Raw genomic sequence first — 144,179 nt, 5'->3', positions numbered from 1 at the left:
GTAGGGATGCTAACATGCTAACATGTGAAATGACTGTATAGCAGGGATGCTAACATGTGACATGAGTATATAGCAGGGATGCTAACATGCTAACATGTGAAATGAGTTTATAGCAGGGATGCTAACATGTAAAATGAGTATATAGCAGGGATGCTAACATGTGAAATGAGTGTATAGCAGGGATGCTAACATGCTAACATGTGAAATAAGTGTATAGCAGGTATGCTAACATGCCAACCTGTGAAATAAGTGTATAGCAGGGATGCTAACATGTTAAATGAGTATATAACAGGGATGCTAACATGCTAACATTTGAAATGAGTGTATAGCAGGGATGCTAACATGCTAACATGTGAAATGAGTGTATAGCAGGGATGCTAACATACCAACATGTGAAATTAGTTTATACCAGGGATGCTAACATGGGAAATGAGTGTATAGCAGGGATGCTAACATGCTAACATGTGAAATGAGTGTATAGCAGGGATGCTAACATACCAACATGTGAAATTAGTTTATACCAGGGATGCTAACATGGGAAATGAGTGTATAGCAGGGATGCTAACATGTAAAATGAGTATATAGCAGGGATGCTAACATGCTAACATGTGAAATGAGTTTATAGCAGGGATGCTATCATGCTAACATGTGAAATGAGTTTATAGCAGGGATGATAACATGTGAAATGAGTGTATTGCACGGATGGTAACATGCTAACATGTGAAATGAGTGTATAGCAGGGATGCTAACATGTGAAATGAGTGTATAGCAGGGATGCTAACATGTGAAATGAGTATATGGTAGGGATGCTAACATGCTAACATGTGAAATGAGTTTATAGCAGGGATGCTAACATGTAAAATGAGTATATAGCAGGGATGCTAACATGCTAACATGTGAAATGAGTTTATAGCAGGGATGCTAACATACCAACATGTGAAATTAGTTTATACCAGGGATGCTAACATGGGAAACGAGTGTATAGCAGGGATGCTAACATGTGAAATGAGTGTATAGCAGGGATGCTAACATACCAACATGGGAAATTAGTTTATACCAGGGATGCTAACATGCTAACATGTGAAATGAGTGTATAGCAGGGATGCTAACATGCTAACATGTGAAATGAGTGTATAGCAGGGATGCAAACATGTGAAATGAGTGTATAGTAGGGATGCTAACATGCTAACATGTGAAATGACTGTATAGCAGGGATGCTAACATGTGACATGAGTATATAGCAGGGATGCTAACATGCTAACATGTGAAATGAGTTTATAGCAGGGATGCTAACATGTAAAATGATTATATAGCAGGGATGCTAACATGTGAAATGAGTGTATAGCAGGGATGCTAACATGTTAAATGAGTATATAACAGGGATGCTAACATGCTAACATTTGAAATGAGTTTATAGTAGGGATGCTAACATGCCAACATGTGAAATAAGTGTATAGCAGGGATGCTAACATGTTAAATGAGTATATAACAGGGATGCTAACATGCTAACATTTGAAATGAGTTTATAGTAGGGATGCTAACATGCTAACATGTGAAATGAGTGTATAGCAGGGATGCTAACATGTAAAATGAATATATAGCAGGGATGCTAACATGCTAACATGTGAAATGAGTTTATAGCAGGGATGCTAACATGTGAAATGAGTGTAGAGCTGGGATGCTAACATGCTAACATGTGAAATGAGTGTAGAGCTGGGATGCTAACATGCTAACATGTGAAATTAGTTTATACCAGGGATGCTAACATGTAAAATGAGTATATAGCAGGGATGCTAAGATGTGAAATGAGTGTAGAGCTGGGATGCTAACATGCTAACACGTGAAATGAGTTTATAGCAGGGATGCTAACATGTAAAATGAGTATATAGCAGGGATGCTAACATGCTAACATGTGAAATGAGTTTATAGCAGGGATGCTAACATGCTAACATGTGAAATTAGTTTATAGCAGGGATGCTAACATGTAAAATGAGTGTATAGCAGGGATGCTAACATGCTAACATGTGAAATGAGTTTATAGCAGGGATGCTAACATGCTAACATGTGAAATTAGTTTATAGCAGGGATGCTAACATGTAAAATGAGTGTATAGCAGGGATGCTGACATGTGAAATGAGTGTATAGCAGGGATGCTAACATACCAACATGTGAAATTAGTTTATACCAGGGATGCTAACATGCTAACATGTGAAATGAGTGTAAAGCAGGGATGCTAACATGCTAACATGTGAAATGAGTGTATAGCAGGGATGCTAACAAGTGACATGAGTATATAGTAGGGACGCTAACATGCTAACATGTGAAATGAGTTTATAGCAGGGATGCTAACATGCTAACATGTGAAATGAGTGTATAGCAGGGATGCTAACATGTGAAATGAATGTATAGCAGGGATGCTAACATGCTAACATGTGAAATGAGTTTATAGCAGGGATGCTAACATGTAAAATGTGTATATAGCAGGGATGCTAACATGCTTACAGGTGAAATGAGTTTATAGCAGGGATGCTAACATGTAAAATGAGTATATAGCAGGGATGCTAACATGCTAACATGTGAAATGAGTTTATAGCAGGGATGCTAACATGGGAAATGCGTGTATAGCAGGGATGCTAACATACTAACATGTGAAATTAGTTTATACCAGGGATGCTAACATGGGAAATGAGTGTATAGCAGGGATGCTAACATGTAAAATGAGTATATAGTAGGGATGCTAACATGCTAACATGTGAAATGAGTTTATAGCAGGGATGCTATCATGCTAACATGTGAAATGAGTTTATAGCAGGGATGCTAACATGTGAAATGAGTGTATTGCACGGATGGTAACATGCTAACATGTGAAATGAGTGTATAGCAGGGATGCTAACATGTGAAATGAGTGTATAGCAGGGATGCTAACATGTGAAATGAGTATATGGTAGGGATGCTAACATGCTAACATGTGAAATGAGTTTATAGCAGGGATGCTAACATGTAAAATGAGTATATAGCAGGGATGCTAACATGCTAACATGTGAAATGAGTTTATAGCAGGGATGCTAACATGCTAACATGTGAAATTAGTTTATAGCAGGGATGCTAACATGTAAAATGAGTGTATAGCAGGGATGCTGACATGTGAAATGAGTGTATAGCAGGGATGCTAACATACCAACATGTGAAATTAGTTTATACCAGGGATGCTAACATGCTAACATGTGAAATGAGTGTATAGCAGGGATGCTAACATGCTAACATGTGAAATGAGTGTATAGCAGGGATGCAAACATGTGAAATGAGTGTATAGTAGGGATGCTAACATGCTAACATGTGAAATGAGTTTATAGCAGGGATGCTAACATGCTAACATGTGAAATTAGTTTATAGCAGGGATGCTAACATGTAAAATGAGTGTATAGCAGGGATGCTAACATGTGACATGAGTATATAGCAGGGATGCTAACATGCTAACATGTGAAATGAGTTTATAGCAGGGATGCTAACATGTAAAATGAGTATATAGCAGGGATGCTAACATGTAAAATGAGTATATAGCAGGGATGCTAACATGTGAAATGAGTGTATAGCAGGGATGCTAACATGCTAACATGTGAAATAAGTGTATAGCAGGTATGCTAACATGCCAACATGTGAAATAAGTGTATAGCAGGGATGCAAACATGTGAAATGAGTGTATAGTAGGGATGCTAACATGCTAACATGTGAAATGACTGTATAGCAGGGATGCTAACATGTGACATGAGTATATAGCAGGGATGCTAACATGCTAACATGTGAAATGAGTTTATAGCAGGGATGCTAACATGTAAAATGAGTATATAGCAGGGATGCTAACATGTGAAATGAGTGTATAGCAGGGATGCTAACATGCTAACATGTGAAATAAGTGTATAGCAGGTATGCTAACATGCCAACATGTGAAATAAGTGTATAGCAGGGATGCTAACATGTTAAATGAGTATATAACAGGGATGCTAACATGCTAACATTTGAAATGAGTTTATAGTAGGGATGCTAACATGCTAACATGTGAAATGAGTGTATAGCAGGGATGCTAACATGTAAAATGAATATATAGCAGGGATGCTAACATGCTAACATGTGAAATGAGTTTATAGCAGGGATGCTAACATGTGAAATGAGTGTAGAGCTGGGATGCTAACATGCTAACATGTGAAATTAGTTTATACCAGGGATGCTAACATGTAAAATGAGTGTATAGCAGGGATGCTAACATTTAAAATGAGTATATAGTAGGGATGCTAACATGCAAAAATGTGAAATGAGTGTATAGCAGGGATGCTAACATGTAAAATGAGTGTATAGCAGGGATGCTAACATGTAAAATGAGTATATAGCAGGGATGCTAACATGTAAAATTAGTTTATAGCAGGGATGCTAACATGGGAAATGAGTTTATAGCAGGGATGCTAACATGGGAAATGAGTGTATAGCAGGGATGCTATCATGGGAAATGAGTGTATAGCAGGGATGCTAACATGCGAAATGAGTTTATAGCAGGGATGCTAACATGTAAAATGAGTATATAGCAGGGATGCTAACATGGAAAATGAGTGTATAGCAGGGATGCTAACATGCTAACATGTGAAATGAGTTTATAGCAGGGATGCTAACATGCTAACAAGTGAAATGAGTTTATAGTAGGTATGCTAACATGTAAAATGAGTGTATAGCAGGGATGCTAACATGCCAACATGTGAAATGAGTTTATAGCAGGAATGCTAACATGTATAATGAGTATATAGCAGGGATGCTAACATGCTAACATGTAAAATGCGTATATAGCAGGGATGCTAACATGCTAATATGTGAAATGAGTGTATAGCAGGGATGCTAACATGTGAAATAAGTGTATAGCAGGGATGCTAACATGTAAAATGAATATATAGCAGGGATGCTAACATGTGAAATTAGTTTATAGCAGGGATGCTAACATGCTAACATGTGAAATGAGTTTATAGCAGGGATGCTAACATGTGAAATGAGTGTAGAGCTGGGATGCTAACATGCTAACATGTGAAATTAGTTTATACCAGGGATGCTAACATGTAAAATGAGTGTATAGCAGGGATGCTAACATGTAAAATGAGTATAAAGTAGGGTTGCTAACATGCAAAAATGTGAAATGAGTGTATAGCAGGGATGCTAACATGTAAAATGAGTGTATAGCAGGGATGCTAACATGTAAAAAGAGTATATAGCAGGGATGCTAACATGTAAAATGAGTTTATAGCAGGGATGCTAACATGGGAAATGAGTTTATAGCAGGGATGCTAACATGGGAAATGAGTGTATAGCAGGGATGCTATCATGGGAAATGAGTGTATAGCAGGGATGCTAACATGCGAAATGAGTTTATAGCAGGGATGCTAACATGTAAAATGAGTATATAGCAGGGATGCTAACATGGAAAATGAGTGTATAGCAGGGATGCTAACGTGCTAACATGTGAAATGAGTTTATAGCAGGGATGCTAACATGCTAACAAGTGAAATGAGTTTATAGTAGGTATGCTAACATGTAAAATGAGTGTATAGCAGGGATGCTAACATGCCAACATGTGAAATGAGTTTATAGCAGGGATGCTAACATGTATAATGAGTATATAGCAGGGATGCTAACATGCTAACATGTAAAATGCGTATATAGCAGGGATGCTAACATGCTAATATGTGAAATGAGTGTATAGCAGGGATGCTAACATGTGAAATAAGTGTATAGCAGGGATGCTAACATGTAAAATGAATATATAGCAGGGATGCTAACATGTGAAATTAGTTTATAGCAGGGATGCTAACATGCTAACATGTGAAATGAGTTTATAGCAGGGATGCTAACATGTGAAATGAGTGTATAGCTGGGATGCTAACATGCTAACATGTGAAATTAGTTTATACCAGGGATGCTAACATGTAAAATGAGTGTATAGCAGGGATGCTAACATGTAAAATGAGTATATAGTAGGGATGCTAACATGCAAAAATGTGAAATGAGTGTATAGCAGGGATGCTAACATGTAAAATGAGTGTATAGCAGGGATGCTAACATGTAAAATGAGTATATAGCAGGGATGCTAACATGTAAAATGAGTTTATAGCAGGGATGCTAACATGGGAAATGAGTTTATATTAGGGATGCTAACATGGGAAATGAGTTAATAGCAGGGATGCTATCATGGGAAATGAGTGTATAGCAGGGATGCTAACATGCGAAATGAGTTTATAGCAGGGATGCTAACATGTAAAATGAGTTTATAGCAGGGATGCTAACATGCGAAATGAGTTTATAGCAGGGATGCTATCATGGGAAATGAGTGTGTAGCAGGGATGCTAACATGTGAAATGAGTTTATAGCAGGGATGCTAACATGTAAAATGAGTATATAGCAGGGATGCTAACATGGGAAATGAGTATACAGCAGGGATGCTAACATGCTAACATGTGAAATGAGTTTATAGCAGCGATGCTAACATGCTAACATGTGAAATGAGTGTATAGCAGGTATGCTAACATGTAAAATGAGTGTATAGCAGGGATGCTAACATGCCAACATGTGAAATGAGTTTATAGCAGGAATGCTAACATTTATAATGAGTATATAGCAGGGATGTTAACATGCTAACATGTAAAATGTGTATATGGCAGGGATGCTAACATGCTAATATGTGAAATGAGTGTATAGCAGGGATGCTAACATGTGAAAGAAGTGTATAGCAGGGATGCTAACATGTAAAATGAATATATAGCAGGGATGCTAACATGTGAAATTAGTTTATAGCAGGGATGCTAACATGTACAAAGTGCTGTTAAGTATCCTGGACACTGATTGGCTCAGCCTCATCCAGCATTATTATATTGGATTAAAGGAATGTAAAGGTGACTATGTGGGTGTTATTTCAAGTCTAAAGGGCTCTGATATTGTTTCAAAAAAACTATTTCGAACTGATAAACAAACATTTTATGCTCTATTGTAGTTAATCATTCCGACTGAACATGAACATAGTAAACCCCGGAACAAATGTTGTCTCTGTTCTTTTTCTACAGGGGATTTGCACGGGCAGCTGGAAGACCTGCTGTTGATCTTCTACAAGGTATCAAGACCATCTCACGGAACAATTTTGACGTAAATAACGTGTTCAGTATTCAGTTCAATCCATCCATCTTCTTCCGCTTATCCGTGGTCGGGTAGCGGGGGCAGCAGCCTAAGCAGGGAAGCCCCAGACTTTCCTCTCCCCAACCACTTCGTCCAGCTCCTCCCGGGGGATCCCGAGGTACCCCCAGGCCAGTCCAATCATAGCACCCACCTGTTCCCAATGTGGGATGTTCCAAATAAGTGTTTGATGAGCATTCCTCAACTTTATCAGTATTTCTTGCCACCTTTCTAAACTTCGTTTTCACGTGTTGCTGGCATCAAATTCTAAAGTTAATCATTAATATGTTGTCATCGTACAAATAATTGTATTCCGTTTATATTTACATCCAACACAATTTCCCAACTCATATGGAAAGAGGATTTGTATTTGGATGACACAATTAGCATTCGATGGGCTTTTCCTTCTCAGAACGGAATGCCGTCCTTGGAGAAACCGTACGTGTTCAACGGAGACTTTGTGGACCGAGGCAAGGACTCCATCGAGATACTCATCATCCTCTTCGCTTTCCTGCTGGTCTATCCAACAGAGGTCCATCTGAACCGAGGCAACCACGAGGACCACATCATCAACCTGAGGTGCAAACTAGTCAAATGAGTATACAACAGGGATGCTAACATGTGAAATGAGTTTATAGCAGGGATGCTAACATGTAAAATTAGTATATAGCAAGGATGCTAACATGTAAAATGAGTATATAGCACAGATGCTAACATGCGAAAATGTGGAATGAGTTTATAGCAGGGATGCTAACATGCTAACATGTGAAATGAATTTATAGCAGGGATGCTAACATGCTAACATGTGAAATGAGTTTATAGCAGGGATGCTAACATGTAAAATGAGTGTATAGCAGGGATGCTAACATGTAAAATGAGTATATAGCAGGGATGCTAACATGCTAACATGTGAAATGAGTAAATGGCAGGGATGCTAACATGTAAAATGAGTATATAGCACAGATGCTAACATGCTAAAATGTGGAATGAGTTTATAGCAGGGATGCTAACATGCTAACATGTGAAATGAATTTATAGCAGGGATGCTAACATGCTAACATGTGAAATGAGTTTATAGCAGGGATGCTAACATGTAAAATGAGTGTATAGCAGGGATGCTAACATGTAAAATGAGTATATAGCAGGGATGCTAACATGCTAACATGTGAAATGAGTGTATAGCAGGGATACTAACATGTAAAATGAGTATATAGCAGGGATGCTAACATGCTAAAATGTGAAATGAGTTTATAACAGAGATGCTAACATGTAAAATGAGTATATAGCAGGGATGCTAACATGTGAAATGAGTATATAGCAGGGGTGCTAACACGCTAACATGTGAAATGAGTATATGTCAGGGATGCTAACATGTAAAATGAGTATATAGCAGGGATGCTAACACGCTAATATGTGAAATGAGTATATGTCAGGGATGCTAACATGTAAAATGAGTATATAGCAGGGATGCTAACATGTGAAATTAGTATATAGCAGGGATGCTAACATGCTAACATGTGAAATGAGTAAATGGCAGGGATGCTAACATGTAAAATTAGTATATAGCAGGGGTGCTAACACGCTAACATGTGAAATGAGTATATGTCAGGGATGCTAACATGTAAAATGAGTATATAGCAGGGATGCTAACACGCTAACATGTGAAATGAGTATATGTCAGGGATGCTAACATGTAAAATGAGTATATAGCAGGGATGCTAACATGTGAAATTAGTATATAGCAGGGATGCTAACATGCTAACATGTGAAATGAGTAAATGGCAGGGATGCTAACATGTAAAATTAGTATATAGCAGGGATGCTAACATGCTAAAATGTGAAATGAGTATATGGCAGGGATGCTAACATGTAAAATTAGTATATAGCAGGGATGCTAACATGCTAACATGTGAAATGAGTATATGGCAGGGATGTTAACATGTAAAATTAGTATATAGCAGGGATGCTAACATGCTAACATGTGAAATGAGTATATGGCAGGGATGCTAACATGTAAAATGAGTATATAACAGGGATGCTAACATGCTAACATGTGAATTGAGTGCAAACAATATAAAAAGTAATGTCCTTTTTTCCTGACTGCAGGTACGGCTTCACTAAGGAAGTGTTGACTAAATACAAGGTAGGTGCGTGCAAAACGATACAAAAGGAAACTCTATCCCTTCTATTTGCGCACACATTCCCCATAAGGCCGTACGGCCCATCGTCACTCCTCGCCACTAAGAGGATTTGCAGGTCTCTAATTTGGATTCCCGCAGGACGTTTGGCTCTGTTGACATCTGATGCGTCAGGCGGGATAGGAAGGGGGCTTGGTAGTAAAGCCAGGAACGTTCCTGTTTTAAAAGAGCTGGTACTCTGGTAGTAATAGTAATAAGTAATCATCACTATTAAGATCGAGATTTATTTCTTATTCATGAATATATGTACGTATACACATAAATGTATACATAAATGTAAACATGTATACATAAATGTATACATATATACATTACATACATACAGATATATATACATTAAAAATATATATATATATGCGTATACATATATATATATATATATATATATAAACACACTACATATATATACACATATATTCAGTACATATATATGTGTGTACATGTGTAATATTTATATATACAGGTATGTGTATATATATATATATATATATATGTATAAACACATACATATATATGTATACACACAAATATACTGAATATATATGTACATATACACATAAATGTATACATAAATACATATATAATATACAGTATATATATATATATATACCCACATATATTCAGTACATATATATATATATACGCGTGTATATGTATATATATTTATATACATACATATATATGTACTGTATACACGTTATATACTTATATATGTATCTATATATATATATATATGTATATATATATACATATGTCTTGATTGGATTATCCAGAGAATAGTGCTCGATACCGTGGTAGAGCGCGGTATAGCTCAGTTGGTAGAGCGGCCGTGCCAGCAACTTGAGGGTTGCAGGTTCGATTCCCGCTTCCGCCATCCTAGTCACTGCCGTTGTGTCCTTGGGCAAGACACTCGACCCACCTGCTCCCAGTGCCACCCACACTGCTTTGAATGTAACTTAGATATTGGGTGTCACTATGTAAAGCGCTTTGAGTCACTAGAGAAAAGCGCTATATAAATATAATTCCATATGTAGGTGTGGGACAAATCAGAAGACTACTTCATCTCTACAGAACTGTTTCATGAGGGGTTCCCTCAATCAAAATCCCCTGATGATTGAAGTAGTTTTGTGATTTTTCCCACACCTACATACATATATACATATATATATATATACACATATATACATATACATGTATTCACATATATACTGAATATATATATACATATACACATACATGTATACATATATACATATATAACATACAGTATATATATACCCACATATATTCAGTACATACATATATATATATACGCGTGTATACATATATATTTATATACATACATATATATGTACTATATACACATTATATACTGATATATATATATATATATATATATATATATATATATACATAGGTCTTGATTGGATTATCCAGAGAATAGTGCTCGATACCGTGGTAGAGCGCAATATGTAGGTGTGGGAAAAAATCACAAGACTACTTCATCTCTACAGAACTGTTTCATGAGGGATTCCCTCAATCAAAGTGAAGTGAAGTGAATTATATTTATATAGCGCTTTTCTCTAGTGACTCAAAGCGCTTTACATAGTGAAGCCCAATATCTAAGTTACATTTAAACTGGGAGCAGGTGGGTAAAGTGTCTTGCCCAAGGACGCAACGGGAGTGACTAGGATGGCGGAAGCGGGAATCGAACCTGCAGCCCTCAAGTTGCTGGCACGGCCACTCTACCAACCGAGCTATACCACCCCAAAATCTCCTGATGATTGAGGGAACCCCTCATGAAACAGTTCTGTAGAGATGAAGTAGTCTTGTGATTGTTCCCACACTTACATACATATATACATATATATACATATCAATCATCAATCAATCAATGTTTATTTATATAGCCCCAAATCACAAATGTCTCAAAGGACTGCACAAATCATTACGACTACAACATCCTCGGAAGAACCCACAAAAGGGCAAGGAAAACTCACACCCAGTGGGCAGGGAGAATTCACATTCAGTGGGACGCCAGTGACAATGCTGAATATGAGAAACCTTGGAGAGGACCTCAGATGTGGGCAACCCCCCCCCTTTAGGGGACCGAAAGCAATGGATGTCGAGCGGGTCCAACATGATACTGTGAAAGTTCAATCCATAGTGGCTCCAAGACAGCAGTGAGAGTCCCGTCCACAGGAAACCATCTCAAGCGGATCAGCAGCGTAGAGATGTCCCCAACCGATACAGGCGAGCGGTCCATCCTGGGTCCCGACGAGCGGTCCATCCTGGGTCTCGACTCTGGACAGTCAGTACTTCATCCATGGTCATCGGACCGGACCCCCTCCACAAGGGAGGGGGGGACATAGGAGAAAGAAAAGAAGCAGCAGATCAACTGGTCTAAAAAGGAGGTCTATTTAAAGGCTAGAGTATACAGATGAGTTTTAAGGTGAGACTTAAATGCTTCTACTGAGGTAGCATCTCGAACTGTTACCGGGAGGGCATTCCAGAGTACTGGAGCCCGAACGGAAAACGCTCTATAGTCCGCAGACTTTTTTGGGGCTCTAGGAATCACTAATAAGCCGGAGTCTTTTGAAGGCAGATTTCTTGCCGGGACATATGGTACAATACAATCGGCAAGATAGGATGGAGCTAGACCGTGTAGTATTTTATACGTAAGTAGTAAAACCTTAAAGTCACATCTTAAGTGCACAGGAAGCCAGTGCAGGTGAGCCAGTACAGGTATATATGTATGTATATATGTATATAAAGGTATATACAGTACAGGTGTAATGTGATCAAACTTTCTTGTTCTTGTCAAAAGTCTAGCAGCCGCATTTTGTACCAACTGTAATCTTTTAATGCTAGACCCGAAAATAATACGTTACAGTAATCGAGACGAGGCGTAACAAACGCATGGATAATGATCTCAGCGTCTTTAGTGGACAAAATATATACACATATATACATATACATGCATTCACGTATATACTGAATATATATATTTATGTGCATGGATGGATGGATAGAAAAGGTATTTTGCTCGACAGATGCACGGCAAACGGATCCTAAAGTTGCTCCAGAAGATCTTCAGCTGGTTGCCACTAGCGACGGTGATCGACCAGAAAGTCTTGATCCTCCACGGTGGGATCTCTGACACCACGGACCTCGGCCTCCTGGTCAAAGTGGACCGACACAATGTGAGCAACTCAATTTAAATGTTCCAGATCATTATTTGCCAAGTCCACCTGGGATGGTTTTACAGTACGTGTCAGCGCTGAGGCCACCCAAGAAGAAGTTCCAGAGCTCTAGCAGGACTTCCATCGACTCAAACGCGGAAGACTGGGGCCACCACGGGCTCTTCCAGCGCCGGGCTTCCTTCACGTGTCCGAAAAACTTGGGCAGCCGGGGAAACTTCCTAAACCGCTCCCTGCAGGACTTCTCCGATCGGATCAAAGTCGGCAAGGAGGATGAACTGCAGGTGTGCCAACAGGGGGCGGAGCTTTTCCAGGCGGGGGTCGACCCGGTGGAGAAAGGAGGGGACTCGTCATTCGACCCGGTCGTCAGCGACAGTGCCAAGGAGGAGTGGAAGCAGGTGAGTGGGATTGCATGCTCATCCTTAGTCCCAAACGGTCACAGGGACGTCATTTGGTCCCGCACTCGGTAATCAACCCTCAAGATCAGCGCTTGTTGCCTCCGTCAGTAATCCCTCAGCTCAATCTTCTTTTCCAACTCTCCGTCATCGTCTCTAAGTCCGAGCTGTAAGAGGTTCTCGCACAAACATGCACCACGGCACGGGGTCACACAGGGGAAGGCGCCAGCAGTTGAAACTTGTCCGATGTACATTTTACACCATCAGTGTCAAGAACAGTTCAAGATACCACAGTTTCCCAGACTTTTTCCAACGTAAAAACCCAGATGTGGTTCCTCAGAATCAGAATCAGAAATACTTTATTGGGAATTTTCAGCACGATCCTATTCAAGATCAGACAAACACTGCAGGGAGCCAGAACAGGATGGCTGACGGGTCTGCCAAATTCTGGCGGCCCTTACAAAAAAGGTGGGATACAGGTAAACAATGGTGAGGTGTGGGGGGAGGGGGGACTCATGGCCATAGCACACATCCCTCTTAAGTGTGTAAGAGGAAAACATCAAACATCAAACATCAGCATTTAAGTCTCACCTTAAAACTCATTTGTATACTCTAGCCTTTAAATAGACTCCCTTTTTAGACCAGTTGATCTGCCGTTTCTTTTCTTTTTCTTCTATGTCCCACTCTCCTTTGTGGAGGGAGTCCGGTCCGATCCGGTGGCCATGTACTGCTCGCCTGTGTATCGGCTGGGGACATCTCTGCGCTGCTGATCCGCCTCCGCTTGGGATGGTTTCCTGCTGGCTCCGCTGTGAACGGGACTCTCGCTGCTGTGTTGGATCCGCTTTGGACTGGACTCTCGCGACTGTGTTGGATCCATTATGGATTGAACTTTCACAGTATCATGTTAGACCCGCTCGACATCCATTGCTTTCCTCCTCTCCAAGGTTCTCATAGTCATCATTGTCACCGACGTCCCACTGGGTGTGAGTTTTCCTTGCCCTTATGTGGGCCTACCGAGGATGTCGTAGTGGTTTGTGCAGCCCTTTGAGACACTAGTGATTTAGGGCTATATAAGTAAACATTGATTGATTGATTGAAAGTACACAAAGGACATTAAAGACATTAAAAGAGCAGAGCTGATGCAACCAGCCACTTCTACATACCGCTATGAATAAATCAATCATCATCCATCCATCCGTTTTCTACCGCTTATTCCAGTTTGGGGTCGCGGGGGGCGCTGGCGCCTATCTCAGCTACAATCGGGCGGAATGCGGGGTACACCCTGGACAAGTCGCCACCTCATCGCAGGGCCAACACAGATAGACAGACAACATTTACACTCACAATCATCAATCAATGTTTATTTACATAGCCCTTAATCACAAATGTCTCAAAAGACTGTACAAACCACTACGACTACGACATCCTCGGAAGAACCCACATAAGGGCAAGGAGAACTCACACCCAGTGGGACGCCAGTGACAATGATGACTATAAGAAACCTTGGAGAGGACCTCATATGCGGGCAACCCCCCCCCTCTAGGGGACCGAAAGCAATGGATGTCGAGCGGGTCTAACATGATACTGTGAAAGTTCAATCCATAGTGGCTCCAACACAGCCGCGAGAGTTCAGTTCAAAGCGGATCCAAGACAGCAGCGAGAGTCCCGTCCACAGGAAACCATCCCAAGCGGAGTCTGATCAGCATCGTAGAGATGTCCCCAACCGATACACAGGCGGGCGGTCCATCCTGGGTCCCGACTCTGAACAGCCAGTACTTCATCCATGGCCATCGGACCGGACCCACAGAGGAGAAAAAGAAAAGAATCGGCAGATCAACTGGTCTAAAAAGGGAGTCTATTTAAAGGCTAGAGTATACATATGAGTTTTAAGGTGAGACTTAAATGCTTCTACTGAGGTAGCATCTCGAACTGTTACCGGGAGGGCATTCCAGAGTACTGGAGCCCGAACGGAAAACGCTCTATAGCCCGCAGACTTTTTTTGGGCTTTGGGAATCACTAATAAGCCAGAGTCCTTTGAACGCAGATTTCTTGCCGGGACATATGGTACAATACAATCGGCAAGATAGGATGGAGCTAGACCGTGTAGTATTTTATACGTAAGTAGTAAAACCTTAAAGTCACATCTTAAGTGCACAGGAAGCCAGTGCAGGTGAGCCAGTACAGGTATATATGTATGTATATATGTATATAAAGGTATATACAGTACAGGCGTAATGTGATCAAACTTTCTTGTTCTTGTCAAAAGTCTAGCAGCCGCATTTTGTACCAACTGTAATCTTTTAATGCTAGACATGGGGAGACCCGAAAATAATACGTTACAGTAGTCGAGGCGAGACGTAACAAACGCATGGATAATGATCTCAGCGTCTTTAGTGGACAAAATGGAGCGAATTTTAACGATATTATGGAGATGAAAGAAGGCCGTTTTAGTAACGCTTTTAATGTATGACTCAAAGGAGAGAGTTGGGTCGAAGATAATACCCAGATTCTTTACAGAGTCGCCTTGTATAATTATTTGGTTGTCAAATGTTACAGTTGTATTATTAAATAGAGGTCGGTGTCTAGCAGGACCGATAATCAGCATTTCCGTTTTTTTGGCGTTGAGTTGCAAAAAGTTAGCGGACATCCATAAAAAAGGTAATAAAACGTCAAAGAAACATATACACTGTGGTAGCCTTTGCGGTGTTCCACGCCATTGACTGCTGGGGTGGAGGGAGGATGACCGCCCACCAACTCTCGGCCAGTGTCCAGTCCACATGGAGGTTGCGTCTCAGGAGACCGAGGTTTGTCCAAGACACCGTGAAGCCTGTCCGTCCCGGCGCTTAGTCCTAGCTCCGCAGCCCTGTCTCTTCATCTGCATCTCCTCCAGTCTCTCCAAACGGACTCTGGTGTGGTAGAGACCCAGCAGCTGGTCTCCATGGAGGTAGATCCAGAAGCCCACAAAAAAAGCACCGCAGAAGTCACAAAAGTGCCACCCCTTGTCACACAGTCCCAAAAGGTCCCCAACCAAAAGACAAAAAAACGTATAATTCCTGTCCAACATCCAAACAAAATTGTAAACTTAGGATCAGGATTTTGGGGGCCTGACCCAAAGGTTGGCAAAGATTGCCTGACACAACGACCAAAGCAAGAGCCCTGGGGAGCTAAAACTGTATCTGAATGGGTTAGCATTGTGTGACCTACATTACCGAGGAAATGCATGAATGCGCCCTTATGTGTTGGCCATTGTGGACTTTGAGGTGTCCTTAAGCAATATTCTGAACCCACGGTTAAAGGTTCAGCTTAACTAGTTCCAAAGAAACGCTTTGAAGAACCGTGCTCTTTCAGGAAGTGGGACTGGCACTAGACATATGCCGCATTGTGATCTCCTGAGGCATGAAAGTTTTGGGATTTTTAAGCTGTAGGCCTTATTTTGCCTAAAGTTCAGGAACTTTCAGTTCCTGAGAACCTTTCGTTAGAAGTGTGTGGTTTGCGTTTCCACTGAATTTCACAGTTTAGGGTAGGATGATTTCGTATGTATAGTTCCACACTGATACCAAGTCAATGAACAATTGATATCATGTCGTTTTTTTTGTAAGAAAATGAAAGGAACTCCATACATAATTTCTTAACTTAGATCCTGGACCTGCTATGGAGCGACCCGATGTCGCAGGACGGCTGCATACCCAACGAGCTGAGGGGCGGCGGCTGCTACTGGGGCCCCGACGTCACCGAGGACTTCCTGGGCAGACACAACCTGCAGCTCATCATCCGCTCGCACGAGTGCAAGCAGGATGGTTACGAGTTCTGCCACAACCGCAAGGTCCTCACGCTCTTCTCCGCCTCCAATTACTACGACGTGGGAAGCAACCGAGGGGCCTACGTGAAGCTGGGACCCAACCTGGTGCCTTATGTGGTTCAGTATCAGGCCAGCAGCATGACTAGGGAGCTCACCGTGCGTCAGAGGTACCCCACGTGTCCAATGGTTTCACGGTCTTGAGTTCGCTTGTTTTGTCCAAGATCTCAAGCCTTTTGTTCTGTGGTTGTCGCCAGCGTGGGTAAAACCGAGCGCTCCGCCCTCAAAGTCCTCCGGGAGCAGCTTTTTTCCCACAAGTCGGACCTCATTTGTGCCTTTAAAAGGTTGGACGGCGAGAACACAGGTGAGTCCCGTCAACGGATCAGGTTTTACTCGTCAGGTGTGGTCAAGTCCGTGTATTCCACAGGCTGCCAAGACTTTTGTACTCATTGTCATAAACCTGATGAAAGGAGAATGGAACCGATCCAAAAACCATCCCAGTTTCTCAGAGAACGCTTTTTTTTAATCATTTCACGTGATACAAACCACCAGATTCTATTCACTCTGCTTTCTTTCAGTTGGTTAGCATCGCACAGGTTTGCTTACAGACACTGGGAGATTTCCGGATATGTTTGGACCAAACCCTGCATAATGCCAAAAAACTAATTTAATAAAAACAAATAATTCTTTTGAGAGAGAACAAACGTTAGCCTTTTAGACTAAGTCTCAGGAGCAACTACGGATGGGCCGTAGCAACCTACATGTAGCAGAGCTTAGCTTAACTTCATTTCCCGGTAACTTCACTATTTTTTGAACAAGTAGCTATTCCTGTGGCTTAGCTACTTTTAGACCCATATAGTGAGGCAGCTTACATCAAAGCTACAAGCCACAAAGACAGAAAATGGACTGCTGAGTCCAGGCCAACAAAAACGACATAGAAAATCCATGGTGATTGGTTGGTGTTCGTATGATGAGTTACAATTGGCTAAGGTTAGGGCGAAACATTAGGGACTGGCCAATCAGAGTCAAGATAAGGCGGGTCATCGACACCCACCCATTCCGCTTATCCGAATTCCCTGCTTAGGCAGCAGCCAAAGTAGGGAAGCCCAGACTTTCCTCTCCCCAACCACTTCGTCCAGTTCTTTCCCGGGAGATGCCGAGGCGTTCCTAGGTCAGCCGGGAGACATTGTCTTCCAAACATGTCCTAGGTCTTCCCTGTGGCCTCCTACCGGTCGGACGTGCCCTAAACACCTCCCTAGGGAGGCGTTTAGGGACTGGCCAATCAGAGTCAAGATAAGGCGGGTCATCAACATCCACCCATTCCGCTTATCCGAATTCCCTGCTTAGGCAGCAGCCAAAATAGGGAAGCCCAGACTTCCCTCGCCTCAGCCACTTCGTCTAGCTCTTCCAGGGAGATGCCGAGGCGTTCCTAGGTCAGCCGGGAGACATTGTCTTCCAAACGTGTCCTGGGTCTTCCCTGTAGCCTCCTACCGGTCGGCCAATCAGAGTCAAGATAAGGCGGGTCATCGACATCCACCCATTCCGCTTATCCGAATTCCCTGCTTAGGCAGCAGCCAAAGCAGGGAAGCCCAGACTTCCCTCTCCCCAACCACTTCGTCCAGCTCTTTCCCGGGAGATGCCGAGGCGTTCCTAGGTCAGCCGGGAGACATTGTCTTCCAAACGTGTCCTGGGTCTTCCCTGTAGCCTCCTACCGGTCGGACGTGCCCTAAACACCTCCCTAGGGAGGCGTTTAGGGACTGGCCAATCAGAGTCAAGATAAGGCAGGTCATCGACACCCACCCATTCCGCTTATCCGAATTCCCTGCTTAGGCAGCAGCCAAAGCAGGGAAGCCCAGACTTCCCTCTCCCCAACCACTTCGTCCAGCTCTTTCCCGGGAGATGCCGAGGCGTTCCTAGGCCAGCCGGGAGACATTGTCTTCCAAACGTGCCCTAGGTCTTCCCCGTGGCCTCTTATCGGTCGGACGTGCCCTAAACGCCTCCCTAGGGAGGCGTTTAGGGACTGGCCAATCAGAGTCTAGATAAGGCGGGTCATCGACATCCACCCATTCCGCTTATCCGAATTCCCTGCTTAGGCAGCAGCCAAAGTAGGGAAGCCCAGACTTCCCTCGCCTCAGCCACTTCGTCTAGCTCTTCCAGGGAGATGCCGAGGCGTTCCTAGGTCAGCCGGGAGACATTGTCTTCCAAACGTGTCCTGGGTCTTCCCTGTAGCCTCCTACCGGTCGGCCAATCAGAGTCAAGATAAGGCGGGTCATCGACACCCACCCATTCCGCTTATCCGAATTCCCTGCTTAGGCAGCAGCCAAAGCAGGGAAGCCCAGACTTCCCTCTCCCCAACCACTTCGTCCAGCTCTTTCCCGGGAGAGGCCGAGGCGTTCCTAGGTCAGCCGGGAGACATTGTCTTAAAAACATGTCCTGGGTCTTCCCTGTGGCCTCCTACCGGTCGGACGTGCCCTAAACACCTCCCTGGCCAATCAGAGTCAAGATAAGGCGGGTCATCGACACCCACCCATTCCGCTTATCCGAATTCCCTGCTTAGGCAGCAGCCAAAGCAGGGAAGCCCAGACTTCCCTCTCCCCAACCACTTCGTCCAGCTCTTTCCCGGGAGATGCCGAGGCGTTCCTAGGCCAGCCGGGAGACATTGTCTTCCAAACGTGTCCTGGGTCTTCCCCGTGGCCTCCTACCGGTCGGACGTGCCCTAAACACCTCCCTAGGGAGGCGTTTAGGGACTGGCCAATCACAGTCAAGATAAGGCGGGTCATCGACATCCACCCATTCCGCTTATCTGAATTCCCTGCTTAGGCAGCAGCCAAAGTAGAGAAGCCCAGACTTTCCTCTCCCCAACCACTTCGTCCAGTTCTTTCCCGGGAGATGCCGAGGCGTTCCTAGGTCAGCCGGGAGACATTGTCTTCCAAACATGTCCTGGGTCTTCCCTGTGGCCTCCTACCGGTCGGACGTGCCCTAAACACCTCCCTAGGGAGGCGTTTAGGGACTGGCCAATCAGAGTCAAGATAAGGCAGGTCATCGACACCCACCCATTCCGCTTATCCAAATTCCCTGTTTAGGCAGCAGCCAAAGTAGGGAAGCCCAGACTTCCCTCGCCTCAGCCACTTCGTCCAGCTCTTTCCCGGGAGATGCCGAGGCGTTCCTAGGCCAGCCTGGAGACATTGTCTACCAAACGTGTCCTGGGTCTTCCCCGTGGCCTCCTACCGGTCGGACATGCCCTAAACACCTCGGGTGGCATCCTGACCAGATGCCCAAACCACCTCATCTGGGCCGAACCACCTCACCTGCTTCATCAGTCGGCATGGCTTCATCGTTTGCTTCTTACCACAGTTAAGTGGGTATTCGTTATCTCTATGTCTATGTCAAGTGTTAGCTTTAGCTTCGACTTGTTTTCTGTTTCTGTACTTCTTTGATTTTTTCGAGAATAAATCATGTTCCTACCTGCACTTCCTGTCCGGAGTGGTCCATTTGCATCCCGGGGGAACCAACCCCGCAGTAAGCTGCGACCCCCGCCGCACGTGGCAGAATGAAGCCAGGCCGACTGACCGGCAAAGGCAGGCTTAAATAGTCCCTCTGATTAGTGCTCGGAAAACGGGTGAGCGTCCTGAACACCAATCAGACCCAGGTAGAAACAATAAGCACCCATGGTAACTAAAAACAAACGAGGGTGCACAAAAACAGGAACTAAGGGGGTCCAAAACTAACAGAATATGACAAAAACATGATCCGGGCCACGGATCATGACACAAGCAGCTGGACAGAGAGTCCCTGGTCATCCGTGCGTGGACTGTCGGACAAAATCAGCATGCTGGATGACTTAAGGGGCGGACTAAAACAAATTCAATTGATGCGTGAAACGGACTTTTAAAAAGATCTTCCGTGATTGACGTGTTGATGAATGAATTTGATGTATTAATTAGTAAACGTACCCTCCCCCGATACTAGGTCTGGTTTCCCTGAACGACTGGGCGTCTGCGGTGGAGAGCGTGATGCGCCTGGGTCTCCCCTGGAGGATGCTGCGCTCCCAGCTGGCCACGGGTAAGGCGGCCGACGGCCTCATCAACTACCACGAGTGGTTCAACGAGCTCGCCATCAAGGGAGCCAACGCCGACGTAAGGGAACGCCATTGGCCCCAGGTAACCGTGCCCAGACCTCTGGCGTGACTCGTCTCTCTCCGCCCAGCACATCGACCAGGGTCTGCTGGAGACGCTGTACCGCCACCGCTCCACGGTGGAGACCATCTTCAGGATCGTCGATACGGACAACTCAGGTAAAGGACGTCGCGGTTTTCCACCAAGGGTGCCAAAATGAAGACAATACCCGGTTCTACGGTTATCACAGCCGAAGGTGTCGGCAAAAAGGACAACATTGCGCCCGTTAATCCGCAAATTCACGTGTCACCGAGGCCTCATCGGGCATCAGAAAGTGACGTCCTCAGGATTTAAGAGCACCGGGATTAACCCACTGATCCACTCGCCTCAAGGGACCCACCAGTGGGGGGGTTTTCCCCGGAACGTCTTCAATGTCAAATGTCTTGTTTACCAAAACGCTACTCAGTCCTTTTAATTCCTTGTTTTAAAAATGGTTTTATTATTATTGGATCTTTGACATTTATTAAAACAGACAAGAAGCCAGTAAATAAACAGAGACATAATTCAATTTGGCTCAATTTGAGGAGAAACGTGTCGACCTGTAACCTCTTACAGTGTCACCCACACGCTGGCGAAAGATTATACTCCAGTTTACATAACAATAGCTGTTCTTAAATGAATGGGGGATATGTAAACAGCCATTGTTTTCGGTCACATTAACACGAAAGAAAAAAATGCCTCGCGCTTGGACTGGTCCTGGATCGAGCTTGGGCAAGTCTTGGATCACAATAGATAATCCCTCCCGTCTCCACCCATCGTACACAATGGAACTCAGAGAACGGAAAGTGTTTTGATAAGTTACATACTATTTTTCTGACGATTATTTGATTATTAGTTGTGAGATTAAACAAAACAATCATTGAATTGATAACATAATTATATAGTGTATCGAAAAAAGAACCACATTCATATTCAATAAAATGCCCCCCAAAAAATTGTGTTTAACAATACAGATTATTTCAAATAACAATACTAATAAATACCAATTATTAGTAGAACAAAATATTATTATTTTTCTCAAATATTTCAGTTAAATTACAAAATAAATAAATAAATATGTTGTGTTATTATAAATAGTAATTGCATGATATATAATAGATATTCGTAACTAATATAAATAATAATAATAATAATAATAGTTTTCTATAAATATTTTTGTAAGATTGAAAAATAATACAATATTTTTTAAGTTATTACAAAATATATATATATATATATATATATATATATATATATATATATATATATATTTATATATATATATCCATCCATTTCCTACCGCTTGTCCCTTTTGGGGTCACGGGGGTTCGCTGCATTTGGGCGGAAGGCGGGGTACATCCTGGACAAGTGTCCAACTCATTACAGAGATATATATATATATGAATGTACATACATATATACATATACATATGTATGTACATACATATATATATATATGTATATATGTATATATATGTATATATATCAATGTACATACATATATGTATATACATATATACATACATATATACTGTATACATATATGTCTACATATATGTGTATGTATATACATATGTATGCACATACATATATATATATATATATACATATATGCATATATGTATATACATATATATACATATATGTGTGTGTATATATAATTATATGTATGTATATATGCATATATACACACATATACGTATGTATATACATATGTATGTACATACATATATATATACATATATGTATATACATATAAATATACATATATATGTATATACATATGTATATACATATATATATACATATATGTATATACATATATGTATATATATGTATACATATATATACATATATGTATATATATGTATATATATGTATACATATATGTATACATACATATATATATATATATATATACAGTATATATATATATATATATATATATATATACATATACTGTATATATATATATGTATATATGTATATAGTTTGTATTATCAACTGATCTACTGCCCAACAATTGGTGTGTGATTGCGAAATTATTCAATTATGTAAAAACAGGAAAATAAATATATATTTTAATTTCAACCGCTTGTGACGTCCACACACAGGTTTCATCACCATGGAGGACTTCCGTCAGACGTGGAAGCTGCTGAGCGTCTACCTGAAGATGGAGATCACGGAGGACGCCATCTCCGACCTGGCCGTCACCATCGACAGCAACCAGGACGGAAGCATCGACATCGAGGAGTTCATGGAGGCCTTCCGCCTCACCGACAAGAAGAGCCGGCTGGAGCGAGGCCGCAGTATGTTCATGGCCACCGCCACCGACCTCAGCGCGCTGGAGGGGGACCCCAACGTCTGACCTGGGCCACACTTTCCCGCTACTTTTACGCTGGAGCGGTGGAGCTCCCCCTGCTGGACGTGGCAGAGCACGGCAAACGAAATAACTTCAGAAATTTGCGCCTTTATCCGGATCCTCGCCATCATTTGAGGGCTTTTTCCTGGACTTACTGAGCTTCACATCAACACTTTGAAATGATTTTGTGTGACAAAAAACAACAACATTCAATTAAACAAAAATCATCCCGATTTTTTTTTACATTAAAAAAAAAAATTAAAAAAATACTATTAAATATTTTTTTAACTCAAAAATGACAAAGTTGTTTTCTTTTTGTATATATATATATATATATATATATATATATATATATATATATATATATATATATATATATATAATACAATTCTGAACAGTTTTAAACAGTTTTCAATAGTTCTTAACTTTTTTTTTAGCAATTATTAACAGTTTTCAACAGATCTTAAGAGTTTTGAACAGTTCTTAAGAGTTTTTAACAGTTGGATCAATTTTGAACAGTTTTGAAAAGTGTGATTTAGGGCTATATAAGTAAACATTGATTGATTGATTGATTGATTGATATATATATATATATATATATATATATATATATATATATATATATATATATATAATATGTACACAAGTACGACCCATTTATCATTTATATATTTACAAATTATTTCTGAAGCGCCATCTTGGACAGTTCTTAACAGTTTTGAACATATTGGAACATTTGTAAAGAATTTAGAACAATTCTGAACAGTTTTAAACAGTTTTCAATAGTTCTTAACGTTTTTTTTCAGCAATTATTAACAGTTTTCAACAGATCTTAAGAGTTTTGAACAGTTCTTAAGAGTTTTTAACAGTTGGATCAATTTTGAACAGTTTTGAAAAGTGTGATTTAGGGCTATATAAGTAAACATTGATTGATTGATTGATTGATTGATATATATATATATATATATATATATATATATATATATATATATATATATATATATATATATATATATATATATATATATATATATATATAATATGTACACAAGTACAACCCATTTATCATTTATAAATTTACAAATTATTTCTGAAGCGCCATCTTGGACAGTTCTTAACAGTTTTGAACATATTGCAACATTTCTAAAGATTTTCGAACAATTCTGAACAGTTTTAAACAGTTTTCGATAGTTCTTAACTTTTTTTTTTTAGCAATTATTAACAGTTTTCAACAGATCTTAAGAGTTTTGAACAGTTCTTAAGAGTTTTTAACGGTTTGATCAATTTTGAACAGTTTTGAAAAGTGTTTAACAATTTTTAAAATGGTTTTAAGGGTGTTGAAGAGTTCTGATCAATTTTCAAAAGTTTTCAACAGTTTTCAACAGATCTTAAGAGTTTTGAACAGTTCTTAAGAGTTTTCAACAGTTTGATCAATTTTGAACAGTTTTGAAAAGTGTTTAACAATTTTTAAAATGGTTTTAAGAGTGTTGAAGAGTTCTGATCAATTTTCAAAAGTTTTGAACAGTTTTCAACAGATCTTAAAAGTTTTGAACAGTTCTTAAGAGTTTTTAACAGTTTGATGAATTTTGAACAGTTTTGAAAAGTGTTTAACAATTTTTTAAATGGTTTTAAGAGTGTTGAAGAGTTCTGATCAATTTTCAAAAGTTTTGAACAGTTTTCAACAGATCTTAAAATTTTTGAACAGTTCTTAAGAGTTTTTAACAGTTTGATGAATTTTGAACAGTTTCGAAAAGTGTTTAACAATTTTTTAAATGGTTTTAAGAGTGTTGAAGAGTTCTGATGAATTTTCCAAAGTTTTCAACAGTTTTCAACAGATATTAAGAGTTTTAAACAGTTCTTAAGAGTTTTTAACAGTTTGATAAATTTTGAACAGTTCTGAAAAGTGTTTAACAATTTTTAATATGGTTTTAAGAGTGTTGAAGAGTTCTGATCAATTTTCAAAAGTTTTCAACAGTTTTCAGCAGGTCTAAAGTGTTTTAACAGGTTTCTTTTAACATATTTTGAAGAGTTTTCAACAATTCTGAACAGTTTTCAACAGTTTCCAAACGTTTTTAAACTTTTGTTAGCAATTATTAACACTCTCCAACAGGTCTCAAGGGTTTTAAACAATTCCGGACAGTTTTTAACCGTTTTCAATTGTTCTTAAGTTTTTGTTAGCAAATATGAACACTTTTCAACAGATATTAAGAGTTTTGAACAGTTCTTAAGAGTTCTGAACAGTTTGATTAATTTTGAACAGTTTTGAACAGTTTTTAACATTTTTTAAAATGGTTTTAAGAGTGTTGAACAGTTTTGATCTTTTTTTTTTTTTAATTCAAAACTTTTTGACAGTTTTCAACAGGTCTTAAGTGTTTTAAACAGGTTTGAACAATTCTTAACAGTTTTGAACAGGTTTTTTTGTAACAGATTTTGAAGAGTTTAACAATTCTGAACAGTTTTTAACAGTTTCCAATAGCTCTTAACCTTTTGTTGGCAATTGTTAACACTTTTCAACAGTTCTTAAGACTTTTGAACAGTTTTGCAAAGTTTTCAACAGTTTATAACAATTTTAAAATGGTCTTAAGAGTTTTGATACATTTTTTACCATTTTGAAAAGTTTTCAACAGGCCTTAAGTGTTTTAAACAGGTGTGAACAATTCTGAACAGTTTTGAACAGTTTTCCATTGTTGTCAACAGCTTTGAACAGTTAAGAACAATTTTCAAAATTTTTAAACGGTTCTGAACAATTTGCAATGGTTTTCAACAGTTCCGAATAGTTAGTCACAGATTTGAACAGATTTTTTAAACAGTTTTCAACAATTACGAAAAGTTTTCAACAATGGTTACCAGTTTCCTGTAATTATTAATCTTTTGTTAGCAGTTATTAACAGTTTTCCACAGGTCTGGAGAGTTTTCCACAGCTCTTAAACGTTTTAAACAGTTTCAACAATTTTTAACAGTTTTGAACAGTTTATAGTTCTCAACAGTGTGTGAATGTGAGTGTGAAAGTTGTCTTTCTATCTGTGTTGGCCCTGTGATGAGGTGGCGACTTGTCCGGGGTGTACACTGCCTTCCGCCTGAATGCAGCTGAGATAAGCTCCAGCACCTCCCCGCGACCCCAAAAAGCGTCAAGCGGTAGAAATGGATGGATGGATGTTTTGAACAGTTGTGAACAATTTAAACAGTTTTAAACCTTTTTAAATGGTTTTCAACAGTTTTCGAAAATTCTGCGCAGTTTTCAACATTTTTGAACAGTTCCCAGTAGTTGTTAACAGTTTTGATCAATTGTGAACAGTTTTGAACAGTTTTGAGCAGTTTTCAATAGTTCCTAACAGTTTTGAACAGCTGCAGTTATGAACAATTTTAAACAGTTTTCAACCGTTTCCAATAGTTGTTAACAGTTTGGATCAATTATGAACCGTTTTGAACAGTTTTGAGCAGTTTTAAACATTTTTTAACAGTTTTGAACAGTTTTAAACAGTTAAGAACAATTTCAAACAGTTTTCAACCGTTCCCAATAGTTTTTAACAGTTTGGATCAATTGTGAACAGTTTTGAACAGCTTTGAGCATGTTTTAACAGTTCTTAACAGTTTTGAGCAGTTTTCAATAGTTCCTAACAGTTTTGAACAGCTGCTGTTATGAACAATTCTAAACAGTTTTCAACCGTTTCCAATAGTTGTTAACAGTTTGGATCAATTATGAACCGTTTTGAACATTTTTGAGCAGTTTTCAACATGTCTTAACAGTTTTGAACAGTTTTAAACAGTTAGGCACAATTCTAAACAGTTTTCAACCGTTCCCAATAGTTGTTAACAGTTTGGATCAATTGTGAACAGTTTTGAACAGCTTTGAGCATTTTTCAACAGTTCTTAACAGTTTTGAGCAGTTTTCAATAGTTCCTAACAGTTTTGAACAGCTGCAGCTATGAACAACTTTAAACAGTTTTCAACCGTTTCCAATAGTTGTTAACAGTTTGGATCAATTATGAACCATTTTGAACAGTTTTGAGCAGTTTTCAACAGTTTTCAACAGTTTTGAACAGTTTTAAACAGTTAAGAACAATTTTAAACAGTTTTCAACCGTTCCCAAAATGTGTTAAGAGTTTTGATCAATTGTGAACAGTTTTGAACAGCTTTGAGCATTTGTCAACAGTTCTTAACATTTTTGAGCAGTTTTCAATAGTTCCTAACAGTTTTGAACAGCTGCAGTTACGAACAATTTTAAACAGTTTTCAACCGTTTCCTATAGTTGTTAACAGTTTGGATCAATTATGAACCGTTTTGAACAGTTTTGAGCCGTTTTCAACAGTTCTTAACAGTTTTGAACAGTTTTAAACAGTTAGGAATAATTTTAAACAGTTTTCAACCGTTCCCAATAGTTGTTAACATTTTCATCAATTGTGAACAGTTTTGAACAGCTTTGAGCATTTTTCAACAGTTCTTAACAGTTTTAAACAGTTACGAACAATTTCAAACAGTTTTCAACCGTTCCTAATAGTTGTTAACATTTTGATCAACCGTAAACAGTTCTGAGCAGTTTTCAACAGTTTTAAACTGTTACAAACAATTTTAAACAGTTTTGAACCATTCCCAATGGTTGTTAACATTTTTGCTCAATTTTAAACAGTTTTGAACAGTTTTAAACACTTAACAACAATTTTAAACAGTCTTAAACCGTTCCCAATATTTTCAACCGTTCCCAATAGTTGTTACCATTTTCATAAATTGTAAACAGTTTTGAACAGTTTTGAGCAGTTTTAAACGGTTTTAAACTGTTACAAACAATTTTAAACATTTTTCAACCGTTCCCAACGGTTGTTAACATTTTTGATCAATTGTGAACAGTTTTCAACCGCTTTGAGTATTTTTCAACAGTTCTTAACAGTTTTGTACAGTTTTAAACAGTTAAGAACAATTTTAAACAGTCTTCAACCGTTCCCAATTGTTGTTACCAGTTTTGATCAATTGTGAACAGTTTTGAACAGCTTTGAGCATTTGTCAACAGTTCTTAACATTTTTGAGCAGTTTTCAATAGTTCCTAACAGTTTTGAACAGCTGCAGTTACGAACAATTTTAAACAGTTTTCAACCGTTTCCTATAGTTGTTAACAGTTTGGATCAATTATGAACCGTTTTGAACAGTTTTGAGACGTTTTCAACAGTTCTTAACAGTTTTGAACAGTTTTAAACAGTTAGGAATAATTTTAAACAGTTTTCAACCGTTCCCAATAGTTGTTAACATTTTCATCAATTGTGAACAGTTTTGAACAGCTTTGAGCATTTTTCAACAGTTCTTAACAGTTTTAAACAGTTACGAACAATTTCAAACAGTTTTCAACCGTTCCTAATAGTTGTTAACATTTTGATCAACCGTAAACAGTTCTGAGCAGTTTTCAACAGTTTTAAACTGTTACAAACAATTTGAAACAGTTTTTAAACATTCCCAATGGTTGTTAACATTTTTGCTCAATTTTAAACAGTTTTGAACAGTTTTAAACACTTAACAACAATTTTAAACAGTCTTAAACCGTTCCCAATATTTTCAACCGTTCCCAATAGTTGTTACCATTTTCATAAATTGTAAACAGTTTTGAACAGTTTTGAGCAGTTTTAAACGGTTTTAAACTGTTACAAACAATTTTAAACATTTTTCAACCGTTCCCAACGGTTGTTAACATTTTTGATCAATTGTGAACAGTTTTCAACCGCTTTGAGTATTTTTCAACAGTTCTTAACAGTTTTGTACAGTTTTAAACAGTTAAGAACAATTTTAAACAGTCTTCAACCGTTCCCAATTGTTGTTACCAGTTTTGATCAATTGTGAACAGTTTTCATCCGCTTTGAGTATTTTTCAACAGTTCTTAACAGTTTTGAACAGTTTTAAACAGTTAAGAACAATTTTAAACAGTTTTCAACCGTCTCCAATAGTTGCTAACATTTTGATCAATTGTAAACAGTTTCGAACAGTTTTGAGCAGTTTTCAACAGTTTTAAACTTACGAACAATTTTAAACTGTTTTCAACCGTTCCCAATAGTTGTTACCAGTTTTGATCAATTGTGAACAGTTTTGAACAGCTTTGAGCATTTTTCAACAGTTCTTAACCGTTTTAAACAGTTACGAACAATTTTGAACAGTTTTCAACCGTTCCCAATAGTTGTTAACATTTTGGTCAATTGGCAACAGTTTTGAACAGTTTTGAGCAGTTTTCAACAGTTTTAAACATTTACGAACAATTTTAAACAGTTTTCAACCGTTCTTAACAGTTTTGAACAGTTTTAAACAATCGAGAACAATTTTAAACCGTTTTCAACCGTTCCCAATAGTTCTTAACAGTTTTGATCAATTGTGAACAGTTTTGAACAGCTTTGAGCATTTTTCAACAGTTCTTAACAGTTTTGAACAGCTGCAGTTATGAACCATTTTAAATAGTTTTCAACCGTTCCCAATAGATGTTAACATTTTCATAAATTGCAAACATTTTTGATCAGCTTTGAGCATTTTTCAAGTTCTTAACAGTTTTGAACAGTTTTAAACAGTTACGAACAATTTTAAACAGTTTCCAACCGTTCCCAATAGTTGTTAACATTTTCATCAATTGTGAACAGTTTTGAACAGTTTGAGCATTTTTCAACAGTTCGTAACAGTTTAGAACAGTTTTAAACAATTACGAACAGTTTCAAACAGTTTTCAACCGTTCCCAATAATTGTTAACATTTTCATAAATTGTAAACAGTTTTGAGCAGTTTTCAACAGTTTTAAAGTGTTACAAACAATTTTAAACAGTTTTCAACCGTTCCCAATGATTGTTAACATTTTTGATCAATTTTAAACAGTTTTGAACAGTTTTAAACAGTTAAGAACAATTTTAAACAGTCTTCAACCGTTCCCAATAGTTGTTACCTGTTTTAATCAATTGTGAACAGTTTTGAACCATTTACAAGCAATTTTCAACAGTTTTGAAAAGTTCTAAAAATCTTTTAACAGGTTTCAACAGTTCCCGATTTTTTTTACATATATTTTTTATTCATTTAATCTTTACAAAGCATTTTTATTTCTTGCAAATAAGCAACAAGATGCACCTTAAAATAAAAGTAAATAATTTTCCAAGTTTGAAAAAGCTCCAATTCATGAAATTGCTTTGATTTTACTTGGATTTATGAATGTTGATACAAGCTATGATTACTTTACGTAAACAATTGTTTATTAATTATTAAGGCAAAAAGACATTGAGAACGCAAGAGAGTTCGTCTTTATTGATGAAATATGGTTGGTAGTTCAACGCCCCCCACTGGGATTTTGTTCCAAAAAAGATGAATGTATGTATTTAATGTGTCACATGGGGAGGAAAATCCTCAAAAACATTCAAATTCTGAATAAAAAATTACGTTTTCATCAGTTTTCCTTAAATTCACATGACTTTTGTTAGAAATCTGTACAAACATGCACTGCAGAAGACGAGAAAAAGGTCAAAATGAATGAAAATGGTGTTATGATTAACATGCAGTGTCTCAAACTCACCACCAGAGGGCAGCAAAGCTCAGCCGTCAGCGCTAATAGGCAGCTCGTCTCCTTTTGGATCCAAAAAGCTTCTATTGAGCGATTGTGCAATTTACAGACATGTCGGCGTGATCCTGAACGCGTCATTTTACGATGTCTGAAAACAAACGTGTTAGCATAACTTCAAAAAAATTCAACATTGTACATCAGTGCTCCCCAACCACCGGGACGCGGCCTGGTATAATTTTTTATTAATTTTTATTTAAAAAATAAATTAAAACATTTTTTAAAAATTATTTATATTTTTATTTATTTATTAAATCAACTCTTCCATCCATCCATTTTCTACCGCTTATTCCCTATGCACCTGGGGAAAGGTTGATTGGCAACACTAAATTGGCCCTAGTGTTTGAATGTGAGTGTGAATGTTGTCTGTCTATCTGTGTTGGCCCTGCGATGAGGTGGCGACTTGTCCAGGGTGTACCCCGCCTTCTGCCCGATTGTAGCTGAGATAGATAAAAAACACAATATACACTTACAATTAGTGCACCAACCACAAAAACCTCCCTTTTTCATGACAAAGAAAAAGAAAAAGAAAAAGAAAAAAGGATCCCCCCCCCCCAGGTCGGGGGACAAATGATTAAGAACTATTGGAAACTGTTGAAAACTGTTCAGAATTGTCAAACTCTTCAAAATCAGTAAAAAAAAAAACCTGTTCAAAACTGTTAAGAATTGGTCAAACCTGTTTAAAACACTAAAGACCTGTGGAAAACTGTTGAAAACTTTAGATTTTTAAAAAATTTTTTTATCAAAACTGTTCAACACTCTTAAAACCATTTTTTAAAAAATGTTCAAAACTGTTCAAAATTAATCAAACTGTTCAGAACTCTTAAGAACTGTTCAAAACTCTTAAGATCTGTTGAAAAGTGTTAATATTTGCTACCAAAAAGTTAAGAACAATTGAAAACTATTAAAAAAAAACTGTCCAGAATTGTCAAACTCTTCAAAATCTGTTAAAAACCCCCCCCCCCTGTTCAAAACTGTTAAAAATTGTTCAAACCTGTTTAAAACACTAAAGACCTGTGGAAAACTGTTGAAAACTTTAGATTTAAAAAAAATATATTTATCAAAACTGTTCAACACTCTTAAAACCATTTAAAAAAATGTTTTCAAAACTGTTCAAAATTAATCAAACTGTTCAGAAGTCCTAAGAACTGTTCAAAACTCTCAAGATCTGTTGAAAAGTGTTAATATTTGCTACCAAAAAGTTAAGAACAATTGAAAACTGTTTAAAAAAACTGTCCAGAAGTGTTCCAAACCCTTAAGATCTGTTGAAAAGTGTTAACATTTGCTACCAAAAAGTTAAAAACAATTGAAAACTGTTAAAAAAAACTGTCCAGAAGTGTTCCAAACCCTTAAGATCTGTTGAAAAGTGTTAATATTTGCTACCAAAAAGTTAAGAACAATTGAAAACTGTTAAAGAAAACTGTCCAGAAGTGTTCCAAACCCTTAAGATCTGTTGAAAAGTGTTAATATTTGCTACCAAAAAGTTAAGAACAATTGAAAACTGTTAAAAAAAAACTGTCCAGAATTGTTCCAAACCCTTAAGATCTGTTGAAAAGTGTTAATATTTGCTACCAAAAAGTTAAGAACAATTGAAAACTGTTAAAAAAAACTGTCCAGAATTGTTCCAAACACTTAAGATCTGTTGAAAAGTGTTAATATTTGCTACCAAAAAGTTAAGAACAATTGAAAACTGTTAAAAAAAACTGTCCAGAATTGTTCCAAACCCTTAAGATCTGTTGAAAAGTGTTAATATTTGCTACCAAAAAGTTAAGAACAATTGAAAACTGTTAAAAAAAACCGTCCAGAATTGTTCAAAACCCTTAAGACCTGTTGAAAAGTGTTAATAATAATAATAATCAACTAACCGGAGACAAATAAAAAAAAATTTCCCCAATGATTGTGTTGTTTGATATCAAAGCATGGGCGGTGTCGTCGGTTGGTAGAGCAGCAACTTGAGGGTTGCAGGTTCGATTCCCGCTTCCGCCATCCTAGTCACTGCCGTTGTGTCCTTGGGCAAGACACTTTACCCACCTGCTCCCAGTGCCACCCACACTGCTTTAAATGTAACTTAGATTATTGGGTTTCACTATGTAAAGCGCTTTGAGTCACTAGAGAAAAGCGCTATATAAATATAATTCACTTCAGTTGATCTAATAAACCCAACCAAGAAAAGTCGGGCACAGGATCAAAAAGGATCATTCTAACACTTTTCGACGTTTTTCTATTCTTGTCTTTTCCCATTTGCTGTGCGGCTCCTTGGCCAGGGTTGCACAGTCCATCCTCTTTTCTGCCATCCATCCATCTTCCGCTTATCCGAGGTCTGGTCGCGGGGGCAGCAGCCTAAGCAGGGAAGCCCAGACTTCCCTCTCCCCAGCCACTTGGTCCGGCTCTTCCCGGGGGATCCCGAGGCGTTCCCGGGAGACATAGTCTTCCCAACGTGGCCTCCTACTGGTCGGACAACTCCCTCGGGAGGCGTTCGGGTGGCATCCGGACCAGAGGCCCGAACCACCTCATCTGGTTCCTCTGGAAAATATTAATATTTGGAATCTAATATTTTATTTTCTGGTAAAAAAAAAAAAAAAGTTGATGGCGATTGGCAATATTCTGAATCAGTGCAGCGTCAATACAGCTAGTGAGTGTGCCACACACTCACCTTCCTTTACTCATCACTAGTTTGTTCCCCGGTGGATTCAGCTTGAAAAATGCATTTTCTGCACCAGGGGAGTCAAACCTAGAAGCGTTAGCCAGCCATCCATCCATCCATTTTCTACCGCTTATTCCCTTTTGGGGTCGCGGGGGGCGCTGGCGCCTATCTCAGCTACAATCGGGCGGAAGGCGGGGTACACCCTGGACAAGTCACCACCTCATCGCAGGGCCTAGAAGCGTTATATCAAACCCTAAAACAAAACAAACCTTTCTTCCAGACCCTTCTTTATTTTCTTCTTCTTTTTGACCCCCCTCCCCCCCTCACACACACACACACACACACACACACACACACACACACACACACACACACACACACACACACACCAGCATGTGAAACAACAGACGATGAGCATCAGGACAAAGAAGATGTTCCTAGTGGGGGAGGGGCCCCCATTGTGTTGTATTTGCAGGTGGTCTTAACCATTTTTTAACGGTTCTTAACCTTTTGTAGCACTTTTCAACAGTTTTTACCACTTCTTAACAGCTCCTAACCTTTTGTTGACACTTACCGTATTTCCTAATTAATTTTCAACCTCTTCTCACCCCTGCGCTTACCAAAATTGAGTGTGATATTAACAAATACATTTAAAAAAATAATTCTGCGTCCGCGGCCCGGTGGTTGGGGACCATTGCTCTTCTTCATGTCTGCGTGGTGGCTGCTTCTCTTACGGGATTGCAATGCATACTTGGCCAGCAGCCATAGCTTTTACACTGATGTTTGTGATATAAAGAACTTTAAAACGCTTAATAATATGCGCCACACTCTGTGAACCCACACCAAACACATTTTTGGAGAGCATTGGCCCTGTGGCACATTATAAACGCAGCATAGGGATTACCCAAAATGCCGTGCATCCGTGACTCTTGGCTATAATATACATGCGCGCCCAACCCCTTATATATATCAATCAATCAATCAATCAATGTTTACTTATATAGCCCTAAATCACTAGTGTCTCAAAGGGCTGCACAAACCACTACGACATCCTCGGTAGGCCCACATAAGGGCAAGGAAAACTCACACCCAGTGGGACGTCGGTGACAATGATGACTATGAGAACCTTAGAGAGGAGGAAAGCAATGGATGTCGAGCGGGTCTAACATGATACTGTGAAAGTTCAATCCACAATATATATATATATATATATGTATATACTGTATATATATATACATATATGCATACATATACATAGAAATATGTATATATATATGTATATATATATGTATATATATACATATATATACATATATATGTGTATATATATATACATATACATATATATATATATAGAGAGAGATATATATATATGTATATATATGTATATACTGTATATATATGTATATATATATACATATAGATATATATATACATATATGTATATACTGTATATATATATGTATATATATATATACATATACATAGATATATGTATATATATATACATATATATGTTTATATACATATATATATACACATACATATATATACATACATATATATATATATATATATATATATATATATATATATATATATATATATATTGGATATATTTCAAGTCTTTTGTTCTACATTTACTTATTGTTTCCTAAAATGTCAATAGAGCCTCTCATAAACACACACACACACACGCACGCACGCACGCACACACACACACACACACACACACACACACACACACACACACACACACACACACACACACACACACACACACACACACACACACACACACACACACACACACACACACACACACACACACACACACACACACACACACACAAAGTCTTTTTTTAAGTGGGATATATTTTTGCATCCAAAGAAACTTGATTAAGTGAAGTAAAAATAGTCGTCCCTGCAGCCTTTGTGTGTTCTTAAAAAGGTCAAAAAAGTGCAGTTTCTCTCAAGTCGGGGCAGAAAGAGGAACTGCTGTGTCAGCAAACACAAAACAGGTCTTTAGGCCACAAGAAGAAGTCACATGACGGCCTGGCAGGTCACGTCAGGTCAAAGAACGCCACTCATGTCCATCAATCCAACTCCTCTTTTCTCCATTTTGAGTCGTTAAAAATGACAATGCTTAATTAAAGAAGTCAGTGTCAAGAAAACAAAGTGTGGACTCCTGTCAGTGCACTTCAACACACTTATTGTTTCTTGGCTCCTCCTCAGCTCCTCCTTGACGCTTTTAGCAAGGTTTCATCCAACTTTGATCAAAGACGGTAAAAATGAAGTGAATTGAATAACAAGAAGGCGTGTGGAAAAAAAAAGGAGGATCAGGAGACCAATCATTCAGCAAAAATGTGCAGCGTCTGCCGTTACTTTTCTTGAGAAACACAACACGCGCTCAGGCTGTTTAAACAGTTTTCAACAGTTTTCAACAGTTTTCAACACTTCTTAAGAGCTCTGAACAGTTTCTGAACAATTTTCAACGGGCTCCAATAATTCTAAAAAGTTTTGAACAGTTATTTTATCAATTATTTTGATCATTATTTAAATATTAAATTATGTAATTATTATTTAACGATTTCATTATTTTTTAATTTTTCTAATCATCTAATACTAGTTAATTTATTTATCTAATTATTTGATTTAATCAATAATGTTGATAATTATTTACTTATTAAATTATGTAATTATCAAATATTGAATTATTTCATTACTTCGTCATCTATTTAATCATTCAATTTCATATTCCGAGACTTAATTATGTATTTGTTTATCTAATTATTTGATTTATTCAATTATTTTGATAGTCATTCGATTATTAATTATGAAATATTATTTAATGTTACATTATTTTATAATTTATTTATAAATTTCATCCTCTTTTTAATACTTGATTATAATATTTCACTATGTAATTATTTATCTCATTATTTGATTTAAGCAATTATTTTGATATTTTAAATATTAAATTATGTAATTATTATTTAATGATTTCATTATTTTACAATCCAACTATTGATTTTTTTTATTTAGTTAACTATTTTATAATTTAATTCAATATTTCAATACTAATGTATTCATCTAATTATTTGATTTAATCAATTATTTTGATAATTATTTACTTAATAAATTATGTAATTATCTAATATTCAAATATTTTACAATGTAATTATTGATTTCATTACTTCATCTATTTAACCATTCAATTTAATATTTCAAGACTTATGTATTTGTTTATCTAATTATTTTATTTATTCAATTATTTAGATAATAATTTTATTATTAATTATGAAATACTAATTAATGATTTCATTATTTTACAATCCAACTATTGATTTTTTTTATTTAGTTAACTATTTTATAATTTAATTTAATATTTCTATACTAATTTATTCATCTAATTATTTGATTTAATCAATTATTTTGATAATTATTTACTTATTAAATTATTTATTTATCTAATATTTAATTGTTTTACAATTATTGATTTCATTACTTCATCATCTATTCAACCATTCAATTTAATATTTTAAGACTCATGTATTTGTTTATCTAATTATTTTATTTATTCAATTATTTTGATAATTATTTGATTATTAATTATGAAATATTATTTAACACATTATTTTACAATTCATTTATTGATTTCATTATTTCATTATCTATTAAATACTTTAATTTAATATTTCGATACATTTATCTAATTATTTGATTTAATCATTTTTTTATATTTATTTAAATATTAAATTATGTAATTGTTATTTAATATTATTTAATGATTTCATTATTTTACAATCCAATTATTAATGTCATTATCCATTTAATCATTTATTTTAATATTTCAATACCAATTTATTTATTTATCTAATTATTTTATTTATTCAATTATTTTGATAATTATTTGATTATTAATTATGAAATATTATTTAACACATTATTTTACAATTCATTTATTGATTTCATTATTTCATTATCTATTAAATACTTTAATTTAATATTTCGATACATTTATCTAATTATTTGATTTAATCATTTTTTATATTTATTTAAACATTAAATTATGTAATTGTTATTTAATATTATTTAATGATTTCATTATTTTACAATCCAATTATTAATGTCATTATCCATTTAATCATTTATTTTAATATTTCAATACCAATTTATTTATTTATCTAATTATTTTATTTATTCAATTATTTTGATAATTATTTGATTATTAATTATGAAATATTATTTAACACATTATTTTACAATTCATTTATTGATTTCATTATTTCATTATCTATTAAATACTTTAATTTAATATTTCGATACATTTATCTAATTATTTGATTTAATCATTTTTTATATTTATTTAAACATTAAATTATGTAATTGTTATTTAATATTATTTAATGATTTCATTATTTTACAATCCAATTATCAATGTCATTATCCATTTGATCATTTATTTTAATATTTCAATACCAATTTATTTATTTATCTAATTATTTGATTTAATCAATTAATTTGATCATTATTTACTTAATAAATCATGTAATTATTAAATTATTTTACAATGTAATTATTGATTTCATTACTTTAAATATATATTTAATCATTTCATTTATTATTCCAATACTAAATTATCTATCTAATGATTTGATTTAATCAATTATTTTGATAATCATTAAATTATTTAACATTAATTATTTTACAATGTAATTATTATTTCATGAACATGTGTCTCAGCCATAAAACTCAGTGGGCGGGGCTAAAACGAATCTAGTCCAATCATTGCAAAATGGAAGTCCCGGATAACCAATCAGGTGTTAAGACCCGCCCACTGACGCCGGGTTTGACGGATACATGTCATTTGTGAAGCACAAGAGGCCAAATAGGACAAAATTAAGTAACTAAATGTCTAAATTGTTACTTTAAATTTGTCTTAATTTAAACAATGTATTATTCAAAAAAATGTTATTTATACATTAATTACAAATATAAAATTACACATTTAATTATTTGAAGGTTTATTTAATAAGCTTTGTCCTATTTGGAGCTCCATAAACAATCAAGAAAATATATTAGGCGAGCAACAAAATGTCCATAAACTATTAATCTTGTTTACTGATAATTGACGCTAGAAAGTCTACATTTTGAACATCTGTACAGTAAATTAAACATTTTTAACAGTTCTTAAGAGCTTTGAACAGTTTCTGAACAATTTTTAATGGGTTCCAACAGTTTCAAATAGTTCTAAAAAGTTTCAATACTAATTTATTCATCTAATTATTTGATTTAATCAATTATTTTGATGATTATTTACTTATTAAATGATGTGATTATCTAATATTCAATTATTTTACAATGTAATTATTGATTTCATTACTTCATCATCTATTTAACCATTCAATTTAATATTTCAAGACTTATGTATTTGTTTATCTAATTATTATATTTATTCAATTATTTTGATAATTTGATTATGAAATATTATTTAATACATTATTTTACAATGTATTTATTGATTTCATTTCATTATTTCATTATATATTTAATACTTTAATTTAATATTTCAATACATAATTATCTAAACATTTGATTTAATAAATGTTTTATATTTATTTAAACATTAAATGATGTAATTGTTATTTAATATTATTTAATGATTTCATTATTTTACAATCCAATTATTGATTTCATTACTTCATCATCTATTTAACCATTAAATTTAATATTTCAAGACTTATGTATTTATCTAATTATTTTATTTATTCAATTATTTTGATAATTTGATTATGAAATATTTAATACTACATTATTTTACAATTTATTTATTGATTTCATTTCATTATTTCATCATCTATTTAATACTTTAATTTAATATTTCAATACATAATTATCTAATTATTTGATTTAATAAATGTTTTTATATTTATTTAAATATTAAATTATGTAATTATTTATTTAACGATTTCATTATTTTACAATCCAATTATTGATTTCAATATTTCATTATCCATTATCCAAGAAAATATATCTGTACAGGAAATTTAAAATGTTCAACAGTTTAACAGTTCTTAAGAGCTTTGAATAGTTTCAACGGGTTCCAATAGTTCTAAAAAGTTTCAATACTAATTTATTCATCTAATTATTTGATTTAATCAATTGTTTTGATAATTATTTGAACAGTTTTTATCAGGTTCAAACATTGATGACATCTATTAAACAAGACAAGAAGCAAGGAATTAAATGGAGACAGAATTCAATTCGGCTCAATTGAGGAGAAACGTCTGGACTGTACTCCTAGCACGTTCGGACAAGATATTGAACGCCTCCTCTTTTATTCGGACTTTCCCTGATTTCAACGGGTTGACAATTTTTTTGGGGGGGAAAAAAAAAGGACAAGAGCAGGAAGGTTTGCGCTTGACGGCAAGGTTTATTTTCTTGCAAATACACTAGAAATGTTTACAAAAGCACAGTAGAAAGGTGTGTGCCGTGTAAATTATCAAAACTAAAACAGGAGTTTTAGTTTTGAATAATTAAATACAATTTAAAATAATAATTATGTAATTATTATTTAATGATTTCCTTATTTTACAATCCAACTATTGATTTTTTTATTTAGTTAACTATTTTATAATTTAATTGAATATTTCAATACTAATTTATTCATCTAATTATTTGATTTAATCAATTATTTTAATAATTATTTACTTATTAAATTATTTATTTATCTAATATTTATTTTTTTACAATTATTGATTTCATTACTTCATCATCTATTCAACCATTCAATTTAATATTTTAAGACTCATTTGTTTATCTAATTATTTTATTCATTCAATTATTTTGATAATTTGATTATGAAATATTTAATACATTATTTTACAATTTATTTGATTTCATTATTTCATTATCTATTTAATACTTTAATTTAATATTTCAATACATAATTATATATTTGATTTAATAAATGTTTTTATATTTATTTAAATATTATATTATGTAATTATTTAACGATTTCATTATTTTACAATCCAATTATTGATTTCAATATTTCATTATCCAAGAAAATATATTATGCGAGGAACAAAATGTCCATAAACTATTAATCTTGTTTACTGATAATTGATGCTAGAAAGTCTATATTTTGAACATCTGTACAGTAAATTTAAAATTTTTAACAGTTCTTAAGAGCTTTGAACAGTTTCTGAACAATTTTCAACGGGTTCCAACAGTTCTAAAAAGTTTCAATACTAATTTATTCATCTAATTATTTGATTTAATCAATTGTTTTGATAATTATTTGAACAGTTTTTATCAGGTTCAAACACTGATGACATCTATTAAACAAGACAAGAAGCAAGGAATTAAATGGAGACAAAATTCAATTCGGCTCAATTGAGGAGAAACGTCTGGACTGTACTCCTAGCACGGTCTCACCACGCTCGGACAAAATATTGAACGCCTCCTCTTTTATTCGGACTTTCCCTGATTTCAACGGGTTGACAATTTTTTTTGGGGGAAAAAAAAAGGACAAGAGCAGGAAGGTTTGCGCTTGACGGCAAGGTTTATTTTCTTGCAAATACACTAGAAATGTTTACAAAAGCACAGTAGAAAGGTGTGTGCCATGTAAATTATCAAAACTAAAACAGGAGTTTTAGTTTTGAATAATTAAATACAATTTAAAATAATAATTATGTAATTATTATTTAATGATTTCATTATTTTACAATCCAACTATTGATTTTTTTATTTAGTTAACTATTTTATAATTTAATTGAATATTTCAATACTAATTTATTCATCTAATTATTTGATTTAATAAATTATTTGGATAATTATTTACTTATTAAATTATTTATTTATCTAATATTTAATTATTTTACAATTATTGATTTCATTACTTGATCATCTATTCAACCATTCAATTTAATATTTTAAGACTCATTTGTTGATCTAATTATTTTATTTATTCAATTATTTTGATAATTTGATTATGAAATATTATTTAATACATTATTTTACAATTTATTTATTGATTTCATTTCATTATTTCATTATCTATTTAATACTTAAATTTAATATTTCTATACATAATTATCTATTTGATTTAATAAATGTTTTTATATTTATTTAAATATTAAATTATGTAATTATTTATTTAATGATTTCATTATTTTAAAATCCAATTATTGATTTCAATATTTCATTATCCATTATCCAAGAAAATATATTGTGCGAGGAACAAAATGTCCATAAACTATTAATCTTGTTTACTGATAATTGATGCTAGAAAGTCTATATTTTGAACATCTGTACAGTAAATTTAAAATTTTTAACAGTTCTTAAGAGCTTTGAACAGTTTCTGAACAATTTTCAACGGGTTCCAACAGTTCTAAAAAGTTTCAATACTAATTTATTTATCTAATTATTTGATTTAATCAATTGTTTTGATAATTATTTGAACAGTTTTTATCAGGTTCAAACACTGATGACATCTATTAAACAAGACAAGAAGCAAGGAATTAAATGGAGACAAAATTCAATTCGGCTCAATTGAGGAGAAACGTCTGGACTGCACTCCTAGCACGTTCGGACAAAATATTGAACGCCTCCTCTTTTATTCGGACTTTCCCTGATTTCAACGGGTTGACAATTTTTTTTGGGGGGAAAAAAAAAGGACAAGAGCAGGAAGGTTTGCGCTTGACGGCAAGGTTTATTTTCTTGCAAATACACTAGAAATGTTTACAAAAGCACAGTAGAAAGGTGTGTGCCGTGTAAATTATCAAAACTAAAACAGGAGTTTTAGTTTTGAATAATTAAATACAATTTAAAATAATAATTATGTAATTATTATTTAATGATTTCATTATTTTACAATACAACTATTGATTTTTTTAATTTAGTTAACTATTTTATAATTTAATTGAATATTTCAATACTAATTTATTCATCTAATTATTTGATTTAATAAATTATTTGGATAATTATTTACTTATTAAATTATTTATTTATCTAATATTTAATTGTTTTACAATTATTGATTTCATTACTTCATCATCTATTCAACCATTCAATTTAATATTTTAAGACTCATTTGTTTATCTAATTATTTTATTCAATTATTTTGTTAATTTGATTATGAAATATTATTTAATACTACATTTTACAATTTATTGATTTCATTTCATTATTTCATTATCTATTTAATACTTTAATTTAATATTTCAATGCATAATTATCTAATTATTTGATTTAATAAATGTTTTTATATTTATTCAAATATTAAATTATGTAATAATTTATTTAATGATTTCATTATTTTACAATCCAATTATTGATTTCAATATTTCATTATCCATTATCCAAGAAAATATATCTGTACAGGAAATTTAAAATGTTCAACAGTTTAACAGTTCTTAAGAGCTTTAAACAGTTTCAACGGGTTCCAACAGTTCTAAAAAGTTTCAATACTAATTTATTCATCTAATTATTTGATTTAATCAATTATTTTGATAATTATTTGAACAGTTCTTATCAGGTTCAAACACTGATGACATCTACTAAACAAGACAAGAAGCAAGGAATTAAATGGAGACAAAATTAAATTCGGCTCAATTGAGGAGAGACGTCTGGACTGTACTCCTAGCACGCTCGGACAAAATATTGAACGCCTCCTCTTTTATTCGGACTTTCCCTGATTTCAACGGGTTGACTATTTTTTTTGGGGGAAAAAAAAAGGACAAGAGCAGGAAGGTTTGCGCTTGACGGCAAGGTTTATTTTCTTGCAAATACACTAGAAATGTTTACAAAAGCACAGTAGAAAGGTGTGTGCCGTGTAAATTATCAAAACTAAAACAGGAGTTTTAATCATTTTTTTTTTTGCACCAAAACATGACAAGGAAAGATTGTCATTCTCAGCAGCAAAACAAAACAGGCAGGGGGCGCCGTCACACGCCGCCATTGCTCCAACACCAAAAAAAACAACTTGTTGTTGTTACAAAGCGGGCGAAGGCTATGGCATGACCGCTGGTCCTGAAGGAGGAAGGGGGAGGGGCTTCTTTCATCTCGCAGGCATAGCTCGCGTCAAGATAGTCAGCGACCGTCCAGCGTGACCTTGGGCGAGGTCACGTGACCACGCCCACCCGCCACCGTCCGCCTGTAACTTTGCTCGTTTCCTGGTCAAAAAGTGAAATGAGGCTTGGACCCAAGCAGGATATCTACAAACAATATACACCAAGAAAAGAAAAATAATAATAATAATAATCACAATTTCAGGTGGGGGAGGGGGGATAAATATCGAGTGGCCCCTTACTATTTTTTATTTTTATTTTTTTTTACAAGTTTGTATTGCTTTTATTTGACATAATACTGAGATTTGGAGGCAAAAACTAGCCAGTGTTCTTTCGGCCTTGATGTCAAGAAGGCACATAACACACACACACTCTCGTACACACACACACACACACACACAAAAGTGTCCACGCAGCAAAATACTTTAACATTGTTTTTTTTTTGTCTTGAAGTTTGGAAAGCGAGGCGGGAGCGGTTCGTGGCACGGAAGTGGGGAGCGAGCTAAAAAGCTCATCTTTGGTCACGAGCCAATGAGCGAATGCCGTGGTCAGTCTTAAAAAAAAAACGGAGAAGCGTTGGCTCAGGTGTGAACAGGTGATCGGGATTAAGGTCTCGTCTCCAAAAAAAAAAAAAAGTACACACCAAAAAAATAAGAATAAAATAAGTTCACCAAAAGAGGTTGGGTTCAGAAATTTCCAGTCGGAGGATTTAGCTCGATTTTGTAGGATCGACAGATCGGAATGGGAACATGTTACACTCTTTAATTGTTTTGGACGAAAAAAAAAAGTATCGTCCATTACGATGAGATGAGCTTGGTAAAAAAAACGTACAATGTTTTTCTACCGTTAGTGGCAAGAAGTCGGTTTAAAGTTTCCCCATTTTGAGGCAAAGACGGACTAACTGAGGACCTCGGGTCGGTCGACAGAATCGTCACGTTCGTGTTGGGTTGGAAAGGTTTGATCGGAATATGTGAATTGGAGATAAACTGCGGTCGACAGAACCGTAAAATTTTGATCGAAAGTAACTGATCCAACATGAAACTTTCGGTACTTCTGATTCGAAGCATGCTACTTGTACTTTTTAGTTGGAGCAGAACGGGATGGACATGAACCTCGGGTCGGTCGACAGAATTGTCACGTTGGTGTTGGGATGGAAAGGTTTGATCGGACTGTGTGAATTGGTCTTGGTAGAGAATCAAACAAAAAGGGTTGAAATAGATCGGTAAATGTGACGGCAAGATGAATCTGATCAGGAAAACCGATCCGAACTTTATCGCTGCATATCCATTTCCCGCAAAGAGTATCCTGTTGGAGATAAACTGCGGTTGACAGAACCATAACATTTTGATCGAAAGTGACCGATCCAACATGAAACTTTCCGTACTTCTGATCCGAAGCATCCTACTTGTACTCTTTGGTTGGGGCAGAACGAGATCGACATCTGTTCTTTCGTCGGTCGACAGAACTGTCACTCCTGTGTTACGATGGAAAGTCTGATCGGAACTAACAAACTTGGTGGTAACGTTTGGTACAGTACAGTACGTGTTTTTTGCGGTTTCTGTTAGGTCCGATCCGAAGCATCGCACTTTGCAGTACTCTTTTGTAGACACACTTGCTCTGTCATTTTGCAGTAACCTTCTGGTGAGGCAAAGACGGACTAACTGAGGACCTCGGGTCGGTTGACAGAATCGTCACTTTCGTATTGGGATGTAAAGGTTTGATCGGAATATGTGAATTGGTCTTTGTAGAGAATCAAACAAGAAGGGTTGAAATAGATCGGTAAATGTGACGGCAATATGATTTTGTGTCGCTTGCTACAATGGAAAGTCTGATCGGAACTAACTGATCCGACCGACTTGGTGGAAATGTTCGGTACAGTACAGTAGGTGTATTTTGCGTTTTTTTGTTAGGTCTGATCCGAAGTTGGTTGGGGCAGAGCTAGACACACTTGCACTGTCATTGGTCAACGGAATTGTTACGATGAAATTTCACGCTTAGAACAAGACAATTTTTTCAACATCCAGAAATATCGTAGATCAAAAAGAGGAATTTGTGCGAATTAACCCGAGTTGCTTGTGTCCACCAAATGGTTTGGTACAGTTCTTTGACGTACGTATATGTTGCCGTTTCTGTCGGGTGCGAGTTGAAGGATCTAACTCGACAGAACCATCTTGTTTACCTTGAAATGGTCGACTGAATCTTCCCTCCTGTGTTACTACGGAAAATTCTGATCCGAACTAATCGATGTGACCTACTTGGTGGAAACGTTCTCTACAGTACAGTACGTATATTTAGCGTTTTCTGTTAGGTCTTATCCGAAGTTGGTTGCACTGTCATTGGTCGACAGAATTGTCACTCCGGTGTAACGATGAAAATGTGCGATCGGAAAAGGTAACACAACTGGAAAATTCATCAAAAAAGCCTGGGTTCAGTCATAAAGGCTGAGAACTTTCCAGTCGGAGGATTTAGCTCGATTTTGTAGGATCGACAGAATCCTCACTTCTGTAATGATCGGAATGGGAACAACATGATATGCTCGTTAATTGGTTTTGACGAAAAAAGCACCACTTAAAAATATTGCATTACGATGAGATTTTTTAACTTCTAAAAATATCGTAGATTACAAAGGGGAATTTGTGCGAATTAACCCGATTTGCTTGTGTCCACCAAATGGTTCGGTACAGTTCTTTGACGTACGTATATTTTGCCGTTTCTGTCGGGTGCGAGTTGAAGGATCTAACTCGACAGAACCATTTTGTTTACCTTGAAATGGTCGACTGAATCTTCCCTCCTGTGTTACTACGGAAAATTCTGATCCGAACTAATCAATGCGACCTACTTGGTGAAAACGTTCTTTACATTACAGTACGTATATTTAGCGTTTTCTGTTAGGTCTGATCCGAAGTTGGTTGGGGCGGAGCTAGACACTTGCACTGTCATTGGTCGACGGACTTTTTACGATGAAGTGTTACGAGAAAGTTTTACGATTAGAACAAGACAATTTTTTCAACATCCAAAAATATCGTAGATCACAAAGAGGAATTTGTGCGAATTAACCCGAGTTGCTTGTGTCCACCAAGTGGTCCGGTACAGTTCTTTGACGTACGTATATTTTGCCGTTTCTGTCGGGTGCGAGTTGAACGATCTAACTCGACAGAACCATCTTGTTTACCTTGAAATGGTCGACTGAATCTTCCCTCCTGTGTTACTACGGAAAATTCTGATCCGAACTAATCGATGCGACCTACTTCGTGGAAACGTTCTCTACAGTACAGTACGTATATTTAGCGTTTTCTGTTAGGTCTTATCCGAAGTTGGTTGCACTGTCATTGGTCGACAGAATTGTCACTCCGGTGTAACGATGAAAATGTGCCATCGGAAAAGGTAACAAAACTGGAAAATTCATCAAAAGAACTTGGGTTCAGTCATAAAGGCTGAGAACTTTCCAGTCGGAGGATTTAACTCGATTTTGTAGGATCGACAGAATCCTCACTTCTGTAATGATCGGAATGGGAACAACATGTTATGCTCGTTAATTGGTTTTGACGAAAAAAGTACCACTTGAAAATATTGCATTACGATGAGATTTTTTAACATCTAAAAATATCGTAGATTACAAAGAGGAATTTGTGCGAATTAACCCGAGTTGCTTGTGTCCACCAAGGGGTTCGGTACAGTTCATTGACGTACGTATATTTTGCCGTTTCTGTCGGGTGCGAGTTGAAGGATATAACTCGACAGAACCATCCTGTTTACCTTGAAATGGTCGACTGAATCTTCCCTTCTGTTACTACGGAAAGTTCTGATCCGAACTAATCGATGCGACCTACTTGGTGGAAACGTTCTCTACAGTACACTACGTATATTTTGCGGTTTCAGTTGGGTCTTATCCGAAGTTGGTTGGGGCGGAGCTAGACACTTGCACTGTCATTGGTCGACGTACTTGTTACGATGAAGTGTTACGATAAAGTTTTACGATTAGAACAAGACAATTTTTTCAACATCCAGAAATATCGTAGATCACAAAGAGGAATTTGTGCGAATTAACCCGAGTTGCTTGTGTCCACCAAGTGGTCCGGTACAGTTCTTTGACGTACGTATATTTTGCAGTTTCTGTCGGGTGCGAGTTGAAGGATCTAACTCGACAGAACCATCTTGTTTACCTTGAAATGGTCGACTGAATCTTCCCTCCTGTGTTACTACGGAAAATTCTGATCCGAACTAATCGATGCGACCTACTTGGTGGAAACGTTCTCTACAGTACAGTACGTATATTTTGCGGTTTCTGTTAGGTCTGATCCGAAGTTGGTTGGGAGGGAGCTAGACACTTGAACTGTCTTTGGTCGACGGACTTGTTACGATGAAGTGTTACGATGAAGTTTTACGATTAGAACAAGACAATTTTTTCAACATCCAGAAATATCGTAGATCACAAAGAGGAATTTGTGCGAATTAACCCGAGTTGCTTGTGTCCACCAAGTGGTCCGGTACAGTTCTTTGACGTACGTATATTTTGCCGTTTCTGTCGGGTGCGAGTTGAAGGATCTAACTCGACAGAACCATCTTGTTTACCTTGAAATGGTCGACTGAATCTTCCCTCCTGTGTTACTACGGAAAGTTCTGATCCGAACTAATCGATGCGACCTACGTGGTGGAAACGTTCTCTACAGTACAGTACGTATATTTAGCGTTTTCTGTTAGGTCTTATCCGAAGTTGGTTGCACTGTCATTGATCGACAGAATTGTCACTCCGGTGTAACGATGAAAATGTGCGATCGGAAAAGGTAACAAAACTGGAAAATTCATCAAAAGAGCTTGGGCTAAGTCATAAAGGCTGAGAACTTCCCAGTCGGAGGATTTAACTCGATTTTGTAGGATCGACAGAATCCTCACTTCTGTAATGATCGGAATGGGAACAACATGATATGCTCGTTAATTGGTTTTGACGAAAAAAGCACCACTTAAAAATATTGCATTACGATGAGATTTTTTAACATCTAAAAATATCGTAGATTACAAAGGGGAATTTGTGCGAATTAACCCGATTTGCTTGTGTCCATCAAATCGTTCGGTACAGTTCTTTGACGTACGTATATGTTGCCGTTTCTGTCGGGTGCGAGTTGAAGGATCTAACTCGACAGAACCGTTTTGTTTAACTTGAAATGGTCGACCGAAACGTCACTCCGGTGTAACGATGAAAAAATGTGCGATCGGAAAAAGGTAACAAAACCGGAAATTTACCGAACGAGTAGTACGAACGGAACCTCTACTGGTGAGAAAGAGTGAACAAAAAGGCCCTTTGTGAAGTAAGAGTTTAAACTGACCCGTGGCACAAAATCTTAAGACTGACGTGTTTCAGCTCGTCCAGGCCGTTGAGGAAATAGCTCGCCTACACAAAAAAACAGGATGAAATGAGGGACTTAAGACTGGTGTGAACAGCACTCTCACAGGTTATGGCCACACTAGCAGCAATAACAAACATGAAAAAGAAGACTCTGAAATGTTTTCAACGCGTGGACCACAAAGTAGACGTGACACACAAAAAAAAAATACAATAGGGCACATTTTCCAGGCAAAAAGTGCAGGGATGTTTGTCGTTGCGGGTGTTGTTGATTTTTTTTTTTTTTTTTTTGGCGGTACGGTCTTAAGCGGGACGCAGTGTAAGACACCAAGAGTGATTCAAGTGCTGCACAGTAACACCGGGTGGCGCTCCACAGCGTCTTGGAACTCATCCAAAAAGGTAGGGGGGGGGAAAAAAAGGAGACCTGGTAGCTTCCGACGGAGGACTGCCGGGAGTCCGTCTTGTGCTTGAGTAACAGTGTTGGCGTGCGACGTTAGTGTCATGAGATATGGTGGTAAGGCAGGAAGCAGGTCTCCCTTCTTTAGTTCTTGTGGAGCTTACAAAAAACTGAAATGCGTCTAGTGTTGGATTAAACACACACACAGCAGGGGGCGCTTGTGTGCGGAGGAAACAAGGTTTGGCTCAGAGGTTCCTAATAAGTTCTGCGTCCGTGTAGGAATGGAGACACCTATGCTACCTGTTAGGGGGGTACAAAAAAAGGCTTGTCCTGGTCGAGTCCTTCATCTTGGGAGTCAACCAAGAGAGGAAGAGGAGGGGATGACGCAATAAGCCGTCCTAGGAGGGCTCAGGGAGAGGAGCGCTGTCCTTTGTTGACCCCCCCCCAAACCCCCCTGCTGTGCACTGATCCCTCCAGCCCCCTTCCTATGTGCCAGGCTGGGGGGGAGGGGTTTGGGGTCAAGAGGGGGGGGTGGGTTGGTTGTTGGCGAGGATCCTGTATCAACACTTCTGGGCCTCCACTGGAGACATGGCGATGTACGAGCCGTTCCTCACCGGCTGGCTGGCCGGCGCGTCCGGCGACTCGTCCGTCTTGTCGCTGACTTGCGTGTAAGCCGTCTCGTCTTTGGCCGTCTGCGTCCCAACAAACACGGGCGTTAGTGGGAAAACACGTGAATTGAGAACATCACACATGTTAAAAGATGAGTATGGAATATTTAACCTGTTATTTCTCTTTGCTATTTGGGCTAATTGGACCCTAATTAGAACAAAAACTAAGAATCGTCCTTTGATATGATGTACTTAGTCCATAAGTACACAAACGTGTACGTCATGTTTAGTGACATGCTAATTATTATTTTTTTTACAAATTCCAGTGTATGTTGTACTCTTCTGACACCACCAGATGGCACTATAAGTGTCCACATAAGTGGCCATAAGACCCCAATTCAGTAGTGTACACAGTTTTGGAAATAAGAGCTAAAAAGAAGCTGTCCACGCAAGCGGCCACTAAGCCTTTAGAGGTTTTAAAGCTGTTTGTTTACATGCTTATTTTTATTTCTCTTTGCTAATTGGACCCTAATTAGAACAAAAACTAAGAATTGTCCTTTGATATGATGTACTTTGTCCATAAGTACACACACGTGTACGTCATGTTTAGTGACATGCTAATTCTTATTTTTATACTTTTTTCCCCCAAATTCCCTTGTATGTTATACTCTTCTGACACCACCAGATGGCAGTATAAGTGTCCACATAAGTGGCCGTAAGACCCCAATTCAGTATTGTACACAATTTTGGAAATAAGAGCTAAAAAGAAGCTGTCCACACATGCGGCCACTAAGCCTTTAGAGGTTTTAAAGCTGTTTGTTTACATGCTTATTTTTATTTCTCTTTGCTAATTGGGCTTATTGGACCCTAATTAGAACAAAAACTAAGAATCGCCCTTTGATATGATGTACTTTGTCCATAAGTACACAAACGTGTACGTCATGTTTAGTGACATGCTAATTCTTATTTTTTTACAAATTCCAGTGTATGTTATACTCTTCTGACACCACCATATGGCACTATAAGTGTCCACATAAGTGGCCATAAGACCCCAATTCAGTAGTGTACACAGTTTTGGAAATAAGAGCTAAAAAGGAGCTGCCCACACATGCGGCCACTAAGCCTTCAGAGGTTTTAAAGCTGTTTGTTTGCATGCTTATTTTTATTTCTCTTGGCTATTTGGGCTAATTGGACCCTAATTAGAACAAAAACTAAGAATCGTCCTTTGATATGATGTACTTAGTCCATAAGTACACAAATGTGTACGTCATGTTTAGTGACATGCTAATTCTTATTTTTTTACAAATTCCAGTGTATGTTATACTCTTCTGACACCACCAGATGGCACTATAAGTGTCCACATAAGTGGCCATAAGACCCCAATTCAGTAGTGTACACAGTTTTGGAAATAAGAGCTAAAAAGGAGCTGTCCACGCAAGCGGCCACTAAGCCTTTAGAGGTTTTAAAGCTGTTTGTTTACATGCTTATTTTTATTTCTCTTGGCTATTTGGGCTAATTGGACCCTAATTAGAACAAAAACTAAGAATCGTCCTTTGATATGATGTACTTAGTCCATAAGTACACAAACGTGTACGTCATGTTTAGTGACATAATAATTCTTATTTTTTTCCAAATTCTATTGTATGTTATACTCTTCTGACACCACCAGATGGCAGTATAAGTGTCCACATAAGTGGCCATAAGACCCCAATTCAGTAGTGTACACAATTTTGGAAATAAGAGCTAAAAAGGAGCTGCCCACACATGCGGCCACTAAGCCTTCAGAGGTTTTAAAGCTGTTTGTTTGCATGCTTATTTTTATTTCTCTTGGCTATTTGGGCTAATTGGACCCTAATTAGAACAAAAACTAAGAATCGTCCTTTGATATGATGTACTTAGTCCATAAGTACACAAACGTGTACGTCATGTTTAGTGACATGCTAATTCTTATTTTTTTACAAATTCCAGTGTATGTTATACTCTTCTGACACCACCAGATGGCATTATAAGTGTCCACATAAGTGGCCATAAGACCCCAATTCAGTAGTGTACACAGTTTTGGAAATAAGAGCTAAAAAGGAGCTGTCCACGCAAGCGGCCACTAAGCCTTTAGAGGTTTTAAAGCTGTTTGTTTACATGCTTATTTTTATTTCTCTTTGCTAATTGGACCCTAATTAGAACAAAAACTAAGAATTGTCCTTTTATATGATGTACTTTGTCCATAAGTACACACACGTGTACGTCATGTTTAGTGACATGCTAATTCTTATTTTTATACTTTTTTCCCCCAAATTCCCTTGTATGTTATACTCTTCTGACACCACCAGATGGCAGTATAAGTGTCCACATAAGTGGCCATAAGACCCCAATTCAGTAGTGTACACAATTTTGGAAATAAGAGCTAAAAAGGAGCTGCCCACACATGCGGCCACTAAGCCTTCAGAGGTTTTAAAGCTGTTTGTTTGCATGCTTATTTTTATTTCTCTTGGCTATTTGGGCTAATTGGACCCTAATTAGAACAAAAACTAAGAATCGTCCTTTGATATGATGTACTTAGTCCATAAGTACACAAATGTGTACGTCATGTTTAGTGACATGCTAATTCTTATTTTTTTTTACAAATTCCAGTGTATGTTATACTCTTCTGACACCACCAGATGGCACTATAAGTGTCCACATAAGTGGCCATAAGACCCCAATTCAGTAGTGTACACAGTTTTGGAAATAAGAGCTAAAAAGAAGCTGTCCACGCAAGCGGCCACTAAGCCTTTAGAGGTTTTAAAGCTGTTTGTTTACATGCTTATTTTTATTTCTCTTTGCTAATTGGACCCTAATTAGAACAAAAACTAAGAATTGTCCTTTGATATGATGTACTTTGTCCATAAGTACACACACGTGTACGTCATGTTTAGTGACATGCTAATTCTTATTTTTATACTTTTTTCCCCCAAATTCCCTTGTATGTTATACTCTTCTGACACCACCAGATGGCAGTATAAGTGTCCACATAAGTGGCCGTAAGACCCCAATTCAGTATTGTACACAATTTTGGAAATAAGAGCTAAAAAGAAGCTGTCCACACATGCGGCCACTAAGCCTTTAGAGGTTTTAAAGCTGTTTGTTTACATGCTTATTTTTATTTCTCTTTGCTAATTGGGCTTATTGGACCCTAATTAGAACAAAAACTAAGAATCGCCCTTTGATATGATGTACTTTGTCCATAAGTACACAAACGTGTACGTCATGTTTAGTGACATGCTAATTCTTATTTTTTTACAAATTCCAGTGTATGTTATACTCTTCTGACACCACCATATGGCACTATAAGTGTCCACATAAGTGGCCATAAGACCCCAATTCAGTAGTGTACACAGTTTTGGAAATAAGAGCTAAAAAGGAGCTGCCCACACATGCGGCCACTAAGCCTTCAGAGGTTTTAAAGCTGTTTGTTTGCATGCTTATTTTTATTTCTCTTGGCTATTTGGGCTAATTGGACCCTAATTAGAACAAAAACTAAGAATCGTCCTTTGATATGATGTACTTAGTCCATAAGTACACAAATGTGTACGTCATGTTTAGTGACATGCTAATTCTTATTTTTTTACAAATTCCAGTGTATGTTATACTCTTCTGACACCACCAGATGGCACTATAAGTGTCCACATAAGTGGCCATAAGACCCCAATTCAGTAGTGTACACAGTTTTGGAAATAAGAGCTAAAAAGGAGCTGTCCACGCAAGCGGCCACTAAGCCTTTAGAGGTTTTAAAGCTGTTTGTTTACATGCTTATTTTTATTTCTCTTGGCTATTTGGGCTAATTGGACCCTAATTAGAACAAAAACTAAGAATCGTCCTTTGATATGATGTACTTAGTCCATAAGTACACAAACGTGTACGTCATGTTTAGTGACATAATAATTCTTATTTTTTTCCAAATTCTATTGTATGTTATACTCTTCTGACACCACCAGATGGCAGTATAAGTGTCCACATAAGTGGCCATAAGACCCCAATTCAGTAGTGTACACAATTTTGGAAATAAGAGCTAAAAAGGAGCTGCCCACACATGCGGCCACTAAGCCTTCAGAGGTTTTAAAGCTGTTTGTTTGCATGCTTATTTTTATTTCTCTTGGCTATTTGGGCTAATTGGACCCTAATTAGAACAAAAACTAAGAATCGTCCTTTGATATGATGTACTTAGTCCATAAGTACACAAACGTGTACGTCATGTTTAGTGACATGCTAATTCTTATTTTTTTACAAATTCCAGTGTATGTTATACTCTTCTGACACCACCAGATGGCATTATAAGTGTCCACATAAGTGGCCATAAGACCCCAATTCAGTAGTGTACACAGTTTTGGAAATAAGAGCTAAAAAGGAGCTGTCCACGCAAGCGGCCACTAAGCCTTTAGAGGTTTTAAAGCTGTTTGTTTACATGCTTATTTTTATTTCTCTTTGCTAATTGGACCCTAATTAGAACAAAAACTAAGAATTGTCCTTTTATATGATGTACTTTGTCCATAAGTACACACACGTGTACGTCATGTTTAGTGACATGCTAATTCTTATTTTTATACTTTTTTCCCCCAAATTCCCTTGTATGTTATACTCTTCTGACACCACCAGATGGCAGTATAAGTGTCCACATAAGTGGCCATAAGACCCCAATTCAGTAGTGTACACAATTTTGGAAATAAGAGCTAAAAAGGAGCTGCCCACACATGCGGCCACTAAGCCTTCAGAGGTTTTAAAGCTGTTTGTTTGCATGCTTATTTTTATTTCTCTTGGCTATTTGGGCTAATTGGACCCTAATTAGAACAAAAACTAAGAATCGTCCTTTGATATGATGTACTTAGTCCATAAGTACACAAATGTGTACGTCATGTTTAGTGACATGCTAATTCTTATTTTTTTTTACAAATTCCAGTGTATGTTATACTCTTCTGACACCACCAGATGGCACTATAAGTGTCCACATAAGTGGCCATAAGACCCCAATTCAGTAGTGTACACAGTTTTGGAAATAAGAGCTAAAAAGGAGCTGTCCACGCAAGCGGCCACTAAGCCTTTAGAGGATTTAAAGCTGTTTGTTTACATGCTTATTTTTATTTCTCTTTGCTAATTGGACCCTAATTAGAACAAAAACTAAGAATTGTCCTTTGATATGATGTACTTTGTCCATAAGTACACACACGTGTACGTCATGTTTAGTGACATGCTAATTCTTATTTTTATACTTTTTTCCCCCAAATTCCCTTGTATGTTATACTCTTCTGACACCACCAGATGACAGTATAAGTGTCCACATAAGTGGCCGTAAGACCCCAATTCAGTAGTGTACACAATTTTGGAAATAAGAGCTAAAAAGAAGCTGTCCACACATGCGGCCACTAAGCCTTTAGAGGTTTTAAAGCTGTTTGTTTACATGCTTATTTTTATTTCTCTTTGCTAATTGGGCTTATTGGACCCTAATTAGAACAAAAACTAAGAATCGCCCTTTGATATGATGTACTTTGTCCATAAGTACACAAACGTGTACGTCATGTTAATTCTTATTTTTTTCCAAATTCCATTGTATGTTGTACTCTTCTGACACCACCAGATGGCAGTATAAGTGTCCACATAAGTGGCCATAAGACCCCAATTCAGTAGTGTACACCATTTTGGAAATAAGAGCTAAAAAGGAGATGTCCACACATGTGGCCACTAAGCCTTTAGAGGTTCTAAAACTGTTTGTTTACATGCTTATTTTTATTTCTCTTTGCTAATTGGGCTTATTTGACCCTAATTACAACAAAAACTAAGAATTGTCCTTTGATATGATGTACTTTGTCCATAAGTACACAAACGTGTAAGTCATGTTTAGTGACATGCTAATTCTTATTTTTACAATTTTTTTTCCAAATTCCCTTTGTATGTTATACTGTTCTGACACCACCAGATGACAGTATAAGTGTCCACATAGGTGGCCATAAGACCCCAATTCAGTAGTGTACACAATTTTGGAAATAAGAGCTAAAAAGAAGCTGTCCACACATGCGGCCACTAAGCCTTTAGAGGTTTTAAAGCTGTTTGTTTACATGCTTATTTTTATTTCTCTTTGCTAATTGGGCTTATTGGACCCTAATTAGAACAAAAACTAAGAATCGCCCTTTGATATGATGTACTTTGTCCATAAGTACACAAACGTGTACGTCATGTTAATTCTTATTTTTTTCCAAATTCCATTGTATGTTGTACTCTTCTGACACCACCAGATGGCAGTATAAGTGTCCACATAAGTGGCCATAAGACCCCAATTCAGTAGTGTACACCATTTTGGAAATAAGAGCTAAAAAGGAGATGTCCACACATGTGGCCACTAAGCCTTTAGAGGTTCTAAAACTGTTTGTTTACATGCTTATTTTTATTTCTCTTTGCTAATTGGGCTTATTGGACCCTAATTAGAACAAAAACTAAGAATTGTCCTTTGATATGATGTACTTTGTCCATAAGTACACAAACGTGTAAGTCATGTTTAGTGACATGCTAATTCTTATTTTTACAATTTTTTTTCCAAATTCCCTTTGTATGTTATACTGTTCTGACACCACCAGATGACAGTATAAGTGTCCACATAGGTGGCCATAAGACCCCAATTCAGTAGTGTACACAATTTTGGAAATAAGAGCTAAAAAGAAGCTGTCCACACATGCGGCCACTAAGCCTTTAGAGGCTTTAAAGCTGTCTGTTTACATGCTTATTTTTATTTCTCTTTGCTATTTGGGCTTATTGGACCCTAATTAGAACAAAAACTAAGAATTGTCCTTTGATATGATGTACTTTGTCCATAAGTACACAAACGTGTACACTCACTAAAAATGAAGGAAACATATTTTTGTAATGCCTATGCATGTTTTAAGTCTGGCACGCAAATACTAAAAATTAAATCCGCAGTCATGAATCCATATCTTACTGGCTGGTGTTCTGTTAATAAGTAAAGATTAAAAAAGTGACATCATATAGTAAGCTACATTTTACTCATCCACACACAAACAATTAAGTTTTTCAAAGTTTTTAGGGATAAAAGTGGACGTTTTGAGCGTGGATGAAAAGTCAAAATGCAAAAGGAAGATAAGCGTTACAAAATTATCCATGTTCATATAGACATAGCTGTAAATATAAAGCACCACAACATACATTTAAGTCAATAAATAAAAGACAATTAAGTACAGTACAATTAAGTGCCAATTAAGTACATTAAAACATATTTGTTGGCTGACAAACTGAATTAAACACAGGACAACAGCAAATAAGGTGGCAAAAATGAATAAAGACTTACAGCAAAAGAATGAAAAGCCTCAGTAAAATCAATACGTTTTACTTCGTTCTAAAACAGAAAAAGGGAAAAAAAGGGGGTTACAGAAATGCAAAAATTGAACAACAGGGTTAATTAAATGCTTCACATTGCAATTAAGCATAGTCAACATTTTTGAACAGTGCTACGAACTAAGCTGTGACATTTGAGAAATGACTTAGATGACAAATGTGTGTGGAGCTGCGTCGTTAGCTTAGCATGCTTAGCGTCCAAACAAGGAGGAAACGGCTAGCTTCTGTTTGGTGAAAAGACTGAAACATTGAAGAGTGGTTCGTCGGTTTTGCCAAACTAAAAATGTTTCTTTTTACCAAGCCAGCAGTTTCATGTCCGTGTTCAGCAAGATGCTACGCTAATAGCATGAAATTACTGTGTGTTGTCAAACCGGGTTTTACAGACTCGTAGAAGCTACTTTTTTCCTACGCTTTGCACCCTGTGGCTTATAAAACAGTGCGACAAATGTATGGATTTTCTTGTGTTTTATATTCAACGAATAGTTTTCCTAATACACCGACAGACACTGAAAAGTAGTTTTAATTGTTTGGACAAGTTTTACAATATAACTAAAACAATTCATACTTTCTAAACCGTCATATTTGACAGTAGTGTTTGAGGATATCTGTATATGCTATCGTAATGTAATAAAGCTAGCGTCGATAGCATTAGCTAATTTGTCGACACGTGTACCGCGTTTACAAGTGTTTGTGTTGGTACTAACTTACTATAGCGTTCTTTTTGTGTTGTTTCAGTTTCGCAAATTCATCAAGACGTCATTGTGGAGGTATTGAATGGGTTTAGCTGATTGGAGAGCTAGCTTCCACAGCTGTACTTGCCAACCCTCCCAATTTTCCCGGGAGACTCCCGAATTTCAGTGATCCTCATGAAAATCTCCCGGGGCAACCATTCTCCCCGATTTCTACCCGGACAACAATATTGGGGGCGTCCCTTCAGTGTCCTCTCTCGCCTGAAAAGGAGACTATTATATATGTCTCCGTTATCCATAGGTTTATCTGTATCTTTATATGAATAATATAAATATATTCTACATATGTTCCTTGACTGCACTTAAATGTAGAATATATTTATATTATTCATTTATTATATATTATATATATATGTTTTATTTATTATTATTATTGTCTATTGTAAGCAAACTGTGGTGCTGAATTTCCCCCAGGGATCAATAAAGTTTTTTCTATTCTATTCTATCTATAACCCATAAAGATTGGCAGGCACAGAGACACAACATCCGGATTTCCCATTATGCATTGCTTCAAAACTACGGCAAGTAATAATGTCCAAAAAGGAAGAGACATGGCGACGGCGAGTAAGAAGACGACGCTTGCAAGTTCCAAAATGATTGGAAAAATAATTTCTATTCTTTCGGGACAGCTCGAAGGGGAAGGGATATGCTGCCTGCAAATTTTGTAGAGCAGACTTTTATGTGTAAATAAATGAACACTGAAATTCAAGTATTTCTTTTATTTATATATATATATACAATAAAATAAATATATATAGCTAGAATTCACTAAAATACACTTACTTTGAATTCTAGCTATAAATATACTCCCCCAATCTCCCGAATTCGGAGGTCTCAAGGTTGGCAAGTATGCTAGTGGGTCCATGACGATTTTTTTTGATCGGTCCTTTTGACTGCCGTGTTACAGCAGTTTCTGGAAACAATTAAGGTATTTAACGGTAAATAAAACTCATGTTTTCCCTAAAATTTAATGGCAGCGGCTTATACAACGGTGCGGTCTGTAGTTCGGAAAATAAGTCATGTTTTTGCTGGAAAACTAGATAATAAAACTGACTAAATATTAGATATAACTTAACTTTCAAGGTGTAGCAATCACAGTTAAATATACACTTAAGTTTAGGTCGCAATTTGGTTACTTTTAGTACAGTAAGGGAACTAAAATATAAAAGCGCTTAGCTTTGGGGTAAACACCTCAGAAGCCCCAACTGTAGAAAAGGCTGTATTTGTTTACAAATGATACACATGATTTTGGGACGGTATAGCTCGGTTGGTAGAGCGGCCGGGCCAGCAACTTGAGGGTTCCAGGTTCGATCCCGGCTTCAACCATCCTAGTCACTGCCGTTGTGTCCACACTTTACCCACACTGGTTTACATGTAACTTAAATATTGGGTTTCACTATGTAAAAGCGCTTTGAGTCACTAGAGAAAAGCGCTATATAAATACAATTCAATTAAGAATACGTGCACCGTTATGCGCCTACTTAGCTTCCATAGATATTGCAAAGCATTTTTCTTAGTTTTGTCCGCCAAAAAGTGTCTTAAATGATTTTAAACAGGAAAAGTGTTGTTTAAGTAGAAGTTGGCCTATATGGAAAGTAACTGGTCGACGTAGGAGAGGCACGATACTAATTTCTGCGCTAATTTCGGTTTTCTCAGCAGGTGCAAAGTTTACCCGGATCGCCTCCCTGTGTGACGTGCATAGTGGTGTGATGCGGTCACACCTCAACAATTCACAAAACCATGCAATAACAGTTGGAAAACTGCAAAAAAGACAAAAAATGCTCATGCTGTGCAGGATACATGCAGCGTGTTAGTTGTCATGCACAAAGTTGGGGCTTAAAAGCTGTGCTAAGTGAGACCTGAACCATCTAAAAACAGACCTGGGCAATTACTTTGACTCGAGGGCCACATTTAGAGAAAAAAATGTATCTAATACAAAACCTCACAATAATGTCTGATTCAATGCTAAAAACGCTATAAAAACAATAGAATTTTTTAATTTTTCTATGAACGATAAAACACTGAATATTGACAAAATATAAACGTCACCCCCCCTTTCCATCGACATATTTTACAATCAAGTGAAACGTAACAAAAATTCAACAAACACTGAAATACGAACGCGAGGGGTACAAAATAAACCCACCAACAATTTGATAAATCACTAAGCTTTAGACCTTTGTTGTGAAAATCTCCTACCACGTCTGTGGAAACGCTTCCCACCCACACTTCTTGATGGCTTGTCTGAGCTGCTGTGACGGATATTATTACCATTGTAACTAATTAGATGACCATAGTAACTAATTAGATTAACATAGTAACTGTTTAGATCGGTGGTTCTCAAATGGGGGTACTCGTAAGTATGCCAAGGGGTACGTGACATTTTTTAAAAATATTCTAAAAATAGCAACAATTCAAAAATCCTTTATAAATATATTTATTGAATAATAATTCAACAAAATATGAATGTAAGTTCATAAAGTGTGAAAAAAAATACAACAATGCAATATTCAGTGTTGACAGATAGATTTTTTGTGGACATGTTCCATAAATATTGATGTTAAAGATTTCTTTTTTGTGAAGAAACGTTTAGGATTAAGTTCATGAATCCAGATGGATCTTTATTACAATCCCCAAAGAGGGCACTTTAAGTTGATGATTACTTCTATGTGTAGAAATCTTGATTTATAATTGAATCACTTGTTTATTTTTCAACAAGTTTTTAGTTATTTTTATATCTTTTTTTTTTCCAAATAGTTCAAGAAAGACCACTACAAATGAGCAATATTTTGCACTGTTATACTATTTAATAAATCAGAAACTGATGACATAGTGCTGTATTTTACTTCTTTATGTCTTTTTTTCAACCAAAAATGCTTTGCTCTGATTAGGGGGTACTTGAATTAAAAACATGTTCACAGGGGGTACATCACTGAAAAAAGGTTGAGAACCACTGGATTAGATTACCATAGTAACTAATTAGATTACCTTAGTACCGTATTTTTCGGACTATAAATCGCAGTTTTTTTTTCATAATTTGTCCGGGGGTGCGACTTCAATGTGAAATTATTAACACATTACCGTAAAATATCAAGTAATATTATTCAGCTCATTCACGTAAGAGACTAGACGTATAAGATTTCATGGGATTTAGCGATTAGGAGTGACAGATATTTTGGTAAACGTATAGCATGTGCTATATGTTATAGTTATTTGAATGACTCTTACCATAATATGTTAGGTTAAAGGGGAACATTATCACCAAACCTATGTAAGCGTCAATATATACCTTGATGTTGCAGAAAAAAAGACCATGTATTTTTTTTAACCGATTTCCGAACTCTAAATGGGTGAATTTTGGCAAATTAAACGCCTTTCTGTTTATCGGTCTTTTAGCGATGACGTCGGAACGTGACGTCACCGAGGTAATACACCCGCCATTTTTATTTTTACATTACAAACACCGGGTCTCAGCTCTGTTATTTTCCGTTATTTCGACTATTTTTTGGAACCTTGGAGACATCATGCCTCTTCGGTGTGTTGTCGGAGGGTGTAACAACACTAACAGGGAGGGATTCAAGTTGCACCACTGGCAAGAAATCTGCCGCCAGACCCCCATTGAATTTGCCAGAGTGTCTGCCGGCGATGCTAAGACAGACATGGCACAGAGATGTATGGATAACCAACGATTAAGTCAACGAAATCCCAAAGGTTAGTTTTGTTGATGTTGTTGACTTATGTGCTAATCAGACATATTTGGTCGCAGCATGACTGCCAGCTAATCGATGCTAACATGCTATTTACGCTAGCTGTATGTACATTTGAAACTAGATAACCAAATTTAATGCGAAACAAACACTTACCAATTGACGGATTTAAGTTGCTCCAGTGTCACAAGATGCTAAAGTCCTGATCGTTTGGTCCGCACATTTTACTGGCGATGCTAATAAGGCAGCCATGCTATGGGCCACTTCATTAGGTACACCCATGCTACGGCCGAATAGCGTCAATAGCTTCAATTTCTTCATCAATTTCGTTTTCGTTATCTGCCTCCATACTCCGACCATCTGTTTCAATACACGCGTAATCTGTTGAATCGCTTAAGCCCCTGAAATCCGAGTCTGAATCCGAGCTAATGTCGCTATATCTTGCTGTGGTAAGCGCCATGTTGTTTGTATTGGCAGCCCTGTATGACATCACAGGGAAATGGACAGTGGTTTCGCAAATAGCGAAAATCAAGAACTTTAAAGCTTTTTTTAGGGATATTCCGGGAGGTGTAAAATTTTGGAAAAAAAACTTCGAAAAATAAAACAAGCCACTGGGAACTGATTTTTATTGTTTTTAACCCTTTTGAAATTGTGATAATGTTCCCCTTTAACATACCAGGCACCTTCTCAGTTGGTTATTTATGCCTCATATAACGTACACTTATTCAGCCTGTTGTTCACTATTCTTTATTTATTTTAAATTGCCTTTCAAATGTCTGTTCTTGGTGTTGGGTTTTATCAAATAAATTTCCCCCCCAAAAATGCGACTTGTATGTTTTTCTTCTTCCTTATTTTGCATTTTCGGCAGGTGCGACTTATACTCCGAAAAATACGGTAACTGGTATGTCATCAACTCATCTTTATACTATAGCCTTTAAATAGACCTCCTTTTTAGACCAGTTGATCTGCTGCTTCTTTTCTTTTTTCTCCTATGCCCCCCCCCCCTCCCTTGTGGAAGGGGTCCGGTCCGATGACCATGGATGAAGTACACTTAAGATGTGACTTTAAGGTTTTACTACTTATAAAATACTACACGGTCTAGCTCCATCCTATCTTGCCGATTGTATTGTACCATATGTCCCGGCAAGAAATCTGCCTTCAAAGGACTCCGGCTTATTAGTGATTCCTAAAGCCCAAAAAAAGTCTCTGGGGTATAGAGCGTTTCTGTTCAGGCTCCAGTACTCTGGAATGCCCTCCCGGTAACAGTTCGAGATGCTACCTCAGTAGAAGCATTTAAGTCTCACCTTAAAACTCATTTGTATACTCTAACCTTTAAATAGAACTCCTTTTTAGGCCAGTTGATCTGCCGCTTCTTTTCTTTTTCTCCTCTGTCCCCGGCTCCCTTGTGGAGGGGGTCTGGTCCGATGGCCATGGATGAAGTACTGGCTGTTAAGAGTCGGGACCCAGGATGGACCGCTCGTCGGGACCCAGGATGGACCGCTCGCCTGTGTATCGGTTGGGGACATCTCTACGCTGCTGATCCGCCTCCGCTTGGGATGGTTTCCCGTGGACGGGACTCTCGCTGCTGTCTTGGATCCGCTTTGAACTGAACTCTCGCGGCTGTGTTGGAGCCACTATGGATTGAACTTTCACAGTATCATGTTAGACCCGCTCGACATCCATTGCTTTCGGTCTCCTAGAGGGTGGGGTGGGTTGCCCACATCTGAGGTCCTCTCCAAGGTTTCTCAAAGTCAGCATTGTCACTGGCGTCCCACTGGATGTGAATTCTCCCTGCCCACTGGGTGTGGGTTCTTCCGAGGATGTCGTAGTCGTAATGATTTGTGCAGTCCTTTGAGACATTTGTGATTTGGGGCTATATAAATAAACATTGATTGATTGATCCAAAAGCGCAGATTCCAACCTTCGAAATACTTTGTATAGTTGAAGACTTACGGTCATTAGAAAACATGACTGCACATCATCACCTGCACTGGCTTCCTGTGCACTTAAGATGTGACTTTAAGGTTTTACTACTTACGTATAAAATACTACACAGTCTAGCTCCATCCTATCTTGCCCATTGTATTGTACCATATGTCCCGGCAAGAAATCTGCGTTCAAAGGACTCCGGCTTGTTAGTGATTCCCAAAGCCCAAAAAAAGTCTGCGGGCTATAGAGCGTTTTCCGTTCGGTCAGTAGAAGCATTTAAGTCTCACCTTAAAACTCATTTGTATACTCTAGCCTTTAAATAGACTCCCTTTTTAGACCAGTTGATCTGCCGTTTCTTTTCTTTTTCTTCTATGTCCCACTCTCCCTTGTGGAGGGGGTCCGGTCCGATCCGGTGGCCATGTACTGCTTGCCTGTGTATCGGCTGGGGACATCTCTGCGCTGCTGATCCGGCTCCACTTGGGATGGTTTCCTGCTGGCTCCGCTGTGAACGGGACTCTCGCTGCTGTGTTGGATCCGCTTTGGACTGGACTCTCGCGACTGTGTTGGATCCATTATGGATTGAACTTTCACAGTATCATGTTAGACATCCATTGCTTTCCTCCTCTCCAAGGTTCTCATAGTCATTATTGTCACCAATGTCCCACTGGGTGTGAGTTTTCCTTGCCCTTATGTGGGCCTACCGAGGATGTCGTGGTGGTTTGTGCAGCCCTTTGAGACACTAGTGATTTAGGGCTATATAAGTAAACATTGATTGATTGATAATGGCAGCTACACTTTCCATCTTAAAGAACTAAAAAAAAAAATATTTGGGAACGTCCGGCGGGCCAGATTGAAAAGCGTAACGTTCCGCATGTGGCCCTCGGACCTTAGTTTGCCCAGGTCTGTTGTAAAAGCTCGCATTTAGTGTACTATTCCTAGCATCATGTTTTCTCTATATTATTGTTGCTACTTACATGCCGGGGCGGGGATGGCGGCGCAGGAACTTACCTTCTTCTGGCGGTTTCGGCAGAATAAGACGACCAGCACCAGCAGCAGGATGATGCCCAGGCCTACGATGAGCAAGGGGAAGTTGGACACCAGGGTGACGATTAAGAGCAGCGTTCTCATCTGAGCCGCCGAGTCGTCGTCCACCGTCGCCGTCTGTGCGGGGATGAGGGATGCGTTGTTAGAGCTCAGTTGAGGACTCAATGCGAAAACACTCGGCGGTTATTTGTCTCACCTCGTTCACGTACATGATGGGGAAAATGGTCTCATTGATCATCTTGGTTTCACTGCGAGAAGGCAGGAGACGGGTTAAAGAGGACTCGGTCCTGAATGGAAGGTCAAGGGGCGACGGATTTTGACTTACGGGAATCCCGTCACTCTTTTCACGATGACATTGAGCTGAGCTCGCTTGCAAGCGCGAATGGGAACACCGGTGGTCTATAAAAGACACATTGTATTCATGATACGAAAAAACAAACAAAACAGTTTAGACCATTGGTTCTCAACCTTTTTTCAGTGATGTACCCCCTGTGAAAAATTTTTTTTTTTACCCCCTAATCCATCCATCATCCATCCATCATCTTCCGCTTAGCCGAGGTCGGGTCGCGGGGGCAACAGCCTAAGCAGGGAAACCCAGACTTCCCTCTCCCCAGCCACTTCGTCCAGCTCTTCCCGGGGGATCCCGAGGCGTTCCCAGGCCAGCCGGGAGACATAGTCTTCCCAACGTGTCCTGGGTCTTCCCCGTGGCCTCCTACCGGTTGGACGTGCCCTAAACACCTCCCTAGGGAGGCGTTCGGGTGGCATCCTGACCAGATGCCCGAACCACCTCATCTGGCTCCTCTCCATGTGGAGGAGCAGCGGCTTTACTTTGAGTTCCTCCCGGATGGCAGAGCTTCTCACCCTATCTCTAAGGGAGAGACCTGGAAACTCATTTGGGCCGCTTGTACCCGTGATCTTATCCTTTCGGTCGTGACCCAAAGCTCATGACCATAGGTGAGGATGGGAACGTAGATCGAGCGGTAAATTGAGAGCTTTGCCTTCCGGCTCAGCTCCTTCTTCACCACAACGGATCGATACAACGTCCGCATTACTGAAGACGCCGCACCGATCCGCCTGTCGATCTCACGATCCACTCTTCCCTCACTCGTGAACAAGACTCCTAGGTACTTGAACTCCTCCACTTGGGGCCCCCTAATCTTTATTTATTATTGAATTACTTGTGTATTTTTCAACAAGTTTTTAGTTATTTTTTTAGTTAATTTCTTGAACTTTTTTTCCAAATAGTTCAAGAAAGACCACTACAAATGAGCAATATTTTGCACTGTTATACAATTTAATATTTTTAGAAACTGATGACATAGTGCTGTATTTTACATATTTACCGTATTTTTCGGAGTATAAGTCGCTCCGGAGTATAAGACGCACCTGTTGAAAATGCATAATAAAGAAGGAAAAATACATATATAAGTCGCACTAGAGCAGGGGTCGGGAACCTTTTTGGCTGAGAGAGCCTTGAAAGCCAAATATTTCAAAATGTATTTCCGTGAGAGCCATATCAGATTTTTTAACACTGAATACAACTAAATGTGTGCATTTTTAAGTAAGACCAACATTTTTAGAGTATAATAAGTCTCTTGTTATTTTTAATAACATTGTTATTCTGAAGCTAACCAATAATAAATAAAATGTCATGTCTGTTGATCATGTTTTTGTTTGGCCATGTGCTGTTTGTCCTTTGGACTCTTTAAGCTCCTGTTTTTTTCCACTCCCTTGTCTGGTTTCCATCCATCCATCCATTTTCTACCGCTTATTCCTTTTCGGGGTCGCTGGCGCCTATCTCAGCTACAATCGGGCGGAAGGCAGGGTACACCCTGGACAAGTCACCACCTCATCGCAGGGCCAACACAGATAGACAACATTCACACACTAGGGACCATTTAGTGTTGCCAATCAACCTATCCCCAGGTGCATGTCTTTGGAAGTGGGAGGGGCCTATCCCCAGGTGCATGTCTTTGGAAGTGGGAGGGGCCTATACCCAGGTGCATGTCTTTGGAAGTGGGAGGAAGCCGGAGGGAACCCACGCATTCACGGGGAGAACATGCAAACTCCACACAGAAAGATCCCGAGCCTGGATTTGAACCCAGGACTGTAGGAACTTCGTATTGTGAGGCAGACGCACTAACCCCTCTTCCACCGTGAAGCCCTGTCTGGTTTCCTTGGTTACTCATTTTGTCCACCTGTCTCTGGTGGCCAAAATGCCCGCTCACCTGCTTCCTGAGCACTAATCAGAGGCAGTATTTAAGCACGTCTTTGCCAGTCAGTCGCCCTGGCGTCAATGTGATCTTTTCTCGCTCTGTGCTGACTTGTTTCATGCCTTGCCATAGTTTCGTGCTTCATGCCATGCCAAGTAAGTTTTGTTTGATTTATGTTCATAGTCTGTGTATGCGTTATCTGTGTTCCTTAGCCCAAGTTGTGCCTCCGCTGTGAGCGATTTTTGTTTGTATCTGTTTTTAGTTTAAATTAAATCATGTTTTTACCTAAACGCCATGTCCCGAGTAGTCCGTCTGCCTTCCTGGGAGAACGACCCCGCTGCAAGCTGCGACCCCCCCCCCCCCATCATGACATAAAATACTTCTTACCATTAATGCAACTTCTTGAACAGGTGCGGTAGAAAAACGGATGGATGGATTTGAATGCATGAGAATGTTTTATATTTTGCACGTTATTTTTAGCACTGTGATTACCAGTGAAATTATTCATAATTATCGCGTTAAGCAATGTCAGCTAAGATTTATCTGAGAGCCAGATGCAGTCATCAAAAGAGCCACATCTGGCTCTAGAGCCATAGGTTCCCTACCCCTGCCCTAAACCATGGGTGTCAAACTCTGGCCCGTGTAATTTCATTTGGCCCTTGAGGCAATAATAAATGAACATTAGAGCTGGCCTGCCGGTATTATACACTGGCAGTGGCGCTGTATCACCGCATTCAACGCTAATTTACATACTTGCCAACCCTCCCGATTTTTCCAGGAGAATCCCGAATTTCAGTGCCCCCCCCCCAAAAAAAAAATCTCCCGGGGCAACCATTCTCCCGGATTTCCACCCGGACAACAATATTGGGGGCGTGCCATAAAAGGTACTGCTTTTAGCATCCTCTACAACAGGGGTCGGGAACCTTTTTGGCTGAGAGAGCCAAAAAGCCAAATATTTTGAAATATATTTCCGTAAGAGCCATATAATTTTTTTTTTAACACTGAACACAACTAAACGCGTGCATTTTGAAGTAAAACCAACATGTCTAGAGTCTCTTATTCTTTGTAATAACATTATTATTCCGAAGCTAACTGTGGAGGAGCGTGGCCTGCGGGCCTGCAGCGACAGGTGCGTAGATGGCCCACCTGGGCCTTGTTATCTAATCACCTGTCGCTCTGTTATAAGCAGCAGCCAGGAGGAGAGACTGGCTTGGGGCTGGAAATACAATTGCTGGAAAACAACTGAGGGACTTATTGAAAAATACAACAATATTGTAACCCTGAAACAGGCTCTCATGTCGGTGCTTGGGGGTCTGAAGAACCCCCAGGAGGGCAAGCCCCACACTAACCAATAATAAATAAATAACTTCTTGCCATTGACGCAACTTCTTGAACAGGCGCGGTTGAAAAACGGATGGACGGATTAAAAATGCATGAGAATAATTCATATTTTGAACATTATTTTTAACACGGTGATTACAAGTGGAATCATTAATTACTTATCGCGTTAAGCAATGTCAGCTCAGATTTATCTGAGAGCCAGATGCAGTCATCAAAAGAGCCACATCTGGCTCTAGAGCCATTGGTTCCCTACCCCTGCTCTACAACCTGTCGTCACGTCCGCTTTTCCTCCATACAAACAGCGTGCCGGCCCAGTCACGTGATATATGCGGCTTCTACACACACACACAAGTAAATGCAAGGCATACTTGGTCAACAGCCATACAGGTCACACTGAGGGTGGCCGTATAAACAACTTTAACACTGTTACACCACACCAAACAAGAATGACAAACACATTTTGGGAGAACATCCGCACCGTAACACAACGTAAACACAACAGAACAAATACCCAGAGCCCCTTGCAGCACTAACTCTTCCGGGACACTACAATATACACCCCCGTTACCAACAAAACTCGATTTTGCACGTCACTATAAAGTTATATAAGCCTTGCTTGTTCAATATTCAATGCAAAACTTGTTTGGGTCCCTATTAAAAGGTTAAAGTTGTTCAACTTTGGCCCGCGACTTTGTTCAGTTTAGAATTTTGGCCCACTCCGTATTTGAGTTTGACACCCCTGCCCTAATCAGAGCAAAGCATTTTTGGTTGAAAAAAAAGAGATAAAGAAGTAAAATACAGCACTATGTCATCAGTTTCTGATTTATTCAATTGTATAAAAATATTGCTCATTTGTTGTGGTCTTTCTTGAACTATTTGGAAAAAAAGACATAAAAATAACTACAAACTTGTTGAAAAATAAGTTTCTCTGATATCTACATAAAGATTTCTACACATAGAAGTAATCAACTTAAAGTGCACTCTTTGGGGATCTCATGAACTTAATTCAAAAAATTTCCTCACAAAAAAAAGAAATCTTTAACATCAATATTTATGGAACATCCATCCATCCATCCATCCATTTTCTACCGCTTATTCCCTTCTTGGGGTCGCGGGGGGCGCTGGCGCCTATCTCAGCTACAATCGGGCGGAAGGCGGGGTACACCCTGGACAAGTCGCCACCTCATAGCAGGGCCAAAACAGATAGACAGACAACATTCACACTCACATTCACACACTAGGGTCCATTTAGTGTTGCCAATCAACCTATCCCCAGGTGCATGTCTTTGGAAGTGGGAGGGGCCTATCCCCAGGTGCATGTCTTTGGAAGTGGGAGGAAGCTGGAGTACCCGGAGGGAACCCACGCAGTCACGGGGAGAACATGCAAACTCCACACAGAAAGATCCCCAGCCTGGATTTGAACCCAGGACTGCAGGACCTTCGTATTGTGAGGCAGACGCACTAACCCCTCTCCCACCGTGAACATGTCCACAAAAAATCTAGCTGTCAACACTGAATATTGCATTGTTGCATTTCTTTTCACAGTTTATGAACTTACATTCTTATTTTGTTGAAGTATTATTCAATAAATATATTTATTAAGGATTTTTAAATTGTTGCTATTTTTAGAATATTTAAAAAAAATCTCACGTACCCCTTGGCATACTTACGAGTACCCCCATTTGAGAACCACTGGTTTAGACTACAATATTGTGATCCCAGGACTATTTTGGGCCGTACCGGTTGCAGATCCAGGTAGGTCTCGTGTTCCTCCTTGTTGGGACTGAGCCCTTCGATGGCGTTGATGTACTTGGGGTCGGCCTGGTAGAAGTGCGGGAAGGACACCACGATGGGAGCGCCTGCAGGAGGTAGAAACAAAGTCAAAACGCCGCTCATAGCCTGGACGAGGTGTGTCGAGAAGAAATGTATATGCAGCCGGAGATAACGACAGGACCTGTTTGGGATGGGGCCGGGGCCATGTTGCTGTACATCCATCCATCCGTTTCCTACCGCTTATTCCCTTTGAGGGCTGCGGGGGGCGCTGGAGCCCATCTCAGCCACAATCGGGCGGATTTTAAATGGTCTTTTACATTTTAAATTGTCTTTCAAATGTCTATTCTTGGTGTTGGGTTTAGCTCGGTTGGTAGAGCGGCTGTGCCAGCAACTTGAGGGTTGCAGGTTCAATTCCCGCTTCTGCCAACCTAGTCACTGCCGTTGTGTCCTTGGGCAAGACACTTGACCCACCTGCTCCCAGTGCCACCCACACTGGTTTGAATGTAACTTAGATATTGGGTTTCACTCTGTAAAGCGCTTTGAGTCACTAGAGAAAAAGCGCTATATAAATATAATTCACTTCACTTCATCAAATAAATTTCCCCCCCAAAATGCGACTTATACTCTAGAGCAGGGGTAGGGAACCTATGGCTCTAGAGCCAGGATGTGGCTCTAGATGACTGCATCTGGCTCTCAGATAAATGAAGTGAAGTGAATTATATTTATATAGCGCTTTTCTCTAGTGACTCAAAGCGCTTTACATAGTGAAACCCAATATCTAAGTGACATTTAAACCAGTGTGGGTGGCACTGGGAGCAGGTGGGTAAAGTATCTTGCCCAAGGACACAACGGCAGTGACTAGGATGGCGGAAGCGGGAATCGAACCTGCAACCCTCAAGTTGTTGACACGGCCACTCTACCAACTGAGCTATACCGCCTTAGCTGACATTGCTCAACGCGATAATTATGAATAATTTCCCTGGTAATCACGGTGCTAAAAATAACGTGCAAAATATAAAACATTCTCATGCATTTATATCCATCCATCCGTTTTTCTACCGCATCTGTTCAAGAAGTCGCATTAATGGTAAGAAGTATTTTATGTCACGATGCGGGGTCGTTCTCCCAGGAAGGCGGACGGACTACTCGGGACATGGCATTTAGGTAAAAACATGATTTATCCATCCATCCATCCATTTTCTACCGCTTATTCCCTTTCGGGGTTGCGGGGGACGCTGGCGCCTATCTCAGCTACAATCGGGCGGAAGGCAGGGTACACCCTGGACAAATTTTAACTAAAAAAAATCCATCCATCCATCCATTTTCTACCGCTTATTCCCTTTCGGGGTCGCGGGGGGCGCTGGTGCCTATCTCAGCTACAATCGGGCGGAAGGCAGGGTACACCCTGGACAAGTCGCCACCTCATCGCAGGGCCAACACAGATAGACAGACAACATTCACACTCACATTCACACACTAGGGACCATTTAGTGTTGCCAATCAACCTATCCCCAGGTGCATGTCTTTGGAGGTGGGAGGAAGCCGGAGTACCCGGAGGGAACCCACGCATTCACGGGGAGAACATGCAAACTCCACACAGAAAGATCCAGAGCCTGGATTTGAACCCAGGACTGCAGGACCTTTGTATTGTGAGGCAGACGCACTAACCCCTCTGCCACCGAAATATACAAACAAAAATCGCTCACAGCGGAGCCACAACTTGGGCTAAAGAACAAAGCTAACGCATAAACAGACCAAGAACATAATTCAAACAAAACTTACTTGGCATGGCATGAAGCACCATCAGTACCATCACAATGAAGGCAACAGCGCTAGCCAGCAAACCTCACTCGGATGATTTTAAACGTGGCGCTTCTTGGTGTTTCCGGTTCATGAAAAGACGCAATCTCTCCTTCCGCACACGGACTACTATTTCACAGCAACTGCCAAAAGACTTTCACCTGCACTGACTTCCTGTGCACTTAAGATGTGACTTTAAGGTTTTACTACTTACGTATAAAATACTACACGGTCTAGCTCCATCCTATCTTGCCCATTGTATTGTACCATATGTCCCGGCAAGAAATCTGCCTTCAAAGGACTCCGGCTTATTAGTGATTCCTAGAGCCCAAAAAAAGTCTGCGGGCTATAGAGCGTTTTCCGTTCGGGCTCCAGTACTCTGGAATGCCCTCCCTGTAACAGTTCGAGATGCTACCTCAGTAGAAGCATTTAAGTCTCACCTTAAAACTCATTTGTATACTCTAGCCTTTAAATAGACTCCCTTTTTAGACCAGTTGATCTGCCGTTTCTTTTCTTTTTCTTCTATGTCCCACTCTCCCTTGTGGAGGGGGTCCGGTCCGATCCGGTGGCCATGTACTGCTTGCCTGTGTATCGGCTGGGGACATCTCTGCGCTGCTGATCCGCCTCCGCTTGGGATGGTTTCCTGCTGGCTCCGCTGTGAACGGGACTCTCGCTGCTGTGCTGGATCCGCTTTGGACTGGACTCTCGCGACTGTGTTGGATCCATTATGGATTGAACTCTCACAGTATCATGTTAGACCCGCTCGACATCCATTGCTTTCCTCCTCTCCAAGGTTCTCATAGTCATCATTGTCACCGACGTCCCACTGGGTGTGAGTTTTCCTTGCCCTTATGTGGGCCTACCGAGGATGTCGTAGTGGTTTGTGCAGCCCTTTGAGACACTAGTGATTTAGGGCTATATAAGTAAACATTGATTGATTGATTGATTGATACTTTCCACGCATATTGTAAAAACAAGATAGCTGAAAAAAGATCCGGCCAGGAAGGCAGGATTCATGCAACTGCCAGACAGCAACAGCGACACTGACTCTGATGACTTCAAAGAGACGCAGCCCGCCATTTTGGACGCCGTATTCGCCCAATTTTTTAATTCAGACACCGAAGAAGAACAATTCGAGGGATTTATGGATGAGGAATAACTTCTGAAGGGGAGCTTTAAATGTTTATTTTGTGTGCTGTGACATTAACGTTCGAGCAAAGTTGAGTTATTGATGTTTGCTATTGCTCTGCAATTGTGATTGCACATTCGCACACTGGTTTGTATTATTAAAGTTTGACTGACCTATCCGACTGTTTTTTTTGACATTCCCTTTAGCGCAGCGGGGGCGCGGCTTATGACCCGGTGCGGCTTATAGGTTTACAAAGTTTTTAAATATGCCATTCATTGAATTTGATTGATTGATTGATACTTTTATTAGTAGATTGCACAGTTCAGTACATATTCCGTACAATTGACCACTAAATGGTAACACTCGAATAAGTTTTTCAACTTGTTTAAGTCGGGGTCCACGTTAATCAATCCATGGTACAAATATATACTATCAACATAATACAGTCATCACACAAGTTAATCATCATAGTATGTACATTGAATTATTTACATTATTTACAATCCGGGGGGTGGGATGAGGAGCTTTGGTTGATATCAGAACTTCAGTCATCAACAATTGCATCAACAGAGAAATGTGGACATTGAAACAGTGTAGGTCTTATTTAGTAGGATATGTACAGCCAGCAGAGAACATAGTGAGTTCACATAGCATAAGAACAAGTATATACATTAGAAGTACATTTGAGTTGTTTATAATCCAGGGAGATGGGATGTGAATGGAGGAGGGTATTAGTAAAGTGTTGAAGTTGCCTGGAGGTGTTGTTTTAGAGCGCTTTTGAAGGAATATAGAGATGCACTTACTTTTATACCTGTTGGGAGTGCATTCCACATTGATGTGGCATAGAAAGAGAATGAGTTAAGACCTTTGTTAGATCGGAATCTGGGTTTAACGTGGTTTGTGGAGCTCCCCCTGGTGTTGTGGTTATGGCGCTCATTTACGTTAAGGAAGTAGTTTGACATGTACTTCGGTATCAAGGAGGTGTAGCGGATTTTATAGACCAGGCTCAGTGCAAGTTGTTTGACTCTGTCCTCCACCCTGAGCCAGCCCACTTTGGAGAAGTGGGTTGGATTGAGGTGTGATCTGGGGTGGAGGTCTAAAAGTAACCGGACTAGCTTATTCTGGGATGTTTGGAGTCCAGATTTGAGGGTTCTGGAGGTGCTGGGGTACCAGGAGGTGCAAGCGTCATCGAAGAAGGGTTGAATGAGAGTTGCCGCTAGAATCCTCGAGGTGCTTTTGTTGACCAGAGAGGAGATTCTGTAGAGGAATCTCGTTCTTTGGTTGACCTTTTTGATCACCTTGGTTTGTATTATTAAAGTTTGACTGACCTTTAGCGCAGCGGGGGCGCGGCTTATAGGTTTACAAAGTTTTTAAATATGCCATTCATTGAAGGTGCGGCTTACAACACGGGGCGGCTTATAGCGCGGAAAATACGGTATATGATTTGCCTGAGAAGCTGGACAGGACAAAAAAAACAAACAAAAAAAAACTAAATGTAGGTTGATTGGCGACACTAAATGGTCCCTAGTGTGCGAATGTGAGTGTGAATGTTGTCTGTCTATCTGTGTTGGCCCTGCGATGAGGTGGCGACTTGTCCAGGGTGTACCCCGCCTTCCGCCCGATTGTAGCTGAGATAGGCGCCAGCGCCCCCCGCCACCCCGAAAGGGAATAAGCGGTAGAAAATGGATGGAAGGTTAAATATAGTTTTCCATACAACACAATGAGAATGTTATATTGCTCAATTATTCTACCTTATTTCAATTATTGTGCAGAAATATGGGAAAATACATATCATAGCAACATAATGCCTTTATTTCTTTCACAGAAAAGTGCAATTCGAATCGGTTCTCCGGCTTCCTCCCACTTCTAAAGACATGCACCTGGGGATAGGTTGATTGGCAACACTAAATTGTCCCTAGTGTGTGAATGTTGTCTGTCTATCTGTGTTGGCCCTGCGATGAGGTGGCGACTTGTCCAGGGTGTACCCCGCCTTCCGCCCGATTGTAGCTGAGATAGGCGCCAGCGCCCCCCGCCACCCCGAAAGGGAATAAGCGGTAGAAAATGGATGGAAGGTTAAATATAGTTTTCCATACAACACAATGAGAATGTTATATTGCTCAATTATTCTACCTTATTTCAATTATTGTGCAGAAATATGGGAAAATACATATCATAGCAACATAATGCCTTTATTTCTTTCACAGAAAAGTGCAATTCGAATCGGTTCTCCGGCTTCCTCCCACTTCTAAAGACATGCACCTGGGGATAGGTTGATTGGCAACACTAAATTGTCCCTAGTGTGTGAATGTTGTCTGTCTATCTGTGTTGGCCCTGCGATGAGGTGGCGACTTGTCCAGGGTGTACCCCGCCTTCCGCCCGATTGTAGCTGAGATAGGCGCCAGCGCCCCCCGCGACCCCGAAAAGGAATAAGCGGTAGAAAATGGATGGATGGATGGTATGGCGGAGTAGAGAGCGATGATGGAAAATACAATAAGTCGGTGGGGGTTACATGGAGTCACAATCCTGATCTCCCAAGCACGAGCTGATCATAAAAAAACGGGTTGAATCTTTAAAGGAATGTAAACACAAGAGTCTAGAGGTTAGCGTATCGTATCTCGCAGTTGCTCTTATCAGAGCAATCAGTCTCCACTCAGAGTCAAACACTGCCGTGATTACACACACTCAGCACGGTTAATCATTCAACCAGCTCTTATTGGTTCTAAGGACAATTTCAGCGGGGGCGCTGGTGTGGAGGCATGTGGTGGCAAAGTGGGTCAGGGGCCGCTAAAGGGGTCAGGGTGACTGATGGACGAGGAGACGGACAGTTTCCTACCTTGCCGACAAACGCTGACTTTCAGCACGCCGGTGCCGAGACATTCTCCGGCTGGCACGCAAAAGCCCTCGTTAGCCGGGTTGTTGTCAGGGCTCATGAGCACGTCCTCGGGGGGCGCGAAGCGGTACGCCTGGATGCCCTTCACCTCCACGTCCTTCACGTACGCCAAGTGGATGGACCTGCAAGGGCGGCCACCGTCATCAGGGAAGTCCCTTTCCTGTGCCTCAACTTTTCTGGCAACACAAGCCTTATCAGATGATCCAAAAGCTCCTTATCTAGTGATTCATATTCCCCCAGTACTGGAAGTTCTGACCCGCCCCAATGTGGCTTGTAAACAATGAGTGGGCCGGAAAAATAAAAAATACGGGCGTACCTGCAGAGATCGGCGGCAAAGATGTACAGGAGCTCGTTCCTGTTTATGAGGGGGTGGAAGACGGCGCCGTCCGTGCCGTTGATCATGTTGCTCTGATTGGAGGACCAAAACGTCATCTCCCTAGCGACACACACAAAAGACAAATACGTTTGGTTTTTACACTGAATGTGGTGCAAATAAGGGTGTAACGGTACACAAAAATTTTGGTTCGGTATAAGGGAATAAGCGGTAGAAAATGGATATATATATATATGTCTTGATTGGATTATCCATAGAATAGTCCTCGATACCGTGGTAGAGCGCAATATGTAGGTGTGGGAAAAATTACAAGACTACTTCGTCTCTACAGAACTGTTTCATGAGGGGTTCCCTCAATCATCAGGAGATCTCCTCATGAAACCGTTCTGTAGAGACGAAGTAGTCTTGTAATTTTTCCCACACCTACCTACCTACATAATATATATATATATATATATATATATATACATATATATATATATATATGTCCACAAGCCCTGTCTGGTTTCCTTGGTTACTCATTTTGTCCACCTGTCTCTGGTGGCCAAAATGCCCGCTCACCTGCTTCCCGAGCACTAATAAGAGGCAGTATTTAAGTACGTCTTTGCCAGTCAGTCGCCGCGGCGTCAATGGGACCTTTTCTTGCTCTGTGCTGACTTGTTTCATGCCTTGCCATAGTTTCGTGCTTCATGCCATGCCAAGTAAGTTTTGTTCGATTTATGTTCATAATCTGTTTATGCGTTAGCTTTCTTCCTTAGCCCAAGTTGTGCCTCCGCTGTGAGCGATTTTTGTTTGTATCTTTTTTTTTAGTTTAAATTAAATCATGTTTTTACCTAAATGCCAAAAAATGTTCAAAATAAATAAACTTTTAGATACCTGATTTTTCACATGCATTATATGAGCTTTCCATGTCAACTTTTCATCTAAGATCACCCCAAGAAATCTGATTTCAGACACCTTCTCAATTTTTAAATAAATAAATAAATGGGTTGTACTTGTATAGCGCTTTTCTACCTTCAAGGTACTCAAAGCGCTTTGACACTACTTCCACATTTACCCATTCACACACACATTCACACACTGATGGAGGGAGCTGCCATGCAAGGCGCCAACCAGCACCCATCAGGAGCAAGGGTGAAGTGTCTTGCTCAGGACACAACGGACGTGACGAGGTTGGTTCTAGGTGGGATTTGAACCAGTGACCCTCGGGTTGCGCTCGGCCACTCTCCCACTGCGCCACGCCATCCCTTAATAAGAGGCAGTATTTAAGCACGTCTTTGCCAGTCAGTTGCCCTGGCGTCAATGGGACCTTTTCTTGCTCTGTGCTGACTTGTTTCATGCCTTGCCATAGTTTCGTGCTTCATGCCATGCCAAGTAAGTTTTGTTCGATTTATGTTCATAATCTGTTTATGCGTTAGCTTTCTTCCTTAGCCCAAGTTGTGCCTCCGCTGTGAGCGATTTTTGTTTGTATCTTTTTTTTAGTTTAAATTAAATCATCCATCCATCCATCCATCCATTTTCTACCGCTTATTCCCTTTTGGGGTCGCGGGGGGCGCTGGCGCCTATCTCAGCTACAATCGGGCGGAAGGCAGGGTACACCCTGGACAAGTCGCCACCTCGTCGCAGGGCCAACACAGATAGACAGACAACATTCACACTCACATTCACACACTAGGGACCATTTAGTGTTGCCAATCAACCTATCCCCAGGTGCATGTCTTTGGAAGTGGGAGGAAGCCGGAGTACCCGGAAGGAACCCACGCATTCACGGGGAGAACATGCAAACTCCACACAGAAAGATCCCGAACCTGGATTTGAACCCAGGACTGCAGGAACTTCGTATTGTGAGGCAGACGCACTAACCCCTCTGCCACCGTGAAGCCCTGTCTGGTTTCCTTGGTTACTCATTTTGTCCACCTGTCTCTGGTGGCCAAAATGCCCGCTCACCTGCTTCCCGAGCACTAATAAGAGGCAGTATTTAAGCACGTCTTTGCCAGTCAGTCGCCCTGGCGTCAATGGGACCTTTTCTTGCTCTGTGCTGACTTGTTTCAAGCCTTGCCATAGTTTCGTGCTTCATGCCATGCCAAGTAAGTTTTGTTCGATTTATGTTCATAATCTGTTTATGCGTTAGCTTCCTTCCTTAGCCCAAGTTGTGCCTCGGCTGTGAGCGATTTTTGTTTGTATCTTTTTTTTTAGTTTAAATTAAATCATGTTTTTACCTAAATGCCAAAAAATGTTCAAAATAAATAAACTTTTAGATACCTGATTTTTCACATGCATTATATGAGCTTTCCATGTCAACTTTTCATCTAAGATCACCCCAAGAAATCTGATTTCAGACACCTTCTCAATTTTTAAATAAATAAATAAATGGGTTGTACTTGTATAGCGCTTTTCTACCTTCAAGGTACTCAAAGCGCTTTGACACTACTTCCACATTTACCCATTCACACACTGATGGAGGGAGCTGCCATGCAAGGCGCCAACCAGCACCCATCAGGAGCATGGGTGAAGTGTCTTGCTCAGGACACAACGGACGTGACGAGGTTGGTTCTAGGTGGGGATTTGAACCAGTGACCCTCGGGTTGCGCTCGGCCACTCTCCCACTGCGCCACGCCGCATTGTTATTGGATAAACTAACTTCCATCTTTCTTTTATTACCGAATACCATATACTTAGTCTTTTCCAAATTTAAAGATAATTTATTTATATCAAACCATACTAGACTTGTCTACTTTTAGACTAAATATATATGTTTTAAAAACATACTATGAGTAGATCATTAATCTTTGGAATTTTTCTGCTACTCTGAATGCCGGTAGATTTCAGTGTTAAAGTGCAAAGTCACGTTGGATAGCCAAACATTCATTTTGCAATCATTTTCCACTTAAATCCAGGGAGCAAAGGCTTTTTCCCTTGTGGACATTATTCAAAAGTTGTGCAACTGAGTAAACACCACCTCCTGGAAGGAAGTCCGGACTGGAATGGGTTACTGGGAGTCAAACCATATATCTTTTTGTTTGTTACGTCTCGCCTCGACTACTGTAACGTATTATTTTCGGGTCTCCCCATGTCTAGCATTAAAAGATTACAGTTGGTACAAAATGCGGCTGCTAGACTTTTGACAAGAACAAGAAAGTTTGATCACATTACGCCTGTACTGTATATACCTTTATATACATATATACATACATATATACCTGTACTGTATATACCTTTATATACATATATACATACATATATACCTATACTGGCTCACCTGCACTGGCTTCCTGTGCACTTAAGATGTGACTTTAAGGTTTTACTACTTACATATAAAATACTACACGGTCTAGCTCCATCCTATCTTGCCCATTGTATTGTACCATATGTCCCGGCAAGAAATCTGCCTTCAAAGGACTCCGGCTTATTAGTGATTCCCAAAGCCCAAAAAAAGTCTGCGGGCTATAGAGCATTTTCATTTCGGGCTCCAGTACTCTGGAATGCCCTCCCGGTAACAGTTCGAGATGCTACCTCAGTAGAAGCATTTAAGTCTCACCTTAAAACTCATTTGTATACTCTAGCCTTTAAATAGACTCCCTTTTTAGACCAGTTGATCTGCCGTTTCTTTTCTTTTTCTTCTATGTCCCACTCTCCCGTGTGGAGGGGGTCCGGTCCGATCCGGTGGCCATGTACTGCTCGCCTGTGTATCGGCTGGGGACATCTCTGCGCTGCTGGTCCGCCTCCGCTTGGGATGGTTTCCTGCTGGCTCCGCTGTGAACGGGACTCTCGCTGCTGTGTTGGATCCGCTTTGGACTGGACTCTCGCGACTGTGTTGGATCCATTATGGATTGAACTTTCACAGTATCATGTTAGACCCGCTCGACATCCATTGCTTTCCTCCTCTCCAAGGTTCTCATAGTCATCATTGTCACCGACGTCCCACTGGGTGTGAGTTTTCCTTGCCCTTATGTGGGCCTACCGAGGATGTGGTAGTGGTTTGTGCAGCCCTTTGAGACACTAGTGATTTAGGGCTATATAAGTAAACATTGATTGATTGATCTTTTAAATCACACACAGCATATTAGCCACATGGCGTGTTTACCGCAGGCCGTTCCACGTGTCGATCTTGCCGTATTCCAAGTAGTCCTGCTCGCCGGTGTTGAACACAAACTCCCCTTCATGGGTTCCGTTTTTCTGGAAAAAAAAAAGAACAAAAAGTGAGACTGTGGAGGAGGTTGAGACAAAGGCGCTGTGACGGACACATGCTCGGGAGGCACCGAGTCAGAAGAGGTTTGCGTCTATCGACTTAATGAGCGCGGAGAACGGGAAAGAAACGCTGCTTTGTGTTCACAGACATGACCGCTTATGCGCAATAAACCAGCGACGGCTAACGGAGCACAAATAACACCAATAATTGGAGGTGGAGGCAAGATACAGTATCAACCAATGTCAATCAATGTTTATTTATATAGCCCCAAATCACAAATGTCTCAAAGGACTGCACAAATCATTAAGACTACGACATCCTCGGAAGAACCCACAAAAGGGCAAGGAAAACTCACACCCAGTGGGCAGGGAGAATTCACATCCAGTGGGACGCCAGTGACAATGCTGACTATGAGAAACCTTGGAGAGGACCTCAGATGTGGGCAACCCCCCCTCTCTAGGGGACCGAAAGCAATGGATGTCGAGCGGGTCTAACATGATACTGTGAAAGTTCAATCCATAATGGATCCAACACAGCAGCGAGAGTCCCGTTCACAGCGGAGCCAGCAGGAAACCATCCCAAGCGGAGGCGGATCAGCAGCGCAGAGATGTCCCCAGCCGATACACAGGCAAGCAGTACATGGCCACCGGATGCCACTCCTTCGTCTTTTTTGTCCACCAAATGTTTCATGCTGTGCGTGGATGCACAAGTGCGCTCATCAGGCATATTTGGTGAAACCATGACTGCAAGCTAATCGATGCTAACATGCTATTTGGGCTAGCTGTATGTACATATTGCATCATCATGCCCCGTTTAAAGGTATATTTGAGCTCATTTAATTTCCTTTACTTTTATCCTCTGTGTATTTAATTTGACTCAAGGACACATTATCTTTATGTAATTTTGGCTGCATTTCTCATAGTTGTTTGTGCGCTATGTTGTGCCAGACCACAGCAAACGTTACCCAGCTGCTTGCAAAGATTGTAATAAATCCATTAGAAGACAGGCTGCCGTTTCCTTAAACTTGGACACACACATCTATAACTTTGGCCATCAAAAGGCAGTCATTTCCAGGAGTTATCTCACCCTTTGAGAAGCCTCCATTTTACTAATGATTTCCAATGTTGCAAAAATGTGTAGAATAAAAATTCAAATACAACATTTCTGTCAACGAAGATTTGCGTCAGCCTTTGATAGTAGGCTAAGATAGCAAATATAGACACTTACATCATGTGTTGCCTTCATTATAAGGCTTTTCATCAATCAATCAATCAATCAATCAATGTTTATTTATATAGCCCCAAATCACAAATGTCTCAAAGGACTGCACAAATCATTACGACTACAACATCCTCGGAAGAACCCACAAAAGGGCAAGGAAAACTCACACCCAGTGGGCAGGGAGAATTCACATCCAGTGGGACGCCAGTGACAATGCTGACTATGAGAAACCTTGGAGAGGACCTCAGATGTGGGCAACCCCCCCTCTCTAGGGGACCGAAAGCAATGGATGTCGAGCGGGTCTAACATGATACTGTGAAAGTTCAATCCATAGTGGCTCCAACACAGCCGCGAGAGTTCAGTTCAAAGCGGATCCAAGACAGCAGCGAGAGTCCCGTCCACAGGAAACCATCTCAAGCGGATCAGCAGCGTAGAGACGTCCCCAACCGATACAGGCGAGCGGTCCATCCTGGGTCCCGACGAGCGGTCCATCCTGGGTCTCGACTCTGGACAGCCAGTACTTCTAGTAGCAGCGGGGGCCGTCTACGGAGCAGACGCCAGCGGTGTGATCGGAAACGCGGATGTCGAGCGGGGCTAAAAACAAAGCAGAAGGCTAATCCCCACAGAACACCACTTCCCTCCATCCTGCAGCCAGATTTAAATGGACTGCTTGCCTGTGTATCGGCTGGGGACATCTCTGCGCTGCTGATCCGCCTCCGCTTGGGATGGTTTCCTGCTGGCTCCGCTGTGAACGGGACTCTCGCTGCTGTGTTGGATCCGCTTTGGTCTGGAGTCTCGCGACTGTGTTGGATCCATTGTGGATTGAACTTTCACAGTATCATGTTAGACCCGCTCGACATCCATTGCTTTCCTCCTCTCTAAGGTTCTCATAGTCATCATTGTCACCGACGTCCCACTGGGTGTGAGTTTTCCTTGCCCTTATGTGGGCCTACCGAGGATGTCGTGGTGGTTTGTGCAGCCCTTTGAGACACTAGTGATTTAGGGCTATATAAGTAAACATTGATTGATTGATTGATTGATACTTCATCCATGGTCCTCGGACCGGACCCCCTCCACAAGGGAGGGGGGGACATAGGAGAAAGAAAAGAAGCGGCAGATCAACTGGTCTAAAAAGGAGGTCTATTTAAAGGCTAGAGTATACAGATGAGTATTAAGGTGAGACTTAAATGCTTCTACTGAGGTAGCATCTCGAACTGTTACCGGGAGGGCATTCCAGAGTACTGGAGCCCGAACGGAAAACGCTCTATAGCCCGCAGACTTTTTTTGGGCTCTAGGAATCACTAATAAGCCGGAGTCCTTTGAAGGCAGATTTCTTGCCGGGACATATGGTACAATACAGTACTGCGTGTTCGTTCCAAATTGCTGGCAAATTTCCTTTTTCATAATGTAGAACACTGTAAATGTGTCAGGTATGGCGGCAAAGACAATGTGAAATGAGAAAATGCATACATTTGAAGTTTCTTTTTAACTTAAAAGACATTATAGGGTGCGGGTCGGCAACCCGCGGCTCTATCTTTAGCGCCGCCCTAGTGGCTCTCTGGAGCTTTAACCGAAATGTATGAAAAATGGAAAAAGACGAGGGGAAAAAATATATATTTTTTGTGTTAGTAGGACAAACATGACACAAACCTCCCTAATTGTTATAAAGCACACGGTTTACATTAAACATGCTTCAGTGATTCGAGTACCGTATTTCCTTGAATTGCCGCCGGGGCGCTAATTAATTTAAAACCCTCTTCTCACCCCTGCGCTTACCAAAGGCATGCGGTAAAAGTAAGCATGCGCTAATTGTTTTAAAACCTCTTCTCACTCCGGCACTTACCAAAGGCATGCAGTAAAAATTTGAGTGCGATGTAAGCTTGGACCTTAAATCCCACTGAATAGCTCTTAATCTTCTTCCCTTTATGCCAGGGGTAGGGAAAGAATGAATGGGGCCGTGTATCGTGAGATTTTGAGCCAAAACCTCCTTCCATCAGTGAGAGCTTTGAATGGTTGACCAAATACTTATTTTCCACCATAATTTACAAAAAAATTCTTTAAAATTACTACAATGTGAATTCCTAGGTTTTTTTTATCACATTCTGTCTCTCACAGTTGAAGTGTACCTATGATGAACATTACAGACCTCTGTCATCATTTTAAGTGGGAGAACTCGCACAATCGCTGGCTGACTAAATACTTTTTTGCCCCACTGTATGAATGAGGCAGATTCCTTCGACTTGGTCAATTGAAAAGTAGCGAGCCTGCAGAAAAAGTGTGGGCGTATATAAATTGCTCCGACTTTCTAAGATGTGTGTTATGCCACATTTTTTTTCTGTCTCATTTTCAATCAATCAATCAATCAATCAATGTTTATTTATATAGCCCCAAATCACAAATGTCTCAAAGGACTGCACAAATCATTACGACTACGACATCCTCGGAAGAACCCACAAAAGGGCAAGGAAAACTCACACCCAGTGGGCAGGGAGAATTCACATCCAGTGGGACGCCAGTGACAATGCTGACTATGAGAAACCTTGGAGAGGACCTCAGATGTGGGCAACCCCCCCTCTCTAGGGGACCGAAAGCAATGGATGTCGAGCGGGTCTAACATGATACTGTGAAAGTTCAATCCATAGTGGCTCCAACACAGCCGTGAGAGTTCAGTCAAGCGGATCCAAGACCGCAGCGAGAGTCCCGTCCACAGGAAACCATCTCAAGCGGATCAGCAGCGTAGAGACGTCCCCAACCGATACAGGCGAGCGGTCCATCTTGGGTCCCGACGAGCGGTCCATCCTGGGTCTCGACTCTGGACAGCCAGTACTTCATCCATGGTCATCGGACCGGACCCCCTCCACAAGGGAGCGCGGGTCATAGGAGAAAGAAAAGAAGCGGCAGATCAACTGGTCTAAAAAGGGAGTCTATTTAAAGGCTAGAGTATACAAATGAGTTTTAAGGTGAGACTTAAATGCTTCTACTGAGGTAGCATCGCGAACTGTTACCGGGAGGGCATTCCAGAGTACTGGAGCCCGAACGGAAAACGCTCTATAGCCCGCAGACTTTTTGTCCACCAAACTTTTAACGTTGTGCATGAATGCACACAAAGGTGAGTTTTGTTGATGTTATTGACTTGTGTGGTGTGCTAATCAGACATATATGGTCACGGCAAGCTAATCGATGCTAACATGCTGTTTAGGCAAGCTCAAAGTACACATTGCATCATTAAGCCTCATTTGTAGCTATATTTAAGGCTTATTTAGTTTCCTTTAATTCCTCTTAATTCAATTTATATCTTATGACACACTATCTGTATATAATATGGCTTTAAATTTTTTTGCGGCTCCAGACGGATTTGTTTTTGTATTTTTGGTCCAATATGGCTCTTTCAACATTTTGGGTTGCCGACCCCTGGTATAAAAGTATGAAAGAAGGAGAGAGGAAGTTCTATCTATTTGACCACATGGTCATTCATTAACAAGTGTATTGCGCAACAACAGAACCAATGTTGTTATAGCGATAGCGAGCAAACCACTCAGTCAGTAAATTTAGCGCTGATGATTTAACTTGATATAACATTTTAAAAACGGATACAGGAAAGGTAGATAAAGCTGCTGGATGCTAATATTTCAAATGCACCAACTAGAACTGGGCGATATATCGAATATACTCGATATATGGCGGGTTTGTCTCTGTGCGATACAGAAAATGACTATATCGTGATATTCGCGTATGCGTTCACAACACTACAGACTCTTCCCACTTCTCCTTCTCACAGAGACACAAACAAGCGCACCTTCTTACATACGTCACACGCCCTCCCCGAGCAGAGAGGTAGCTACATGGGTAACATTAGCTGTGATGCTAACGGTGCGTTGCGAGTGGTAATACGAGAGAGAGAAGGTGCGGATCTGGTTAACAAATGGAGGAAGAATTAATTCCTGGCGCTGGTTTGGCTTCAAGCGGGAATATGTCGAACAATTACGCGGCAAAAGCGTTGCTACGAAAAGTAGCATCGTTTGAAAAGTCACCCGCTCGAGAATGAAGAGTGCTTGAAACTCCGCATGTCAACAAAATGCCTAAACAACCATTTCCGGATCAACACCGTATGAAAAAAATGAGTCAACAACGGAAGGAGATAACGTCCCCAGGAACCTACCACATAGCGAAGGACATACACTATTTAATTTCCTATTATGCAGCTCATTTTTATTTGACAGTTATTGAAACATCTTGTGTGACATCATGCACAAAAGTGCACTTTGTTTTAAACTATTGTAGTGGCGTTCTGTACAAAAAGTGCACTTTAATTTAGTGTCGTTTTGATATGTCATCTTAGTGACATCATGCACAAAAGTGCACTTTGTTTTAAACTATTGTAGTGGCGTTCTGTACAAAAAGTGCACTTTAATTTAGTGTTGTTTTGATATGTCATCTTAGTGACATCATGCACAAAAGTGCACTTTTTTTGTTTTAAACTATTGTAGTGGCGTTCTGTACAAAAAGTGCACTTTAATTTAGTGTTATGATAAGTCATCTTAGTGACATCATGCACAAAAGTGCACTTTATTTGTTTTAAACTATTGTAGTGGCGTTCTGTACAAAAAGTGCACTTTAATTTAGTGTTGTTTTGATATGTCATCTTAGTGACATCATGCACAAAAGTGCACTTTTTTTGTTTTAAACTATTGTAGTGGCGTTCTGTACAAAAAGTGCACTTTAATTTAGTGTTATGATAAGTCATCTTAGTGACATCATGCACAAAAGTGCACTTTATTTGTTTTAAACTATTGTAGTGGCGTTCTGTACAAAAAGTGCACTTTAATTTAGTGTTGTTTTGATATGTCATCTTAGTGACATCATGCACAAAAGTGCACTTTTTTTGTTTTAAACTATTGTAGTGGCGTTCTGTACAAAAAGTGCACTTTAATTTAGTGTTATGATAAGTCATCTTAGTGACATCATGCACAAAAGTGCACTTTATTTGTTTTAAACTATTGTAGTGGCGTTCTGTACAAAAAGTGCACTTTAATTTAGTGTTGTTTTGATATGTCATCTTAGTGACATCATGCACAAAAGTGCACTCAAAGCTTGTTTTAAAATGTCTCTGACAATCTTGCATTTTCTCTTTTGAAAATGACATGAATGTTTGTGCCACTGCTTAATAAATGTTCAATAAATACACTTTTGGTCAATTGACTTAGTTTTGATTTCCATCTCTGCATGAAAGTTTAAAAGTAGCATATATTAATGGAGTAAGAAGAAGAATGTTTTAATGTAGACGGGGCGGCATAGCTCGGTTGGTAGAGTGGCCGTGTCAGCAACTTGAAGGTTGCAGGTTCGATTCCCGCTTCCGCCATCCTAGTCACTGCCGTTGTGTCCTTGGGCAAGACACTTCACCCACCTGCTCCCAGTGCCACCCACACTGGTTTAAATGTAACTTAGATATTGGGTTTCACCATGTAAAGCGCTTTGAGTCACTAGAGAAAAGCGCTATATAAATATAATTCACTTCACTTCACATAGAATCATCATACTGCTGTGATTATATAAATAAATGATAAATGGGTTGTACTTGTATAGCGCTTTTCTACCTTTAAGTCAGTGGTACCCAACCACCGGTACCGGGCCGCAGAAGAATTTTTTATATAAAAAAAAAATAATAATAATAATTTATTAAATCAACATAAAAAAACACAATATACACTTACAAGTAGTGCACCAACCACAAAAAAACTCCCTTTTTCATGACAAAAACGTCCATTTTTCATAACAAAGAAGAAAAAAAAAAGAAAAAGGAAAAAAAAAGGACACCCCCCCGGGCCGCAGGACAAACTATTAAGCGTTGACCGGTCCGCGGATACAAAAAGGTTGGGGACCACTGCTTTAAAAAGGTACTCAAAGCGCTTAACACTACTTCCACATTCACACACACATTCACACACTGATGGAGGGAGCTGCCATGCAAGGCGCCAACCAGCACCCATCAGGAGCAAGGGTGATGTGTCTTGCTCAGGACACAACGGACGTGACCAGGTTGGTACTAGGTGGGGATTGAACCAGGGACCCTCGGGTTGCGCACGGCCACTCTACCACTGCGCCACGCCGTCCCTAATGCATCAATTATGCATCAAGTGTTCATTCAAGGCGAAGGCAAAATATCGAGATGTATACGGTGTATCGTGACATGGCCTAAAAACATCCATCCATTTTCTACCGCTTATTCCCTTTCGGGGTCGCGGGGGGGGGGGGGAATTCACTCCACGTAAGCGGCATGGCCGGAAACCAACAATGAATGACCGTGACTTTCGATCCCTCAGATGGCACTGTATCAAAAACCGACATCAATCTCTAAAGGATATCACCACATGGGCTCAGGAACACTTCAGAAAACCACTGTCACTAAATACAGTTGGTCGCTACATCTGTAAGTGCAAGTTAAAGCTCTACTATGCAAAGCGAAAGCCATTTATCAACAACATCCAGAAACGCCGCCGGCTTCTCTGGGCCCGAGATCATCTAAGATGGACTGATGCAAAGTGGAAAAGTGTTCTGTGCTCTGACGAGTCCACATTTCAAATTGTTTTTGGAAATATTCGACATCGTGGTCACTAAATACAGTTCGTCGCTACATCTGTAAGTGCAAGTTAAAGCTCTACTATGCAAAGCGAAAGCCATTTATCAACAACATCCAGAAACGCCGCCGGCTTCTCTGGGCCCGAGATCATCCAAGATGGACTGATGCAAAGTGGAAAAGTGTTCTGTGGTCTGACGAGTCCACATTTCTAATTGTTTTTGGAAATATTCGACATCGTGTCATCCGGACCAAAGGAGAAGCTAACCATCCAGACTGTTATCGACGCAAAGTTCAAAAGCCAGCATGTGTGATGGTATGGGGGTGCATTAGTGCCCAAGGCATGGGTAACTTACACATCTGTGAAGGCACCATTAATGCTGAAAGGTACATACAGGTTTTGGAACAACATATGCTGCCATCTAAGATGCCCCAGCTAATTTCAGCAAGACAATGCCAAGCCACATTCAGCACGTGTTACAACAGCGTGGCTTCGTAAAAAAATAAATAAAAGTGCGGGTACTTTCCTGGCCTGCCAACGAAAATGTGTGGCGCATTATGAAGCTTAAAATACGACAGCGGGGACCCCGGACTGTTGAACGACTGAAGCTCTACATAAAACAAGAATGGGAAAGAATTCCACTTTCAAAGCTTCAATTAGTTTCCTCAGTTCCCAAACGTTTATTGAGTGTTGTTAAAAGAAAAGGTGATGTAACACAGTGGTGAACATGCCCTTTCCCAACTACTTTGGCACGTGTTGCAGCCATGAAATTCTAAGTTAATTATTATTTGCCGAAAAAAAAAAAAAGTTTATGAGTTTGAACATGAATGAGAATCAGCACCTCCAAGTCAGAGTCCATGGTTCTTGCCCGGAAAAGGGTGGAGTGCCATCTCCGGGTTGGGGAGGAGCCCCTGCCCCAAGTGGAGGAGTTCAAGTACCTAGGAGTCTTGTTCATGAGTGGGGGAAGAGTGGATCGTGAGATCGACAGGCGGATCGGTGCGGCGTCTTCAGTAATGCGGACGTTGTATCGATCCGTTGTGGTGAAGAAGGAGCTGAGCCGGAAGGCAAACTTCTCAATTTACCGCTCGATCTACGTTCCCATCCTCACCTATGGTCATGAGCTTTGGGTCATGACCGAAAGGATAAGATCACGGGTACAAGCGGCCGAAATGAGTTTCCTCTCTCCCTTAGAGATAGGGTGAGAAGCTCTGTCATCCGGGAGGAACTCAAAGTAAAGCCGCTGCTCCTCCACATGGAGAGGAGCCAGATGAGGTGGTTCGGGCATCTGGTCAGGATGCCACCCGAACGCCTCCCTAGGGAGGTGTTTAGGGCACGTCCAACCGGTAGGAGGCCACGGGGAAGACCCAGGACACGTTGGAAAGACTATGTCTCCCGGCTGGCCTGGGAACGCCTCGGGATCCCCCGGGAAGAGCTAGACGAAGTGGCTGGGGAGAGGGAAGTCTGGGTTTCCCTGCTTAGGCTGTTGCCCCCGCGACCCGACCTCGGATAAGCGGAAGATGATGGATGGAGTTTGAACATGAATGAGAATCAGCACCTCCAAGTCCGAGTCCATGGTTCTCGCCCGGAAAAGGGTGGAGTGCCATCTCCGGGTCGGGGAGGAGACCCTGCCCCAAGTGGAGGAGTTCAAGTACCTAGGAGTCTTGTTCACGAGTGGGGGAAGAGTGGATCGTGAGATCGACAGGCGGATCGGTGCGGCGTCTTCAGTAATGCGGACGTTGTACCGATCCGTTGTGGTGAAGAAGGAGCTGAGCCAGAAGGCAAACTTCTCAATTTACCGGTCGATCTACGTTCCCATCCTCACCTATGGTCATGAGCTTTGGGTCATGACCGAAAGGATAAGATCACGGGTACAAGCGGCCGAAATGAGTTCGGGGCTCTCCCTTAGAGATAGGGTGAGAAGCTCTGCCATCCGGGAGGAACTCAAAGTAAAGCCGCTGCTCCTCCACATGGAGAGGAGCCAGATGAGGTGGTTCGGGCATCTGGTCAGGATGCCACCCGAACGCCTCCCTAGGGAGGTGTTTAGGGCACGTCCAGCTGGTAGGAGGCCACGGGGAAGACCCAGGACACGTTGGAAAGATTATGTCTCCCGGCTGGCCTGGGAACGCCTCGGGATCCCCCGGGAAGAGCTAGACGAAGTGGCTGGGGAGAGGGAAGTCTGGGTTTCCCTGCTTAGGCTGTTGCCCCCGCGACCCGACCTCGGATAAGCGGAAGATGATGGATGGAGTTTGAACATGAATGAGAATCAGCACCTCCAAGTCCGAGTCCATGGTTTTCGCCCGGAAAAGGGTGGAGTGCCATCTCCGGGTTGGGGAGGAGACCCTGCCCCAAGTGGAGGAGTTCAAGTACCTAGGAGTCTTGTTCACGAGTGGGGGAAGAGTGGATCGTGATATCGACAGGTGGATCAGTGCGGCGTCTTCAGTAATGCGGACGTTGTACCGATCCGTTGTGGTGAAGAAGGAGCTGAGCCGGAAGGCAAACTTCTCAATTTACCGGTCGATCTACGTTCCCATCCTCACCTATGGTCATGAGCTTTGGGTCATGACCGAAAGGATAAGATCACGGGTACAAGCGGCCGAAAAGAGTTTCCTCTCTCCCTTAGAGATAGGGTGAGAAGCTCTGCCATCCGGGAGGAACTCAAAGTAAAGCCGCTGCTCCTCCACATGGAGAGGAGCCAGATGAGGTGGTTCGGGCATCTGGTCAGGATGCCACCCGAACGCCTCCCTAGGGAGGTGTTTAGGGCACGTCCAACCGGGAAGAGCTAGGCGAAGTGGCTGGAGAGAGGGAAGTCTGGGCTTCCCTGCTTAGGCTGCTGCCCCTGCGACCCGACCTTGGATAAGCGGAAGACGATGGATTGATGGATGGATGGAGTTTGAACATCAGATATCTTGTCTTTGTAGTGCATTCAATTGAATATGGGTTGAAAAGGATTTGCAAATCATTCTATTCCGTTTATATTTACATCGAACACAAATTTCCCAACTCATATGGAAAAATGTTTGTACTAGACGCACCGGGAGGAAATGAAAATGGAGAAAAACTCCAGTCACCCAGCTTCAGAAGTCTTCCTCGTTTTGCATGAGTCGAATATGGCGTCAAGTCCCTGCCTGAGTCATCAAGATAAAAACTGCACATTACCGGACTATGACAAGGCGGATTGGCTCGCCGCAGCCTTGCAGAAGTTACTTAGCGGATAAACAGGAAGTGCCAAGGTCTTTCTATCAGCATGTGGACAGTCTCACTTCTCTCGCCGCCTGTTTAGCGAGAAGTTTAAAAAAAACAAAAAAAAACACTAGAAAGTACCTTCCACATCAGCCCGAAGTATTCGTCCACCTCCGGTCGGAGGGAGTGGATCTTGGTGAGGATGGGGTCCTTGAAGCCCCACAGGTACTCGTGCACGGTGCGCGTGGTGAACAGCTCGGCGCCCAGACTTTTGATGTACATGGAGATGATGGTGCGCAGGAAAAACGAGTAGGAGTTCAGCTCGTTCATGACGACCTGAGGGAGGAAAGCGAGCAGGGAAACATCCAGATCAAACAATTGCTACAAAATTGCTACAAAATTAACTTGTTTTTTGGACAAGGTCTTACCACTAACGGGATGTTGATGGTCCTGAGGATGTCCACCTCGGGGTCGCCGACCGATTTCTCTGGCACGAAGACAAACGTTTTGGGGTTGAGGGCGTAAACTTTGGTGCCGTTCTCCAGGAAAGTGACGTTTTCCCTCGGCCTGTACTCTCTGGAGCGCGAAAAAGGCATAAAAAAAAAAAAAAAAGGAACGGTGACCCCAGGTCGGATGTGACGAGACCAGGTTCGGTTACCTGTAGGTGTAGGGTCCGATCTGCTGGACGGCGGCCTTGCCGCCCGCTAAGAACACTTGAGGGTTGGTCACGTTGAAAAAGTAGTACTCCATGTAAACGGGCGGAGGAGGATTCTTCCAGGACTCAAACATTTGGCTTTTCTCGGTCAGGGTGATTTCCTGTCAACGACACAAGAGAAAGACGCTTAAAAAAAACAACACTAAATTGATTATCGGTCCTGCTAGACACCGAACTCTATTTAATAATACAACTATAACATCTGACAACCAAACAATTAAACAAGGCGACACGGTAAAGAATCTGGGTATTATCTTCGACCCAACTCTCTCCTTTGAGTCACACATTAAAAGCGTTACTAAAACGGCCTTCTTTCATCTCCGTAATATCGCTAAGATTCGCTCCATTCTGTCCACTAAAGACGCTGAGATCATTATCCATGCGTTTGTTACGTCTCGCCTCGACTACTGTAACGTATTATTTTCGGGTCTCCCCATGTCTAGCATTAAAAGATTACAGTTGGTACAAAATGCGGCTGCTAGACTTTTGACAAGAACAAGAAAGTTTGATCACATTACGCCTGTACTGTATATACCTTTATATACATATATACATACATATATACCTGTACTGGCTTCCTGTGCACTTAAGATGTGACTTTAAGGTTTTACTACTTACGTATAAAATACTACACAGTCTAGCTCCATCCTATCTTGCCGATTGTATTGTACCATATGTCCCGGCAAGAAATCTGCGTTCAAAGGACTCCGGCTTGTTAGTGATTCCCAAAGCCCAAAAAAAGTCTGCGGGCTATAGAGCGTTTTCCGTTCGGGCTCCAGTACTCTGGAATGCCCTCCCGGTAACAGTTCGAGATGCCACCTCAGTAGAAGCATTTAAGTCTCACCTTAAAACTCATTTGTATACTCTAGCCTTTAAATAGACTCCCTTTTTAGACCAGTTGATCTGCCGTTTCTTTTCTTTTTCTTCTATGTCCCACTCTCCCCTGTGGAGGGGGTCCGGTCCGATCCGGTGGCCATGTACTGCTTGCCTGTGTATCGGCTGGGGACATCTCTGCGCTGCTGATCCGCCTCCGCTTGGGATGGTTTCCTGCTGGCTCCGCTGTGAACGGGACTCTCGCTGCTGAGTTGGACCCGCTTTGGACTGGACTCTCGCGACTGTGTTGGATCCATTGTGGATTGAACTTTCACAGTATCATGTTAGACCCGCTCGACATCCATTGCTTTCCTCCTCTCCAAGGTTCTCATAGTCATCATTGTCACCGACGTCCCACTGGGTGTGAGTTTTCCTTGCCCTTATGTGGGCCTACCGAGGATGTCGTAGTGGTTTGTGCAGCCCTTTGAGACACTAGTGATTTAGGGCTATATAAGTAAACATTGATTGATTGATTGATAAATAGTTGTTACTATGAACTGATTAACGTTGAAAACTTATCACGATTTAGTGGTCAATTGTACGGAATATGTGCTGTACGGTGCAATCTACTAATGACAGTTTCAATCAATCAATCAATCAATAACTGACACTGAGGTTACTTTTCAAATGTTCTAGTCCAGGGGGAGGGAACCTGCGGCTCTAGAGCCAGATGCGGCTCTTTTGATGACTGCATCTGGCTCTCGGATAAATCTTAACTGACATTGCTTAACACGATAAGTAATAAATGATTCCGCTGGTAATCAAATAACGTTCAAAATGAAAAACATTCTCATGCGTTTCATTCCATCAATCCAAGAAGTCGCATTAATGGTGAGAAGTATTTCATTTATTTGTTAGCTTCAGAATAACAATGTTATTAAAAAGAATAAGAGACTTATTATACTGTAAAAATGTTAATCTAACTTAAAATTGCGCACATTTAGTTGTATTCAATGTTAAAAAAATATCGGTAACACTTTAGTATGGGGAACATATTCTACGTATAAAATACTACACGGTCTAGCTCCATCCTATCTTGCCGATTGTATTGTACCATATGTCCCGGCAAGAAATCTGCCTTCAAAGGACTCCGGCTTATTAGTGATTCCCAAAGCCCAAAACAAGTCTGCGGGCTATAGAGCGTTTTCCGTTCGGGCTCCAGTACTCTGGAATGCCCTCCCGGTAACAGTTCGAGATGCCACCTCAGTAGAAGCATTTAAGTCTCACCTTAAAACTCATCTGCATACTCTAGCCTTTAAATAGACTCCCTTTTTAGACCAGTTGATCTGCCGTTTCTTTTCTTTTTCTCCTATGTCCCACTCTCCCTTGTGGAGGGGGTCCGGTCCGATCCGGTGGCCATGTACTGCTCGCCTGTGTATCGGCTGGGGACATCTCTGCGCTGCTGATCCGCCTCCGCTTGGGATGGTTTCCTGCTGGCTCCGCTGTGAACGGGACTCTCGCTGCTGTGTTGGATCCGCTTTGGACTGGACTCTCGCGACTGTGTTGGATCCATTATGGATTGAACTTTCACAGTATCATGTTAGACCCGCTCGACATCCATTGCTTTCCTCCTCTCCAAGGTTCTCATAGTCATCATTGTCACCGACGTCCCACTGGGTGTGAGTTTTCCTCTCCCTTATGTGGGCCTACCGAGGATGTCGTAGTGGTTTGTGCAGCCCTTTGAGACACTAGTGATTTAGGGCTATATAAGTAAACATTGATTGATTGATTGATTGAAAGACTTAAGAGTTATTTGGACACTCAGGGACCATGTAAGCGTTAGGGGTACTAATAAGCAATAATTCTGAGGTTATAAGGGAAGACTCTTAGTTAATGGCTTACCGCTTGTAAAACAAGGCCATGCAGAAAAAGGCATTAATAAGTACTTAAAAATGACTAATTAAGAGACAATATGTTACGAATTTGCATGTTAATAAGCAGCTAATTAACGGTGAATATGTTCCCCATATCAAAGTATTACCAAAATATTATATGGAAATAGGCTTTTAAAATATTTGGCTTTCTTGGCTCTCTCAGCCAAAAAGGTTCCCGACCCCTGTTCTAGTCTGACAATATTTTCGGCATAAAAATAATTTTTACCTGACATGCACTGCAAAAAGTGAAATCTAAGTAAGAGGAAATATCTCAAATAAGGGTGACATTTGCGTATTTTCTGTCTAAGATAATTCTTCTCACTAAGAGGATTTTATATTGGAGTGTTTTACTAGTTTTAAGGGTTTTAGTCCTAAATCCGGGGTCACCAACCTTTTTGAAACTAAGAGCTACTTTTTGGGTACTGATTAATGCTACCAGTTTGATACACACTTAAATAAATTGCCAGAAATAGCCAATTTGCTCAATTTACCTTTAATAAATAAATCTATATATAAATAAAAATAAAAAAAGGGTATTTCTGTCCGTCGTTCCGTCATACATTTTTTTTTCCTTTTACGGAAGGTTTTTTTGTAGAGAATAAATGATGAAAAAACACTTAATTGAAGTGTTTTCCGCCATCCTAGCCACTGCCGTTGTGTCCTTGGGCAAGACACTTTACTCCCAGTGCCAGCCACACTGGTTTAAATGTAATAATTAGATATTGGGTTTCACTATGTAAAGCGCTTTGAGTCACTAGAGAAAAAGCGCTATATAAACAGAAATCACTTCACTTAATTGAACGGTTTAAAAAGAGGAGAAAACAGGAAACAAATGAAGATAAAATTTTGGAACATAGTTCATCTTCAATTTCGACTCTTTAAAATTCAAAATTCAACCGAAAAAAAAGGAGAAAAACTAGGTAATTCGAATCTTTTTGAAAAAAATTAAAAAAAAAAAAATCTATGGAACATCATTAGTATTTTTTCCTGATTAAGATTAATTTAAAAATTTTGATGACATGTTTTAAATAGGTTAAAATCCAATATGCATTTTGTTAGAATGTATAACAAATTGGACAGAGCTATATTGCTAACAACGACAAATCTTTATTTCTTCTAGATTTTTCCTGAACAAATTTTTTAAGGAAATTCAAAAGACTTTGAAAAGAGATTTAAATTGGATTCTAAAGATTTTCTAGAATATATTTTTTAATTTTAATCATAATAAGTTTGAAGAAATATTTTACAAATATTCGTCGAAAAAACAGAAGCTAAAATGAAGAATTAAATTCAAATGTATTTATTTGGCCCTGCGATGAGGTGGCGACTTGTTCAGGGTGTACCCCGCCTTCCGCCCGATTGTAGCTGAGATAGACGCCAGCGCCCCCCCGCGACCCCAACAGGGAATAAGCGGTAGGAAATGGATGGATTCTTTACAATAAAAAAATACATTTACTTGAACATTGATTTAAATTGTCAGGAAAGAAGAGGAAGGAATTTAAAAGCTAAAAAGTTATATGTGTTTAAAATCCTAAAATCATTTTTAAGGTTGTATTTTTCTCTAAAATTGTCTTTCTGAAAGTTATAAGAAGCAAAGTAAGAAAATAAATACATTTATTTAAACAAATTCTATTTGAGTTTTGTCTCTCTTAGACTTAAATGGCCTTGCGATGAGGTGGCGACACGTCCAGGGTGTACACCGCCTTCCGCCCGAATGTAGCTGAGATAGGCACCAGCGACCCCCGCAACCCCAAAGGGAATAAGCGGTAGAAAATGGATGGATGGAGAATTAAAAATGTCGAGCAAAGCGAGACCAGCTTGGTAGTAAATAAATCAAATTTAAAATATAGAAGTAGCTCACTGTTAAGTGCTGCTATTTGAGCTATTTTTAGAACAGGCCAGCGGGCGACTCATCTGGTCCTGACGGGCACCACGTTGGCGACCCCTGTCCTAAATGATCTCCGTAGGATATTACAGCTTGTTGCTGAGACTTTATGACCCATTGTCATGTTCGTGGACTATCGTGCGGTTTGTTTTCCTGTGGTGCAAAGTGACTGGACCGGACACGACGTGAATGTAATGACATGTTTTATTATTAACTCGAAAATATTGCAAAAAAACATAAGGCGCTCTCAGCGGAGGTAAGAAACTTGGCTATGAAAACAAAACTATTACTGCAAGGTAAACTATGGACATAAAACAAAACTTGCAAACTATGGCATGAATAACAAAAACTTTCTTGGAACGAGAAAGGAGCACGGATCATCGGCATGGTTAACCATCCATCCTGTAGTTGCCCGGCTGACTGCCTGGCAACTATAGGCTTAAATAGGGCTGTGGTGATTAACAGGTGCATGAGTCCAAGTGCCTGACATGACAGGTGAAAACTAATGAGTTGTCATGGTGACAAAAACAAACAAGAGTGCTCAATGGGTCCAAAACCAAACAGAACGTGACCACAAAACATGACACCCATATTGAGTAAAACATGCTTAAAACTAGAATATCAACTCTTGCAAAGCTGTGTCATCAACACTCACAAGTATAAAACTACTAGTAATTTCCTATTTCAAGCATGACAAAAAAAATGTGTACAAAATTGTGTCTCATGATTAAAACGAATGACAGCCAAATGGACTTTGCTGTTTTATTTTCAATGAAACAATAAAAAAAGATGTACTCCTATAGTAGTACAGTTGGCACAGTACAGTAAACTGACAGTTCATATTTAAACATTTAACATTTCAAACAATTTTCAACAGAGATAGTTCATGCACATTCAGATAAATTCTTCAAAATTACAATTAAAAAAAATTTGGCCGTGGGGCCGGGCTGTATAATTGACTGAAAGAGCACACACTTGGCACGGTGATGTCATGTTGTCGATGGGAAAATGCATTTTTAGACCATATGATTTTCCTGAGCGACGAGGAGACCCCGAGAGTAACAAGCGGTTGCCGTGTTGCCTTTCCATTAAGAACATTAAGTTAGTTTTTAGTATAAGTTTGCTGGTTTCAAGACATATCATTATGTCAAATTAATGGCACTAAAACTTCATTCAAGAATATTTTTCAACATATTGAGCAAAAAGGTCTCTCTTTTTCTACCAAGAAAAGTGCACTTATTAGTAAAAATATACTTATTTTAAGTTATTTTTCGTCAAGACTTGGACTTTGGTGAGGTTTGTTTTCCCGTGTTGCAAAGCGTCTGGACCGGACATGGCGTGTAGGTAATGACATCTTTTAATATTAACTCGAAAGTACTACAAAAACAAAGGGTAAAAAACAAAAAGGCGCAAAAAGCGGAGGTACAAAACTTAGCTATGAAAACCACAAAACGAAAACGCTTACTGTGACAAGAAACTAGCATAAAAAAATAGCAGCAGGGTGTGTAGAGGGTGATGTCGCCAGGCTGACTGCCTGGCAACTACAGGCTTAAAAAGTGATGTGGTAAATAACAACAGGCGCGTGAGTCCAAGTGAATCAGGTGCGGGACATGAGGACAGGCGAAAACTAATAATGGGTTGTCATGGAAACAAAACAGGGAGTGAAAAAAACAGGAACCGACAAGAGTGCAAAAACCAAACCGAACAGAGCCAAACTAAACATGATCACGAAGACATGACAGCTTTTGGGTTCATTGATGTTAGATAATTCTTTGCTTGTTTTGGAAAGTCATGCAAAGACAACTTTTCTTCTTCTATTGAGTTTGAGTTTATTCGGAACAACATGATACATCGCAATTTCCAGTTTCTCTTTTCAACATGTTCGAAAAGGAGTAGGAAGAAGCAGAGCTTATTTAATCCTACCCCTTTTCTTTACATAACAGTTGCTAAAACTTTTGTTCACTTCCTGTTCTCAACGTATACTCCATAAGTAATAAGTAATCACAATACAAATAAATAAATAAATAATTGGTGAAGTAAGTTTTATTCCATACGATGAGATAAGTCAGATTATTTTGAGAATGAATGGGTGAGTAAAATCAGAATGTTTATTATAGTTCTTCATTTTTGTACTTTGTAAACACTTCCAGTTTGAAGAGTTTCTTGAAGTGGATCATATTAGTACATTGTTTGATTGCTTTGCTTAATCCATTCCATCATTTAATTCCACATACTGATATACTGAAGGTCTTAAGTGTTGTACGTGCATACAAATGTTTTAAATCACATTTTTCTCCAAGATTATATTTCTCTTCTTTTGTTGAGAAGAATTGTTGTATATTCTTGGGAAGCAGGTTATAGTTTGCTTTGTGTATAATCTTAGCTGTTTGCAATTCCACTATGTCGTGGAATTTCAGTATCTTTGAATCAATATCAATCAATCAGTTTATTTATATAGCCCCAAATCACAAATGTCTCAAAGGACTGCACAAATCATTACGACTACAACATCCTCGGAAGAACCCACAAAAGGGCAAGGAAAACTCACACCCAGTGGGCAGGGAGAATTCACATCCAGTGGGACGCCAGTGACAATGCTGACTATGAGAAACCTTGGAGAGGACCTCAGATGTGGGCAAACCCCCCCCCCCTCTAGGGGACCGAAAGCAATGGATGTCGAGCGGGTCTAACATGATACTGTGAAAGTTCAATCCATAGTGGCTCCAACACAGCCGCGAGAGTTCAGTTCAAGCGGATCCAAGACAGCAGCGAGAGTCCCGTCCACAGGAAACCATCTCAAGCGGAGGCGGATCAGCAGCGTAGAGATGTCCCCAACCGATACAGGCGAGCGGTCCATCCTGGGTCCCTTTATTCAATAAATAAAGGGTTTGTATGTTCTCTATGTCCAACATTCTGTATTATTCTAACTGATCTTTTTAGTAACACTGTTAGTGAATGAAGTGTACTTTTGTAATTATTTCCCCATATTTCTACACAGTAACTCAGACATGGTAACACTAGTGAGCAGTAGAGAATATAAAGTGATTTTTGGATATTTGGCTTTATTCATTATTGATGTATTTCTTGCAACTTTGTGTTGTATATTTTTGACATGAGATTTCCAGTTCAATTTATCATCAATCATTATACCTAGAAATTTGGTTTCATTTACTCTTTCAATTTCTATTCCGTCTATTTGTGTTTGACTTTCTCTTCTATTGTTACCAAATAGCATTATTTCAGTTTTACTGAGATTCAAGGATAGTCTGTTTTTGTCAAACCATTTTTTTAATTTGTTCATTTCTTCTGTTATTATTTGTATTATCCACTGTGTGTTCTCTCCTGAACAAAACGCTATTGGCAGATCATTTTGCTTAGTTCAAATAAAATACGCCCGATTTTTGTCATTTGTTTTCTTGTTTATGAACACTGACTTTTTGCAGTCTGTTTTGACTCACCTGCAGTCTTCTTCATAAAGGCCACCGGACCTTGTCAGGGAAAAATTCCATCCATTATACCAAAAATATTGTTTGATAACATTTGAACAGTGTATGAATGAGACGATTTAGGGAGCTGTGGTTATTCAGGGAGGGACGGCGTTAAGTCAGCCGCCTCAACAAGCCCAGACAGGACCGTGAAGCAGAGACAGTGTAAGCGCCGATATGAAACATCTAACTGCAGCTTTGTCTAGTTGTTGCTCATGCGTTCATGCGGGGTTACAGCGGCACAGTCAAGTTCCACCATGTTTTGTTTCAGCCTGGGCGATATATCGACTTGATATACCACAGGATTGTCTGTGTGCGATAAAGAAAATGACTATATCGTGATATTGGAGTATACGTTCTCACGCAGTTGCTTTTAGCTGCGGCCATTACACTACAGGCTCTTCTCCTCACAGAGACGTAAAAAAAGCGTATACGCCAGGGGTGCCCACACTTTTTCTGCAGGCGAGCTACTTTTCAATTGACCAAGTCGAAGGGATCTACCTCATTTATATATATCATTTATATTTATTTATTTATGAAAGAGACATTTTTGTACACAAGTTAAATGTGTTTAATGATAATACAAGCATGTGTAACACATATAGATGTCTTTCTTTCACAAAGACAAGAATATAAGTTGGTGTATTACCTGATTCTGATGACTTGCATTGATTGGAATCAGACAGTAATGATGATAACGCCCACATTTTCAAATGGAGGAGAAAAAAAAGTTGTCCTTTGTGCAATACCACATGAAAGTGGTTGGTTTTTGGCATCTAATTCATCCAGCTTCCATACACTTTACAAGAAAAACATTGGCGGCAAATTCCGTAGCTTGCTTGATTGACATTCACGGCACCCGAGGGTCTTGTGAGATGACGCTGGCTGCTGCCAGTTCATTATTATGAAAAAATGACAGAGAGGAAGGCGAGAAACACTTTTTATTTCAACAGACTTTCGCGCCGTCCCTTCCGTCAAAACTCTAAAGGCCGACTGCACATTTCCTATCTTCACAATAAAAGCCCTGCTTCATGCTGCCTGCGCTAACAAAATAAGAGTCTTGGAAAACTAGCTTTCTGAGGGATCGCTTGTGCACGCCAGCTTTCTGAGACTCTTATTTTGTTAGCGCAGGCAGCATGAAGCAGGGCTTTTATTGTGAAGATAGGAAATGTGCAGTCGGCCTTTAGAGTTTTGACGGAAGGTACGGCGCCAGAGTCTGTTGAAATAAAAAGTGTTTCTCGCCTTCCTCTCGGTCATATTTTCACAATAATGATCTTGCAGCAGCCAGCGTCATCTCACAAGACCCTCCGGTACCGTGAATTTCATTTAAGTGACGTCTTGGTGAAGATTGATGATCGCTAATTTTTAGGTCTATTTTTTTTTAAAAGCCTGGCTCGAGATCGACTGACACAACACCCCCCGCGGTCGACTGGTAGCTCCCGATCGACGTAATGGGCACCCCTGGTATACGCCCTCGCGGAGCAGAGAGGTAGCGGCGTGGGTGACGTTAGCTGTGGTGCGAGTGGTAACACGAGAGAAAGAAGGTGCGAATCTGGTAACGAATGAAGGAAGAATGCATTCCCATGAAAGACAGCAGAGGGTCCATCATTTGGCGGTGGTTTGGCTTCAAGTGGGAAGATGTTGAACAATTATGCGGAAAAAGTAGCACCACTGCTAATGTGGCATCATTTGAAATGTCACCAACTAGAAAATGAAGAGTGCTTGAAACTCTGCATGTCAACAAAATGCCCAAGCAACCATTTCCACATCGACACAGTATGTAAAAAATAGTCGACAACAGAAGGAGATAACGTCCGCAGGAACCTACCAAATAGCGAAGGACATACACTATTTTATTTCTTATTATGGAGCTCATTTTTATTTGACAGTTATTGAAATATCTTGTGACATCATGCACTAAAGTGCACTTTATTTGTTTTAAACTATTGTAGTGGCGTTCTGTACAAAAAGTGCACTTTAATTTAGTGCTGTTTTGATATGTCGTCTTTGTGGGGCGGCATACCGCTCGGTTGGTAGAGTGGCCGTGCCAGCAACTTGAGAGTTGCAGGTTCTATTCCCGCTTGTACCATCCTAGTTACTGCCGTTGTGTCCTTGGGCAAGACACTTTACCCACCTGCTCCCAGTGCCACCCACACTGGTTTAAATGTAACTTAGATATTGGGTGTCACTATGTAAAGCGCTTTGAGTCACTTGAGAAAAGCGCTATATAAATATAATTCACACACACTAGTGACATCATGCACAAAAGTGCACTCAGAGCTTGTTTTAAAATGTCTCTGACAATCTTGCACTTTGTTTTGCATCTATACCAAATTGTAGTATCGCCAAAAAATAATGTAAAGGATCTAAACAACAGAAGAATAACAGCTTATTTCCTGTTATCAAAAGTGTAAATTGTAACATGTTACAACAGAAAGTAACCAGATAAAACGGTAAACGGATTTAAGTTGCTCCAGTGTCACAAGATGCGAAAGTCCTGATCGTTTGGTCCGCACATTTTACCGGCGATGCTAATAAGGGAGCCATGCTATGGGGCACTTCATTAGGTACACCCATTGAGCAAATGGAGCGGAAAACACAACCAAAAATTGTAGGCTTCTTCACGCGACGAAGCCGGCCTACTTCACCACAGTCTGTAGGTCTATTGCCCCCCAGGCTATGCGGTGGCAGCGACAAGGTGGATACGTGATGGCGACAGGCTGAGTTACACCGATCCTTACACCCACCCACGTCCCTCCCCGGTTTGTCCGCGGGAGAGACACCACCTTAAAGGGGAACATTATCAGCAGACCTATGTAAGCGTCAATATATACCTTGATGGTGCAGAAAAAAGACCATCTATTTTTTGAACCGATTTCCGAACTCTAAATGGGTGAATTTTGGCGAATTAAACGCCTTTCTGTTTATCGCGCTGGAGGCGATGACGTCAGAATGTGACGTCGCCGAGGTAACACACCCACCATTTTCATTTTCAACACATTACAAACACCGGGTCTCAGCTCTGTTATTTTCCGTTTTTTTGACTATTTTTTGGAACCTTGGAGACATCATGCCTCGACGGTGTGTTGTCGGAGGGTATAACAACACTAACAGGGAGGGATTCAAGTTGCACCACTGGCCCGAAGTACATTGAATGTGCCAGAGTGTCTCCACATTTTACCGGCGATGCTAAGGTCAGACATGGAACAGAGATGTATGGATAACCTGCAGATGCATTTGCAACGATAGGTAACGAAATCACAAAGGTGAGTTTTGTTGATGTTGACTGCCAGCTAATCGATGCTAACATGCTACGCTAATCGATGCTAACATGCTATTTACCGGCAGTGCTAAAGCAGACACGGAACAGAGATGTATGGATAACCTGTAGATGCATTTGCAACTATATTACGTTTCCTTCCACCCACTTTTAATGCGAAACAAACACTTACCAATCGACGGATTTAAGTTGCTCCAGTGTCAAAAGATGCGAAAGTCCTGATCGTTTGGTCCGCACATTTTACCGCCGATGCTAACGCAGCTATTCGGCCATGCTATGGCTATGAATAGCGTCAATAGCTTCAGTTTCTTCTTCAATATTTTCATACTCCAACCATCTGTTTCAATACATGCGTAATCTGTTGAATCGCTTAAGTCGCTGAAATCCGAGTTTGAATCCGAGCTAATGTCACTATATCTTGCTGTGGTATTCCCATTGTTTGTTTACATTGGCAGCACTGTGTGACGTCACAGGGAAATGGATAGGGGTTTCGAAGATAGCGAAAATAAGGCACTTTAAAGCTTTATTTAGGGATATTCCGAGACCGGTAAAATTTTGAAAAAAAGTTCAAAAAATACAACAAGCCACTGGGAACTGATCTTTATTGTTTTTAACTCTTTTGAAATTGTGATAATGTTCCCCTTTAACTAACACATTTTCTTGGGGAAACACTGTAGTAGTAATATATTTAACGATTAGGTGCGCTGGCCACAATAAACTAAACTATGGATATAAAAAGCGTGCCACATCCTGTTGGAAAGGCTAATAAAACAAGATGAATGACCATAAAAAGGTTCAGAGATATCAAGTACAAATATTTGCACCTCCAGCAAGGTGCGTAACGACACATTTTCTCTCCATTTTTTCCAACTGTCTGATATATGTGTGATAGTCACAATTTTTCTTGACTAGCCAAGGTGTCTCTTCCAGATATGACTTTCTGATCCAGCAAACAGTTCAGTCCTGTTTGGAGTTTTTTTTTTTTTTTTTTTTTTTTTTTTTACATGTTTGCTCTTGTATCTGCGGAATGAGGAATATAGTTCAGCCCAAAAGGGATTCATACGCTACGCAAATGTTCAGTTTAAAGTACATTTGTGTTTATTCAATGATGCCAAAAGTTGTGTTAGAATTGCAATATCATCTCCTGTTTCGGAAAACGTGACCTACAAAAACGGCCCATGATATTCAGACAGGCCACAAACCAAAATGTGGTTTGATTGCGACACATCTGGCCTCCATCTTTGACAACTATGACTTTGCTAGAACCAAACAACTTGCATGTGCAAGTTTTTTTTTCCTTTTGAAGCCCAACACATCCGGACTTTTTTCCAACGGACCTCACTTCCCCTTCTGTCTTCTTTAACTGCGAGTTCTCCAAAGAGGCACATATACATTGCCTCCTCACACTCTCACACGGGGGCTCCATGTCATGTTTACAAGTACCTTGAGGCGAGGCTACCACTTCCTGTTAGCAATATCAGATATTCACTCGTTTCTTGGTGTATTTAATGTATTGCACCTAGGGCTGGGGGATCAATTAATCAATCAATGTTTACTTATATAGCCCTAAATCACTAGTGTCTCAAAGGGCTGCACAGACCACTACCACATCCTCGGTAGGCCCACATAAGGGCAAGGAAAACTCACACCCAGTGGGACGTCGGTGACAATGATGACTATGAGAACCTTGGAGAGGAGGAAAGCAATGGATGTCGAGCGGGTCTAACATGATACTGTGAAAGTTCAATCCACAATGGATCCAACACAGTCGCGAGAGTCCAGTCCAAAGCGGATCCAACACAGTCGCGAGAGTCCCGTTCACAGCGGAGCCAGCAGGAAACCATCCCAAGCGGAGGCGGACCAGCAGCGCAGAGATGTCCCCAGCCGATACACAGGCGAGCAGTACATGGCCACCGGATCGGACCGGACCCCCTCCACAAGGGAGAGTGGGACATAGAAGAAAAAGAAAAGAAACGGCAGATCAACTGGTCTAAAAAGGGAGTCTATTTAAAGGCTATAGTATACAAATGAGTTTTAAGGTGAGACTTAAATGCTTCTACTGAGGTGGCATCGCGAACTGTTACCGGGAGGGCATTCCAGAGTACTGGAGCCCGAAATGAAAACGCTCTATAGCCCGCAGACTTTTTTTGGGCTTTGGGAATCACTAATAAGCCGGAGTCCTTTGAAGGCAGATTTCTTGCCGGGACATATGGTACAATACAATGGGCAAGATAGGATGGAGCTAGACCGTGTAGTATTTTATACGTAAGTAGTAAAACCTTAAAGTCACATCTTAAGTGCACAGGAAGCCAGTGCAGGTGAGCCAGTACAGGTATATATGTATGTATATATGTATATAAAGGTATATACAGTACAGGCGTAATGTGATCAAACTTTCTTGTTCTTGTCAAAAGTCTAGCAGCCGCATTTTGTACTAACTGTAATCTTTTAATGCTAGACATGGGGAGACCCGAAAATAATACGTTACAGCAGTCGAGGCGAGACGTAACAAACGCATGGATAATGATCTCAGCGTCTTTAGTGGACAGAATAGAGCGAATTTTAGCGATGTTACGGAGATGAAAGAAGGCCGTTTTAGTAACGCTTTTAATGTGTGCCTCAAAGGAGAGAGTTGGGTCGAAGATAATACCCAGATTCTTTACCGTTTATCGATATATCGATATACTCGATATATCCCCCAGCCAGCTAATCGATGCTAACATGCTACGCTAATCGATGCTAACATGCTATTTACCAGCAGTGCTAAAGCAGACATGGAACAGAGATGTATGGATAACCTGTAGATGCATTTGCAACTATATTACGTTTCCTTCCACCCACTTTTAATGCGAAACAAACACTTACCAATCGACGGACTTAAGTTGCTCCAGTGTCAAAAGGTGTGAAAGTCCTGATCGTTTGGTCCGCACATTTTACCGCCGATGCTAACGCAGCTATTCGGCCATGCAATGGCTATGAATAGCGTCAATAGCTTCAGTTTCTTCTTCAATATTTTCATACCCCAACCATCTGTTTCAATACATGCGTAATCTGTTGAATCGCTTAAGTCGCTGAAATCCGAGTTTGAATCCGAGCTAATGTCGCTATATCTTGCTGTGGTATTCCCATTGTTTGTTTACATTGGCAGCCCTGTGTGACGTCACAGGGAAATGGCCAGTGTCTTCGCAGAGAGACGAAAATAAGACTCGATATATCGCGGGTTTGTTTCTGTGCGATATAGAAAATGACTACATTGTGATATTCGAGTATACGTTCTCACACAGTTGCTTTTAGCTGCTGGCATTAAACTACAGGCTCTTCTCCCTCTTCATTGTCTCCTCCTTCTCACAGAGACATAAAACAAGCGCACCTTCTTACTTATGTATACGCCCTCGCGGAGCAAAGAGGTAGCAGCCTGGGTAACGTTAGCTGTGGTGCGATTGGTAATACGAGAGAAAGAAGGTGCGAATCTGGTAAGAAATGAAAGAATGATTAATCCCCACGAAAAACAGCAGGCGGTGGTTTGGCTTCAAGTGAGAATATGTCGAAGAGACAACCGTAATTTGTCAAGTGTGGGGCAAAAGCGTTGCTGCAAAAAGTAGCATTGCTGCTAATATGTAGCATCAATTAAAAAGTCGCCTGCTAGAGCAGGGGTCGGGAACCATTTTGGTTGAGAGAGCCGTGAAAGCCGAATATTTCAAAATGTATTTCCGTGAGAGCCGTATAATATTTTTTAAACACTGAATACAACTAAATGCGTGCATTTTTAAGTAGGACCTGTCATTTCTTTGTGATCATGTTCTGTTTAGTTTTTGACTCCATTAGTTCCTGTTTTTGCGCACCCTGGTTTGTTTTTGTGTCCATGACTACCAATCCGTTCACCTGTTTTCACGACTCACACACCTGATTCACTTGAACGCCACCATTTAAGCCTGCAGTTGCCAGGCAGTCAGCCTGGCGACATCACCTTCTACTCACCCTCTACACACTTATGTTATCCATGCCGATGATCCATGCTCTTTCTCGGTCCAAGTAAGTTTTTCATGCCATAGTTTGTAAGTTTGATTTTATGTTCATAGTTCTCCCATTGTGCGAGTTTTACTTTTCATAGCCAAGTTTGTAACCTCCACTGAGAGCGCCTTTTGTGTTTGTAATATTTTTGAGTTAGGTTTAAAGATGTCATTAGCTTTCACGCCATGTCCGTTCCAATCGCTTTGCACCACGGGAAAACAAACCACACCATAGTCCAGGTCTTGACAAGACCAACATTTTTAGAGTTTAATAAGTCTCTTACTACTTTTAATAACATTGTTATTTTGAATTTAACCAATAATAAATATATCACTTTTTACCATTAATGCGACATCTTGGACAGGTGTGATAGAAAACGGATGGTTGGATTAAAATGTTTTATAATTTGAACGTTATTTTTAACACTGCGATTACCATCGTAATTATTAATTACTTATCGTGTTAAGCAATGTCAGCTAAGATTTATCTGAGAGCCAGATGTAGTCATCAAAAGAGCCACATCTGGCTCTAGAGCCATAGGTTCCCTACCCCTGTGCTAGAGCATAGGTGTCAAACTCTGGCCCGCCGTGTCATTTCATTTGGCCCTTGAGGTAATATCAAATTAAAATTAGAGCGGCGATGCCTCTGTAACACTGCATCCACCGCTGATACTCATACTTGCCAACCCGCACGATTTTCCCGGGAGACTCCCAAAGTTCAGTGCCCCTCTCGAAAATCTCCCGGGGCAACCATTCTTCCGAATTTCTCCCGATTTCCACCCGGACAACAATATTGAGGGCGTGCCTTTAGCGTCCTCTACAGCCTGTCGTCACGTCCGCTTTTCCGCCATACAAACAACGTGCCGGTCCAGTCACATAATATATGCTGCTTTAACACACACAAGTGAATGCAAGGCATACTTGATCAACAGCCATAAGGGTCACACTGAGGGTGGCCGTATAAAGAACTTTAACACTGTTACAAATATGCGCCACACTGTGAAGCCACACCAAACAAGAATGACAAACACATTTCGGGAGAACATCCGCACCGTAGCACAACATAAACTCAACAGAGAACCCCTTGCAGCACTAACTCTTCCGGGACGCTACAATATACCACCAAACCCCGCTCCCCCAATTTTTATTTACATTTTATTTGATATGCCATTGATATTTTTTACTCATTATTATCATTTGAAACTCGATTTTGTATGTGACTTGCTTGTTTAATATTCAATGCAAAACTTGTTTGGGTCCCTATCCGTCCATCCATTTTCTACCGCTTATTCCCTTTTTTGAGCTTGCGGGGGGCGCTGGCGCCTATCTCAGCTACAGCCGGGTGGAAGGCGGGGTACACCCTGGACAAGTCGCCACCTCATCGCAGGGCCAACACAGATAGACAGACAACATTCACACTCACATTCACACACTAGGGACAATTTAGTGTTGCCAATCAACCTATCCCCAGGTGCATGTCTTTGGAAGTGGGAGGGGCCTATCCCCAGGTGCATGTCTTTGGAAGTGGGAGGGGCCTATCCCCAGGTGCATGTCTTTGGAAGTGGGAGGAAGCCGGAGTACCCGCAGGGAACCCACGCATTCACGGGGAGAACATGCAAACTCCACACAGAAAGATCCCGAGCCTGGATTTGAACCCAGGACTGCAGGAACTTCGTATTGTGAGGCAGACGCACTAACCCCTCTGCCACCGTGAAGCCTGTTTGGGTCCCTATTAAAAGGTTAATTTGTTCAACTATGAGTTTTAAATTTTGGCCCACTCTATTTGAGTTTGACACCCTCTGTGCTAGAAAATGAAGAGTGCTTACTCCGCATGTCAACATCTCCATTCGGTGCCACACCATCAAAATGCAGAGGCAAACATTTCCAGATCAACATAGCGAAGGACATACACTATTTGATTTCCTATTATGCAGCTTATTTTTATGAGACACTTATTGAAATATCTTGTGTGACATCATGCACAAAAGTGCACTTTGTTTTAAACTGTTGTTGTGGCGTTCTGTACAAAAAGTGCACTTTAATTTAGTGTGATTTTGATATGTCATTTTAGTGACATCATGCACAAAAGTGCACTTTGTTTTAAACTATTATTGTGGCGTTCTGTACAAAAAGTGCACTTTAATTTAGTGTCATTTTGATATGTCATCTTAGTGACATCATGCACAAAAGTGCACTTTATTTGTTTTAAACTATTATTGTGGCGTTCTGTACAAAAAGTGCACTTTAATTTAGTGTCGTTTTGATATGTCATCTTAGTGACATCATGCACAAAAGTGCACTTTATTTGTTTAAAAACTATTATTGTGGCGTTCTGTACAAAAAATGCACTTTAATTAAGTGTCGTTTTGATATGTCATCTTAGTGACATCATGCACAAAAGTGCACTTTATTCGTTTTAAACTATTATTGTGGCGTTCTGTACAAAAAGTGCACTTTAATTTAGTGTCGTTTTGATATGTCATCTTAGTGACATCATGCACAAAAGTGCACTTTATTTGTTTTAAACTATTGTAGTGGCGTTCTGTACAAAAAGTGCCCTTTAATTAAGTGTCATTTTGATACGTCATCAGAGTGACATCATGCACAAAAGTGCACTTTATTTGTTTTAAACTATTATTGTGGCGTTCTGTACAAAAAGTGCACTTTAACTAAGTGTCGTTTTGATATGTCATCTTAGTGACATCATGCACAAAAGTGCACTTTATTTGTTTTAAACTATTATTGTGGGGTTCTGTACAAAAAGTGCACTTTAACTAAGTGTCGTTTTGATATGTCATCTTAGTGACATCATGCACAAAAGTGCACTTTATTCGTTTTAAACTATTATTGTGGCGTTCTGTACAAAAAGTGCCCTTTAATTTAGTGTCGTTTTGATATGTCATCTCAGTGACATCATGCACAAAAGTGCACTTTATTTGTTTTAAACTATTATTGTGGCGTTCTGTACAAAAAGTGCACTTTAATTTAGTGTCGTTTTGATATGTCATCTTAGTGACATCATGCACAAAAGTGCACTTTATTTGTTTTAAACTATTATTGTGGCGTTCTGTACAAAAAGTGCACTTTAATTTAGTGTCGTTTTGATATGTCATCTTAGTGACATCATGCACAAAAGTGCACTTTATTTGTTTTAAACTATTGTAGTGGCGTTCTGTACAAAAAGTGCCCTTTAATTAAGTGTCATTTTGATACGTCATCAGAGTGACATCATGCACAAAAGTGCACTTTATTTGTTTTAAACTATTATTGTGGCGTTCTGTACAAAAAATGCACTTTAATTAAGTGTCGTTTTGATACGTCATCTTAGTGACATCATGCACAAAAGTGCATTTTATTTGTTTTAAACTATTATTGTGACGTTCTGTACAAAAAGTGCCCTTTAATTTAGTGTCGTTTTGATATGTCATCTTAGTGACATCATGCACAAAAGTGCACTTTATTTGTTTTAAACTATTATTGTGGCGTTCTGTACAAAAAGTGCACTTTAATTTAGTGTCGTTTTGATACGTCATCTTAGTGACATCATGCACAAAAGTGCACTTTATTTGTTTTAAACTATTGTAGTGGCGTTCTGTACAAAAAGTGCCCTTTAATTTAGTGTCGTTTTGATATGTCATCTTAGTGACATCATGCACAAAAGTGCACTTTATTTGTTTTAAACTATTGTAGTGGCGTTCTGTACAAAAAGTGCCCTTTAATTAAGTGTCATTTTGATACGTCATCAGAGTGACATCATGCACAAAAGTGCACTTTATTTGTTTTAAACTATTATTGTGGCGTTCTGTACAAAAAATGCACTTTAATTAAGTGTCGTTTTGATACGTCATCTTAGTGACATCATGCACAAAAGTGCATTTTATTTGTTTTAAACTATTATTGTGACGTTCTGTACAAAAAGTGCCCTTTAATTTAGTGTCGTTTTGATATGTCATCTTAGTGACATCATGCACAAAAGTGCACTTTATTTGTTTTAAACTATTGTAGTGGCGTTCTGTACAAAAAGTGCCCTTTAATTAAGTGTCATTTTGATATGTCATCTTAGTGACATTGTGCACAAAAGTGCACGTTATTTGTTTTTAACTATTATTGTGGCGTTCTGTACAAAAAGTGCACTTTAATTTAGTGTCGTTTTGATATGTCATCTTAGTGACATCATGCACAAAAGTGCACTTTATTTGTTTTAAACTATTGTAGTGGTGTTCTGTACAAAAAGTGCACTTTAATTTAGTGTCGTTTTGATATGTCATCTTAGTGACATCATGCACAAAAGTGCACTTTATTTGTTTTAAACTATTATTGTGGCGTTCTGTACAAAAAATGCACTTTAATTAAGTGTCGTTTTGATATGTCATCTTAGTGACATCATGCACAAAAGTGCACTTTATTTGTTTTAAACTATTGTAGTGGTGTTCTGTACAAAAAGTGCACTTTAATTTAGTGTCGTTTTGATATGTCATCTTAGTGACATCATGCACAAAAGTGCACTTTATTTGTTTTAAACTATTATTGTGGCGTTCTGTACAAAAAATGCACTTTAATTAAGTGTCGTTTTGATATGTCATCTTAGTGACATCATGCACAAAAGTGCACTTTATTTGTTTTAAACTATTGTAGTGGTGTTCTGTACAAAAAGTGCACTTTAATTTAGTGTCGTTTTGATATGTCATCTTAGTGACATCATGCACAAAAGTGCACTTTATTTGTTTTAAACTATTATTGTGGGGTTCTGTACAAAAAGTGCACTTTAACTAAGTGTCGTTTTGATATGTCATCTTAGTGACATCATGCACAAAAGTGCACTTTATTCGTTTTAAACTATTATTGTGGCGTTCTGTACAAAAAGTGCCCTTTAATTGTCGTTTTGATATGTCATCTTAGTGACATTGTGCACAAAAGTGCACGTTATTTGTTTTAAACTATTATTGTGGCGTTCTGTACAAAAAGTGCACTTTAATTTAGTGTCGTTTTGATATGTCATCTCAGTGACATCATGCACAAAAGTGCACTTTATTTGTTTTAAACTATTATTGTGGGGTTCTGTACAAAAAGTGCACTTTAATTTAGTGTCGTTTTGATATGTCATCTTAGTGACATCATGCACAAAAGTGCACTTTGTTTTAAACTATTATTGTGGCGTTCTGTACAAAAAGTGCACCTTAATTTAGTGTCGTTTCGATATGTCATCTTAGTGACATCATGCACAAAAGTGCACTTTATTTGTTTTAAACTATTATTGTGGGGTTCTGTACAAAAAGTGCACTTTAATTTAGTGTCGTTTTGATATGTCATCTTAGTGACATCATGCACAAAAGTGCACTTTATTCGTTTTAAACTATTATTGTGGCGTTCTGTACAAAAAGTGCACTTTAATTTAGTGTCGTTTTGATACGTCATCTTAGTGACATCGTGCACAAAAGTGCACTTTATTTGTTTTAAACTATTATTGTGGCGTTCTGTACAAAAAGTGCCCTTTAATTTAGTGTCGTTTTGATATGTCATCTTAGTGACATCATGCACAAAAGTGCACTTTATTCGTTTTAAACTATTATTGTGGCGTTCTGTACAAAAAGTGCACTTTAATTAAGTGTCGTTTTGCTGTCATCTTAGTGACATCATGCACAAAAGTGCACTTTATTTGTTTTAAACTATTATTGTGGCGTTCTGTACAAAAAGTGCCCTTTAATTTAGTGTCGTTTTGATATGTCATCTTAGTGACATCATGCACAAAAGTGCACTTTGTTTTAAACTATTATTGTGGCGTTCTGTACAAAAAGTGCACTTTAATTTAGTGTCGTTTTGATATGTCATCTTAGTGACATCATGCACAAAAGTGCACTTTATTCGTTTTAAACTATTATTGTGGCGTTCTGTACAAAAAGTGCACTTTAATTAAGTGTCGTTTTGCTGTCATCTTAGTGACATCATGCACAAAAGTGCACTTTATTTGTTTTAAACTATTATTGTGGCGTTCTGTACAAAAAGTGCCCTTTAATTTAGTGTCGTTTTGATATGTCATCTTAGTGACATCGTGCACAAAAGTGCACTTTGTTTTAAACTATTATTGTGGCGTTCTGTACAAAAAGTGCACTTTAATTTAGTGTCGTTTTGATATGTCATCTTAGTGACATCATGCACAAAAGTGCACTTTATTTGTTTTAAACTATTATTGTGGCGTTCTGTACAAAAAGTGCACTTTAATTTAGTGTCGTTTTGATATGTCATCTTAGTGACATCATGCACAAAAGTGCACTTTATTTGTTTTAAACTATTATTGTGGCGTTCTGTACAAAAAGTGCACTTTAATTAAGTGTCGTTTTGATATGTCATCTTAGTGACATCATGCACAAAAGTGCACTTTATTTGTTTTAAACTATTATTGTGGCGTTCTGTACAAAAAATGCACTTTAATTAAGTGTCGTTTTGAAATGTCATCTTAGTGACATCATGCACAAAAGTGCACTTTATTTGTTTTAAACTATTATTGTGGCGTTCTGTACAAAAAGTGCACTTTAATTTAGTGTCGTTTTGATATGTCATCTTAGTGACATCGTGCACAAAAGTGCACTTTGTTTTAAACTATTATTGTGGCGTTCTGTACAAAAAGTGCACTTTAATTTAGTGTCGTTTTGATATGTCATCTTAGTGACATCATGCACAAAAGTGCACTTTATTCGTTTTAAACTATTATTGTGGCGTTCTGTACAAAAAGTGCACTTTAATTTAGTGTCGTTTTGATATGTCATCTTAGTGACATTGTGCACAAAAGTGCACGTTACTTGTTTTAAACTATTATTGTGGCGTTCTGTACAAAAAGGGCACTTTAATTTAGTGTCGTTTTGATATGTCATCTTAGTGACATCATGCACAAAAGTGCACTTTATTTGTTTTAAACTATTATTGTGGCGTTCTGTACAAAAAGTGCACTTTAATTTAGTGTCGTTTTGATATGTCATCTTAGTGACATCGTGCACAAAAGTGCACTTTGTTTTAAACTATTATTGTGGCGTTCTGTACAAAAAGTGCACTTTAATTAAGTGTCGTTTTGATATGTCATCTTAGTGACATCATGCACAAAAGTGCACTTTATTCGTTTTAAACTATTGTAGTGGCGTTCTGTACAAAAAGTGCACTTTAAATTAGTGTCGTTTTGATATGTCATCTTAGTGACATCATGCACAAAAGTGCACTTTATTTGTTTTAAACTATTATTGTGGCGTTCTGTACAAAAAAGGCACTTTAATTAAGTGTCGTTTTGATATGTCATCTTAGTGACATCATGCACAAAAGTGCACTTTATTCGTTTTAAACTATTATTGTGGCGTTCTGTACAAAAAGTGCACTTTAATTTAGTGTCGTTTTGATATGTCATCTTAGTGACATCGTGCACAAAAGTGCACTTTGTTTTAAACTATTATTGTGGCGTTCTGTACAAAAAGTGCACTTTAATTTAGTGTCGTTTTGATATGTCATCTTAGTGACATCATGCACAAAAGTGCACTTTATTCGTTTTAAACTATTATTGTGGCGTTCTGTACAAAAAGTGCACTTTAATTTAGTGTCGTTTTGATATGTCATCTTAGTGACATCATGCACAAAAGTGCACTTTATTTGTTTTAAACTATTATTGTGGCGTTCTGTACAAAAAGTGCACTTTAATTTAGTGTCGTTTTGATATGTCATCTTAGTGACATCATGCACAAAAGTGCACTTTATTTGTTTTAAACTATTGTAGTGGCGTTCTGTACAAAAAGTGCCCTTTAATTAAGTGTCATTTTGATATGTCATCTTAGTGACATCATGCACAAAAGTGCGCTTGTTTTAAAATGTCTCTGACAATCTTGCACTTTATTTTGAAATGATATGAATGTTTGTGCCACTGGTTAATAACTGTTTAATAAATACACTTTTGGTCAATTGACTCAGTTGTGACTTCCCTCTCTGCATGAAAGTTTAAAAGTAGCATATATTAATGCAGTATGAAGAAGAATGTTTGAATGTAAACACATGGTATCATCATACTGCTGTGATTATATGTATCAAGTGTTCGTTCAAGGCTGAGGCAAAATATCGAGATATATATTGTGTATCGCGATACAGCCTAAAAAATATTGAGATATTTGCACCTCTCCTGAGTTCCACCGTTCCGCAGCTTAATTAAGAGCTGGAGTGGAACCAGGTCAACGACACACGTGACCATTTTTCAAAATAAAAGTTCCTCCTTTTTTGCAAAAATCACAAATAAAGCAGTCCGACCTTGTTTTCTTTTTAAAAACCTTGATCTCTCAACGGCCTTCATGTGCGATACGTGGACACTATTTATCACTATCGCAAACAGCTGAGGGACAAAGTGGAGGTTAGTAGCAGTCATGAAGGGTTTCTCTTCACTCATGAGCAGAGGAGTTTAGTTGCACAACAGCCGGGCCTTAAACAAACAGCTCTGGGGCACAGTTTGAGGTCTGCTTTTGCTAAAAAAAAAAAAAACTAGTGCTGTCAAATTATTCTTTTTCAAAATGAGAATGATCACTTCTGAAATTTGGATTAATCACATTTGCTACAAAAGTGTCAAACTTTTCTGTCTTACTTGTAACATTGTTGCCTTAAAGCAATGTTTCAACATTTTTTGAGGCAAGGCAGGTTTTTTTTCCATTAAAAAGTCCAGAGGCACACCAGCGGCAGAAAACGTTAAAAAAAAATGGAACTCCACCAGGTGGTCGTGCCTTATTTTTGTCTTGGGGCGGCATAGCTCGGTTGGTAGAGTGGCCGTGTCAGCAACTTGAGGGTTGCAGGTTCGATTCCCGCTTGTGCCATCCTAGTTACTGCCGTTGTGTCCTTGAGCAAGACACTTTACCCACCTGCTCCCACACTGGTTTAAATGTAACTTAGATATTGGGTGTCACTATGTAAGGCGCTTTGAGTCACTTGAGAAAAGCGCTATATAAATATAATTCACTTCTTGCGCTGTTATCTTGTTGCTGTTTTGTTGGTGTTTTCCTGTAGCAGTTTTCCTGTCTTCCTTTGTGTTAGCAAGCAAGGGCATTTAAGTTGTTGTTCACCTTCTTTACGTGGACATTGTTGTCATGTAAGGGTGTACTTGGTGGACGCCGTAAGTTTTTGCTGTTGTCCAGCATTTTGTTTCTGTTTACTTGGTAGCCAGTTCAGTTTTTCATGTTTTTGTATAGCCATTCTTATGCCTTTTCCTTATTTAAATTTTTGCTTTAAGCATCATATAGGTTTTTACCTGCAAATTGTGATCACAACAAACAATCCTCGTCTCACCAGACACATTCCAACTTTTACAAAACCAACTAACTGACACGGAGAATTACGTGGTTACCCTGCCGAGCTCTACACAGCACAGACACTAAACAACGTTCTAATTATTGATTTGAAAAACATATTTTTCGGACCAATTAGGTGAAGTTGCATAATTTCCCATGGCGCACCAGACAATATTGAAAAACCCTACCTTAAAGACACGTTTTGCTGTTAGATGGTAACTTAAACACTGATAAGAGGATTAATCGCTGCAATATGTGCAAATGACCTTGGTTTTATCTGAAGTCTGGCCATCGATGTTGGTGTATTTTAAAGCAAATGGGCCACCAGTCGGAGTCTCCTAACTCATCCTTGCACTGGCGTACACATTGACTTGATTAGTACAGGAACCAGCACTGCTTTTTCAGTAACCCTCTGCGGTTAAGGTAAAGGATCATTTGCGGTGACAGTGTTTCCCACAGAAAATGTAACTCTTAAGGAGGTGGGTGGGTGTATCTCGGCCTGTCGCCATCACGTCTCCACCTTGTCGCTGGCGGGCAATAGACTACAGACTGTGGTGAAGTAGGCTGGCTTCGTTGCGTGAAGAAGCCTACAAATTCAAATTAATAACTTACTGTAATTAAGCATTTGCAATAAGTGTTTGAAAAAAAAAAAAAAAAGAGTTAAAGTGGGTCCACATGCTGATATATGCTCAACTCCATCCATCAATCCATCCATTTTCTACCGCTTGTCCCTTTTAGGGTTTCTGCTTAATTTATTACAGCATTTGGGAAGCCTATAGTTGATTTTTAATATGTAAATAGACATATTTTTTTCAACATGTGATAGCATGGACCCTGCCATTCAAAACTAGGCTGCTACATTACTAATGATTAATGTAACTATAGCTGAAAACAATTGTACAACAGGAGAGACTATTCATTCCCGAACACCATAGAGTTCATGTAGGCTTTGTGATGCAGTTACATTGTTATATCAACTATCAGAGACAGAAACCCTTCATTTAACATAACGTCCTTTTTTGCTGCTTCAACACAGCTCAATCAACACAGAAAAAAAGGCAAGTGAAGTGAAGTGAATTATATTTATATAGCGCTTTTTCTCAAGTGACTCAAAGCGCTTTACATAGTGAAACCCAATAGATAAGTTACATTCAAACCAGTGTGGGTGGCACTGGAAGCAGGTGGGTAAAGTGTCTTGCCCAAGGACACAACGGCAGTGACTAGGTTGGCAGAAGCGGGAAGTGAAATAACTTAGTTTTTAACTGTAAGTCGATAATGCTCGTCTTTCTCTCGGACAGACAGGGCTTTGCTGTCCGTCACACACAGTGAGCTAATGTTACGCCAAAAGCTAATTAGCCTTCACCTCAAGGACTGCGAGCGAGCGGAGCTGCCGCTTGTTTCTAGAACGTCAACGGGCTCATAGTGATGTTACTAGTAGTGGACTGGGAGGTGTTTATCATCATTTGGGGAGAGTCCGCTGCCTTACCTGCTAAAAACACCTTTCTGCTCGCTCTACGTTATATGCGCTCTGAATACGCACTGCCGATTGGCTGCTACTGCTCGGATGGTTGCGTGGGTGGGACAATACTGGGTGCTAGAGAGACATACTGACGGAGGCAGACGCAGAACTAAGCAGAACAGCTTGTTAAGACTTTTTGTTGTTGTTAAGACTTTAGTTTAGGCGGTGGGAAACCCGAGGTGACAATTGCATGATAATTTGTGTTCATACATAATTAATGCAATAGTTGTATGATTAATTTGACCATCCTAAAAAAAACAAGTAGGAGCAGTACACGAGACAAACAGTAGCCAAGGCCAAAAGGGTGTACGGAACATTAGTTTGTTAGTAAGACTTCCTGTCCCTTGGGTACACGTTAGGTGAGGGGCAGGAAGTGGAATGAAAACACACACAGGGCAGCCCAGCATCTGGGTAGCAAGCGTCATGGCTGGCTTCCTTTACGGTATCCAGAATGAATCGAACCGTGGCCTAAAAAAAACAGACGTACGTACCACTAGGCGATTATGGCGTACCGTTCTGCATTGAAAGCCAAACCCTTTAAGCACAATCAGACACCCTGGGAAGACGGAATGAGAAGGAGCGGCTGAGACTCGGTTTCCTCGGCCCGAGCTACAACGCTTAATCTAGGCTTGCCGTCAGGCTAAAATTCATGCCCTCGGGAGTCAAAGAAGTCGAGAAATTCCTCACATGACTTATGCACCGCTTCCTTCCACACCCTTTCAAGAGAATGTGCACCGTGGCCCGTTAGCTTGTTTGCAGCCCGGCAAATGAAAACATCAGATAAGGCTCATTTTTGGAGGGCGTTCAGCATCGCCCGATTCAAAAGGATTAGCTGTTGCGTAGAGTCAGACGCTCCTCATTTGGAGATTCTCAATGAGGAAACTTAATTTAGACTATAGGAGGGGAGGGCTTTTTTTTTTGGGGGGGCTCCCCTCCTTAAGTAGGCTAGACTTTTTAAGTACAGATTAGTTGGCATGGTGCACCAAACAGCTAGATTCATGTCTGTAAGAGGAATGCGAACAATTCCCAAAAGGGTCAAAGCAGCGGCCGGACTGCCGGGTGGGATGCCATGTCAGCTGCCTGACCCCCCCCCCCCATCGCTACTATAGCACCTTAATGCTGCGTTCACACCTGTGCTTTGGTCCAAAATAAGATAAGTGGTGCGCACTTTGGGTATAACTCAAATATTCCAAACCAAACTGCTATCTTCAGGGTTGGATATGTACCGTATTATAAGTCGCTCCGGGGTATAAGTCGCACCCGCCGAAAATGCATAATAAAGAAGGGAAAAAACATATACCGTATTTTTCGGAGTATAAGTTGCTACGGAGTATAAGTCGCACCGGCCGAAAATGCACAAATAAGAAGGAAATAAACATATACCATATTTTTCGGAGTATAAGTCACACCTGCCGAAAATGCATAATAAAGAAGGGAAAAAACATATACGTATTTTTCGGAGTATAAGTTGCTCAGGAGTATAAGTCGCACCTGCCGAAAATTTATAATAAAGGGAAAAAAACAAACACTGTATTTTTCGGAGTATAAGTCGCACCTGCCGAAAATGCATAATAAAGAAGGAAAAAAAACATATACTGTATTTTTTGGAGTATAAGTCGCACCTGCCGAAAATGCTTAATAAAGAAGGGAAAAAAACATATACTGTATTTTTTGGAGTATAAGTCGCACCTGCCGAAAATGCTTAATAAAGAAGGGAAATAACATATACTGTATTTTTTGGAGTATAAGTTGCACCTGCCGAAAATGCATAATAAAGAAGGAAAAAAACATTTACCGTATTTTTTGGAGTATAAGTCACACCTGCCGAAAATGCATAACAAAGAAAGAAAAAAATATATACCGTATTTTTTGGAGTATAAGTCGCACCTGCCCAAAATGCATAATAAAGAAGGAAAAAAACATATACCGCATTTTTTCGAGTATAAGCCGCTCAGGAGTATAAGTCGCACCTGCCGAAAATGCATAATAAAGAAGGAAAAAAACAAACACCGTATTTTTTGGAGTATAAGTCGCACCTGCCGAAAATGCATAATAAAGAAGGAAAAAAACATATACCGTATTTTTCCGGAGTATAAGTCGCTCCGGAGTATAAGTCGCACCTGCCGAAAATTTATAATAAAGGAAAAAAAACAAACACTGTATTTTTCGGAGTATAAGTCGCACCTGCCGAAAATGCATAATAAAGAAGGGAAAAAATATATACCGTATTTTTTGGAGTATAAGTCGCACCTGCCGAAAATGCATAATAAAGAAGGAAAAAAAAAACATATACTGTATTTTTTGGAGTATAAGTCGCACCTGCCGAAAATGCTTAATAAAGAAGGGAAAAAACATATACCGTATTTTTTGGAGTATAAGTCGCACCTGCCGAAAATGCATAATAAAGGAGGAAAAAAAAACATATACTGTATTTTTTGGAGTATAAGTCGCACCTGCCGAAAATGCTTAATAAAGAAGGGAAAAAACATATACCGTATTTTTTGGAGTATAAGTCACACCTGCCGAAAATGCATAATAAAGAGGGGAAAAAACATCTTCCGTATTTTTCGGAGTATAAGTCGCCCCGGAGTATAAGTCGCACCTGCCGAAAATGCATAATAAAGAAAGGAAAAAACATATACGTATTTTCCGGAGTATAAGTTGCTCAGGAGTATATGTTGCACCTGGCGAAAATGCATAATAAAGAAGGAAAAAAACATACACCATATTTTTCGGAGTATAAGTTGCTCCGGAGTACAAGTCGCACCTGCCGAAAATGCATAATAAAGAAGGAAAAAAACATATACTGTATTTCTTGGAGTATAAGTCGCACCTGCTGAAAATGCATAATAAAGAAGGGAAAATACATATACGTATTTTTCGGAGTATAAGTTGCTTCGAGTATAAGTCGCACCTGCCGAAAATGCATAATAAAGAAGGAAAGACCGCTTCAAATGAGCAATGATCCGCCTCCGCTTGGGATGGTTTCCTGCTGGCTCCGCTGTGAACGGGACTCTCGCTGCTGTGTTGGATCCGCTTTGGACTGGACTCTCACGACTGTGTTGGATCCATTGTGGATTGAACTTTCACAGTATCATGTTGGACCCGCTCGACATCCATTGCTTTCCTCCTCTCCAAGGTTCTCATAGTCATCATTTTCACCGACGTCCCACTGGGTGTGAGTTTTCCTTGCCCTTATGTGGGCCTACCGAGGATGTCGTAGTGGTTTGTGCAGCCCTTTGAGACACTAGTGATTTAGGGCTATATAAGTAAACATTGATCGATTGATTGATTGACTTTTATGCAATTTAATAAATCAGAAACTGATGACATAGTAGTGTATTTTACTTCTTTATCTCTTTTTTCCATCCATCTATTTTCTGCCGCTTATTCCCTTTGGGGTCGCTGGTGCCTATCTCAGCTACAATCGGGAGGAAGGCGGGGTACACCCTGGACAAGTCTCCACCTCATCGCAGGGCCAACACAGCTGGACAACATTCACACACTAGGGCCAATTTAGTGTTGCCAATCATAGAAATCTTTATTTATAATTGAATCACTTTTCACTTTTTCAACAAGTTTTTAGGTATTTTTATATCTTTTTTTCAAATAGTTCAAGAAAGACCGCTACAAATGAGCAATATTTTGCACTTTTATGCAATTTAATGAATCAGAAACTGATGACATAGTGCTGTATTTTACTTCTTTATCTCTTTTTTCCATCCATCTATTTTCTGCCGCTTATTCCCTTTGGGGTCGCTGGTGCCTAATCTCAGCTACAATCGGGCGGAAGGCGGGGTACACCCTGGACAAGTCTCCACCTCATCGCAGGGCCAACACAAATAGACAACATTCACACACTAGGGCCAATTTAGTGTTGCCAATCATAGAAATTTTTATTTATAAGTGAATCACTTTTCATTTTTTCAACAAGTTTTTAGGTATTTTTATATATTTCTTTTTTTACAAATAGTTCAAGAAGACCGCTACAAATGAGCAATATTTTGCACTTTTATGCAATTTAATAAATCAGAAACTGATGACATAGTGCTGTATTTTACTTCTTTATCTCTTTTTTCCATCCATCTATTTTCTGCCGCTTATTCTCTTAGGGGTCGCTGGTGCCTATCTCAGCTACAATCGGGCGGAAGGCGGGGTACACCCTGGACAAGTCTCCACCTGATCGCAGGGCCAACACAGATAAACAACATTCACACACTAGGGCCAATTTAGTGTTGCCAATCATAGAAATCTTTATTTATAATTGAATCACTTTTCACTTTTTCAACAAGTTTTTAGGTATTTTTATATCTTTTTTTACAAATAGTTCAAGAAAGACCGCTACAAATGAGCAATATTTTGCACTTTTATGCAATTTAATAAATCAGAAACTGATGACATAGTGCTGTATTTTACTTCTTTATCTCTTTTTTCCATCCATCTATTTTCTGCCGCTTATTGCCTTCGGGGTCGCTGGTGCCTATCTCAGCTACAATCGGGAGGAAGGCGGGGTAGACCCTGGACAAGTCTCCACCTCATCGCAGGGCCAACACAAATAGACAACATTCACACACTAGGGCCAATTTAGTGTTGCCAATCATAGAAATCTTTATTTATAATTGAATCACTTTTGACTTTTTCAACAAGTTTTTAGGTATTTTTATATCTTTTTTTTACAAATAGTTTAAGAAAGACCGCTACAAATGAGCAATATGTTGCACTTTTATGCAATTTAATAAATCAGAAACTGATGACATAGTGCTGTATTTTACTTCTTTATCTCTTTTTTCCATCCATCTATTTTCTGCCGCTTATTCCCTTTGGGGTCGCTGGTGCCTATCTCGGCTACAATCGGGCGGAAGGCGGCGTACACCCTGGACAAGTCTCCACCTCATCGCAGGGCCAACACAGCTGGACAACATTCACACACTAGGGCCAATTTAGTGTTGCCAATCATAGAAATCTTTATTTATAATTGAATCACTTTTCACTTTTTCAACAAGTTTTAGGTATTTTTATAAAAAAATTTTTTACAAATAGTTCAAGAAGACCGCTACAAATGAGCAATATTTTGCACTTTTATGCAATTTAATAAATCAGAAACTGATGACATAGTGCTGTATTTTACTTCTTTATGTCTTTTTTCCATCCATCTATTTTTTGCCTCTTATTCCCTTTGGGGTCGCTGGTGCCTATCTCAGCTACAATCGGGAGGAAGGCGGGGTAGACCCTGGACAAGTCTCCACCTCATCGCAGGGCCAACACAAATAGACAACATTCACACACTAGGGCCAATTTAGTGTTGCCAATCATAGAAATCTTTATTTATAATTGAATCACTTTTCACTTTTTCAACAAGTTTTTAGGTATTTTTATATCTTTTTTTTACAAATAGTTTAAGAAAGACCGCTACAAATGAGCAATATGTTGCACTTTTATGCAATTTAATAAATCAGAAACTGATGACATAGTGCTGTATTTTACTTCTTTATCTCTTTTTTCCATCCATCTATTTTCTGCCGCTTATTCCCTTTGGGGTCGCTGGTGCCTATCTCGGCTACAATCGGGCGGAAGGCGGCGTACACCCTGGACAAGTCTCCACCTCATCGCAGGGCCAACACAGCTGGACAACATTCACACACTAGGGCCAATTTAGTGTTGCCAATCATAGAAATCTTTATTTATAATTGAATCACTTTTCACTTTTTCAACAAGTTTTAGGTATTTTTATAAAAAAATTTTTTACAAATAGTTCAAGAAGACCGCTACAAATGAGCAATATTTTGCACTTTTATGCAATTTAATAAATCAGAAACTGATGACATAGTGCTGTATTTTACTTCTTTATGTCTTTTTTCCATCCATCTATTTTTTGCCTCTTATTCCCTTTGGGGTCGCTGGTGCCTATCTCAGCTACAATCGGGAGGAAGGCGGGGTAGACCCTGGACAAGTCTCCACCTCATCGCAGGGCCAACACAAATAGACAACATTCACACACTAGGGCCAATTTAGTGTTGCCAATCATAGAAATCTTTATTTATAATTGAATCACTTTTCACTTTTTCAACAAGTTTTTAGGTATTTTTATAAAAAATTTTTTTACAAATAGTTCAAGAAGACCGCTACAAATGAGCAATATTTTGCACTTTTATGCAATTTAATAAATCAGAAACTGATGACATAGTAGTGTATTTTACTTCTTTATCTCTTTTTTCCATCCATCTATTTTCTGCCGCTTATTCCCTTTGGGGTCGCTGGTGCCTATCTCAGCTACAATCGGGGGGAAGGCGGGGTACACCCTGGACAAGTCTCAACCTGATCGCAGGGCCAACACAGATAAACAACATTCACACACTAGGGCCAATTTAGTGTTGCCAATCATAGAAATCTTTATTTATAATGAATCACTTTTCACTTTTTCAACAAGTTTTTAGGTATTTTTATATCTTTTTTTACAAATAGTTCAAGAAAGACCGCTACAAATGAGCAATATTTTGCACTTTTATGCAATTTAATAAATCAGAAACTAATGACATAGTGCTGTATTTTACTTCTTTATCTCTTTTTTCCATCCATCTATTTTCTGCCGCTTATTCCCTTTAGGGTCGCTGGTGCCTATCTCAGCTACAATCGGGCGGAAGGCGGGGTACACCCTGGACAACGCAGGGCCAACACAGATAGACAACGTTCACACACCAATTTAGTGTTGCCAATCAACCCCAGGTGCATGTCTTTTTTTCCAACCAAAAATGCTTTACTCTGATTAGGGGGTACTTCAATTAAACAAAATGTTCACAGGGGGTACATCACTGAAAAAAGGTTGAGAACCACTGCATTAATGCAATTAAAACCTCCTTCACACAGGGTGCATCAACTAAAACAATCTTTAATTGCACCTCCAGAGGGTACATACCTATATAGCCTTTTGAGACCTTGCACAATGTACAACTGGGAGACTACCCGGTCCTTTGGGGGACATTAGTGAAGGACTGGAGTTAAAATAAATAAAGGCTAGTAGTATTAGGGAATGTGTCACCAGGCTGCTTGATGACTTCACCGGTTCAGCGTGGCTTTAATTTGGAAATCACGTCCAGGTGTGGAAGAGGGCGCAATTAGGGCTGAAGGCGAAATGTTTGCCCGGACCATGTGTGTGATGTGAAGTGGCGAGCATACCTTCTTCAGGCGGTTGTGGATGGTGGTCTGGAAGACTTGAGCCACCACCAAGGCGATCCCCACGATGAGGAGGTGGGCGCACACGATGCCGGTGGCGTAAATGGCACACGATCTGCGGGTCATGATGCGGCGTGGATGACGGTCCTTTTTGTCCAGAAGGGCGGCGGGGATGTAAGCAAAAAAAATGTGGGTTTCAGCCCGGGGAAGAGAGGAGAGGAAGGGCGGGGACGGCGGTCCGGTGAGTCGTAGTAGTGGTGGTGGTGGTGGTCCAAACTTCTCCCTCCTCCGTGTGGCTCTTTCCACGGACAGCGGTGCGAGGACGACCCGGCGACTTTTGCGGGGAGTGGAAAGTCTTTTTGAAGCGGGCGACGAGGAGGAGCCTGCGTTAGCCGCCACTGCTGGAATGAAGCCGGTCGGGCTGAGGGGGCGGAGCCTGGGCTGAGTAGAAATAAATAAATAATGATTTTTTTTTTTTTTTTAAAGAGTTGACACAAGTACATGTCACACCCTTCTTCTTTTTACATGAATATATATATTTTATTTATTACGCAACTTCTCTGTCAGGTCTTTGTTGTGCGGCCGCACAGACCGGAAGTAGAATTATTTACACGTCGTTGGCACATACCCATAAACTTGTAAAAGACAGTGATAATAATTTAAAAAAAAAATAGACAATATTTACCCTTCTCATAAAACCAGCGTCCTAACCGGATAACGGATATTTAAATAAGCCACCACATGTACGCCATAATGAGCCTTTCAACTGGCCAACGGCCGCTGACGTCACTCCCCATCCCCCCGCCCCCCCGTGTCAAACTCGTCCTCCCATTGGTCGACGTCTGCACGCCACCGTCTGGAGAACAGGCCCTCTGCGCGCCGATTGGTCCGCGGCCGGTGGGTCCGATGCCGAATTTGATCGACTGATTTCAGGGCGGGACCCGGTATTTAAAGTGGGGAGCCGGCGGCGTGATTGCCGGCGGAGGGAGGAGGAGAAGATGGAGGAGATGACCATCAGGAGGTGATGCTGGGAAACGGCATGAAGAATGTGGCGGCTTTGTGAGCCTGGATGATATCCAACCCTCCATCCATTTCCTACCGCTTGTCCTGTTCGGGGGTCACGGGTGGTGTGCTGGAGCCTGTATTTGGAACTTGCATGCACAAAACACGATACAAACCCCGTTTCCATATGAGTTGGGAAATGGTGTTAGATGTAAATATAAACGGAATATAATGATTTGCAAATCATTTTCAACCCATATTCAGTTAAATGCGTTACAAAGACAACATATTTGATGTTCAAACTGATAAACATCCTTTTTTTTTTAAATTTAGAATTTGATGCCAGCAACAGGTGACAAAGAAGTTGGGAAAGGTGGCAATAAATACTGATAAAGTTGAGGAATGCTCATCAAACACTTATTTGGAACATCCCACAGGTGTGCAGGCGAATTGGGAACAGGTGGGCGCCATGATTGGGTAAAAAAAAACAGCTTTCCAAAACATGCTCGAGTCTTTCACAAGAAAGGATGGGGCGAGGTACACCCCTTTGTCCACAACTGCGTGAGCAAATAGTCAAACAGTTTAAGAACAACCTTTCTCAAAGTGCAATTGCAAGACATTAAGGGATTTCAACATCTACGCTCCATAATATCATCAAAAGGTTCAGAGAATCTGGAGAAGTCACTCCATGGCCGGAAACCAACATTGAATGACAGTGATCTTCGATCCCTCAGACGGCACTGTATCAAAAACTGACATCCATCTCTAAAGGATATCACCACAAGGGCTCAGGAACACTTCAGAAAACCACTGTCACTAAATACAGTTCGTCGCTACATCTGTAAGTGCAAGTTAAAGCTCTGCTATGCAAAGCGAAAGCCATTTATCAACAACATCCAGAAACGCCGCCGGCTTCTGTGGGCCCGAGATCATCTAAGATGGACTGATGCAAAGTGGAAAAGTGTTCTGTGGTCTGACGAGTCCACATTTCAAATTGTTTTTGGAAATATTCGACATCGTGTCATCCGGACCAAAGAGGAAGCAAACCATCCAGACTGTTATCGACGCAGAGTTCAAAAGCCAGCATCTGTGATGGTATGGGGGTGCATTGGTGCCCAAGGCATGGGTAACTTACACATCTGTGAAGGCACCATTAATGCTGAAAGGTACATACAGATTTTGGAACAACATTCGCTGCCATCTAAGCGCTGTCTTTTTCATGGACGCCCCTGCTTATTCCAGCAAGACAATGCCAAGCCACATTCAGCTTGTGTTACAACAGCGTGACTTCGTAAAAAAAAGAGCACAGCGGAGACCCCGGACTGTTGAACGACTGAAGCTCTACATAAAACAAGAATGGGAAAGAATTCCACTTTCAAAGCTTCAACAATTAGTTTCCTCAGTTCCCAAACGTTTATTGAGTGTTTTTAGAAGAAAAGGTGATGTAACTCAGTGGTGAACATGCCCTTTCCCAACTACTTTGGCATGTGTTGCAGCCATGAAATTCTAAGTTAATTATTATTTGCGAGAAAAAAATAAGGTTTTTGAGTTTGAACATCAAATATCTTGTCTTTGTAGTGCATTCAACTGAATATGGGTTGAAAAGGATTTGCAAATCATTGTATTCCGTTTATATTTACATCTAACACAATTTCCAAACTCAAATGGAAACGGGGTTTGTACATCAAAATTTCCCCATTTTCTCTATTCAAACATGTCCGAAAAGGAGTAGGACGAAGCAGAGCTTATTTAATCCTACCCCTTTTCCTTCACATAGCAGTTGCTACAACTTTTGTTCACTTCCTGTTGTCGATTAATCCCCAATATCCTCCATAAAAGTAATAAAAACAAATATAAGAAAATGGGGACGGCGTGGCGCGTTGGGAGAGTGGCCGTGCCTGCAACCCGAGGGTTCCTGGTTCGATCCCCAGCTTCCACCATCCTAGCCGCATCTGTTGTGGCCTTGAGCAAGACACTTCACCCTTGCTCCTGATGGGTGGTGGTTAGCGCCTTGCATGGCAGCTCCTTCCATCAGTGTGTGAATGGGTGAATGTGGAAATAGTGTCAAAGCGCTTTGAGTACCTTGAACCCATTTACTAAATAATAATTATTAGAGAAGTAAGTTACATTTAAAATGGTGAGATGATTATCCAGAAAATGAATGGATGGATGAAATAAATGTCGCATGTTCATCATGGTTCTTCTTCTTCGTACTTTATCAATAGCGCTTTTGTATATTAGTTGTTTTTGAGTCGCGTTGTAACCCATGTGTCAGGATGTGAACAACACTTTGTCCCGACTAGTTTAGGCTGGCCGTCGGCACGCAACTAAAAGGGGGCATGAGATATTTAGTGATAATTAACAATAGTGAGTGTTTATGAGCACGAAGTAGGAGGAGAAATCTCCCTCACTTGCTGGTTAGGACGCTTGAGAAGAGGCCACCACTTTGTAAAAAATAAATAAATAAAATAAAAAAAAAAGAGCAGGCTTCGCTGCACGTCTATAAAAACATCTATCAATCAGTTATTATAGTGATTTTTTTAATCTTTTTTGAGCCAAGGCACATTTTTTGCGTTGAAAAAATGCAGAGGCACACCACTAGCAGAAATCCTTAAAAAACAAAACTCAGCTGACAGTAAAAAGTTGGATATGACTTAAAAGCATAACCAAGCATGCAATACTATAGCTCTTGTCTCAAACTAGGTGTACTGTCACCACCTGTCACATCACACCCTGACTTATTTGGAGTTCGATAACAGTTCGAGATGCTACCTCAGTAGAAGCATTTAAGTCTCATCTTAAAACTCATCTGTATACTCTAGCCTTTAAATAGACCTCCTTTTTAGACCAGTTGATCTGCCGCTTCTTTTCTTTCTCCTATGTCCCCCCCTCCCTTGTGGAGGGGGTCCGGTCCGATGACCATGGATGAAGTACTGACTGTCCAGAGTCGAGACCCAGGATGGACCGCTCGTCAGGACCCAGGATGGACCGCTCGCCTGTATCGGTTGGGGACATCTCTACGCTGCTGATCCGCTTGAGATGGTTTCCTGTGGACGGGACTCTCACTGCTGTCTTGGAGCCACTATGGATTGAACTTTCACAGTATCATGTTAGACCCGCTCGACATCCATTGCTTTCGGTCCCCTAGAGGGGGGGGGTTGCCCACATCTGAGGTCCTCTCCAAGGTTTCTCATAGTCAGCATTGTCACTGGCGTCCCACTGGATGTGAATTCTCCCTGCCCACTGGGTGTGAGTTTTCCTTGCCCTTTTGTGGGTTCTTCCGAGGATGTTGTAGTCGTAATGATTTGTGCAGTCCTTTGAGACATTTGTGAATTGGGGCTATATAAATAAACATTGATTGATTGATTGATTGATTGAGTTTTTTGCTGGTTTCCTGTGTGTAGTGTTTTACTTCTTGTCTTGCGCTCCTATTTTCGTGGCTTTTTCTCTTCTTTTGGTATTTTCCGGTTGTAGTTTCATGTCTTCCTTTGAGTGATATTGATATTGAGTGATATATATATTTTCTTATTTTTATTTTTATTTTTTTCCCCCTTGGCCTCAGTCTGCACCCCCACTCCAGGGCCTAGGCTAAGACCGATTTTTTTAATTGTATTTTAATCTTCTATTTTTTTTCTTCACCCCCCCCACCCCCCTTGTTTACCTAAATTCTAAATGGGTTGTACTTGTATAGCGCTTTTCTACCTTCAAGGTACTCAAAGCGCTTTGACATTACTTCCACATTTACCCATTCACACACTGATGGAGGGAGCTGCCATGCCAGGCGCCAACCAGCAACCATCAGGAGCAAGGGTGAAGTGTCTTGCTCAGGACACAACGGACGTGACGAGGTTGGTACTAGGTGGGATTTGAACCAGGGACACTCGGGTTGCGCACGGCCACTCTCCCACTGCGCCACGCCGTCCCTGTATGTCATCTTTTTTGTAAGGGGCGCTGGAAGTCTGCAGACCCGTCAGCGATCCTGTTCTGTCTCCCTGTAATGTTTGTCTGATCTTGAATGGGATTGTGCTGAAAATTGTAATTTTCCTGAAGGAACTCTCCTGACGGAATTAATAAAGTACTATCTATCTATCTATCTATATTTCCCACATTTACTTTGTTTTAGCAATCAATAATTTTTCAGTTGTTTTTAATCTTTCTCTATTGGGACATTGTTGACTGTCATGTCATGTTCGGATGTACATTGTGGACGTCGTCTTTGCTCCACAGTAAGTCTTTGCTGTCGTCCAGCATTCTGTTTTTGTTTTTTTTTACTTTGTAGCCAGTTCAGTTCTAGTTTCGTTCTGCATAGCCTTCCCTAAGCTTCAATTCCTTTTCTTAGCGGCACTCACCTTTAGTTTTTTTTTTGGTTTAAGCATTAGATACTTTTTTACCTTCACCCTGCCTCCCGCTGTTTCCGACATCTACAAAGCAATTAGCTACCGGCTGCCACCTGCTGGTATAGAAGAGTATTACATGGTTACTCTGCCGAGCTCTAGACAGCACCGACACTCAACAACAACACACCATTTGCAGACTACGATTACTGGTTTGAACAAAATATATTAAACCCAAATAGGTGAAAATAGATCATCTCCCACGGCACACCGGACTGTATCTCACGGTACAGAAGTTGAAAAACACTGAGTTAGTATACTCTGGTACCGTTTAGGTTATTAGGCCGTAACACAGCTTTGCCCTCCACTAGAACCGGTTCTATAATTGTCTTTTGATGTTCACCAGACTGTAGGATGTCCGTGAAATTTGGTGGACGGATGAAGTCCAGGACAAGGAAGAAGCCTTTATATTTGGATCGAGGAAATGGTTTTTCCTTGATTTTTTTTGTGTTGACAGCGTAAGTTAAGGCTGAGATTGAGCGCCCACCTGTGACCCTGAACAGGATAGGTGGTAGAACATGAACTGTTGAATGATGAGATACGGCTTCCAACATCGGACTAATGCATCTATCAAGTTTTTGTCCGGATTTGGCCTTTTGTACTTTTGTGGCGTACCGAAATGTTGTGACGTACATGGGGGTAAGAAACAACGAAATGAACACATGAAAATCCACGTTTGTTTTTCCAACACAGCAAACAGAGCTATGTAGCAAGTACAGACGCAATTAGGGCTGCGAATGTTTGGGTGTTCCATGATTTGATTCAATATCGGGGTCACGATTCGATTGACAAGAACAAGAACGTTTGATCACATTACGCCTGTACTGGCTTCCTGTGCACTTAAGATGTGACTTTAAGGTTTTACTACTTACGTATAAAATAATACACGGTCTAGCTCCATCCTATCTTGCCGATTGTATTGTACCATATGTCCCGGCAAGAAATCTTTGTTCAAAGAACTCTGGCTTATTAGTGATTCCCAAAGCCCAAAAAAAGTCTGCGGGCTATAGAGCGTTTTCCGTTCGGGCTCCAGTACTCTGGAATGCCCTCCCGGTAACAGTTCACGATGCCACCTCAGTAGAAGCATTTAAGTCTCACCTTAAAACTCATTTGTATACTCTAGCCTTTAAATAGACTCCCTTTTTAGACCAGTTGATCTGCCGTTTCTTTTCTTTTTCTCCTATGTCCCACTCTCCTTTGTGGAGGGAGTCCGGTCCGATCCGGTGGCCATGTACTGCTTGCCTGTGTATCGGCTGGGGACATCTCTGCGCTGCTGATCCGCCTCCGCTTGGGATGGTTTCCTGCTGGCTCCGCTGTGAACGGGACTCTCGCTGCTGTGTTGGATCCGCTTTGGACTGGACTCTCACGACTGTGTTGGATCCATTATGGATTGAACTTTCACAGTATCATGTTAGACCCGCTCGACATCCATTGCTTTCCTCCTCTCCAAGGTTCTCATAGTCATCATTGTCACCGACGTCCCACTGGGTGTGAGTTTTCCTTGCCCTTATGTGGGCCTACCGAGGATGTCGTGGTGGTTTGTGCAGCCCTTTGAGACACTAGTGATTTAGGGCTATATAAGTAAACATTGATTGATTGATTGATAAATCGATTTTTTCCGATTCAACTCGAATCTCGATTCAAAAGCGATATTTTTCCGATTCAAAACGATTCTCTATACATTCAACACATAAGATTTCAGAAGGATCTACCCCAGTCTAGGTCCTAGAGATCCAGGGATCACAGGTAAGAACTACTCTGCTAGCTTTAGTCATACCGTGACTCAATAGTTTTGATCATGAACCTGAAGCCTTCTCTCTCCACTGTGCCGTGTGGTCGCAGGTCTTTTGCAATTAAACAAGCGACGGATCTGGTTCTCTTCTTTGCCCGTTCAGAACTGGGTGGTCCTTTTGTAAACTGCGTAGTGGATGATACTTTTCCTCTGATAACTCTGGGAGCGCGGGGATTTGAAGTATCCGCAAAATACTTAACTTTAGCGTTGCAAAGTCTGCAAATTGCACGAGTCATGTCAAGCCCGGTCTTGCCACGGTAAAATCCAAAGTGTCTCCAAACGTTGGCTTTCAAAGTCCGCGGAGGCGGTTGTATTTCTTCTTTTGGCTGCTCGGTTTCTTTTTCTTCTCCCTGCATGTTAGCGGCAACACAACAAACACTACACTCCCATTAGTAGCTAGCCACCAGGTAGCCATCCATCCATCTTCTTTCGCTTATCCCAGGTCGGGTCGCGGGGGCAGCAGCTTAAGCAGGGAAGCCCAGACTTCCCTCTCCCCAGCCACTTCGTCCAGCTCTTCCCGGGGGATCCCGAGGCGTTCCCAGGCCAGCCGGGAGACATAGTCTTCCCAACGTGTCCTGGGTCTTCCTACGTGGCCTCCTACCGGTTGGACGTGCCCTAAACACCTCCCTAGGGAGGCGTTCGAGTGGCATCCTGACCAGATGCCCGAACCACCTCATCTGGCTCCTCTCCATGTGGAGGAGCAGCGGCTTTACTTTGAGTTCCTCCCGGATGGCAGAGCTTCTCACCCTATCTCTAAGGGAGAGAGGAAACTCATTTTGGCCGCTTGTACCAGTGATCTTCTCCTTTCGGTCATGACCCAAAGCTCATGACCATAGGTGAGGATGGGAACGTAGATCGACCGGTAAATTGAGAGCTTTGCCTTCCAGCTCAGCTCCTTCTTCACCACAACGGATCGGTACAACGTCCGCATTACTGAAGACGCCGCACCGATCCGCCTGTCGATCTCACGATCCACTCTTCCCTCACTCGTGAACAAGACTCCTAGGTACTTGAACTCCTCCACTTGGGGCAGGGTCTCCTCCCCAACCCGGAGATGGCACTCCACCCTTTTCCGGGCGAGAACCATGGACTCGGACTTGGAGGTGCTGATTCTCATTCCGGTCGCTTCACACTCGGCTGCAAACCGATCCAGTGAGAGCTGAAGATCTCGGTCAGATGAAGCCATCAGGACCACATCATCTGCAAAAAGCAGAGACCTAATCCTGCGGTCACCAAACCGGAACCCCTCAACGCCTTGACTGCGCCTAGAAATTCTGTCCGTAAAAGTTATGAACAGAATCGGTGACAAAGGACAGCCTTGGCGGAGTCCAACCCTCACTGGAAATGTGTTCGACTTACTGCCGGCAATGCGGACCAAGCTCTGGCACTGATCGCATACCATCCATCCATCCATCCATCATCTTCTGCTTATCCGAGGTCGGGTCGCGGGGGCAGCAGCTTAAGCAGGGAAGCCCAGACTTCCCTCTCCCCAGCCACTTCGTCCAGCTCTTCCCGGGGGATCCCGAGGCGTTCCCAGGCCAGCCGGGAGACATAGTCTTCCCAACGTGTCCTGGGTCTTCCCCGTGGCCTCCTACCGGTTGGACGTGCCCTACACACCTCCCTAGGGAGGTGTTCGGGTGGCATCCTGACCAGATGCCCGAACCACCTCATCTGGCTCCTCTCCATGTGGAGGAGCAGCGGCTTTACTTTGAGTTCCTCCCGGATGGCAGAGCTTCTCACCCTATCTCTAAGGGAGAGACCTGGAAACTCATTTGGGCCGCTTGTACCCGTGATCTTATCCTTTCGGTCATGACCCAAAGCTCATGACCATAGGTGAGGATGGGAACGTAGATCGACCGGTAAATTGAGAGCTTTGCCTTCCGGCTCAGCTCCTTCTTCACCACAACGGATCGGTACAACGTCCGCATTGCTGAAGACGCCGCACCGATCCGCCTGTCGATCTCACGATCCACTCTTCCCTCACTCGTGAACAAGACTCCTAGGTACTTGAACTCCTCCACTTGGGGCAGGGTCTCCTCCCCAACCCGGAGATGGCACTCCACCCTTTTCCGGGCGAGAACCATGGACTCTGACTTGGAGGTGCTGATTCTCATTCCGGTCGCTTCACACTCGGCTGCGAACCGATCCAGTGAGAGCTGAAGATCCCGGTCAGATGAAGCCATCAGGACCACATCATCTGCAAAAAGCAGAGACCTAATCCTGCGGTCACCAAACCGGAACCCCTCAACGCCTTGACTGCGCCTAGAAATTCTGTCCGTAAAAGTTATGAACAGAATGGGTGACAAAGGACAGCCTTGGCGGAGTCCAACCCTCACTGGGAACGTGTCCGACTTACTGCCGGCAATGCGGACCAAGCTCTGGCACTGATCGCATACCATTGTCTCTTATTTTACCGCCCAGTTGGGGTCCTTGCGCTTAATCCAGAGCCAGTTTCTGGCTTTTTCGCCAGCATTTGACGTGGACTTGATAGCCTGTTGGAGGGAGCATCCCTTCCCCCCCATTTTTCTCAACAGACTGATGGTAGATGTGGCAATAAATTCCCTGCATCCCACCTCTACTAGGAAAATGTTGGATTTCCAGCCGTTCTGGGATGCTTCAGCTGCCAGGTCAGAATATTTGTTCCTTTTCCTCTCGTAAGCCTCTTCCGAGACTTTACCGACACACTATCATGTGCGAGGTCCCCACAAGTACAGAACTATTGAGGCACATGATTTACATTGGGTTGGGTCCACGAATTTAGTACCAAGACCATGAAAGACAGTGTTGGATTTAGGTAACAGAGGGTGGTTTACTCAAAGTAAAGCCGCTGATCCTTCACATGGAGAGGAGCCAGATGAGGTGGTTCGGGCATCTGGTCAGGATGCCACCCGGACGCCTCCCTAGGGAGGTGTTTAGGGCACGTCCGACCGGTAGGAGGCCACGGGGAAGACCCAGGACACGTTGGGAAGACTATGTCTCCCGGCTGGCCTGGGAACGCCTCGGGATCCCCCGGGAAGAGCTGGACGAAGTGGCTGGGGAAAGGGAAGTCTGGGTTTCCCTGCTTAGGCTGCTGCCCCCGCGACCCGACCTCGGATAAGCGGAAGAAGATGGATGGAAGGGTGGTTTACATTTACTCTCCGTTACATTTACAGTCGTGGTCCGAAGTTTACTTGTAAAGGACTTAATGTCATGGCTGTGTTGAGTTTCCAATCATTTCTAAAACTCTTATTTTTCTGTGAACATACTTGTTGGTCACAAAAAACGTTCCTGATGTTTGGTTCTTTTAGGAATTTATTAGAAATGTCCGTCTCAGGGCTTGTTTTTGACGAACCCCAAGATGCGGAGAAGGCAGGCTTGGTAAAAGAAAACATGGTTTTAATGTTCAAAAATAAAAAAAAGGAAACCAGGAAGCAGGAACAGGAGTCAGGATCTAGGGCAGGGGTCGGGAACCTTTTTGGCAGAGAGAGCCAAGAAGCCAAATATTTAAAAATGTATTTCAGTAAGAGCCATATCATATTTTTTTTAAACACTGAACACAACTAAACGCTTGCATTTTTAAGTAAGACCAACATTTCTAGAGTATAATAAGTCTCTTACTCTTTGTAATGAAATTGTTATTCTGAAGCTAACTGTGGAGGGGGCGTGGCCTGTGGACCTGCAGCGAAGCGGGGTGTGCCAGGACCGGCCTTGAAATCAGCGACAGGTGCGTAGAAGGCCCACCTGGGCCTTATTATCTAATCACCTGTCGCTATGTTATAAGCAGCAGCCAGGAGGAGAGACGGGGTTGGGGCTGGAGCCAGAGTGCGAGCGATAACGAAAGAGAAAAAGACAATTGCTGGAAAGCCACAGAGAGACTTATTGAAAAATTTAACAATATTGTAACCCTGAAACAGGCTCTCGTGTCGGTGCTTGGGGGTCTGAAGAACCCCCAGGAGGGCAAGCCCCACACTAACCAATAATAAATAAATAACTTCTTACCATTAACGCAACTTCTTGAACAGGTGCGGTAGAAAACAGATGGATGGATTAAAAATGCACGAGAATGTTTTATATTCTGAACATTATTTTTAACACTGTGATTACAATTGGAATGATTTATAACCTTTCGTGTCAAGTAACGTCAGCTCAGATTTACCTGAGAGCCGGATCTGGCTCTAGAGCCATAGGTTCCCTACCCCTGATCTAGGGAATAGCTTACAGCATACAGCTAGCAACGACAGCAAACAACAACACGACACGACAATAATCCAGCCCAGAGTGGAGCACAAAGCAGGTCTAAATAACACCTGGCTGATTGACACCAGGTGTGGCCAAGTGCCAATCTGCCACAGCTGAGGGGAAAACACACTCAGGGATAGAATCAGGAAATAACCAAAATAAGAGTGCTGACAGGAACTAAAGACAGGAAACAAAGACAAACGCAGAGGAAAAAATACGACACAGTCAAACAGTCCGATAATGGCTTTTTGGGCGATATTCCGATATTGTCCAACTCTTAATGACCGATACCGATATATACAGTCGTGGAATTAACACATTATTATGCCTGATTTTTTTTTGTGATGCCCCGCTGGATGCATTAAACAATGTAACAAGGTTTTCCAAAATAAATCAACTCAAGTTATGGGGGAAAAAAATGCCAACATGGCGCTGCCATGTTTATTATTGAAGTCAGAAACATGCCTCAAAACAGCAGCTTGGAATTTGGGACATGCTCTCCCTGAGAGAGCATGAGGAGGTTGAGGTGGGCGGGGTTGGGGGTAGCAAAGGTGTATATTGTAGCGTCTCGGAAGAGTTAGTGGTGCAAGGGGTTCTGGGTATTTTTTCTGTTGTGTTTATGTTGTGTTACGGTGCGGATGTTCTCCCGAAATGTTTGTTTGGTGTGGGTCCACAGTGTGGCGCATATTTGTTAGAGTGTTAAAGTTGTTTATACGGCCACCCTCAGTGTGACCTGTATGGCTGTTGACCAAGTATGCTTGGCATTCACTTGTGTGTGTGAAATTATTATCGGACATCTCTAGTTTTTTGCGTTAAAATTCTGTTGACAGAGCTGTCCGTTTTGCACGGCAAAATGTACGGTTGTTGTTTTTAACGGTATATTACTGGAAATGGAAAAACGATTTGTTTTTACGGTAGAAAAACTGGCAGCTAAGTTGCCAGAATAAGAAAAGTACTTTTACTGTTTTTCCACCCACATTATAATGTTGTAAAAACCACCGTAAATTTAACACAAAAATTCTGGAAACCAAGCTGCCAGCTTTTTCCATAAACGCCCCCCTCCCAAAAAAAACCCCAGTGGTATCGTCTTTCCCATTTATCGTAATTGTTGTAAAAAACGAAAGTATAAAACAATATATTTTACAGTAACATTTTGTGAATGTAAAGTTTTTACAGTAAAATCGACAGTGTAACTTAAAACAGTTAATATAAATAATAATGAAATCCAGAGGCAAATTCGTACATTATTTAAAAAGTCATACATTTTACTTTTTTTAAACCGATAATTTCCGATATTACATTTTAAAGCATATAATATCGGAAATTATCGGTTTTAAAAAAGTAAAATGTTAAAGCATCTGCGATGAGGTGGCGACTTGTCCAGGGTGTACCCCGCCTTCCGCCCGACTGTAGCTGAGATAGGCGCCAGCGCCCCCCGCGACCTCGAAAGGGAATAATCGGTAGAAAATGGATGGATGGAATTTAAAGCATTTATCGGAATGCCGATATTATCGGACATCTCTAGTTTTTAAATCTAAAAGTCCTTCAAATCTGGTGCTCCTTTTGGGCGGTATGGCTCGGTTGGTAGAGTTGGCCGTGCCAGCAACTTGAGGGTTCCAGGTTCGATTCCCACTTCTGCAATCCTAGTCCTTGGGCAAGACACTTTACCCACCTGCTCCCAGTGCCACCAACACTGGTTTAAAAAAAAAAAATTGTAACTTAGATATTGGGTTTCACTATGTAAAGCGCTTTGAGTCACTAGAGAAAAGCGCTATATAAATATGATTCACACTTGCATGATTATAAATGTTTTTACAGTAAAATCAAAAGTCTACTTAAAAAGGTTAATATAATTAATAATGAAATCCAGAGGCAAATTCGTACATTATTTAAAAAGTCATACATTTTACTTTTTTTTAAAACCGATAATTTCCGATATTACATTTTAAAGCATTTATCGGCCGATAATATCGATATTATCGGACATCTCTAGTTTTTTGAATCCGAAAATCCTTCAAATCTGGTGCTCCTTTTGGGCGGTATGGCTCGGTTGGTAGAGTTGGCCGTGCCAGCAACTTGAGGGTTCCAGGTTCGATTCCCGCGTCTGCAATCCTAGTCCTTGGGCAAGACACTTTACCCACCTGCTCTCAGTGCCACCAACACTGGTTTAAAAAAAAAATGTAACTTCGATATTGGGTTTCTCTATGTAAAGCGCTTTGAGTCACTAGAGAAAAGCGCTATATAAATATGATTCACACTTGCATGATTATAAATATTTTTACAGTAAAATCAAAAGTCTACTCAAAACAGTTAATATAATTAATAATGAAATCCCGAGGCAAATTCGTACATTATTTAAAAAGTCATACATTTTACTTTTTTAAAACCGATAATTTCCGATATTACATTTTAAAGTATTTATCGGCCGATGATATCGGCATTCCGATATTATTGGACATCTCTAGTTTTTAAAATCTAAAAGTCCTTCAAATCTGGGGCTCCTTTTGGGCGGTATGGCCCGGTTGGTAGAGTATCCGTGCCAGCAACTTGAGGGTTCCAGGTTCGATTCCCGCGTCTGCAATCCTAGTCCTTGGGCAAGACACTTTACCCACCTGCTCCCAGTGCAACCAACTCTGGTTTTTAAAAAAAATTGTAACTTAGATATTGGGTTTCACTATGTAAAGCGCTTTGAGTCACTAGAGAAAAGCGCTATATAAATACGAAAAACTTTTGTGTTTTGTCATTTCCCTGCCTTCTCTTTCATGGTGTCTATTTTCTTAAAAATTGTAACTCAGATATTGGGTTTCACTATGTAAAGCGCTTTGAGTCACTAGAGAAAAGCGCTATATAAATACGAAAAACTTTTGTGTTTTGTCATTTCCCTGCCTTCTCTTTCATGGTGTCTATTTTCTTAAAAAATTGTAACTCAGATATTGGGTTTCACCATGTAAAGCGCTTTGAGTCACTAGAGAAAAGCGCTATATAAATACGAAAAACTTTTGTGTTCTGTCATTTCCCTGCCTTCTCTTTCATGGTGTCTATTTTCTTCAGTTAATTAGTCCCCAGCGAGGCACACCTGCAACAAATCTCTACCTAGGAGTATCTAAGCTCGTCACTGACAGCTGGGTCCTGCCGGTTATTGTCTCCTGCACTTCCCACGTGCATGTGCCTGCTTCACTTCGTCAGTCCTGTAATCCCTCACCTATAAAAAAAGTCTGCGGGCTATAGAGCGTTTTCCGTTCGGGCTCCAGTACTCTGGAATGCCCTCCCGGTAACAGTTCGAGATGCTACCTCAGTAGAAGCATTTAAGTCTCACCTTAAAACTCATCTGTATACTCTAGCCTTTAAATAGACCTCCTTTTTAGACCAGTTGATCTGCCGCTTCTTTTCTTTCTCCTATGTCCCCCCCTCCCTTGTGGAGGGGGTCCGGTCCGATGACCATGGATGAAGTACTGGCTGTCCAGAGTCGAGACCCAGGATGGACCGCTCGCCTGTATCGGTTGGGGACATCTCTACGCTGCTGATCCGCCTCCGCTTGAGATGGTCTCCTGTGGACGGGACTCTCGCTGCTGTCTTGGATCCGCTTGAACTGAACTCTCGCGGCTGTGTTGGAGCCACTATGGATTGAACTTTCACAGTATCATGTTAGACCCGCTCGACATCCATTGCTTTTGGTCCCCTAGAGGGGGGGGGGTTGCCCACATCTGAGGTCCTCTCCAAGGTTTCTCATAGTCAGCATTGTCACTGGCGTCCCACTGGATGTGAATTCTCCCTGCCCACTGGGTGTGAGTTTTCCTTGCCCTTTTGTGGGTTCTTCCGAGGATGTTGTAGTCGTAATGATTTGTGCAGTCCTTTGAGACATTTGTGATTTGGGGCTATATAAATAAACATTGATTGATTGATATTTGTGTTTACTTCCTAGCCCCCCCTGAGGTAAAGAAGATTTTGGGTTGGACTTTTTGCCGTGCCCAGTGCGCCCTGGCCTTTTTCCCTGCCGACCACTGTTTTTGTTTATTCATGGTGTGCACTTCTGCCCCATCGCCTTTTGTTACACTTTTTGAACTCATTAAATAGTCCCCTTTTTGTAATTCTACCTTTCCTCCCGTCACCTCCTTGATCAGGTCCTAACAATAAACCTGGACAGGTAGTCCTGTTCACCCACAACACGCCTTCTCATAGTCCGAAAAATATGGTAGTCCACTTTTTTATTAATCTTGCATCATAGCTGATTTTGCAGCAGGATTTTCCACAGCAAGTATGTGAAAACCGCAAGCACAAAGACGGCCGACACCTCCAAATGCCATCAGGCCAACAGCAAAGTCAGTGTTTTTTTTGTTTTGTTTTTTACCAGGAGTTGGCAGGAAAGGCCATCGGGTTCGGAAGTCAAAAGAAGGTCAGAGGTGACATTTCGGGGGTTTTACGGTCCCCTCTGCCTTGCGGCACTCCAACTATATGTCCTCGGAGGAAACGGGATACTAGTGACCGAGCTTATTTACAGACAACACCATCTGCTGCTGCCAATTTCATGTTTAGAACACACAATCCCTCCATTTCACCACCAAGAAGCAGCACTAGAAGAAGACCAGATTATATTATTTGGTTTCCAAATCGACCACTTGTGTTGTGTCTTCCTAGAAAATAAATATAATAATAAAAAAAGCATCTCTAACAGAGTCATTAAAGTAGCAATGATTGCCACACACACACTAGGTGTGGGGAAATTATTCTCTGCATTCGACCCATCACCCTTGATGGGAGGTGAGGGGAGCAGTGAGCAGCGGCGGGGGCCGCGCCCGGGAATAATTTTTTGGGTGATTTAACCCCCAATTCCAACCCTTGATGCTGAGTGCCAAGCAGGGAAGTAATGGGCCACATTTTTATAGTCTTTGGTAGGACTCGGGCAGGATTTGAACTCACAACCTACCGATCCCAGGGCGGACACTCTAACCCAGGTCTGGGCAATTATTTTGACTCGGGGGCCAAATTCTGAGGGGCCGGTATATCTGATTTTTAGGAACGCTAATACAAAGCCTCACAATCATGTCGGAATGGCTAAAAACGTTATGAGAGACCGCCTTAAAAGAAGGAATGGAATTATGATTATTATTTTTTTTTTTACTGAATGAGACACCCAGAATGTACAAACCCCGTTTCCATATGAGTTGGGGAATTTGTGTTTGATGTAAATATAAACGGAATAGAATGATTTTCAACCCATATTCAGTTGAATATGCTACAAAGACAACATATTTGATGTTCAAACTGATAAACATTTTTTGTTTTGCAAATAATCATTAACTTTAGAATTTGATGGCAGCAACAGGTGACAAAGAAGTCGGGAAAGGTGGCAATAAATACTGATAAAGTTGAGGAATGCTCATCAAACATTTATTTGGAACATCCCACAGGTGTGCAGGCTAATTGGGAACAGGTGGGTGCCATGATTGGGTATAAAAGCAGCTTCCATGAAATGCTAAGTCATTCACAAACAAGGATGGGGTGAGGGTCTCCAATTTGTAAGCAAATTGTCGAACAGTTTTAGAACAACATTTCTCTTCGAGCTATTGTAAGGAATTTGGGGATTTTACCATCTACGGTCCGTAAAATCATCAAAAGGTTCAGAGAATCTGGAGAAATCACTGCACGTAAGTGACAATATTACAGACCTTTGATACCCCAGGCGGTACTGCATCAAAAGCCGACATCAGTGTGTAAATGATATCACCACATGGGCTCAGGAACACTTCATAAAACCACTGTTAGTAACTACAGTTGGTCGCTACATCTGTAAGTGCAAGTTAAAACTCTACTATGCAAAGCAAAACCCCTTTATCAACAACACCCAGAAACGCCGACGGCTTCGCTGGGCCTGAGCTCATCTAAGATGGACTGATGCAAAGTGGAAAAGTGTTCTGTGGTCTGACGAGTCCACATTTCTAATTATATTTGGAAACTATGGACGTGGTGTCCTCCGGAACAGAGAGGAAAATAACCATCCGGATCGTTATAGGCGCAAAGTTCAAAAGCCAGCATCTGTGATGGTATGGGGGTGCATTAGTGCCCAAGGCATGGGTAACTTACACATCTGTGAAGGCACCATTAATGCTGAAAGGTACATGCAGGTTTTGGAGCAACATATGTTGTCATCCAAGCAACGTTGTTATGGACACCCCTGCTTATTTCATCAAGACAATGCCAAGCCACGTGTTTTAAGTGTGTTTGAGTTAATCTTGGTCCCTGTCTATGGAGTGTTTTAAGTGTGTTTGAGTTAATCTTGGTCTCGGTGTATGGAGTTTTTTAAGTGTGTTTGAGTTCATCTTGGTCTCGGTGTATAAAGTGTTTTAAGTGTGTTTGAGTTCATCTTGGTCCCTGTGTATGTAGTGTTTTAAGTGTGTTTGAGTTCATCTTGGTCCCTGTGTATGAAGTGTTTTAAGTGTGTTTGAGTTCATCTTGGTCCCTGTGTATGAAGTGTTTTAAGTGTGTTTGAGTTCATCTTGGTCCCTGTGTATGTAGTGTTTTAAGTGTGTTTGAGTTCATCTTGGTCCCTGTGTATGTAGTGTTTTAAGTGTGTTTGAGTTCATCTTGGTCCCTGTGTATGTAGTGTTTTAAGTGTGTTTGAGTTCATCTTGGTCCCTGTGTATGAAGTGTTTTAAGTGTGTTTGAGTTCATCTTGGTCCCTGTGTATACAGTAAAGTGTTTTAAGTGTGTTTCAGTTCATCTTGGTCCCTGCGTATGAAGTGTTTTAAGTGTGTTTGAGTTCATCTTGGTCCCTGTGTATACAGTAAAGTGTTTTAAGTGTGTTTCAGTTCATCTTGGTCCCTGCGTATGAAGTGTTTTAAGTGTGTTTGAGTTAATCTTGGTCCCTGTGTATGAAGTGTTTTAAGTGTGTTTCAGTTCATCTTGGTCCCTGTGTATACAGTAAAGTGTTTTAAGTGTGTTTGAGTTCATCTTGGTCCCCGTGTATGGATTTGCAAATCCTTTTCAACCCATTTTCAGTTCAAACTCATAAACTATATCTTTTTTTGCAAATAATAATTATATTAGGATTTCATGGCTGCAACACGTGCCAAAGTAGTTGGGAAAGGGCATGTTCACCACTGTGTTACATCACCTTTTCTTTAAACAACACTCAATAAACGTTTGGGAACCGAGGAAACTAATTGTTGAAGCTTTGAAAGTGGAATTCTTTACCATTCTTGTTTTATGTAGAGCTTCAGTCGTTCAACAGTCCGGGGTCTCCGCTGTCGTATTTTACGCTTCATAATGCGCCACACATTTTCCATGGGA

General features: G+C 40.2%; 2 protein-coding genes across 3 annotated transcripts in view; one reads left to right on the top strand and one right to left on the bottom strand.

Moving 5' to 3' along the window:
- ppef2a (protein phosphatase with EF-hand domain 2a) overlaps positions 1-23,577 on the top strand; it is a 31,717-nt gene extending 8,140 nt beyond the window's left edge. The window contains exons 5-14 of the mRNA XM_061895547.1: positions 7,092-7,138; positions 7,610-7,776; positions 9,304-9,340; positions 12,449-12,598; positions 12,664-12,993; positions 16,628-16,956; positions 17,044-17,150; positions 20,756-20,922; positions 20,993-21,080; positions 23,055-23,577. Coding sequence (XP_061751531.1) covers positions 7,092-7,138; positions 7,610-7,776; positions 9,304-9,340; positions 12,449-12,598; positions 12,664-12,993; positions 16,628-16,956; positions 17,044-17,150; positions 20,756-20,922; positions 20,993-21,080; positions 23,055-23,308 — 1,676 coding nt within the window. The 3' untranslated portion in view covers positions 23,309-23,577. The remainder of the gene's footprint in view (positions 1-7,091; positions 7,139-7,609; positions 7,777-9,303; positions 9,341-12,448; positions 12,599-12,663; positions 12,994-16,627; positions 16,957-17,043; positions 17,151-20,755; positions 20,923-20,992; positions 21,081-23,054) is intronic.
- Positions 23,578-43,269: 19,692 nt separating this feature from the next.
- scarb2a (scavenger receptor class B, member 2a) lies at positions 43,270-126,195 on the bottom strand. Of its 2 annotated transcripts, XM_061895523.1 has the most exons (14): positions 126,172-126,195; positions 125,490-125,927; positions 92,035-92,192; positions 91,805-91,952; positions 91,518-91,712; positions 80,296-80,387; positions 76,194-76,313; positions 75,821-75,999; positions 70,026-70,144; positions 65,057-65,130; positions 64,928-64,979; positions 64,696-64,848; positions 57,256-57,303; positions 43,270-50,015 (listed from the first exon to the last, which is right to left on the bottom strand). In XM_061895523.1, the coding sequence occupies exons 1-14, from the start codon at positions 126,178-126,180 to the stop codon at positions 49,884-49,886; spliced, it is 1,917 nt and encodes a 638-aa protein (XP_061751507.1). In that variant the 5' UTR covers positions 126,181-126,195; the 3' UTR covers positions 43,270-49,883. The 2 variants fall into 2 exon arrangements, with proteins under 2 accessions (XP_061751507.1, XP_061751517.1); XM_061895533.1 differs by lacking the exon at positions 57,256-57,303.
- Positions 126,196-144,179: the final 17,984 nt, after the last annotated feature.

This window comes from Nerophis ophidion, linkage group LG01, assembly GCF_033978795.1.
Source record: "Nerophis ophidion isolate RoL-2023_Sa linkage group LG01, RoL_Noph_v1.0, whole genome shotgun sequence".
Taxonomy (NCBI): Eukaryota; Metazoa; Chordata; class Actinopteri; order Syngnathiformes; family Syngnathidae; genus Nerophis; species Nerophis ophidion.
Note: the sequence above shows the minus strand (reverse complement) of the source record. Positions and strands in the feature narration are given on the sequence as shown.

Coding starts and splice junctions, on each gene's coding strand:
- scarb2a (XM_061895523.1), bottom strand. Junction 92,193..125,489: donor TCCACAACCGCCTGAAGAAG/GTATGCTCGCCA, acceptor TGTCGTTGACAG/GAAATCACCCTGACCGAGAA. Junction 65,131..70,025: donor CCTACCTGGATCTGCAACCG/GTACGGCCCAAA, acceptor TGTCTTTTATAG/ACCACCGGTGTTCCCATTCG.